We start from the raw sequence: 108,984 nt of genomic DNA on the forward strand, positions 1-108,984 counted from the left end.
ACATGTCACCAACCTGCAATCCAGCAAGACCACTAATTTGAATTTCCACAAATTATTTACCAAAGTATTGGCCCTATAATTTTATGATTAACCCTGGGATGGTTTCCTTCCTTTTCTTTAGAAATTTCATTGTCTCTTTTTCTTATTACTTGTAAATTTGATGGTTTCAAAATAGCAACTATTTATATTTTACGATATTAATTAAATTGATCTTTTTATAGCCATTTAAATTTCATGAGTTTTTCTAAGATGCTTAAAGAGTTTTAAGATTTAAGTCTTTGTGGAGTTCCCGTTGTGGCGCAGTGGTTAACGAATCCGACTAGGAACCATGAGGTTGCGGGTTCGGTCCCTGCCCTTGCTCAGTGGGTTAATGATCCGGCGTTGCTGTGAGTGTGCAACACAGCGTTGCTGTGAGCTGTGGTGTAGGTTGCAGACGCAGCTCGGATCCCGTGTTGCTGTGGCTCTGGCGTAGGCCGGTGGCTACAGCTCCGATTCAACCCCTAGCCTGGGAACCTCCAGATGCCGCGGGGAGCGGCCCAAGAAATAGCAACAACAACAACAATAACAACAACAACAAAAGACAAAAAAAAAAAAAAAAGATTTAAGTCTTTGTGTAAAATGTCTACATTTTATAATATGTGTGGGAAGTATTTTAAAATTTTATTAATGATTTATATCTATATATGTATACATATATATATGTTGTTATTATGGAATTGTGTTCAAATTTGTGCTTCGTAATTTTTCAATTTTTACAGTAAATAAATCCTGAAGTCATTCTGAAATCATACAAATGTTCACTCTTACGTTGTTCTTGCTGCTTAATGTTTAAAATTTCACATGGAGGAGTTCCCATAATGGCTCAGAGGTAAAGAACCCTGAGGATGTGGGTTTGATCCCTGGCCTTGCTCAGTGGGTTATGGCTCTGACGGTGCTGTGAACTGTGGTGTAGGTTGCAGATGTGACTCAGATCTGCCATTACTGTGGCTGTGGTAGAGGCCAGCAGTTGCAGCTCTGATTCGACCCCTAGCTCAGAGACTTCCATATGCCACAGGTGTGGCCCTAAAAAGGAAAAAAAAAAAATTGCATGTGGAATTTATTTATCATTCCGTTGTGTGCTGTGTATTTATTCTGTTTTAAGCTGTGCTATCAGACATTAACTTTTCTCCCAAAATAAGTAGCCAGTTGCTTCAGCATAGACCATGTTTCCTTTACCTACTGAATTGAGATGTCATCTTTATCACATACTAAAAACATATTTATGCTAAGTTCTTGGCTGTTTATTCTGTTCCATAAATCCATCTGTTTATTCCTACACCAATATCACCTTATTTGCATCACTGGTATTTTATAATCATTTTCATCATAATATTAGAAACTGTTTTATCTTCCCAGAAATTTTCCATGTTTAAAAGATCTGAAGTTTGCCGTCTCATTGGCTGTAGTGGTTTTGAAATTTGCCCACTGGAGTTACCTAGTGGTACAGTGGGTTAAGGGTCTGGCATTGTCACTGCTGTGATTTGGGTCACGGCTGTGGTGTGGGTTCGATCCTTGCATGAGGACTTCGGCATGCTGCAGGTGTGGCCAAAAAAAAAAAAGTTGTCCACATATTCTTTGATATACCTCCCTTTACAAAGTGGAGCTGATCCCCTTCCCTTTGAGTACAGGCTGAACTTAGTAACTTCTAGCAAAAAGAATGTAACAGAAGTGGTAACTTATGACTTCTGAGATTGGTTCATAAAAGAAGTTGTGGCTCAGACTGCTCATTCTGGGAGCTGTCATGTCCTGAGGACAATCAGAAAGCGGCATAGAGACATCCACATGGCAAGGAACCAAGGCGTGCTATGAACAGCCAGGGAGGAACTGATGCCAACAGCCATGTAAATGAACCATCTTGGCCCCAGATCCTCCAGCCTCAATCAAGCCTTCAGGGGGGAACCCCACCCAACACTTTGACTGCAACCACTTGACACATTCTGAGCCAGAACCACCCAGCTAAGCTACTCCCAGACCCCTGACCCTCATGAGCTTTGTGAGATTATAAATGATTTTAGTTATAAGCTGCTACATTTGAGGGTAATTGTTATGCAGCAGTAGAAAACTAATAAATGTTAGTGAACACAGCCCCATTGTCTTGCAAGTGATTGGAGTGAGCACAGCAGTCATTAGTAAATTGAATTTTAGGGGGATTTTATGTGCACTTTGACTACACTTCACCATGGAAAGCAGGGCATGTCCTTGCTAGAGATTAAATAAGCTCCAAAATTCTATCCTACCCTCACACGATGTTATAATAAATACATGGTAGTGGCCCTGGTGGCAGTAGTGACTTCCTAAGAGGAGAAAAATATTTACCTTGTGAGATTTGACTTTTGTTTCCAGAGGTTTCTAAGCCTGTCTTAACCAAAAAGCTTATCTCCTACTCCTTGAACTTGTGATAGATGGTATTGTCCGGAAATGACCTCAATGAGACATCCCTTCCCACGTGCTCTCTCCACATGATGATGTGGACACTCTTCCATCCAGAGGTGGAGTCCATCTTTCTTCCCCTTGAATCTAGGTGGCTGTACAACTAGAGCAGAGGTGATGCTTCATGTCCAGGGTAGGTCATAAAAGGGATACACCTCCAACTAACACTTCTGGGACACTTGCTTTTGGAACACAGCCACCACAGTTGTGAAGAAAGTAAGAAACCACATACAAAGCCCACATGTAACTGCTCTGGCTGAAAACCCCACTGGCTGCCAGCCGTCAGCTAGCACCAACTGCCAGATAGTAAGTGAAACATCAGATGATTCCAGCCACCAACCACTGAGGCAGTGCTAGCCTTTAAGCCAGTAAAACAGGCAACATTTACTTTTATTTTTTTATTTTTTGCCTTTCGTCCTTTTTTAGGGCCACACCAGTGGCACTTGGAGGTTCCCAGGCTAGGGGTCAAACGGAGGTGTAGCTGCCGGCCTATGCCAGAGCCACAGCAACGCCAGATCTAAGCCACATTTTCGACCTCCACCACAGCTCACAGCAACACTGGATCCTTAACCCACTGAGCGAGGTCAGGGTCAAACTCGCAACCTCATGGTTCCTAGTCAGATTTGTTTCTGCTGCGCCACGATTATTTTAAACGGGATGCTGTCATCCAACCCTATTTTGATGATTCTATAGGAATCACAAGAAATCAAGGTAAAGAGATACTAAGGAGACTTGAAGAGGACCTGGATATACAAGGTACAGTGCGTAAAGACATTTCCTATGAACCAGTATGTAGAGTTCTTTTCCTATTCTTTTCTCTATATATGTTTATAATTAAAAGAACTCAAAACTACAGAAATTCCTGGGCCAGGGATTGAACCCGTGGCACAGCAGTAACCAGAGCCCCAGCAGTGACAACACTAGATCCTTAACCTGCTGGGAACCAGGGGACTCCTTGAACAATTACTATTAAGGGCTACAGCAGGTGTTGCAGGCATTGTCACTGCTGTGCTCAGGTCACTGCTCTTGGCCCAGGGACTTCCACACGCTGTGGACCAGGCCAAAAAAAAAAGTTTCTGCTCTCAATCACTCATTCTCAATGGGAAGAGCCCTCAAAGGAGAGAATCATCATGCCTTTCCTGAACTGTGTAAATGATGAAGCGACTAGTTCCCAATGCTCCACCCCTGCTCTGTGATGCTCAGAGTCAAAAGGAAATAATGGGAGCAATGCCACAGGCAAGGGAAAGTTAAGCTCCCTCTTCTCTTACCAGTTCAGTAACAGAAAAACGTGCAACAAAACTGGCTTTCTACTTTTGTCTTCCAATGCCACGATCCGCCCCAACAAACCATCGTATTTCCTCACCTCTAAGTGACAGTCAATCATATACTGACACAGGAGAGGTGTCCCTACAATCTGATCTCACTGTCATGGCAGGTCAGCACCGAGCTGCCCCTTCTGAGATCCAAGAAGGAGGGTGGGTGTGCATGTTCTCTTATTTCTTGATTCTCCTTTTAAGGATCCTTGATAGAGTCACCTAATGAAATCTCTTTTTTTTTAAATCTTTAAATAGTATACAAAACAATTACTTAAACTTTAAAATGTTTTCTGGAGTTCCCATTGTGGCAGTGGTTAATGAATCCGACTAGGAACCACGAGGTTGCCGGTTCGATCCCTGGCCTCGCTCAGTGGGTTAAGGATACGGCGTTGCTGTGGCTGTGGTATAGGCCAGCAACTGTAGCTCCAACTAGACCCCTAGCCTGGGAACCTCCATATGCCTCGGTGCAGCCCTAGAAAAGATTTTAAAAAATAAATAAAATAAAATGTTTTCTCTTTACACTACCAAAAGCTACTTGGTTCACACATACCACCAGACAGGAAGTTAGGCAGCAGGAGCTGATTAAGCTTTCAAGGATTTCCTCCCTTACTCCCAACACTGTTTTTTTTTTTTTCTTTTAAATGATTTTTATTATTTCCATTATAGCTGGTTTACAGTGTTCTGTCAATTTTCTACCATACAGCAAGGTGACCCAGTCACACATGCTCCCAACACGTTTTTGTCCTCACTTCTCCATTTCCTTAGCACCAGCTACTACAGTTCCCCATGTCCTAACCCCCCAGAACCTGGGAATATGTTACCTTGTTTTTTCTGGTTTGGGGTTTGTTTTGTTTTTTGGGTTTTTTCGCTTTTTAGGGCCACACCTGTGGCATGTGGAAGTTCCCAGGCTAGGGGGTCAATCAGATCTGCAGCTGCCCGCTTTTGCCACCGTCACAGAGGATCTGAGCCGCATCTGTGACCTACACCAGATCCTTAACCTAAGGAGTGAGGCCAGGGATCAAACCTGCATCCTCATGGTTACTAGTCAGGTTTGCAACCCACTGAGCCACAACAGGAACTCTGGGAATATGTTACTTTATATGGTAAAAGGGATACTGCAGATGAGACTAAGGATCCTGAGATGAGGAGATCATCCTGGATTATGCAGTTGCATCCACTGTTATCACAGACTATTTATAAGAGGGAGGAAGAAGGGTAGGAGAGAGAAATGTGACCACAGAAGGAGAGGGAGAGAGAGTTTGGAAAATGCTATGGTGTTGGCTTTGAAGATGGAGGATGAGGCCATAAGCCAAGGAATGTAAGCATCCTCTAGAAACTAAAAACAGTAAGAAGACAAATTCTCTCCTAGCGTTTCCAGAAGGAATACAGTTCTATAACCTATTTTAGATTGTGACCTACAAAACTAGAAGAGAATAAACATGTGTCATTTTAACCCACTAAGTTTGTGATAACTTGTTACAGGAGCAATAATAAACTACAATTTACTAAGATACTACAATTCAACACTTATCATACCCAATAAACTACCCAGGTCCTGCTTCAGACATTTTACATAACAGATTCTCAACTTCTTACATCAGACTCTCATATATATATGAGCTGGGAGTTCCTGTCATGGCTCAGTGATAACAAATCTGACTAGTATCCATGAGGTTGCAGGTTCAATCCCTGGCCTCACTCAGTGGGTTAAGGATCCAGCATTGCCATGAGCTGTGGTGTAGCTTGCAGACATGGCTTGGATTCCATATTTCTGTGGCGTAGGCCAGCAGCTGCAGCTCTAATTCCATCCCTAGCCTGGGAACCTCCATATGCCTCAGGAGTGGCCCTAAAAAAAAAAAAAAAAAAAAAAAGGCAAAAAAATATATATATATAATATACATATCATGAGCTATTGGAGGCGGTCATTAAAAGGACATGATCACCGTTGACCTGTGAGCTGGAACTTGGCAAACGGACACTCCTCACCCCCTCCCCAGACCTTGGAAGGTATGCTCTGCCCACCATTCCCACAGTGGGAGCTATTTTCAAGGACAAGAGAGTAAGGTGTTGTTGACACCAGCTGGAGGGTATACAGGTACATGTGAGCGGACCCTACTAAGGGCTCTATGCAGATTTTAAGGTTCTGGAAGGTTGAAATCTACTTGTCTTGCAGCTGCCCAAGACAAGCTTCACATGTAAATGCTCCTGCATTGAGCTGCTTCCTCCACCTACCCATCTGGAGTGACTGCTTTTCCTTGATCTCTCCTTGCCCTCCACCTACAGGGCCCAGTTTGTGAACCAACATGAGCACTTGTCGCATATTTATCGCATTCATGAGAGAATGAGCAGCAGGGTAGGTGGTTCAAAAGAGAATACAAGAAACTGAACTATAACCAACAGGAAAAAAAGAATGCTGGAATAAAACTCAAATGTTATATATAATGCCAGTTACTAGCCAGCACGGCAATAAAACTGTCCCCTTTGGGATTACCCTTACTATCAAAATGAAATCATCTCAACTGGAAATAATTTGTAATTCAGCAATCTTCTACCAAGTAATATCTAACTTTGTTGAGTCTAGTAACTCACTACTGGTAAATACTAAGTCAAATAAAGTCACCTCTTCTAGAACTTCAAATGATTCTCAAGTAGGCTTGTTAGACAGTGCTCTTATTACATCACAGAAAGGGCACACAAAACCCTTTTTCCTGATTTCCAAGTTTTGTATAATTTTTCTACACAGACTTCTGGTTACCTATTAATGAGTAACAAACTACTCCAAAATTTTGTGGTTTAAAACCACAGTCATTTTATTTTAACACCACAGCTTTATGGATGAGGTTTTTGGGAAAGGCTCAGTTGAGAGAGTATTTGCTCCATGTGGTGCTGAATGGGGTGACTCGATGATATTCAGCTGGCAGCTGAACTGGTCTGGAGAGCCCAAGACAGCTTCATCCACATGTCTTGTGTGGCTGGTAAACTGGATCCAGCTGGACCCGTCTCCCTCTCCATGTAGTGCCAAGGCCTTTTCATGTGACCGCTTCAGCAAGACAAGTGGGCATCTAACATGGACTTACATTGTCAGTCTTCTTAAAGACTAGACACAGCTGACATTGCATCGCCTCCCCAGCACTCCACGGGTCTATCACAGTCCAGGCCAGATTCAAGGAATGGTGGAAACAGAAAACACCTCTTCAGAGAGGACAAAGACTCTGTGGCCTTGTTTACAAGTTTTGCATTATATTTTAATTTCTATTATATTGCTAAGCCTTTTGTCCTAAAATCTGCTGCACCAAGGGTTCCTCCCTGTAACTTTCTAGGACATTTGTTACAACCTTGTAGACTACATGAGAAATGACCCTCTGGGCAGCCCACCACTCTTTTCCCCACCTCTTTATAACCTTTGCAAGCACCCGAGGACAATGTTTAAAAGCAACCATTCTCAAAGCCTAGTCCTAGAACCAACAGCATCAGCATCACCTGGGAACTTCATATAAATGCAATTTTTAGGTCCCATTGCAGACCTGCTGAATCAGAAAATCTGGGGAGTGGGGTGGCCCAGGAGTCTGGTTTTTGTTTTTCTTTCTTGTTTATGGCAGCACCTGTGGCATATGGATGTTCTCAGGCTAGGGGTCGGATCAGAGCTGCAGCTACATGCCCACACCACAGCCATGGCCACCAGATAAGAGACTCGTCTTTGATCCATGCTGCAGCTTGCAGCAATGCCACAGCCTAACCCAGAGTGAAACTAAGGATCAAACCCACACCCTCACAGAGACAGCATTAGGTCCTTAACAAAGAGCCCCAAGGGGAACTCCCAGGAGTCTATTTTAACAAGCCCTCCTGGTGAAGCTGTTGTATAACACTTGTTGTACATTACTTGATGAAAATTAATACATCATCTGAAACTAGGCTCACAAAAAGTACATTTTGTTCCTTTACCATGATCTAAGAAATAGGATGTATAGAATCTGTAAATACCGCAGTGGATTTTTTTTACAACCTTTGGAAAAAGGATGGCAAGGCCAGAGAAAGCATGATAGCGATGCTAATTGATGTCGCCTCTCAACTGTCAATCGCCTTTTCCACCTAGCTGGTGTGCAGGAGAGACTTTTCTTCCACTCACTCAAGAGACACTCTCCAAAGGCCTCATATCTTATTTCGAAAGAATTACTTGTGAAAAGAATTTTTACCCTCTCCATCTTAATAATGGGCCTACACAGCTCAAGAAAATACATTTGCCTAAAGTGGCCCTCATTCATCTCCCTCAAAGACAGCTGTTGCATGAGAAAAACATAATTTTATCGACCATCTCTATCTTGTTTTCTGTTTCTTTCATTTCTGCTCTTTACTATTTCCTTATTTATCCTTTCTTTGACATCATCCTATAGTTCATTTACATTCAGGCTTTCCTATTCTCTCATAGAAACTGCTTTAGCTGTATCTCAAGTCTTTATACGTTAATAAGTTTATCTACTTTCCACTATGTTTTCTCAAGCAGTCCATTAATTAGAAGTGTGGAGTTTTTTAAAATGTTCTGATGTCTGGAGTTCTCATTGTGGCACAGTAGGTTAAGTATCCAGTGTTGTATTTGAGGTGGCTCCAATCGCTGCTGAGGCACAATTTCCATTCCCTGCCTGGTGCAGATCCAGTTAAAGATCTGGTGTTGCCACAGCTGTGGCAAAGGTCACACCTGTGGCTTGGATTTGATCCCTGGCCCGGGAACTTCATTTGCCACCAGTGCAGCCAAAAAAAAAAAAAAAAAAAAAAAAAAATTCTGACATAATGATCAGAAAACTTGATCTGCAACATCTAGAATCAGCAAACTCTTTCCGTAAAGGGCCAGAGTAATTATTTCAGGCTTTGCTAGCCAAATAGCCTCCATTGAAAGTATTCAATTATGCCTTTGTTGCCCCAAAGCAACTAAAGACAATATGTAAATAAATGAAGATGGCCGTCTTCCCACAAAACTTTACTTTGAAAAAAAAAGGCAGCTAAGCAGATTTGGCTGTGGGTCACACTTTCCCAACCTTTGGTCTATATGGCACCAATTCTCACTGTTAAGAAGTGCCCCTACCTAATACATGAACTTTTGTAGTGTTCTATGCGTGCTTAAAAGTTATCATCTTATCCCCAGCCTGCTCCACTTTAACATTTAGGTCTGTCCCATGTAAATATCCTCTTTTGTTAAACTGTCACAATGATTAAGAGACTGGGTTTCTGGAATGAGAGACCTGGTTGCCGCTTGCCATTGAGTGGTTTAGGATAAACTGCTTAACATCTCTAATCCTCAAATTCCTCATCTATGGAGAAAATAATACCACCTACCTCACCGGATTGGCATAAGGCAGACTTCAACCATCAGTAGAAGTACTACTGGAATCATCATGCCATTGAACCACTACTTTGTGAGGCAGGTATCATTAATCCCGTTTTCCAAAGAAATTAAGGCTCAGACACGTTTAGGTAACTTGCCCCAAATCTGACGGCCCAGTGGCAAAGCACTGATTCCCACCCAGAACTTCTATTTCCAAATCCAAGTTTCCACTACTCAGGCTCTGATTAATCCGGTCATACCACCACGTAAGGAATTTACTCTATGCCACTCCCAGGCGAGGCTGCACTTTAAGACACCGGAGAAAGGAGTTGCGAAACTGCACAAGAATTCGTGGTGCAAGGACTAAATTTCGTAGCCAAGTTTAGTCTTCAAGGGGAAAGAGTGAGTTCGGCTAGCGGAGATAACAGTTCTCCAAAGAGACTTCTGAAAACAGGCTGCCAAGGCACCTGGACAAATGCTTTTCTGGTCCTGATCCTCTAAGGAGGTGGTGTCACCCTACGGCGCACTCAGCCTCGATGACCTTGCTGCCCACGGCTGTGCTGCCTTTTTTGGCTCCCTCACTCCACACGCTTGATGTGCCTGAGCCCTAAAAATACCTCCCTGGTTGAACCTCCCTAATAAGCCTTCGGTTTAAAGAAAAGAGGAAAAAAAAGCCTTCATCTCTGAGACACATAAATCACAGCCCTGACCTGCTGTTGACTCAGCGGGTGACGTGCCGCTGAAAGTGGCGACGAACTCAGCCCCTTTCGATGACCTGAACTTTAACTTTTTTCCCCTCCACTCGGTGCCTATCGTATGTCGTGAAGACCGCCAAGCAACCCGAAGACGGTGTTGGACGCTGGAAAAAGTGCCCAGGAATGTCCATTTCTCCCAGCCTAAGCTAAGCCTGGGACTCTCCAAAGCCATATCCTGTGACAATCACAAGGCTTTTCTCCGCCCCGTCGGTGACGGAAAACTCGTGACTCGAACCTCAGCGTCGGGCGGGCGCAGAGAAGCCGGGGGCGGAGCTACAGGTTCGGATCGCGAGGAAGCCCCCGACGGGTGGCGCGTGCGCAGTCTCTCGCCACGGGACCTCCTTCCCGCCGCCGAGACTAGGAAGCGGGACGCCAAATCTGTCCCCGCGCAGCCGCCGCCGCCGGGCGCGGAGCGGGGCGGCCGCCCTCCCCGAGGCGCGCCTGCGCACGTTCCCACGCACGCTCCGGCGTACGGCGGCGGCCAGGGGTCGCGAGCCGGTGGAGGACCCGCGCGCGGAGGAGCCCGGAGAGTCAGCGCTTCTTCCCTCCCTCCCCCATTCCCCTCCCCGCTCCCTCCCCCCCCTCCCCAAGAATGTTCCGCTACGAGGTGAGCTGTTGCGACCGGAAGTGACCCCTCCCTCCCGCCGGCACGCGCCCCCCTCTCTGTTTCTCTCACGCTCAGCGCGTCGGTCCGCGCCCCTCGGGGGGAAAAGGGGGGGCGGAGGGGCCGGCAGGACCGAGCAGAGTGTGTGGGCTCTGGGGTCGCGGGTTTAGTCCAAGGGCTGTGAGCTGGCTTCGTGGGGGCGGGACTGTCCTATCAGTTGCTACTGAGGAGAGTTGACCTCTGTTTGGGGGTGGGGAGGGCCCGTTAAGTGCGGTAACCAACCACCCCCCACCCCACCGTACCCCCGGTGGGGCTCGGCATTGAGAGCCTTGCACCCACCCGGTGGCACTTAAGGCTTAAGGAAGAGCCACAGGGTAAAGCCCAGGGACGCATTTCCCGCCTAAGACCCAGAACTATCATCTCGCATTAATTACACATAGCCCCTTACTCGCAGGCAACCGTCAGGTCACCCGGGCCTGCACTTGCCCTTTGACTGGGGCGGAAGACTGTTTACTGATGAGAGCTCCGAGTGGGGAAGGGGCGTGTCCAGCAGAAGTTTTTTCTGGGCGAATGGAGGGAAACTGGGGGTTCGTGATGGTCCCTGGAATACAGCAACAGAGTTATGACGCTACCACTGAGTCTCTGTATGACCTTTAGCGACTGCTAATCACTAGACAGAGTTTCTGGATTTGTAGAAAGGGTGGGTCTAGACGATCCCTTTCCAACCTAAAAAGCAGTGATTCGGTGAAGTAGATCTTTGTGATTTGGGAATGCTTCTGGAAGTTGCCTCTGATGTGGATGCAGTTGCACATGCTTGCTTTGTCTAAGTTTGGAAGGACCTAAGATGGCCCTTTGGCCTAACGTTTCTTTTGGGAACAGCCTAGCTGAGAAATAGCCGGCAAGGTGTTATCACAAATGTGCCTGCCAGAGAGTGTGGAATTCTGATTCTGAGTATTTGAAAATTGGGGCTGTGTATTCTTGCTATTTGATGGGAATGGCTCGAGATCAAACTGACTATATGTAAACATGGAGAGACATGCTGAGATGTGGTGGGGCAAAGTTCCCCAAAGAAAAGAAAACTTGGAAAAATAAATGAAATGGGGGGGGGAGTGTTTAAAGTAGAACATACCCAAGTGATATCTAGCATTGTTTAACAATACACAATGTTTGCTTCAATCTTTTTCTCCTTTGATCCTCACTACTTGCTGAGGCAGGTGGTGGTGTCCTTGTATTACCACCTAAGAGATTGTGGCTTAGAGCCTTAATACAGGCTGAGACACAGTAGGTGCTCAGGAGGTATTGAATGAATTCATCAGAACGGCTGTGATTTGCCCAAGTTGATATCACTTGTCAGAGTTGAGACAGAACTTAAACTTGCCACATCCCGGCCTTTCAAGAGTTTACTTAATTGTGATTGAAATCTTAGCTTTCTGTTTTATCACCAGTTTTGGGCCTGTAGAAAGAAGGAAGAGGAAAAATGATGAGAAAGCTTCAAAAGGGAATAATAAAAGGGTTGAAAAGATGACATGAATATGGGGAAGATAAGAATTTCATTGAAAAATAGATGTAAAACTCTAGCAAAATGTAAAGTGTTTGCTTTCATTTGTCATTATTGTAACCAGTGATGGAAAGGAAGTTACAGGCCTAATTTCTTGGTTGCATGAGGAAATGCTATTATTAGATTCTTGCTGAAAAGAGAAATGGAAATTTGGGGGAAGAGGTTAAATGAAATAAGGAATAGGAAAGAGAAGCTGAAAGAAACGATTTGCAAATCTTCCAATGTCGGGAAAATTGGGGGATGGAAAAAAATGCCATCTGTACAAAAAGTCATAATGAAGCTATTGTGTTGATTGGGAAGGTAAGAACATTTTTAGAACATTTTTTAAGTGAGGTTGTGAACTTCACGAATTATCAGTCTCTCTCTCTCTCTTAAAGTCTTTGGAGGATTGTCCTCTGGATGAAGATGAAGATGCGTTTCAGGGGCTGGGAGAGGAAGATGAAGAGATTGATCAATTCAATGATGATACATTTGGGTCAGGTGCAGTTGGTAAGCGATATTAAGTACTTTTGTCTTCCTCTGGTCTCTTTTTGCCTCACTTAGAAAATCTGGTGTTTTCTAAGCCTTGTCTTTTCCAGCTTTATGATCTATCGTTCTAAGTTGACACTATAAGAAATTCAAATGGTTAGACAAGTGGACATTTTATAAAGGCTTAAAATAATCCTAGAAGAAGGACTTTTTTTTTTTTTTTGGTCTTTTTAGGACCGCACCTGTGGCACATGGAGGTTCCCAGGCTAGAGGTCGAATTGGAGCTATAGCTGCCAGCCTACGCTACAACCATGGCAACACAGGAACCAAGCCACGTCTGTGACCCACACCACAGCTCATGGCAACACTGGATAGAGAAGGAAGTTTTTTGTTTTTTTTGTTTTTTTTCATGAAACACGTAACTTAAGGAAAACTAGTGCATTAGGAGAAAACTAAGATTCATATATGTATGTTTGAAAATTTTTATATGGCCTGACCCTGCTTTTGTCCTATAGTAAGTATATTTAATTACATATTTTATTCCAGGAATTTGGTAGTAAGAGGTCTTTGTAAGTTAGAAAGGTGTTGTGCAAAAATGAAATTTTCTGGAGTTCCCATCGTGGCGCAGTGGTTAACGAATCCGACTAGGAACCATGAGGTTGCAGGTTCGGTCCCTGCCCTTGCTCAGTGGGTTAACGATCCGGCGTTGCCGTGAGCTGTGGTGTAGGTTGCAGACGCGGCTCGGATCCCAAGTTGCTGTGGCTCTGGCGTAGGCCAGTGGCTACAGCTCCGATTCAACCCCTAGCATGGGAATCTCCATATGCCTCGGGAGCAGCCCAAGAAATAGCAACAACAAAAGACAAAAAAAAAAAAAAAAAATGAAATTTTCTCAGCCCTGGGTATAGATAAATATTCTAGGAGTTGGAAAAGATCAAAAAACTAAAAAACCAAAGTCAGCTAGAGGCCACAGGCTTATAATTACTGAAATGGGAGATTCAGGGAGCAAGCTTGTATGATAAAGTTTGAGAATTAGAGACCCTAGAGCAAGTATGCTAATAAGTTAAAATTAAATTGTACTTTGGAAAGAAGATAAGAATCAATGCAGATATCTCCGCTTTGACTAATGGTGTTGAAAAGCAGCAACGACTTCATTTATGTTGGGATGTGTGAATGTGGGATTTCTTTGCACTTCTATCTAAGCAACAGATATTCAAAGTTAAGTAATAAGAAGAGGAAATTTATCAGTCGTGGGTAATCCTAAAATGTTGAATATCCAAAACAAATAAAGGGTCTTAAAAATGTTTTGGTTACTGGTTTTTCAGTGAAATAAACAGCTTAAATTTATTAAAGCTTAGAATGAGTTGAGTGAACTGGCGAAAATGAAAAAGTATACTCTCTTCAATCAGGGTTTACAAAATTCACTGGAGAACTAAAACTGCTGCTATTGGGAGCAGCTAGAGAAGCCTTTAAGTTAGAAAGCTGGGCTCTGTGGAAGAGGGCACCGAAGACCTTTTGGATTTCAGCCATAGTTTGGGGATGAGATCGTCCAAGAAGACGACGTGATCTAAGATGCTGTTCTCTCTCCATGGAGATCACAGCGAAGGGGGCGGATGGAGACTAGAATTACAAAAGCAGGGAACTGATGTGAATTGCAAATTGTACATGAAACTTTAGTAAAAACCTATAGAATACAATAGAAGCTATGGACAGTGTGTGCTTATATCTGGAACTTTTTCTCTTAAAATATTGAACTTAATGTTACCATTTTTTAGCAAATTCGCTTATATTAAAATGAAATACATTATGAAGTTCCCTTGTGGTGCAGCAGGTTAAGGATCTGGTGGTGTCACTGCAGCTATTTGGGTTGCTGCTGTGGTACAGGTTCAATCCCTGGCCTGGGAACTTCTGCATACCACAGATGTGGCCAAAAAAAAAAGAATGAAGATATACTGTTAGCATAGTAAATGTCCTCTCTTTTGAACATGGATAGGAGAGGAATAGTTTCACCTTCTCACTGATTTCTAGGGTGTTGTGGACAGTCTCTTGTTACTGTTGTTTTTCTGAGTTTATATTTCTCGCAGGATAGGGAAAGTACTGCCTTAAAAGAATTTTAAAGTGTGCAAAACAATATTTTATATGATGGAAGAGAGAAGTACACACATTGAAAAAGCCCTTAGGGTTACACAGGAAAAGAACAGATGGTAAAAAGTAAAGGCAGTGAAGTAGCATATGATTAGCCCATTTTGCACCCTGAGGCACAAGGATGATTAAGGTCTTCTTGGTCAACAAAGTTTATAATGGCAAAAAGAATTCCACATGTGAGCCCTTACCTTTGAGAGTATAATATACTTGAATTGTAAAGTTAAACTCTTGTTTCTCGTAACATCTTAATATAAATAATATACAGCTTTATAAAAAGAAAATTCTAAAAATTCCTTTCTTAGCGACCTGTGATTTGTTTAATATACCTCTACAGGTGGATATAGAGCTGGTATAGAGAATTTAAACCGGGAAGTAAAATGTCAGACCTATGACATACATTTTGGCCTGATGGTTTTTTTTAACTCAAGGAGTGTCTTGAATAATACCTGTTGGTGCGGTAGTTATTTTAAGTCTCTGGCTACGGATGCTCTGATGTCACCTTTCCTTAAGAAACCAGTCACTGTCTTCTGTGTGGAAAAATGTTTGTATCATCTTTGAGCAATAAATGGGCCACAGTATTCTCAACTGATTCTCTAAAAATAAAAGCTTACACTTACAAGGTGCTTATTCTATGCTAAGGACCATTCTAAATGTTTTACATATATCATTAATCCTTACAGTAGCCTTGTGAGTTAGATACTATTATTATCCTCATTTTAGCAAACGAAGGAAGGTGCCAAAGAGGTTAAGTAACCATAAATACAGTCACTGTAGACCACCAGTTATTTTAAACAGTCTTTGTGGAGTCTTTAGGACTCTCCTGCCTCCACATGGAAGGGCTGCAGCTGTCAAGCACCCAAGTCCTAAGTACTAGACCACAGGGGAGCTCCCTCTACTTCCTTTTTATTGATAGCTGCTAAAATCTTTAGGGACTGAGATTGCGCTAAAATTAAATCACCTCTACTTCCTTTCCATTTTGTTTTTATTTAAAAATATCCCTTAGACAGACTTGAGGGAACTACCACAAGTTTAAGTTTATAAAAGCAACCAGGAATTCAGTAACCCACATCAGGGTATAGGTTAATTGGCTGAAGGAAAACAGGCATCTCTTTCCCTTCATTTCTCTTATTTTTTTCCCTGCCCGTTATCATTTTGACCAGGGTGGAGCAGGGTCAGGCACTAGCATATCCTCTTTCTCCTTTCTTTAAATGAGGTCTATGGAGAAATTGTATGGGGAGAATGTCATTAAGGAGACTTTCAGAATTCTTTGTTTCTATGTTGGTTATAAAGGGAATTTTATGTTCTTTCTGTGTTCGATTTTGTAGGACATAGAAAGCAAAACTAAAATAATAAAATTACATGGGTTTTGGTGCATGTTTAGAACAGGTAAAGGTAGGATTAAAGTGAAAAGATTATTTAGGGAAAGCTTCAGTGAGGAGGGAAAGGTATCTGTATTTGAATGCTGACAGGAGCAAAATAGTAGAGCTTTTATGATGGAGGCAGAATGGAATGGCGATTGGTAAGGATGAGAGCCCTGGAATGAGAGAAGTGATGGGATAAAAGTCTGGTTCTAGGGAGTTCCCATGGTGACTCAGTGGTATGGGACCTGAGTAATATCCATAAGTATGCGGGTTCTATCCCTGCCTCTCTCAGTGACTTAAAGGATCCAGCGTTGCCGTGAGCTGTGGTATAGGTCGCAGACGTGGCTCGGATCCCAAGTTGCTGTGGCTGTAGTGTAGGCTGGCAGCTGCAGCACCGATGTGACCCCTAGCAAAAAAAAAAAGGTCTAGTTCTAGGGAGGCTGAAAGAATTTTGAAGACTTTCATCTATGCTCCGGCTAGACTCAAAAATACTACTGTGTCAGCATAAAACCAAGAAAACAAGCTAGTGTCAGTGCCGCAGACTATATGGTATGTGTAAAAATAGAGACAGTTCAGATGAAGAGGAACTGACTCTGGTCCAAGTCACCCTCGCCTTTTCCCCAGCACACTTGTAGTAGCCTCCTAACCGGCCTCCCTGCTCCAACAGTGCTGCACCCTTCCTCCCAAATCTGTTTTCAACACAGCAGCCACAGTGATTCTTTCAAAAAGTCAAGCCACATCCAAACTTCCAGTGGCCCCCGTTTCACAGTGGCTCTAGAGGTCCTGAAGGAGCTCCCTGCCTTTGACCTCATTTTTCTTCTACTCTCCACCCTTGTTCATTCCAGTCAAAAACAGTCCTTGCCACTTCTCAGAATTGTCAGTCTCTCATCCTAAGGTCTTTTTACTGACTGAGACACTCTTCTCCTAGATATCCACATGGCTATCTTATACTTCAATCTTTGCTCAGATATCACCTTCTCAAAGAGACAACCTCTGACCATCCTGTTTAAAGTTTTCAGTCTGCCTCTCTTCTCCCATATTCTTGCAGCGTGTCATCTTCTAATATATATATAGTTCTCCTGTGGCACAGCAGGTTGAAGATCCGGCATTGTCACTGCTGTGGCATAGATTCAGTCCCTGGCCCAGGACCTCCCCCATGCCCCAGACACAGCCAAAACAAAAAAACTATATTGACAGAGTATCTAAATTATTTATTCAGTATTTTATTATCTATTATCTGTCTCTGCTTCAAGGAGAGCTGCAGGAGGGCAGGGATCCTCGTCTATTGTGTACACTGATGTATCCCATGCAGTTAGACGATGCTTGTCACATAATAGAACTTTCCACCTACCTTCTGGAGTTGGAATTGTTCGTTGGGTTAACAGAAGAATTTTATGAAGCTTCTTCATTTCAGTATGAACGGTTTATTATGGTTTCCTTATAGATGATGACTGGCAGGAAGCACATGAGCGCCTGGCTGAATTGGAAGAGAAGCTACCAGCAGCAGTTAATGAGCAAACAGGCAATGGAGAAAGAGATGAGATGGACTTGTTGGGTGACCATGAGGAGAATCTGGCAGAGAGGCTCAGTAAGATGGTGATTGAAAATGAACTGGAAGATCCAGCTATCATGAGGGCAGTACAGACCAGGCCAGTGTTGCAAGTAAGTCACTGTGATCTGAGAGCTGTAGCAGACCAGTAATTAAAGCAAAGTATTGGGCTTTGCTGTTCTATTTCATTTACTATACAGAGAAAATTACATTGGTAATATAATTCCTGATGATAGCAACTCTAGAGATGAAATGGGGAAATAAGGTATGTTCTGAAACACTATAGTTTCTTATTCTCAAGCAGTTGAGGCTCTGGAGCTTTGTTCACCAAAAGCAGGTAAGTTGCCCAGAGAGCCCACACTATTCCAGACATTGTGTGTTGTGTTTTTCTTTTTTCTTAGCCTCAACCAGGAAGTCTCAATTCCAGCATCTGGGATGGATCTGAAGTTCTGAGGCGAATCCGAGGACCACTGCTTGGTCAGGTATTAAATATTTCCTCTCTTTGTAAAATTCCTGGTATCTAAGTGTGGGTACCTGTCAGTATCCTTTCCTTACTGGGCCCATGTGCAGATGTATATATCCTTTGCCAGTCTTAGGCTGTTACTTCATCCAGCACCCACATGTACCTGTTGGTTGTACCCTCCCTCAGAATCCATGGTACTGCTCACATGACTTTTGAAATGGTTAAAAAGGAGCTATTGTACCTCAAATGTGATAGCTTATGATTTAAATTACTTTACGTGATTTTTAGGTAGAACTATAGGGACAGAGAACAGATCCGTGTTTGCCAGTGGCGGGGATCATGGGAGAGGTTGACTGCAAAGGAAGTTTGGGAAGTGATAAAGCTTCTGTATCTTGATTTTGGTGGTAGATTCATGACTTTGTGCATTTAGAGACTAAAATTCGCTGGGTGTGAGATAAAACTAAATAAAAATTTAAAAAACAATTCTCAAGACATTTGACATCTGTAAAGGCTATTAAAGCATTTTCAGCTAGCTAATTTTTTTAACACTACTTCCTCAATTAGGAAATGCCTACAGTGTCTGTATTAGAGTATGCCTTGCCTCAGAGGCCCCCACAGGGCCCAGAAGATGATCGGGACGTTTCTGAGCGTGCATTACCAAGGAGGTCAACTTCGCCTATCATTGGGAGTCCTCCTGTTAGAGCTGTCCCCATAGGCACCCCACCTAAGCAGATGGCTGTACCCAGCTTCAACCAACAGGTACCTCTCATTCACAGGCACTCAGCCCAGGATATTGGGAATCTGGGCAAAATTATTTGGGAGAGTGGTTCTGCTGGGAGGAGGGCAGAGGTTTGGGGTAGGCATTAGATTAGAAAGAAAAATAGCCAATTAGAGAAGTTAGTACAAGTAAGAGACACATTCCCCAATGCCCATTTGCTGGTGCTGCTCCTGTTGCTGCTGCCTTTTAATTGGGGGAGAAAAGGGGTAGTTAACCACATTTAGTGTAAATAGCCTTTTAAGTGTTTTGCTGGCTGCCCAAAACGTTTACAGAGAGGTAACTGAAAGCTGGGGGGAGTGGGAACACACAGCACTGTCCACATCCCTTTTTACCTTTAAGATATCCCTGCTTTCCCTAGAGCCTGTGCAGTCCTGTTCCATAGACTTTCCTCCACCTGAAACCAGCAGCTGAAAAGGAAGGCCAATTTGGAAGGTATGGGGGGAGGGTGGTACTGGTATGGCCCAGTTAGGCTCAATTCCCTATGAAATGGTGGAGTCACGATGTACACGAAAGAGCTGAGCATGGCGGCCATATCACAGGGGCTTCAGAATAGGACTTAGTTAATCCTCCAGCTTTCTTATCATTCCATCTCCCTCACTGCTGCAAAATATATCCTCTTGGAGAGAATTCGAAAGTCAGAATATCTGCTGGTACCTCCCTCAGCTAGCATGGAAGGGTGGGGATAACTGGAGAATTAGCTAAATCTTCCTCAGTTAAAGGTGGCACGTTGCTTGATATTTGTGAGAGGAAGTAACCAAAGGTCCTGTATGTGAACCACAGCCACAGCAGTTTGCTTGGAAGTAGGGCTTTGCATTGAGTTCTGTGTCTCTATCAGTACTTGAGGGGAGGGAGTGTAGGTAGAAAAAAAACTGACCTCATTGAGTGTAGCTGTATATATGTTTGTCCCAATAGATTCTGTGTCCGAAGCCTGTCCATGTTCGGCCCCCAATACCACCACGTTATCCTGCTCCCTATGGCGAGAGGATGTCTCCAAACCAGCTCTGCAGTGTCCCGGTATGTCGCTTTACAACCTAACGAAAACATGCGGTGCATATTTTCTGACCACTGCCTGGTGTGTAGACATCTCCTAAATTACATGTGTTTTTTTATAATCTCCATACTTGGCTTCTGGATGTCACAATCCCCAGGTCAGAAGACAGTTCCTCATGTTCAGCTATTTCTTTCTTCAACGCTTTATCTTTAAAAATCTAAACTTGACATGATAGGCTGGTTTCCTGCTATTACAGTCCCTCATTACACTGCTTTTTCATGTTAAATGATCATAATGCTTCACAACTTCTCACATTACTCTCTATGTTCCTTCAGTGCACACCTCAACTCTAGCACAGCTCAGCTCTACGGTTTGGGAGTTTTTCTGTCCAAGTTTATTCTGCATTTCTGTTGAATATATATTTATTTATCTGTTTTCACAGTATGAATAGAATTTTTTCTTTTTTTCAGAATTCTTCCCTACTGGGTCACCCTTTCCCTCCTAGTGTTCCTCCTGTTCTTAGCCCTCTCCAGAGAGCACAGCTTCTTGGAGGAGCACAGGTAAGCCTAGGATTAGCTCAAGCCGTAAAGATCTTACTTACTTTCCTGCATTTCACTAGCTGACATCCCCCCCTTTTGCTGTTAATCAGTCACTACTGCCTCTTATTTTTTCCTTTTTTCCCCCCCTTTTTTCTTTTTGTGGGCTGCACCTGTGGCATATGGAGGCTCCCAGGCTGGGGGCCAATCAGAGAGCTTCAGCTGCCGGCCTGTGCCAGAGCCACAGCAACTCAGGATCCGAGCCACCTCTGTGACCTACCCATAGCTCACAGCAACGCCGGATCCTTAACCCTCTGAACGAGGCCAGGGATTGAACCCGAAACCTTATGGATGCTAGTTGGATTCATCTCCTCTGCACCATGCACAAACTCCTGTTTTTTTTCCTTTCTTTCTCAAAGTTGTTGATGGAAGCAGTATTCACTCTTCTGTCAGTAAAACAAAGGGACTTGCTGATTAACTAAATCAACTGTCCCTCTCTGTAGCTACAGCCTGGACGGATGTCTCCCAGCCAGTTTGCACGGGTCCCTGGATTTGTTGGCAGTCCACTTGCTGCCATGAATCCCAAGTTGCTGCAAGGGCGAGTTGGGCAGATGCTTCCCCCAGCACCAGGCTTCCGTGCCTTCTTTAGTGCTCCACCCCCCGCTACACCACCTCCTCCTCAGCAGCACCCCCCTGGCCCAGGACCTCACCTGCAAAACCTAAGGTATACAAAAGAAATGCTGTTGCTTATCATTGTCAGCTAAGGCTCTTGCTTATTAAATATTCAGTGATAGAATGTAGAAGTCTCTTGATTTTCAAATGATACATTTTGAGATGTTATTTGATCCTCAAGTTGCCAAACAGGGAAATATTTGACAGCCTCCAGGCTTTCTTAGAAATCACATTTCCCTTGAGTCACATGCTTCCTGTGTATATTTGCACATTACTAGTTAACCACCCTTTTTATTTCTTCTGAAGTATCTTAAGTCTCACTTGCCCATTTTACAAAAACACTTACATAAGGCTTATCACCTAACAAGTATTATCTTGTACTAAGGAAGAGCAATAAGGATGCTGAGTTGTCAGCTAATCTCAGTGCTAGTTAGTTGCTTGCTTCCACTGTGATTTTATAACAAGAGGGGTTTAAGTTTCTGCTTCAATGGAATTGCATTTTGTTACATACCATGTTTTATCAGGGTTCTCCAGAGAAGCAGAACCACTAGGATATAGATAAATAATTTTTTAAAAAAAGAAATTAAAGGATTGGCTTAAAGGATTGATTGTATGGTTATCAAGTCTAGAATTCGCAGTGCAGGCCCGCAGACTGGACATTCTGTTATGAGCTGAAGTTGCAGTCTTGAGTCTGAATTTGTTGGCCAGGTGGGCAGGCTGGAAACTCAGGACTTCTATGTCCCATTCTTAAGGCAAAATTCCTTCTCTGGGAAACCTCTTTTTCTCCTAAGGCCTTCAACTGATTGGGCAGGCCTACCCACATTATCGCAGGTCGTCTCTTTTTTTTCTTAAAGTCAACTAAATTGTAAATGTTAATTGCATCTATAAAACACCTTTACTACAATATCTAGATGCTTGGTTTCCAAACAACTGGGTAGCTTAGCCAAGTTGCTAAAAAATTAATCATCACACATCTTTTCAATGTTATTCCAAATGGTTGAAACTAAGTAAATTAGATATATTTAGAAACTTCTCTTTAACAGCAGCAAAAAGAAAAAGAATTAAACTGCTTTACTGGTGATACACTCAAATTTTGTGATTGTCCTCTTAGGAATTGAGAATTTCCTTTTGTGGGAAACAAAAATACTGCTGTGTCGTCCTTCTGAAAGATCCCCTTAGAATATTCTTTGACATTCCCTTGGGTAAACCGTATAACATAGCCACATTCTTTAAAACTTCAGGTCACCAGGATGACAGAACTGAACATCTTTTTCCTTTTTTCTTAGATCTCAGGCCCCAATGTTTAGACCAGACACAACTCACCTTCATCCACAGCACCGTCGACTCTTACATCAGAGGCAGCAACAGAATAGAAAGTAAGTACTTACCCTACTCCTTCCGTTGCACTTTCTTTTTTTTTTTTTAGCTGTGCCCATGGCATATGAAAACACCCAGGCCAGGATCAACCCATGCACCACAGCAGGGACAATGCCGAATCCTTAACATGCTGTGTCATGTGGGAACTCCAGTGGTTTCTTAATTTAGCTTTTAGCTTTGATGGATTTAGTTTACTTTTTAAGTAAATTGATTAGTGTTGAGCTAGTTAATTGATCAAATCAGATCATGCATGCTGTCGTTTTTAAGTTTTTGATGAACAAGCTTTCAACCATGAGAGCTTATCAATTCATATCCAAGTTACTATAATTCTAACATATAGTTTATATCTGATTTGGGGGGGGTCAACATTTTATACTCACTCCCTACCAAGTTCTTACCATACTTTTAACTACCTTTTTTTTACCATCTCAGTTCTGAGATAATCTTGAAGTATAGTCTCTAGCATTACATTTAGGTCTTAGGTAAAGCCAGTAGGCGCTCTTTATTTCAACAAATTAAAATCTTAATAATTAGAATTATTTAATCCTTATTCAAGTATTATTGTATGTGTGGCCCCAGCTGTGTACCAGCTGGGTGTGGTTGGTTTGGAGGACTGAAAGAAGAACAAGACATGTCAAACCCCTGCCTTCATGGAGTCTATATATATATATATATATATATATATATTATATTTTTTTTTTTTTTTTTTTTTTTTTTTTTTTTCTTTTTGCCTTTTCTAGGGTCACTCTCACGGCATATGGAGGTTCCCAGGCTAGGGGTCTAATTGGAACTGTCGCCACAGGCCTACACCAGAGCCACAGCAGCTTGGGATCTGAGCCATGTCTGCGACCTACACCACAGCTCACGGCAACGCCGGATCCTTAACCCACTGAGCAAGCCAGGGATCGACCTGAAACCTCATGGTTCCTAGTCGAATTCGTTAACCACTGAGCCATGACGGGAACTCATATTCTATCATTCTTATATGTAAAATAAGAGAATTAAACATTACTTTGAGGTTTTTTTCAGCCTTCCATTTTTATGGTTCTACGTGTGTACTTTTTTCTTTCGAAAACGTTTCAGAATATTTTTTGCAGGGGAAAAGAAAAATCAGTGTTGGTTCTTAAAAAGTACAAACCATAAGGGAAAGGAATAGTATAGTACATTTGACTGTTAAAATATGAAGTTTCCAGTGCCTGCAGTTAACAATAATGGCATTGTGCACTTCAGAATTTAAGAGACTAGATCTCATGCTATGTTCTTACCACTAAAAAAAAAAAAAAGGGACATAAGGAGTAGGTGTTGAGATACAACTGTTGCTTTGTTTATGGTGATGGTGTTATAAGAATTTATATATGTACGAACTTAATATTTGTACACACTATATGCAGTTCTTTGTATGTCAGTTACACTAAATAAAGCTCTTAAAATATCAAATTTTTGATAAAGTTGTAAAGATACATTCAACTTCTCTATGAAAAAAGACTTCAAACACAAACATGCAGTTTTCAATAGAGGAACCCTACATGGCTCATAAAAATGAAAAGATTTTCAGGCTCGCTTGTAGTAGGAGGCCTACAGATGGACATTAGATAACCATTTTACATCATGAGACAGAAGCGGAAGCATCTCAACACTCATTAATTGGCAGGAGTGGAGAGTGTAGCAATAAATAACAAGGTTGATAATATGGCTGTAGTTCATCCTAGCAGTTCTACTTTTCAGTATATACCTGAGTATATTGTCAACATGGTTAAATATGAAAAACATAATGTTGAGTAAGAAGCAAGGAGCAGAATTGTGTCTCTAGTACCATTTATATAAAATAGAATAATACTGTATAATATTTAAAAGTAGAGATACAATAAAAGCATAAAAACATTTTGGATGCATACCAAAATCAGGATAGTGGTTCCTATAAGAAGGAAGGGGAGCTGGAAACCAGGATCCAGCGTGGTATAGACGGGCCTTCAACGTAACACTGTACTGCTAATACTACTTTTTAAAAATCTGAAACAAATTTGATCAAGTAAAATTTTTTTATTAAGTCTAAATGGTGAGTAAATAGATGCTTTTAATAATAGTGTTTGCTGATCTTTTATATGTTTGAAGTCTGTCATGATTTTCAGTAAGGTTTTTTGTTTGTTCCTTTGTTTTGGCTTTTCAGGGCTGCACCCACGACATGAAAATTCCCAGGCTAGGGGTCGAATCAGAACTTCAGCTGCTGGCCCATGCCACAGCCACACCAGATTCTTAACCCACTGAGCAGGGCCAGGGATCAAACCCACAACTTCATAGATACTAGTCAGGTCCATTACTGCTGAGCCACAATGAGATCCAACACAAGATTCTTTAACCCACTCTGCCAGGCTAGGGATAGAACCCAGGCCTCCTCAGCAGCTGGAGCCATTACAGTCAGTTTTTTTTTTTTTTTTTTTTTTTTTTTGTCTTTTTGCTATTTTCTTTGGGCTGCTCCCGAGGCACATGGAGGTTCCCAGGCTAGGGGTTGAATCGGAGCTGTAGCCGCTAGCCTACACCAGAGCCACAGCAACGCGGGATCCAAGCCGTGTCTGCAGCCTACACCACAGCTCACAGCAACGCCGGATCGTTAACCCACTGAGCAAGGGCAGGGACTGAACCCGCAGCCTCATGGTTCCTAGTTGGATCCGTAAACCACTGCGCCACTACGGGAACTCCTACAGTCAGATTTTTAACCCACTGTACCATAGCAGGAATTTCTCTTTTCCACTTCTCTTTTAACAGAAGTAAGGGAAATCTTTTTTTTAACTGGCCTGGTTTGTGTTATAAGGCATAATTCATGTATCCACTTGGAGTGAATGTGGCATGTATTTCTTTTTCAGTCAGCATCGCAGTCTCAATGGTGCAGGAGATAGAGGAAGTCACCGGAGCAGTCATCAAGATCACCTCCGAAAGGATCCATATGCCAATCTCATGTTACAGCGAGAGAAGGATTGGGTCTCCAAAATCCAGATGATGCAGCTGCAAAGCACTGACCCCTACCTGGATGATTTTTATTACCAGGTAAATTCTCTTGCCAGTTTTGAGGATAACAGTTTAGTCTCTTGCGCTGGTGAAGGCACTCATTTTAATATTGATAGAATTAATATTGATAGGATTTTTTTTTTTTGAGGTAGTCTTCAAGTAGGTAAGAAGTGACTGAGCAAATTCTGTCCTCTTTTCAAACTGGAGACTCACACTATTCACTAAAATGTTTGCATACACCCCTTTTGCTTCTTCCATGTAGAGGCTCTCAGACCAGTATTTTCAGATCTCTTTGGCATCAGCAATCTGGTTCCTTCGATTAAGAATATTGACAGAAAAAAAAAAAAAAAAAAAAAAAAGGATTCCCGTCGTGGCGCAGTGGTTAACGAATCCGACTAGGAACCATGAGGTTGCGGGTTCGGTCCCTGCCCTTGCTCAGTGGGTTAACGATCCGGCGTTGCCGTGAGCTGTGGTGTAGGTTGCAGATGCGGCTCAGATCCCTCATTGCTGTGCCTCTGGCGTAGGCCGGTGGCTACAGCTCCGATTCGACCCCTAGCCTGGGAACCTCCATATGCCGTGGGAGCAGCCCAAGAAATAGCAACAACAACAACAACAACAAAAAGACAAAAAAAAAAGAATATTGACAGTCTGACTTTAAAGATATTTCCATTGATGATTATTTTGAAAGCTCAGATTTTTTATCTTTTGTCTTTTTTTTGTTGTTGTTGTTGTTGTTGTTATTGTTATTGTTGCTATTTCTTGGGCCGCTCCCGCGGCATATGGAGGTTCCCAGGCTAGGGGTTGAATCGGAGCTGTAGCCACCAGCCTACGCCAGAGCCACAGCAATGCAGGATCCGATCCACGTCTGCAACCTACACCACAGCTCACAGCAACACTGGATCCTTAACCCACCGAGCAAGGCCAGGAATCGAACCCGCAACCTCATGGTTCCTAGTCGGATTCATTAACCACTGAGCCATGACGGGAACTCCAGATTTTTTAATAAAGTAAATTCATTGCAATCTAACAAAAACAAAAGATCAGTACATTTATAGAGTACAAGGTGGTGGTGCTGCCACTAGTATAAATTAATTATTTAGTGATAAAGAGCAGCCATATTCTGTGCTTGTTGCAACTAAAATCATATTCTCATGTGGTAGAATTACTTTGAAAAACTGGAGAAACTCTCAGCTGCTGAAGAAGTGCAAGGTGATGGCCCTAAAAAGGAGCGCACCAAGCTCATTACTCCTCAGGTGGCCAAGCTGGAGCATGCCTATAAGCCAGGTAAGGTCCCATCCTCATGCCCAAAATTGAAAAATGTGACATGGTGCTGGTAGGATAAAATAAAAATAATTGTGTAGGAAGTTCCTCTGTGGAGCAGAGGGTTCGTAATGATCCAGCTTTGCCGTAGCAGAAGCATAGGTCACAACCGTGGCACACATTTGATCCCTGGCCCAGGAACTTCCACATACCCCAGGTGCAACGCAAAAAAAGAGAGTTCCCTTGTGGCACAGTAGGTTAAGGATCCAGCATTGTCACTGCAGGGGCCCAAGTCACTGCTGTGGCATGGGTGTGGACAGACAACTGTAAATAACTGTATAGATGATTAGATAGAGATGTTTGAAACTGATTGACTTAGTACCGTTGTCCTTGGCAAATGCAGGGGTCAGTGTTAATCAAGCATGAAATGAATGGTTTGACAGATGGCCTTTCAGATCCTTTACTAAGAGTCCAAGACTTTTTCTTTTCTTTCTTTTTTTTTTTTTGCTGCGTGCATGGGTGGCATATGGAAGTTCCTGGGCCAGGGATCTAATCCAAGATGCATCTGTGACCTATACCACAGCTATGGCAACGCTGGATCTTTAACCTCCTGCGCTGGCCAGGGGCTCGAACAGCACTTCCATAGAGACAAGCCCACTGCACCGTGGGGGGATCTCCCAGAGTCCATGACTTTTAAACCTGTGATAATTTCTAGTATTTGTAAAATAGATAAGGGGGACGTACTTAGGATTTTTGTCATGTTTTCTTTCTTTTGTCTTTGTAGGGACGTGCCTGCGGCACATGGAAGTTTCTGGGCCAAGGGTCATCTGCCAGCCTACGCCACAACCACAGCAATGCAACGACAGGTCTGAGCCTTGTCTGTAACCTATGCCACAGCTCATGGCAACACCAGATCCTTAACCCACTGAGCAAGGCCAGGGATTGAACCCACATCCTCATGGATCTTAGTCGGGTTCATTACCACTGAGCCACAAAGGGAACTCACGGATTTTTATTTATTATTGCAACCAAAAAAAAAAAAAAATGGGAAAGGACAGATTTAAATAAGAGGTTGCTTTAGATAATGCATCAATTTTTGTAGTAGTTGTTATGCTCTGAGTAAAGAGTAGTGAATATAAAGATCTTTGAAAGCTGCCTGCCTGCATTGCTGAATTTTTATTTGTTGGAATTTTTTTTGTCCTTGCAGTGCAGTTTGAGGGCTCTTTGGGAAAGCTAACTGTCTCTAGTGTGAATAACCCTCGAAAAATGATTGATGCTGTTGTGACATCTCGGAGTGAGGATGATGTAAGTTTCTACAGAATTGTGTGTTTAAAAAAAGTCTGGGTCATCACTGCTTCTTTGAGGGTCACTGGGTTGGAATCAGGCATAGTGGAGTGTTCATAGTCTGACCTGGAGCTTTCCTAGGCACGTCATGGTGTGCTGGGTTTCCACAGATGTGCTAACACCTTCATTCCAAAGGCATCCAGGAGTCTTTGAACTGGGTAACTCTAGCTGCAGACAGCATCAGCTATTTACTCCAGTTTTTAAAATTACTATTTTCTATGTGTTTTATAATTTTCCTGTGATATCTTTATCTTCTGCATTCTGCAGTTATCTTTACCTATGTATGAATTCAGTTTAATAGTTTATATGGATTGATTTAGGCAATTCTCTAACCTTTGTCCACATTAGTTTTGTTTTAGATTATTAATTTTCAAAGTCAAGATTCTCAATTGACAGAATGCTGTAAACCAACTATAATGGAAAAAAATAAAAATCATTTAAAAAAAGATTCTCAAACTATTGTCACAAATGAAATTACACTTGCAACACTCATTAAATTATTTCTAACATGGATAAAGAGTCCATATTGATTAGCCTTGTCTTTTTTTTTAGGAGACAAAAGAAAAACAGGTTCGGGACAAAAGACGAAAAACCCTTGTCATAATTGAGAAAGTAAGTTTTAGAATTTCTTGCTATAGTTGGTTTCAGATAAGGAACTGTCAAATCTTTGTGTACACAGCAAGTAGAAAAGTGAACAGTCAGTGTTCTGTGATTTCAGTTAATGGATGTATTTGTGTAAAGTGCTTGTTGTGAATAGCTCACGCTAGAATAGAATGTGGTATGCTTCTGTGACCTAATGGAAAAAACACTGCAGTTAGTTAGAAGTACTGATTTTTTTGTCCAGGTTTGTTCAGTTAACAGCTGGGTGTTTTGGGGAGGGGAGAATGAGAATTTTAAAATGGCACTATTCTGCTTGTAACTTAATTGAGTCCATTAAGTCAGTTCACATGTATTAATTGGACATTCCCCTGAGTACTGGCCACTGTCCTAGGCACTAAGGAAAATGAGTTAGTATATAGACAGCTTGTGAAACACAGATACCATGTTTCAGGACCACAGAGCTTAGGGGTTAAGAGCACAGACTCTGGAAACGGGCTCAAATCATGTCTTTTCCATTTCTCACTGAATCTGTGACTTGAGACAAGTTGCGTAACCTTTCTGTGCTATCCTCAGTTTCTTCATCTGTAAAATGAAATGAAAATGAAATAATTCTCACTGGGCTGTGGTTAGTACTCAGTAAATGAGCACTCAGAAAGTGCTTAGAGCAGTGCCTGGTGCCCAGGAGTAAAATTAACTCCTACCATTTTCATAAACATGAGACATCACTGGGAGCAGTGTTACAGATTGTTTATGTTACAGTGCTATTGTTGCAGCTGGGAACTTCTGGATTAGAGGTCAAGGAGAGACAGAAGGATGTTTGAAGACGTTTTTAAGTTATTTTACTGTTTTTCTGGATTTGAAAGAGCCCCATTTTAGCTCTTAGTCTTAGTTACAATAAGTTTTCGCTCTTTTGCCTTTATCTGGGAATTCTAAACTGAAGTTGTTTATCTAATACTCTGTGATCCCAACCTCGCTTGCTGAGGTCTGCTTTGTCTCACTTAGACCTACAGTTTACTCCTTGATGTGGAGGATTATGAAAGGCGTTACCTCCTAAGTCTAGAAGAAGATAGACCTGCCCTGATGGATGAGAGAAAGCACAAAATTTGTAGCATGTATGACAACTTAAGGGGGAAATTGCCTGGACAAGAGAGGTAAGAGTGGTGCACTTTGGTGAAAATATGAGATTACCTGAACCCCTTCCTCCCAGCTTTATACCTTCTACCCTTTGGATCCCCTTTCTTATCTTAGTACAGTCACAGTCTTTCCTTTGGCCTGACTCAAGTGCCACCTCATATAAAACATTGCATAATTCCTTCCAGCCAGGAAAAAAAAAAAAATCTTACCCTGAATTCACGTATTCAGCAGGTACCTATTCAGTATCTCCTGGGACCTGTGCTAGGTGCTGGAGATGCAGGGGAGAACATTATTTCGGTTCTGTTGTTGAACGTACAGAGTGTTATCTTGCTTATGTTTATTAGTATTCAATCTTGTCATCTTTATGTATTTTCTTTCCTACTAAGATGGAAAGTGTATTTATACCTCCTTGGGATTTCCATGTAACAGTTATTTCCCATGGAAACCAGTCAGTCTTCCAGTGGAGACTGAGCTCCTTAATATAACTTCTTCTCTGTATCTCTGTCATTTCTCTCCCGCCCAGTATCTGGAACAGAATTTTGTTAATGGTAAATGCCCTATAAATCCCAAATATTTAATGATTGGAAAAGAACTGTGTCTCCTAGCCACTTCTCTTCTGTTTGCCCATGGAAGAGAACTGATGATTCTTCTGAGCCAGCAGCACATAGACAAAACAGAACGTTAAAAAAAAAAGCACCTTCTTGTTAACACACCTTTCCTAGTGTTGGGCTGACAGGGAACTTGTTGAAAAAATTTGAATTTATCCGTAAATTTGAGTGTTATGTAGCCATTAAAATGTGTGTAGTTAAAGTATCATTTACGTCATAGAAAAGGGTTTACAAGAATTTCTTGAGTGAAAAAAGTCAAGTAAAAAAACACAAAAAGAAATCAAGTAACAAAGCCATGTGAATTATGTGGACTCTTTTTAAATAAAGATAAAACTATACAGTACATAGTAAAAATGTCTTCAAAATGGTTAAATGGTAATTAACTCAGATTTGAAATATTATTTCCTTTTTTTCTTATGTATATTTTCAGATTTTGCTGTTGTAAAACCATGTTATTTGTGTAGCTACCTAAAAGTTAATAAAGGAAATTAATGCATATAGTTTGATCAAGTTTTTTTTTTGATACAGTTTTTGAAATGATTTTCAGTATTTGTGAAACCTGAAAAATTATTTTTGTTATTTGGTTGCGAGCTGGAGAAATAATTCTCACTGCTCTGTAGTACAGACAATTGTGAAGTGAAAATAAATGCAGTGTATTCATCAGTAACATGTAAAAGGAAAAGGGGGATTTTTTACACTGTTCTTGCTAAGTTAGCATTTTCCTTCTGCTGCAGGCCAAGCGATGACCACTTTGTACAGATCATGTGTATCCGAAAAGGGAAGAGAATGGTTGCCCGTATTCTTCCTTTCCTTTCCACAGAGCAAGCCGCTGACATTCTCATGACAACAGCCAGGAACCTCCCTTTCCTTATCAAGAAGGATGCACAAGATGAGGTGATCCACCACGTGTGGGACATCTTTCCTTTGGGTCTTCACAGTTGATAAGAATCCACCTTTCTTTTCCTTCCCCTTTTCCTTTTTGTGTTTTGTCTAACCATTCCTAAACATGAGGAAAGTGGTAATTCCATTGTATTTGACGTAAGTTAGGAAGCTGTGGTATAGTCTTAAAGTCCCGTGGTAATGCAGCAGGTTAAGGATCCAGTATTGCCACTGCAGCGGCTTGGGTCCCTGGCCTGGGAACTTCCACGTGTTGCAGGCGTGGCCAGAAAAAAAAAAAGTAGTATTAAAAGTTCAAGGCAAGAAATCAATTAGGGTAACACAAAGGACCAGTATTATTAAGTGTGAGATTCAGAATAGTAGAATTTTTGAGAGTGAACCTGAAAGAGTTGAAAATTATTCCTTCTGAAATAATAATAGAATTGAAGGAATTTCTTCGTGATATTTTAGCATCTGCAGAAGAAATGCAGAGACGTTTAGGTGTCATCCTTGGAAAAATTGAAGTGAGTTGTAACAATTTTTTTTAAAGATTTCAAGAATGAAAAATGATGTGGAGGAAAGTTTTAAAAGGATCTGAAGTTTATTGCAGAAAGCAGAAGACAACTTACAGAATATAAATTGTTGTAGGGTCCTACTAGATAGAACAGAAACTATACTCAATCTCTTGGGACAGACCATGATAGAATAGTATATAAAAAAGAATGTAGGAGTTCCCATCGTGGCTCAGTGGTTAACAAACCCGACTAGCATCCATGAGGACGAGGGTTTGATCTCTGGCCTCACTCAGTGGGTTAAGGATCCAGCGTTGCCACGAGCTGTGGTGTAGGTCACAGACGCAGCTCAGATCCCACATTGCTGTGGCTCTAGTGTAGGCCAGCGGCTACAGCTCTGTTTGAACCCCTAGCCTAGGAATCTTCATATGCCACAGGCACGGCCCTATATAAACACACACACAAAAAAAGTGTGTGTGTGTGTGTGTGTGTGTGTGTGTGTGTGTGTAGGTATGTATGTATGTATGACTGGGTCACTTCGCTATACAGCAAAAATTGGCACATTGAAAATCAACTATACTTTGGTTTTAAAAAATTGTAAGCAATGAGACAGGTATTCACCCATTACAATCACAGAAGTATTCATCAATGGAAACAAGTTTGGGAGAGCTTTATTCATTCAGCAAAAAAAAAAAAATTTCCACACTCTTAGCATATGGACATTCCTGGGCCAGGGATAGAATCCAAGCCAAAGCTGTCACCTATGCCGCACCTGTGGCAACACCAGATCCTCAACCCACTGTTCCAGGCCAGGGATCAAACCTGTGCTGCTGCAGAGACAAGGCTGGATTCTTTTCTTTTTTCTTTTTTTGGAGGGGCCACCCCGAGACATACGGAGTTCCCTGACCAGAAATTAGGTCCAAGCCACAGTCATGACCTAAGCTGCAGCTGCAGCAATGACAGATCCTTAACCCATTGTGCCGGGCAAGGGATCGAATCTCTGTCCCAGCGCTTCCAAGATGCTGCCAATCCCCTTGTGCCACAGCAGGAACTCCGACAAGGCCAGATCCTTAACCTGCTGCACCGCATCAAGAACTCTATCTTTCAGCAAACACTTAGCGAACACGTCTTATACCCAGCACTGCTTATGTCCTAGAAGTATAGCACCTAGTTGTAGGTGCTGAGAATTAAGAATCCAAAGATGCCTGTTTTATTGGAGCTTACCTGCTAGTAAGGAAAACTTGGTTAAATAGAGAGAGGCTAAGGTTCTACCTGTATGTGTTAAAAAGTGATGGACTACATTCTAAATACCATCTGTTTGAAGTAATGGCAGGTTCCAGGTCGGGCATAAAATGTACAAGAGAATCCTGGATTATCTTGTGTCCGAAAGCAAGGAAGCTAAAAGATTACTAGTTCCTGTGTAAAAGATGTGCAAACCAACTTGAAAGGGCCTCCTTTTGAACAGAATGGGGTTATTTGCATCAGAAGGAAAAGTTGTAGCAGTGGATTGAAATAGAGTAAATATATTTAATGAGTTCATAATGATATGAAAAAATATATTAATCTCCAGAGTTTTCTAGGCCATCAACTCATTATTCTGAAAATGGGTAAATAAAAAGAATCAAGCATTTATCTTGCCCCATTACAACTAAATGCCATTGAGACTAGAGAGTGGATAATAGATTTTCTTTATAGAAGAATATCAGCTAATAAATTCAAAAGAAATGATAAAATAGAAGGTTGCCATTTTACAGCTCCTAATGGAAAAGCAGTTGATCTGGGCAGTAGCCATAACTGGTGCCCAGTCGATCTGGGCAGCAGCCGTTACTGGTGCCAGAAGCCTTAGGTGAAAGCTGCTGGGGAACTTCACAGTAGTTGGGTCAGATTGACAACACCCGAACCCACTGACGACTGTTAACACCTCTCAGGGGAGAACAACCAGACGCAGAAGCCGTAGAAAGCACACAACTCTCTCCATGAAGTTTTCTCACCCTCTACCACCCTGACCCCTCCATTGCACTTGAACTTAATCAGACCTCTAATTCTATCTAATTGCCAGTTTTTTTGGGAAAAAAACAGAGGATGGTGGAACCTGTTAGGTGGTACCACAGAGGTGCCTTTAGCCAGGGCCCAAGTATGGGACAAATGACCCAGTTTCTTCAACAAATAAATGTCATGAGAAAAGGAGATGGGCCGTGACAAAGGATTTGTTAACAGATTTGAAAAGCCTTACCAGCCAAAATGCAGTATGTATGGATCATATTTGAATCAAGATTAAAATAAACCAGCTGCAAGAAGACATTTTTGAGACAGTTGGACAAATTTGAATTTGGAGTAGATACTAAATGATGATTAAGGAGTTAAATTCTTTTAGGTACAATAGTATTGAGAGATTTTATTAGATATACAAATGGAAGTATTTATGGATGAAATGATATGCTGTGGGAGGATCATAGATTCATAAGATCAAGAGCCTGTTGATGACCGAATTGGTGTTGAAATTGGGTTATAGATACGTCGATTTCACTGTATTGTTCTTGGTACTTTAGTGTATGTTTAAAAATGCTTTAATTTTTCTTGGTTGTTTGTTTTTTTGTCTTTTTAGGGCCACACGTGGTATATGGAAGTGCCTGGGCTAGAAGTCGAATTGGAGCTGTAGCTGCCGGCCTATACCCCAGCCACGGCAACTCAGGATCCGAGCCGCATCTGCAGTCTACACCACAGCTCACAGCAACACTGGATCCTTAACCCACTGAATGAAGCCAGGGATCAAACCCAAGTCCTCATGGATACTAGTTGGGTTCGTTACCTGGGCCATGACGGGAACTCCCAAAATGCCTTAATTTTTTCAGCTTTGTTTATTTAGAGTAGTAGATCACAAGGACTCTACTCTCCATCCTTGGATGCTGTTTAAAGTCACTTTTTATACCAGGGGCATTAAGTGCTGAAAGCAGTCTTGATTTCCGTTCAAGTGGTTTGTTGGTAGCTCTGAATTTTAACTTCCCGGTCTGGACCTTAAGGCAAAGCAGAATGAGTGGAGTAGCAGGCTGGGATCCATGGCCTTGGATTCTGGTTCTAGCTTTGTAACCAAACACCGAGTTTCTGATCACTTAGCTTCTCTGATAATCCATAGAATAGATTAATTAGTTCTCCATTTCCTCATTGAGCTTTTATAAAGATAAAAGAAGGTAATTAAGTCTGCAGACACTTCTCTGTAACTCTTTAGCACTGAGAATTTTCTTATGTTAGAGCGCTTCTCACAGTATTTTGAAGTTGCCACTTCACTCATGGCTTCTCCTTTGTACTTTAGATCCCTGAGCATCTGTCCTGTTTACCATTTGTTTTTAGCCCATGGTGCCTCTGAATATTTGTGGAATGCTTGTGAATGTTTTATCATGAATCTTGGTTTGGGTTTGAGAACTGATTTTATTTACACCTTTAGTTCACACAAGTCATGATGTTTCCTATGTAAATTGAGTTGAAAATGTTCTCAGTGGAAACCATAGACTCTGTTCTTAGGGCACTAGTAGTGTCTGCTAGACCTGTCAGCCCTGGTCAGTCTTGCTTCGGGCAGCTGAGCATAAGCTGGGTGCCCTTCCGTGCATGCCCACTGATGGCGTGTGACTGAAGTAACAGTTGCCGGGATGTAATGTGCTTTTTTCCCCCTTTTGATAGGTGCTGCCATGCTTATTGAGTCCCTTCTCTCTCCTCCTCTATCATCTTCCATCAGTGACTGTCACCAGCCTTCTGCAACAGCTAATGAACCTACCTCAGAGTGCAGCCGCGCCAGCACCCGCCAGCCCCCACCTCACTGCTGTGCTCCAGAACAAGGTGGTCTTGCCCTTCTGTGTCCATGAACTTTATGAGGATTCTAAATGTAAATTATGGGTGAAAATAAGGGCTGCCGTGGCAGTTGTTTTCCTTCAGCCAGGAGTTACATTGAGCTCGTAGTGACAACAGCTAGAAATAACAGTGGTTTCAACAAAATAGAACTTCCTATGTCATGTGGAGTAAATCTGGTGTGGTGACTCCGAGGTATTGGGCAAGCAGGCTCCTTCAGTTTCTCTGCTTTGCCATCCTTAGCAGTGGCTGCCGGACTCGTGACCTGTCACGGTCCACAGTGGTTGTGGAAGTCAGGGCTCCACTTCGCCTCAGGGAAGAGGTGTGGTTAGAGACCCAAAAGATGTGGAGTAGCTGTCTCTCCTTCCTTGGACTTTTTCCAGGAGCTCTGATCACCAACTCCTACTTTCCCTCAGTGGCGAGGTCTTAGTTGTGGGCCACATCTAACTGCAGGGAAGGCTGGAACAGATTCATTTATATCAGATTAAAGGTCCAGAGACCCAGGGAGAGCGTAATACAGAAGAAAAGCATGAGCTTTTAGGCAGAGCAGGTTTCCACTCCTTGTCTCCCCCTCCTGGGTGTGTGACCCTGAATAGCTGATTTCACTTTGCTGAGCTGATGTGTAAAGTGGAGGTGATAACGTCGACCTCAGAGTTGTCCTGTTACTTAGATGAGAAAAGAGCCGTGAGCCGTTCAGGGTAATGCCGGCTTCGTAGTGGGCCCTCGTTGAGGGCTGTCTGTTAGAGCAGAGGGAAAAGTAGACCCAAGCCCTCTTTCTTCTTGCACCCGAAAGCCTGCCGAAAGCATGGCTCCGAAAGGCAGTTAGTACCTCAGAGGCTGAGAGGGCTGACGCTGCCTTGGGGAACTTAAGACAGGGGTTCTGGGTGCTTAGTTATGTGTTTTCATGTTATTTGGTCTTTCAGCTTTAATTGTGATGAAGGTAGTAGAGGGAGTTCCTGTCGTGGCTCAGTGGTAACAAACCCAACTACTAGTATCCATGCGGACTCGGGTTCAATCCCTGGTCTCATTTGGTGGGTTTAGGATCCGTCATTGCCGTGAGCTGTGGTATAGGTCACAGATGTGGTTTGGATCCTGCTTTGCTGTCTCTGTGGCGTAGGCTGGCAGCTGCAGTTCTGATTTGACCCCTAGCCTGGGAACCTCCATATGTCTCGGGTGTGGCCCTAAAAGCCAAAAAAAAGCATGAAGTCAGAAAAGATTATGTAGCCTGTTGTTTTTTGACAATGATATGAAGGGAACTTTTAGGGAAAGGCAAGGTTATCCTCTGTGAGGTGAACTCAGAAAAGAGGGATGGAATCCCAGAATATCCCCAGCTTCTCTTTATGGTCCATTAACACTGTGAGTCATCTATTTAACCTAATAATTGTCCATATTTGTATTTTCACTCTGTGCCCGTCAGACTACCTGTTTCCTTCTGTTACTGTTCACTGAATAAAACAAATCCTTCTGTACTTCAGTCTCTACAGAATGTTGCTACATTTTAATAATCCTAGATACTGTGGATATATGTTTATTCTTTCTCTCTTTTTATTAATTACACTCTCAACATTCTCTCTAAGCCTTTATATTTCCAGATAGGTGTGTCTTTTTTTTTTTTTTTTTTTTTTTTTTTTGTCTTTTTGTCTTTTCTAGGGCCACACCCACAGCATATGGAGGTTCCCAGGCTAGGGGTCTAATCAGAGCTGTAGCCCTACACCACAGATCATGGCAATGCAGGATCCTTAACCCACTGAGCGAGGCCAGGAATAGAACCCGCAACCTCATGGTTCCTAGTCAGATTTGTTAACCACTGAGCCACAACAGGAACTCCAGGTATGTCCTTTTTAAAGGAAATTGTGTCTTCATACCCTCATCACTCCAGTTACCTCTATTTATATGTTTTCCCACAGGCCTTAACACCTTTTTTCTTAATTCAAGTTCTATTTAATGTTTTTTATTCTATGAATTTTAATTTTCTGTATCAAAGTTTGTCTTCATGTAACTTTCCATTTTAATCCATTTCTGTTCTAGTAAATAGGGGAAAAGCTAAACCCCCACATTATCCATGGCAGGAAAAACTCTTCCCGTCTCAGGGTGGGGTGGGGGAGAGTCCTTGGCACGGGGACCTCCTTGCCGCATTGAGGGTGCTTGTGGCTGTGCCGCGAGAAAGATACGGCCTCTCAGCTCTGGCCGTTTCACACAGCAGCACCCTGAAGGGTGTTGGTCTCTTCCCCGTCCAAGGCCAGGGTCCCCTCAGCGCGGTGCAGGCTTGTCTGACCCTCTCTCTCCTCTCGTAGTTTGGCCTGTCACTGCTCCTCGTCATCCTGAGCCGTGGGGAGGACCTACAGAGTTCAGACCCCGCTTCAGAATCCACGCAAAACAGCCAGTGGTCAGTCTGGGCTACGTTTCTTCTTTTATTTTAAGTTCTTGTAGGTACTTTTTCATTCTTTTTCTTACATTGTTATTACCGGTTTTCCCTGTCAGGACGGAGGTGATGTTCATGGCAACCCGAGAACTTCTGCGGATTCCCCAGGCAGCCCTGGCCAAGCCGATCTCTATACCCACAAACCTAGTATCCCTCTTTTCTCGTTATGTTGACCGACAGAAACTGAACTTGCTGGAGACAAAACTGCAGTAAGTTTGAAACAGGAAAGTTCCACATCTCCCTGAAGTTGGCCCTTGAGAAGTTATGTTGAGGAGGTCGGGGGGCGTGAAACTGAATTTGGGGGAAGAGCTTAAAGACTTACAGCAAATACGTGAGTGTCGACTAGCTATAGAACACTGTACTGGGTACAGCAGAACCCTCATCGGTGAATAAATGCGAAGGGTAGAAGTGTCTTAGGTATTTTGTTATGAGAATTATTCATGCAAGGATGTAACTCAAAGGACCGCCTTCTGTTTTAACTCATTCATACAGGTCTTCTTTCTCTCTCTTTATACCTAGGCTAGTTCAGGGGATACGGTAAAGATCTCCACATGCGTCCTGTACCTCCTCTTGGCTGCCACCTGCACTGCTGCCATCGCCAATGGAGTGTTGTTTTTAATGAGGGAGGGAAGGTAGCTTATTCCCAGAGCATCTTGTGGGACCCATTCCTGTTCACAGGGTTGTCTCTGAGTGCCAGGTATTGCCCCACTGCTCTGAGATCTGGCTGGGTGATACTTCTGCTGGTTTCTTTTACCTTCTGTGTTACAATTCTGCATGTCCTACTTTTCCTCAATTCTTCTCAATTTCGCATTTTCTTTGCCCTAGAGACACAAATATAATCTCTCCCTTTGTCCTACCACCACTACTCCAGTTCAGAATAGATTGTAGTCTGCCAAAGGGTTCCTTCCCTCATCCTATCGCAGTCTGTTTTTATTGCCCCATATTAACATGCCCATAGGAGAGCCAGTTGAGTAGAAATCAATATAGATATGCACACGCACCCTATATATACATTTATGTGGTCTCCAGAGGATCCTTAAAGAAGGAGTTTTAGATTGAGAACTATTTAGTTGACACATCCCTTTTCTAACCACAAACCAGCTGATGTATTTTTAATCTGTTTCTCGTCCATCTTGTAATGAATTTGGTGGGTTCTTCTTGTTTTAATATAAATATAGGGTATGCAGCACGTTTAATAAAATCAGAATTCTTAATTGGCCGATGCCCAGCTCTAGGCTGAGAAGTCCTTTATCTTTTCCCCCACTTGTATTTCCTTTTTTCTGTCCACCTCAGTGGAAACAGCACACGGTTAAGCCTTTTCCTGCTACAACTACAGTGTACTTGAGCCTGTCCCCTCAGGGACATGGAGGATTGCCAGAGATGATCCGAACTTAGAGCCTGCTTCCACAGTGTGGCTTTTGCACACTTCCTCTGTCTTCCTGAAACTACTTCAGTAAGCCATGCCGTTCCTTCTCTCTTCCCTGTTTTTATTTGGTGTTGTGGGTAGAAGCCCCAGACCTAACCATGGAAGCTAAGTTCGGCCCACCTTGCTCTTCAGTCTTCTCCACACTGTGGGCAGAAGCGCCGTCCTTGCTACTTCATCTCACCCAGGTCCCATTCCAGGCAGCCAGGGCCTGGGTTTGAATTCTAGCGGGGACAGCCTGCCATCATCCTTTCCACTCACCCTCTCCCGTTCAGCAGTCAGCCAGGTTAAGGGGTTTGGTCCCTAGTGGTTACAGCCCTCAAGGAAATGAAATCTGAATTAACTCTACATGACTGTCCTTGATACACATTCTGCTGTTCTCACCTTTTCGAATGTAGTAGGGGGACAGGTCATGATGTTTGAAGAGAAGAAGCATTTTGCACATACACGTGTTGTACAACAGTAAACTCCTCCGTTGTAACCAGCCGTCACGTCTCCATCTCCATCTCTTCCCGTTCTGTAGCCCCGGCTCCACCAGCTGTTCCCCCTTGGCGTTGCCGAGCTTCCCCACGCGGTTAGCTACTGACTCTTTCCACTCTGCGCCTTTCCTCCCTTCCCCTCACAACTGATCAAGTGAAGACTTGGTTATTATTTCTTCCTTTATGTGCTTTATTTTTTTTGTTTGGTTCTAATTAATAAAAATTAAAGTTTCTAAATTTACATTTTTATAGGGTATTGTAAATAAAAACAAATTGTATACTTGAAAAAAATGTGTGCCTACTTTTCTGCTTGTTACTTCTAAACAGACTTTTCAGTGTGTTTCCAGCATGTTTAGCTAGACTGGCAAACCTCTTGGTATTGGGGGTTAGTAAGGCTATTATGACCTGATGTTTTTACCTTTTTTATTTTGTCGTAAGAGAGGAAAGATCTTAGGTGTACAGGATAACTTTCCTTTAAAAATCTAGGTTCCCCCACACATAGGCTTTTAACTACAAAACAGAATTGTAAGTTTCAGTAGACACACTACAGTTGATCTTCTTCATCTCCAGGCATATGAGACTTTTTTAAGGAACTTCACATAGCACAGTAGGGCCTTAAGCTGCCCTCATGGTTAGTATTTCCTTACCTCTCACATCTCTTCAAAGGAGGTGGTTCATTGTAGTAAATTCATGTTAACTATTTCAAATGTGAGTGTGGATTTTGCTCTAAAATGCTCATTAAAAGATTGGGTTCTCTCTTCCTTTCTTCACCCTTGTGGTGTGTGCCATCGACTCTTCCCTTCTGTGTCTTCTCCAAGTCTCACCAGAGACTTGCAGGATCAAGTGATACCCGACCAAGAAACAAAAGCAGGTCTTCCCATTCCCCCGTAGGTTCTCCTGCAAACTGGTCCTAGTGTCAAGTACAACTCCAAGAGGAGCCATCAGAGAAGAACCAGGCTGGGTCTACAGGGACTCACACATGAGAGGCACACATACTGATGTTCTGTCAAGGTCACTAGCACCTGACTGTATCAGGCTGAAAGCATCACCACTATCTGGGTAATTGGGCATGTTTTATTCGGAAGATGATTTTTTTTTTCCTTTGTTTCTATGCTTCTGCACTAATAGGTTGGTTCAGTAGTAAATATTTGAAAGCTTTTGTTGGGGAGGGGGGATTTCAAACAATTAGAGAAGGCAGAACAAGTTAAAAATGAGGGAGGAGGAGTTCCCGTCGTGGCGCAGTGGTTAACGAATCCGACTAGGAACCATGAGGTTGCGGGTTCGGTCCCTGCCCTTGCTCAGTGGGTTAACGATCTGGCGTTGCCGTGAACTGTGGTGTAGGTTGCAGACGCGGCTCGGATCCTGAGTTGCTGTGGCTCTGGCGTAGGCCGGTGGCTACAGATCCGATTCAACCCCTAGCCTGGGAACCTCCATATGCCGCGGGAGCGGCCCAAGAAATAGCAACAACAACAACAACAACAAAAAGACAAAAGACAAAAAAAAAAAAAAAATGAGGGAGGAGATAATTCAACATTACTGGATGCCTACTCACATAAAGTGCAGTTTTTCCTGGTGAGCAGACAGGCTTCTTGAGGGGAAGTAGGTAGCACAATGGTGAGCAGCAGAGCAGGAGGCTCAATCAGGATATGCTTAATGCTATGAGGGAATGACGGTCTTCTGGTAAAAGATTCATTCTCACCACTTATGTGAAAGAGCAGAGGTCTCAATTGATAGCTCTGCTGTGTTAGGATAGACCCAGCCCAGTGGTGCCCTTTCATCCCCAGAAGACTAGATTCAGAATGAAAGGAGTGAGATGCTGTGGTCCAGCATCTAAGGTGTGAGGGAGCCGAAGTCCCTGGATAGCTGGTTATTGGTGAGGTTTATGAGCTCTGCTCCTCTTTAGATTACAGTCTCCACTACGGTTTGAGGAAATGTCCAGAAAACATCAGTATTACATTTCTTGTGAGAAGAAAACCAAGTTTAAGACGTCCTTACAATAACTACCAGCTGGGTTTTGAATCATGTGGTAAATACCAGATACTACATTTTGGTCTTTAAAAAGTTGTTCTAAGACTCAACCAATGAGAGCAGCATTAACCTCCTGACTAATTATATGTGAAAGATAGAATATGCACTAAAATAATTTATAACAACATAGCACAGAATTCAAAACTGACATCAGGAGTTCCTGGCATTGTTCACTGGGTCAGAGATCTGGCATTGCTGCAAGTGTAGGTCGCAGATAAGCCTCGGATCCAAGTGTCACCATGGCTGTGGCACAGGCCTTCAGCTGCAGCTCTGATTTGACCCCTAGCCCAGGAACTTCCATATGCCGCAGGTGCAGCCATAAAAAGAAAGCAAGAAAACATTACATCCATGTATGTAACCTCTTTGTATGAGAAAAAGAAGACCCTGATAGGTAATAAATAAGAGATTCGTTAATAGTATTTTTCGGGAAAAAATGGAAGTGAATGTTAAGTTCACTAGTAATCAGAGAAATAGAAAATATTTTTAACCTATCAAATGACCAAAAACTTGAAAGAATGCTAGTGAGAAGTTGGGGCTATCACGCACTCTGGTGGGGTAAATGTCTACGTTCCTGGGAAGTGCTTTGGCAATATAAAGAGCTTCAGAACTAGGAGTTCCCGTCATGGCTCAGCGGAAACAAATCTGACTAGCATCCCTGAAGACTCAGGTTCGAGCCCTGGCCACACTCTGTGGGTTAAGGATTCAGTGTTACGGTGAGCTGTAGTGTAGGTGGCAAAAGTGCCTCAGATCTGGCGTGGCTGTGGCTGTGGCGTAGGCCAGCCCCTACAGCTCCAATTCAACCCCTAGCCTGGGAACCTTCACATGTCACAGGAGTGGCCCTAAAAAGACAAAAAAAAAAAAAAAAAAAAAAGCTTCAGAACTATTCATATTGACTTATTAATTTGGCTTTAGAAATCTAAGGAAAGATTCTTAAGTAATTATACTTAGTACAGCATTATTTATAAAAGAAAAATTAGGAATAACCCATGTGTCCAACACCACACTAATGGTTAAGTAAATGTTAATCTGGGCCATGAACAACTAGAATATTAAATCATGGGAAGTGCTTATGATAGAGTCTGGGGAAAAGTGGAAAGCGTATATGATTCTAATTCAGTTTTTTTGTTTCTTGTTTTTTGGGTTTTTTTTTTTTTTTTTTTTTTTGTGGTTTCTTTATGGCTGCTCCTGCAGCATATGGAGGTTCCCAGGCTAGGAGTCAAATTGGAGCTGTAGCTGCTGGCCTACACCACAGCCACAGCACACAGGATCCAAGCTGCATCTGCAACCTACACCACAGCTCATGGCAACACCGGATCTTTAACCCACTGAGAGAGGCCAGGGATCGAACCTGTGACCTCATGGATGTTAGGTTCATTTCTGCTGAGCCACAATGGGAACTCCTGAATTCAGTTGCCCCTCGGGATCCGAGCCCCATCTGCAACCTATACCACAGCTCAGGGGAACGCCAGATCCTTAACCCACTGAGCAAAGCCAGGGATTGAAGCTGCAACCTCATGGTTCCTAGTCAGATTCGTTAACCACTGAGCCACGACAGGAACTCCCCGCTTTTTTAATTTAATTCAGATCACTGGATGCCATCCACCATCTACTTTTGGAGAACAATAAAGTCCAGTGTGTGAAAAGTAGAAGCCGGAGATTGAAGGCATCTTTAACTTTTCTTCACCCAGCTATGTTTAAGTACATTGATATTGTGATCCTTAAGAAATTAATATGTCGGGGAGTTCCCGTCGTGGCGCAGTGGTTAACGAATCCGACTAGGAACCATGAGGTTGCGGGTTCGGTCCCTGCCCTTGCTCAGTGGGTTAACGATCCGGCGTTGCCGTGAGCTGTGGTGTAGGTTGCAGACGCGGCTCGGATACTGCGTTGCTGTGGCTCTGGCATAGGCCGGTGGCTACAGCTCCGATTCGACCCCTAGCCTGGGAACCTCCATATGCCGTGGGAGCGGCCCAAGAAATAGATAAAAAGACGAAAAAAAAAAAAAAAGAAAAAAAAAAGAAATTAATATGTCGGACCTTCTGTATGCAAAGCCCATTTCAAACTGCATTGTCACCATTTTACACAGCAACCTCTTGGCCAGGAACTTGATAAAAGTAAATCAGAGAAGCACTTGCTGATGTCCAGCATTCCTCCAGGTACAGAGGTGACAAAACAGATGCTCTGCTCTGGTGCTGCTTACAGTCTGAGGGGCTGGATGGTGATTAAGTGCTAAGAAGAGAGCAAATACAGGTAAAGGAATGAAGAGTGATGGAGGATTTGTGCTTTAGATAGAGGCCAGGAAAGGCCTTGAGGAACATGTGACATCCTAATTAATGAGAAGAGAGCCATGCAAAGGCTCAGGAGGGCATCCCAAGCCAGAAGAAGGCGATGGCCTCTCTCCTTGAGATGAGAATGAGTGAGGAGTTCGAGGGGCCACAGCAGGTAAACACTGCTGGAGTGAAGGCAGAGTGACCACATGGGGCCTTGAAGGGAATTATGCTTATTATAGCAGGAAGATTTTGCAGAGTTTTTTGGGGGAGAAGTGAGGCGGGGTTTTTTAGAGCCACACCTGTGGCATATGGAAGTTTCCAGGCTAGGGGTCAAATCAGAGCTGCAGCTGCAGGCCTATGCCATAGCCAAAGGATCTGAGCAGCATCTGCAGTCTATGCCACATCTTGCAGCAACGCCATGTCCTTAACCCACTGAGCAAGGCCAGGGATGGAACCCGCGTCTTCATGGATACTAGTCGGGTTCTTAACCTGCTGAGCCACAATGGAAACTGCCTTTGCAGAGTTTTTAAGGAAAAGGTACAAAACAAAACATCTGATTTATGCCTTTTCTTTTCCTTTTTTGGCCACACCTGAGGCATATGGAGGTTCCTGGGCCAGCGATTGAATCCAAGCCACAGTTGTAATCTATACTGCATCAATACTGGATCCTTAACCCACTGCACTGGGCTGGGAGTCAAACCCAAGCTACCATAGAGACGATGCCAGATTCTTAAGCTGCTGTGTCACAATGGGAACTCCCTGATATATACTTTTAAAAGTCACTTTGGGGGTAGGAGGATAAATTAGGAGTTTGGGGAGTTCCCTGGTGGCCTAGCAGTTAAGGATCCAGTATTGTCACTGCTGTGGCTTGGGACTGACCCATGGCCCAGGAATTTCTGTATGCTGTGGGCATGGCTGAAAAAAAAAAAAGGAGTTTGGGCTTAACAGGTACACACTACTATATGTAAAATAGATTAAAAAAAAAAAACAAGGACCTCCTGAATAGCATAGGGAACTATATACAAAATTTGTAATAATCTATATGAAAAAAGACTCTGAAAAAGAATATATATATATATATTTATATATATATAAAACTGAATGACTTTGCTGAAGACCTGAAACTAACACAACACTGCAAATCAACTAAACTTCAATTTTTAAAAATCGCTTCAATTTTAAAAGGAAATAGGCGAGAGAAGAGGCCACTTTGGAGAAGGCCTCACAACACTATTCCCAGTCTACAGAATGAGGAGACGGAGCCTTTATTTTTATATTTATTTATTTATTTATTTATTTATTTTAGGGCCACACCCTCAGCATATGGAAGTTCCCAGGCTAGGGGTCAAATCAGAACTGTAGCTGCCAGCCTACGCCACGGCCACAGCAATGCGGGATCCAAGCCACGTCTGCGATCTACACCACAGCTGACGGCAACACCGAATCTTAACCCACTGAGTGAAGCCAGGGGTCAGTGGAACCCACATCCTTGGGGATACTAGTTGGGTTCATTTCCTGCTGTGCCACAACAGGAACTCCCAAGACTGAGCCTTTAAAAGGCAAAATAACCAAGGGAATAATTTTTCCTTAATAGATTCAAACCAGAGGTTACCTTTTTAGGGGGAGTGGTTTGGAGAATGGGATTGATATAAAGATAAGGGAAAGTCCAGTATACATTTCCTAAGTGGAGTGGTGTATTGATGGGTATTCATTTCACTCTTGTGTGTCATACTCTATGTATCATGTATTCTGCTCTGTGTATGTTATGGGCTGAATTGTGTCTCTCAAAACTTTAAAAGGAAAAAAAAAAAAGGAGTTCTTGCTGCAGCGCAGCAGAAACGAATCCGACTAGGATGTGGCTGTGTCTGTGGCTGTGGTATAGGCTGGCAACTGTAGCTCTGATTCAGCCCCTAGCCTGGGAACCTCCATATGCCGCAGGTGCGGCCCCCCCAAAAAACTTAAGTTAAGGAGTTCCCTTGTGGTGCAGTGGGTTAAGCATCTGGCATTGTCACTGCAGTGGCTTGAGTTTCTGCTGTGGTGTGGGTTCAATCCCTGACCCAGGAACTTCCATATGCTGTGGGTGAAGCAAAAATAAAAATAAGGTGAAATCCTAACCCCCAATACCTCAGCACGTGACTGTATTTGGAGACAGTGCCTTGAAGAGGCATTAAGTTAAAATGAGGTCATTAGGATGGGTTCGAATCCAACATGACTGGTGACTTACAAGAAGTGGCGATGAGACCCAGACACAGAGAGATCATGTGAAGATATCAGAAGAAGACAACCATCTAGTCAACACCTCAGAAGAGGAGTTCCCCACTGTGGCTCAGCAGATCAAGAACCCAACTAGTATCCATGAGGATGCAGGTTTGATCCCTGGCCTCACTCAGTGGGTTAAGGATCCATTTGCAGCAAGCTGTGTCAGATGCTTGGATCCAGCATTGCTGTGGCTACAGCAAAGTAGGCCAGCAGTTGCAGCTCCAATTAGACCCCTAGCCTGGGAACATCCATATGCCATGGGTACAGCCCTAAAAAGACAAAAAAAAAAAAAAAAAAAAAAGAAAAAGAAAAAAAGAAAGGGAATTTCCTTTTGTTCTTCCTCCTTCCCTCTTCTTGCTGCCTAGAATGCAGTTGTAATGACTGGAGCTCCAGCAGCCCCCTTAGAGCAACAATCTCAATAATAGTAACAATGCACAGTGGAGGAGAAAGAAGGAGGCTGGGTCTCAGAAGACTTCAGTGAGCTGCCATAGCAACCCTGAGTTGCCTACCTCTGGATTTCTTTACAAAATGTGAGAATACACTCCTATGTGTTTAAACCAACACAAATCGGGCCTTTGTTATTTGGAAATAATGGTCTTTTGGGGCCACACGTGAGACATATGGAAATTCCCAGGCCAGCCTACGCCACAGCCACAGCAATGTGGGATCCGAGCAAGTCTGTGACCTACACTGCACCTCAAGTCAATGCTGAGTCTTTAACCCACTGAGCAAGGCCAGGGATCAAACCTGCATCCTCATGGATACTAGTCGAGTTCTTAACCTACTGAGCCACAACAGGAATTCTGACAAAGGATTTTTTTCTTTCCAGTCATCTGATATTAGAGTTCATTAAGTGCTACAGGGGAAAGATTTTTTGAATAATCTTTTTTAAACAAATAACAACATCATTTTATCTTTAAGAAGCCCTTAGATGGTAAGCATGTAGATGAAAGCTAAGATTTATTGGGTAAAACTTCTCAAAGAAATTATAATTGTTATAAAGACTATCTTTGTAAGTGACAATCCAGTAAATTCAAAACTGGTTGCAAAACTGGTTGCATATTCCTAAGTATTTCAGCTTTTTTCTAATTTTATTTTGTCTGAAAATATAGTTGATTTACAATGCTGTGCCAGTTTCTGCTGTACGGCAACGTGATTTAGTTATATACATACATACATACATACATTCTTTTTTTTACATTCTTTTTCATTATGGTCTATCCCAGGAGATTGGATATTGTTTCCTGTGCTATTACCATAGGACCTTGTTGTTTATCCATTCTATATATAATAGTTTGCATCTACTAACCCCAAACCCTCCCCATCCCCCTTGGCAACCACAAGTCTGTTTTCTATGTCTGTGAGTTTGTTTCCGATTTGTAGATAGAGTCATTTGTGCTATACTTTAGATTCCACATGTAAGTGATATCATATGATATTTGTCTCTCTCTTTCTGACTTACTTCACTTAGTATGAGAATCTCTAGTTGCATCCATGTTGGCGAGAATGACATTATTTTGTTATTTTTATGCCTGAGTAATATTCCATTATCAATAGGTACTATATCTTCTTTATCCATGCCTCTGTTGATTGACATTTAGTTTGTCTCTATGTCTTGGCTGTTGTGAATAGTGCTGCTATGAACATAGGGGTGCTTATAATAGGGGGTGCATTATAGTTTTGTCTGGATGTATGCCCAGGAGTGGGATTGCTGTATCACTGAATAATCTTTTTAAAAATTTATTACAAATTTGTGGGAATTCTTCACACCCACAGCCTCCTTTTTCTCTGAAGTGCAACACATGATTATTTGGTGTGAAACAGGAGGGTTTGTGTAGCCTAAAGAGAGTGGTTACAATGTTGGTATGGGGGAGGAACAGGAACAGGGGTAGTCTAGTGATACTTTTTTAAAATATAAGAAACTGATTCTGGAGTTTCTGTTGTGGCTCGGTGGAAATGAGTCTGACTAGTATCCATGAGGATGCAGGTTTGATCCCTGCCCTTGCTCAGGGGGTTAAGGAGCCAGCATTGCTGTGAGCTGTGGTGTAAGTCACAGATGTGGCTTGGATCCCTCATTGCTATGGCCGTTGCGTAGTCAGCAGCTGTAGCTCGATTCAATCCCTAGCTTGGGAACTTCCATATGCAGCCCTAAAAATGCAAAAAAGCAAAAACAAAAAACTAATTCTATTTTCTGTTATCAAATTTAACCTAAACCTCAATTTATTATGTTGATGACACATAATTTAACTATTTGAATTGTTTGTTGTTAAGGAAAAAAAAAAAATTCCAAGGCAGCAGTAGCATAAAGTCTGCCAGTGCCGAAGGCCTGTTCCTATCTGCTGTGCCTAGCTGAAGGCACAGACTTCACTTGTTTGAACCTTAATTTCTCTCTCTGTAAAAGGGATGGTAAAACATCTGGGATTGTGACAAAGAAAAAATAAAATTACTTTTGCAAAAGTGCTATACACTCAATAAAAGCTGATACTCCCTCAGTTTATGAATCCATTTCTACCTCATATAAAGTTCAAGTACTTCTAGGCTTGTCATACCCTCAAGAAAGACATGTAGATCCTACTTGGATGAGGTATATTGTGCTGCAAAGATAGTCTTGTGTAATTTGGAGTTCCCTTGTGGCACAGAGGATTAAGGGTCCACCGTTGTCACTGCAGTGGCTCAGGTCCCTGCCATGACATGGGTTTGATCCCAGGCCCAGGAACTTCTGCATGCTATGAGCCTGGCCAAAAAAAAAAAAAAAAAAGATAGATTTGAATGATTAATACTTACAATAAGCATTTATTGATTATTTGCTATATGCCAGGCGCATTTCACGCATTTTCATTTAACCCTTCTCCAAAACCTTGAGAAATAGATGCTGTTAATATGATCATAAGGAAACTGGGTGAGTTTGAGTAAACAACACAGGATTGCATTCGCTAAGCAAAAGCAGGATTTGAACTCCAGCGGTCAGGGTCCTGAGACAGAGTAATCAATCACTACCCTGTGGTGCCTATCTGCCAGTAATGCCTTCTGCTAGGAGGCAAGAGACATGATTTTTCCCGGTTAGCATGCAGCTCCTCTTTTGAAATTTCCCAATTACTCCCTGTGTGACTGTCTACAAAATACACACAAAATGTGGTCCCTGCTCTCTAGAAGCGACCGTTCCCCTCATGAGCCACGAGAAGAGGGTTGAATTATCTCCCCCGAGGCCCTGTTGGAGAACTTGTTCTGATGTACCAGAGTTTCCCACCTCGCTTCTGTGTCTTCCTAGTTTCCGTGAATTTCATCATCCTGCTGCACAGGCTTGAACACAAGAGGACGATCAAAGAGATAGCATGTGGCTCTCGCTCCAGGACAAAGGAGACAGCCAGCAAGGGACACCGGGCAGACGACTCCTTGCTGACCACAGAGATGGAGTTCATCCCCCCAAGCACTTTTCCACTGCTCATGGCAGTACCTGGAAATAACAGGCTTTAGGAGGTGTTTGGGGCAGACTCACAGGCATGGAGACCAGACTTGGGATTGACTGGAGGGAGGAGCAAGGAGTGGGGTGGCGGGGAGGTTGGGGTTAGAAGATGCAAACTATTACATTTAGAATGGATAAGTGATGAGGTTCTGCTGTACAGCACAGAGAAATATCTCCAATCTTTTGTGATAGAAGATACTATGAGGAAAAGAATATATGTATATAAAAACTGGGTCACTCTGCTGTACAGCAGAAATTGACAGAACATGGTAAATCAACCATAATAAAAATTTTTCTTAAAGAAAGAATTGTTTGGGAGTTCCTGTCGTGGCTCAGTGGTTAATGAATCCGACTGGGAACCATGAGGTTGCAGGTTCGGTCCCTGCCCTTGCTCAATGGGTTAACGATCCGGCGTTGCCGTGAGCTGTGGTGTAGGTTGCAGACGCGGCTCGGATCCTGTGTTGCTGTGGCTCTGGCATAGGCCGGTGGCTACAGCTCCGATTCAACCCCTAGCCTGGGAACCTCCATATGCCGCGGGAGCGGCCCAAGAAATAGCAACAACAACAACAACAAAAGACAAAAGACAAAAAATAAATTAATTAATTAATTAAAAAAAAAAAAAGAATTGTTTGGAATTCCCTTCGAGGCTTAGCAGTTAACAAACCCGACTAGGATCCATGAGGATTTGGATCTGACCCCTGGCCTTGTTCAGTGGGTTGAGGATCCGGCGTTGCCATGAGCTGTGGTGTAGATTGCAGATGCGGCTCAGATCCCACGTTGCTGTGGCTGTGGCGTGGGCAGGCGGCTGCAGCTCCAGTTCGACCCCTAGCCTGGGGACTTCCATATGCTGTTGGGTGCGGTCCTAAAAAAAGCAAAAAAATAAAAAATAAAAGTAAAAAAAGAATCATTGGGGAAAGCATGAATGAGTGATGATACCTGCAGGGCCTCTCTGACCATTAACATGCTGTCACCAGGTATAGTGTCAACCTACCAGGTGTCTGGTCTGCTGTTTCTTCATGCAGGACCACATAATGAAGGTCCTGCTCCGAGGAAAACCTGGTTTAATATCTCACCGTTAAGGTCCCTCATTAGGAGGAGAAGAGATTTACACTTCCACATTCATCACAATATTATTCACAATAGCCAAGACATGGGAACAACCTACATGTGTGGCAAGGGAAGAATGGATGAAGAAAGCATCTCCTACACATAACGACTATTTTTCAGCCATAAGAACGAAGGAAATCCTGCCGTTTGTGACAGCATGGATGGGCTCTGAGGTCATTCCATGGAATAAAATAAATCAGATACAGAAAGACAAATACTGTATGGTCTCACCATGTAGAATCTAAAAAAGCCAAATTCATGGAAACAGAGAGTAGAATGGTGGGTGCCAGGGCCTCGGTGGAGGGGGAAATGGGAAGATATTGGTCAAAGGACACAAACTTCTAGTTATAAGGCGAATAGGTTCTGGGCATCTAATTACAGTATAAGCACAATAATTAAAAATATTCTTTCATATATTTGAAATTTGCCAAGATGTTAAATGTTCTTTTTTTTTTGGTCTTTTTTTAGGGCCGCACTTCTGGCACATGGAAGTTCCCAGGCTAGGGGTCGAATCGGAGCTGTAGCTACTGGCCTACACCACAGCCACAGCAACGCAGGATCCAAGCCACGTCTGTGACCCACACCACAGCCTACAGCAATGCCAGATCCTTAACCACCGGGCAATGCCAGGGATCGAACCTGCATCCTCACAGATACAAATGAGATTTGTTTCCATGGAGCCATGATGGGAACTCTGAAATGTTCTATTTTTTTAAAAAAGGTAATTATGTGTGGTGATAGAAGGGGTGACTTACACCTGAATCAAATCATCACGTTAATTACACACATTAAATTTATACAACATTATATGTTATACCTTAACAAACCCCCCCCAAAAAAAAGGGAAAAAAAGGAGGGGCGGCATGAAAGATCATCCAGTTTTTGGCTACTGACTAGTTATAACTAAGACTTGTGAGAAAATCAAAGATCAATTTATTTATTTATTTATTTTTGCTTTTTTTTTTTTTTTTTTTTTTAGGGCCACACCCATGGCATATGGAGGTTCCCAGGCTAGGGGTCCAACTGGAGCTACAGCTGCTGGCCTACATCACAGCGACAGCAGCACCACACCCGAGCCCTATACCACGGCTCATGACAACGCCAGATCCTTAACCCACCGAGCAAGGCCAGGCATCAAACCCGCAACCTCATGGTTCCTAGTCGGATTCGTTTCCACTGCGCCATGACGGGAACTCCTATTTATTTATTTATTTATTAAAACATGGAACACTTCACGAATTTGCGTGTCATCCTTGCACGGGGGCCATGCTAATGTTCTCTGTATCATTCCAATTTTTAGTATATGTGCTGCTGAAGCAAGCACGCTATTTATTTTTGCAACACCCATGGCATGTGGAATTTCCTGGGCCAGGGATCAAACCTGAGCCATAGCAGTGACAAATCCTTAACCACTAAGCCACCAGGGAACTCCTCAAGCATAAAGACCTTATATTTATTCCACAATCATGCCTTGACTGAATCACTACCATGTGTCCAGTTCTGTCAGTTCTATCCCCAAAATATGCTGGAATCTGTCCATTTCTCTCCGTCTCTGTTGCCACCACATTCAGTAAAGTCCCCAATATTTTCCGTCTAAAAAGTGCAGAAGCTTCCTAATTGCTCTCTACTCTCCACCCTTGTGACTTCACAGTGATCGTTTTAAACAAAAATCGGGGTCACTGGAGTTCTCATCATGGCTCAGCAGAAATGAACCTGAATAGAATCCATGAGGACGCAGGTTCAATTCCTGGCTTCGCTCAGTGAGTTAAGGATCCAGTGTTGCCATGAGCTGTGGTGTAGGTTGCAGACGCAGCTTAGATCTGGCATGGCTGTGTCTGTGGCTGTGGTGTAGGCTGGCAGCTATAGTTCTGTTTTGACCCCTAGTCTGGGAACTTCCATATGCCACTGGTGTGGCCCTAAAATGACATAAAAAAATAAAATTACTGTACATATTTTCTCTATGCAAATACTGTTTAATTCATGTGTATACTTCTTGTTTATACACCTGACTTCTTGTTTATACACCTGACTGTCCCCAGATCCTTTACGTTCCATGAGGAACTAGAGCCTATCTGTACATTAACTACTCTGTCCCCAGCACTCAGCAAAAGCCTGGAGGTTATTTAGCAGATGCTCAGTAAATATTTGTTAAAAGGATGACTATGCGAGGCTGTGTGCTAACTGTCACAGGGGAACCAAAGATGAAACAGGTAGGGATCACACAGGGGGAGGAACTTATCCTCGAGGAGGGGTGATGCGGCAGGAACCCGAAGGACTATAAAGCAAGACAATTAATATACCAGGAAATTCTGAATCGCGAGGAAGGGGCATTATTCTAGGCGGGGAGAGCAGAGCAGACTCTCTGGGGGAGGAATCTGAAAGGAGGAGATGTGGAGGGCACATGTGGGTGAAGACACGTGGATCCACGTAGAGCGTGGAGCACATCGAGACAGAAGAGCCAGAGATGGGCTGGGGAAGAAGCGACATTGGATTACCAAAGACCTCATTTGCTGGGCTGAGAAATCTGGGGTGTACTCTGGAGGGAGTGGTGCGTAACACCATTAACTCAACACACCAGGATTAACTTAATGCAGCCTTTTAAATTGTTCTCAGGAGTTCCCGTGGTGTTTCAGCAGTAACAAACCCAACTAGTACCCATGAGGACGTGGGTTTGATCCTGACCTCGCTCAGTGGGTTAAGGATGCAGCGTTGCCACAAGTTGCAGTGCAGGTTGTAGATGTGGCTCCCATCTGGTGTTGCTGTGGTGTAGGCTGGCAGGTATAGCTCTGATTTGACCCCTAGCCTGGGAACTTTCGTATGCCTTGGTGTGGCCCTAAAAAGACAAACAACAACAACAAACTATTCTCGGGTATAAGATAAAAATAGAAATAATAGTACAGTAAACATGCGTATACTTCTCACCAATGTTCAACAAGCAACATTTACCTATTTGCTTTATAGACAGATATACAGATCTAGATATATAGATATAAATATGTGTGTAAGTGTACTTCAAAGTTTGTGTTATTTTTTTGGCTTTCTTTCTCTCACCGTTTCAGAAGAAATTGACAGGAATTCCTTACTGGCTCTATGGGTTAAGGATCCAGGGTTGTCACTGCTATGGCTCTGATTACTGCTGAGGCACGGGTTCCATCTATGGCCTGGGAACTTCTACATGCCTCAGGCACAGCCAAAAAAAAAAAAAAAATTAAATTGCATTTAAACAGTTTCTTTCTCAGAAGTTTCCTTGTGGTGCAGTGGGTTAAGGATCCAGCATTGACAAAGCTGTGATGCAGGTCACAACCGCAGTGTAAGTTTGAACCCTGGCCTGGGAACTTCCAGATGCTGCCGGTGTGACCAAAAAAGTTTCTTTCTCTCTCTCCCGAAGGAAGGAAGGAAGGAAGGAAAGAAAGAAAGAAAGAAAGAAAGAGAGACAGAGAGAGAGAGAGAGAGAAAGAGAGAAAGGGAGAAAGAAAGGAAGAAAGGGAGAAAGATAGAAAGAGAGAAAGAAAGAGAGAGAGAAAGAAAGAGTTCCTGTTGTGGCTCAGTGGTTAACAAATTCGACTAGGAACCATGAGGTTACAGGTTCAATCCCTGGCCTCATTCAGTGGGTCAAAGATCTGGTGTTGCTGTGAGCTGTGGTGTAAATTGAAGACATGGCTTGGCGCCTGTGTTTCTGTGGCTCTGGTATAGCCTTGGCAGCTTCAGCACCGATTAGACCCCTAGCCTGGGAACTTCCATATGCCAGAGGTGTAGCCCTAGGAAAGGCAAAAAGACCAAAAGTAAAAAAAAGAAAGAAAGGGAAATTTACAGACTCCTAACATTCCTCCAAATTTTATTTTTTGTTTTTATTTTCTCCTAGTTTTATTGAGATATAATTGACATATAGCACTGTGTAAGTTTAAGGTGTACAGAGTAATGATTTAACTTATATACATCATGAAATGATTATCACAATAAGTTTAGTGACCATCCATCATCTCATACAGATACAAAAGTAAATAGAACAAAAATTTTTGTTTTCTTTGTGATGAGAACTCTTAGGAATTACTCTCTTAACTTTCATATAGAATATGCAGTAGTGTTAATGATGTTTATCATGTGGTACATTACATTCCTGTGGTTATTATTTTATAACTGAACGTTTGCTCCTTTTTACTACCTTCCTCCAGGTCCTTCTCCCCCACCCCCTCAAACCCTGCCTCTGGTAATCACAAACCTGATCGCTTTTTCTTTGAGTTGGTTTGTTTTTGAAGTATAACGACCTGCAACACTAGCTCCGTTCTTGTTACACAGGATGATGATTTTATATTTCTGTACATTTCAAAATGTTTGCCAGGATAAGTCGTTATCATCTGTCACCACACAAAGGTATTACTATTTACTTTTCATATTCATGACTAATTTATTTTACAGCAGTTATTTTGTGCCTCTTAGTTTCCCTCTCCTATTTCTTTCCTCCCCTCTGGCAACCACCTGTTTGTTTCCCATATCTATGACTCGGTTTCTGTTTTGTTATGTTTGTTCATTTGTTCCGTTTTTTTTTTTTTTTTTTTGGTAAGATTCCACACATAAGCGATAACATATAGTATTTGTCTTTCTCTGACTTAACTAAGAAAAAGAAAGAAAAAAAAAAAAAAGAACATACTGCCTATGTTTCCTTTCAGGTCTTACATTTAAGTCTTTAATCCATTTTTAGTTTCTTTGTCTTTTTTTTTTTTTCTTTTTCTTTTTAGAGCTGCACCTGTGGTGATTGGAAGTTCCCAGGCTAGGGGTTGAATTGGAGCTGCAGCTGCCCGCTTAGGCCACAGCCACAGCAGCAGGATCCAAGCCCACACTTGGGCGACCCCCATCACAGCTAATAGCAACTCCAGATCCTTAACCCACTGAGCGAGGCCAGGGATCGAACCAGCATCCTCATGGATACTAGTTAGGTTTGTAATCCCCTGAGCCACAATGGGAACTCCTAGACTTTCTTTTTGCATATGGTGTCAGAGAGTAGCCCAGTTTGATTCTTTTGCAGGTAGCTGTCCAGTTTCCCCATTATCACTTATTGAAGAGACTGACATTTCTCCAGATTCTAAAGATGCTCTCATTCTTATCCATCATCCCAATATTACATTGAACAAAGGTAATAACGGTCTAATATCACCTAATCCAGTTCATTTTCAAATTTTCCGTTACCCCTCAAATGTCTGAAAAGCTGAAGTGTATTTTTTTTTTTTTCAGAACCAGAATCCAATCAAGCATTTGTGGAGGGTTTTTGTTTATTTTGCTTTCTTAGGGCCACACTTGTGGCCTATGGAAGTTTCCAGGCTAGGGGTCGAATGGGCCTGCAACTGCCAGCCTATGCCACAGCCACGACCAAAGCAGCAGCTGCAGCAATGCTGGATCCCTAATCCACTGTGCTGGGCTGGGGATCAAACCTTTGTCCCACCGCTCCTAAGACACCACTGATCCTGTTGCACCACAGCAGGAACTCCTTGGGGTTTTTTTTAAGGCACAAGAAAATTTTTAGAACAATCACCGCCTGACTCTTTGTTATGACGTCACTTTTCCTTAACATTTATGACTTCTATATAAGCAGTTGTCTCACATTCTTGATTTAACTGATTGTCTCCCTGGGAGTGTTGTTTAACTGGTTCCTCTAGCTCCTATAAACTGGAGGGTAGATCTAAGGGCTTGATTGGATTCAGGTCCAACATTTTTGGCAAGAAAACTCCATTAGGCGAAGCTGTATTCTTCATGCTGCAGCACACCAGGAACCTTATAAAAATGTTGACTGTCCCAGGGTTAATGATGTTAAGCTGGATAACTGGGTTAAGGTGGGGACAGCCAGATTTCCCCCATTGTAAAAGTATGTGTTTCTGTTTTGCGGTTGGCAAGTAAACCCAGGGATGTGTTTGGCAATACAACTTCCATTTTTGCAGCAGCTGAGTTTATCGAACACGTTCATATGCATTTAATCATAACAGTATCCCTGTAAAGTTTTATTCCTATTTAAAAGAAGTGAAAACTGAGGCTTGGGGTGCCTAAATGACTTTCCCGAAGTCAGAGAGCCGATAAGTAGCAAAGGCAGGACTCAAGCATAAAAGAATTCATCTTAGCTCAGTTAAAACAATTAACCCAAGTAGCCTACATCTAACTGCAGATTTTCTTTTTTTTTTTGTCTTTTTGCCATTTCTGGGGCCGCTCCCGCGGCATATGGAGGTTCCCAGGCTAGGGTTCCAATCGGAGCTGTAGCCACCAGCCTACACCAGAGCCGCAGCAACGGAGGATCCGAGCCACGTCTGCAACCTACACCACAGGTCACGGCAACGCCGGATCGTTAACCCACTGAGCAAGGCCAGGGATCGAACCCTCAACCTCATGGTTCCTAGTCGGATTCGTTAACCACGCGCCACGGTGGGAACTCCTTTTCAAAGTGTATTCTCTTTCCAGAATTCAATGGATATTTCTCTTCTTTAAAAGCTTTCTAACAGGATATTTTTCTTTATTTCCTTGATACCGTGAAGCACACTGCAGGGAAAAAAGCAATTTTACAATGTCTAACAGCTATTTCTGTTGCCCAGTGAAATCAGAAAAATGTAGCAAGTTCCAGGTTCCCCAGAGCTCCTTTTGCAACAATAGTTCACAACATCTAAATGCTAAATGAGATACTAAATTTGTGACGTTCACAAATGTGTGAACAATTTATCTGAAATAACTACTTTCCGTGCAAGGTTAAGTATACACACGTGAGCATATGATGCTACAGCCAAGGGCCCTTTGGACTGGAAGACATGGGTCGCAAGTAGATATAAAGTCAGGTCCTCGCGAGTCTATTTTCTCCTCACAGCTGGGTCAGCAACTCGTGGGACAGAATTAGGAGTCTAGAAGCAAGAGATAAGAGGTGTGGTGGACGATGAGCAAACCAGGGAACATTATTAGAATGGTGGATTCAGGAGGAAAGTGGGAAGCTATCTCTGGGCTCCCCATTAATTCTGGTCTCCAGCTGGGAGCCAGCTGCTAGAAGGCGGCCCTGGAAAGGAGAGACTCGGGCAGGGGCTGTCTACTAAGAATCACTCCTCCTAACAAGAAACAATAGAAATCTTAACTCAGAAAGAGGGATTCCTACGCTGCGCATACAGCAAAAATATGCTTTCGGGACGCTGACCCGCTTCTGCCTCTTAGAAAGTTCACCAAAGGTGGAAGCAGAAGGGCTCGCCCGGCAAGTGCTTCTCCCAGATTTTATTGGCTGCCCTGGCCTGCCCTCGCTCAGTCCGTCTCTTTCATTGGTCATCATTGCCAAGCTCCTGGTTCACAGACAACCTCCGGAACCAATCATCTCCAATCACTGCCCCGTCCCTCCCCCAACATGTGAGGGACATTCATTCTAACCAGTAAGAAATTAAAGTGAGGCTGTGATGGCTAGACTCCTCCTCCTTCTCCTCAACTCGTTCGGTAAATGGTAGAAAAGGTTGAGCAGCTGATACCAACCACCAATCCGTAAGGGCGGAAGAGAGACAAGGAGAAGGGTGCTGGGAGGGGGTGACGTGGCGGTGACGGGGGCATAAACTAAAATGAGTGGCAGAAGTTCTAGCCAATCGACAATCAAACTGGCTGGGCAGTCTGCATACTTGAGGCCTCCCGGAGCGCTGGAGACTTCGGGAAAGCACCAATGAAATGTACAGAAATCTGATTGGCCTTCACTTGCACCAATCAATGGCGTGCTTGGCGGAAGCGTCCCACCCTCAGTTTTCACTGGGCGGTGTGTAATGACAGGCCCAAGAGAAATGCCAATGTCCTAGGGGTCTTCCGCAAGTGACACTCGGCGGCACCAATCGACTTTTTCCTTCCCGGCGGCCGAGCCCTCCTCCCCGCGGCCGGCCTGGCGGGGCGGGGACGGTGCGCGGCGGCGGCTGATGCGCTAGCCGTGTGGGGCCCTCCGGGCGGCGACGGCGGCTCTCGTAGGCGGTTCCGGTCCTGTATCTCAGGGCGGCGGCGGCTCATGGCGGCGACGGAACTGAGAGGAGTGATGGGCCCGGGCCCGACAGCCATGGCGGCTCCGGGCGGCGGCGGCGCCGGTCCCCCCATGGTGGGAGGAGGCGGCGCGGGCGGCCGCGGAGACTCGGGGCCAGGCTCCGCGGCCGCGCCGAGCACGGTGGCCGCGGTGTCGGCGGGCGGCCCGGGTCCCGGGGCCGGGGGAGTGGCGGCAGCGGGCCCGGCTCCTGCGCCGCCGGCGGGGGGCTCGGGCGGCTCGGGCGCTGGGGGATCAGGCTCGGCTCGCGAGGGCTGGCTCTTCAAATGGACCAATTATATCAAAGGCTACCAGCGGCGGTGGTTCGTGCTGAGCAACGGGCTCCTGAGCTACTACAGGTAACTGCTTCCGGGGCGCCGTCTCCCATCGCAGCCCACAGTCCCCGCGCCGTCACCCTCTCCAGCCCGCGCAGCAGCCAAGGTCGCCCCAGGCCCCTTTTCGTCACCTGCGTGCATTGACAGCCCCTGACACAAGTCCACCCTCACGAAAATGAACGCCCCAGGACTTGCCCCTCCACCTGGGTGACCCACCCTTAGTGCTAGACCTTCCGCTCGGTGCCTGGCCCTTTGAGTTGTTCCGAGAGCCTCTTCTCTTCCATTGTGTTTCCAGCAGCACATCGGTGCAATGATTAATTCTGCAAGGAAGGCGCCGATGTAGGTGCTAAAGGGCACATATATGAGGGCTGATCGCAGGCACCACTCCCAAAGAACTTAAGTGCGAAAGTCTCAAGGCTTAGCTATCTGGGCCCAGTCTCCAAAATTCAAGGTTATTAGCAGCCCTTGATCTACCCGCCTTTTGGTCTCTCCACATTCAGGCTGAAGGACACCACACACAGGGTGGCCTCGGTAGCTGTCCCCTGTCTTTATCTCTTCCAAGATTTGCCTATGCTTTTGCCTTCTAGACAGCCCAGAATGGAGAAGTGCACTCCAGCCTTTCTCATTTTTGCCTGCCCCACCTCCTCCCATGGGAATGATTAAGTGTTCCATCCAGTATTTCTGGGCTCTCTCTGGTTAATCAGGTTTTTTCATTAAAAGAAGAACCCATGTCTTTGGAATGACCCTTCTGTTCAGCAATGCTTGTTTTGGATTATTTAATACATATTTATGGTAACTCACAGTCTTGCCATAACATAACATGCTTTTGGCCACTCATGTTACTATAGAAAGGTTAAGATGCTGGATTTGGAGACAGGACATTAACATTTCCTGAATGCTGGACAGTTTGGATAGGTCTTTTACATATGGTATCCTTTGACTCCCCACAACAATGCGGAAGTTAGGAGATGTTTCCGTCTTACCAGTGAGGAAACTGAGGCTTGACTTGGGCAACTTTCCCAAGTTCTTGAGTCAGGATTTGAAACGAGTTATTTTCACACTGACACAGCCTAACACCCAGGTTAGTGTTACATGAATCAGATACAGAGATAACTACTTACCTTTAGCAAGTTAAGTTTACAGATCATGGTACTATGTGTATTTTATATACAATGTATGGAAGTCTCCCTTAAGAGAGATTTTGCTTTATCGAATAGCATTTCTAAGTGAAATCTTAGCCCATTCTACTTGGGATCCAAAACATTCTTGCTAAGAACTGTTCATTCTGTATTGCTTTTCCTCTGCCAGTGGTCACTTTGTTAACTCATTGAGAGAGTTTGGATGAACAAATCTCTTTTCCGTCAACTCCGTTGTATTGGCTCTTAAAGAATTTTGAGAGGACATTGAAGATGGGAGTTGGAGGTTGTTGAAGTAGAAACACATTCTTCTTATCTCGTCTTTAACACAGCGGAAAAATACCTTACCGCGCCCTCACTGCTTAAGCAGCATTAATTGGGAACATTTAAGTATATCATTTGCATTATTATATTCAGAATTGATTTTAATTTTCACCTTTTTAAATTACTCATCTAGGACTGTTAGTTTAAGGTATAATCACAAATCTAAAATTTTAGTTTGCTTCAGAGCTTTTCTCCTACTCAAATTCATGTTTTCCTGTTAATACCAGCCATCATTCTAATGTTCAGTTGATTCATATCCTAACTTGGCTCGGAAATCACTATTAACACTGATTCCCTATTTTCAAAAGTTGTTTATCAGCTGAGGGCCTTAATGTGGTCATTTTTCCTTATCCAACTTCTTAATCAGATCCACTTTCCAGTCCAGTTGAGTCTGTCTGATCAGTATCAGTCTTGATCAATATTGACCTTGGTTGGACATCATTACCTTATATGTTGCCGTCTCTCCAAGTACTTGTAACTGCTTTTAAGTTCCCTCTTACAAGAGCCAGTGGTACCTGTCTGACTACAGCTAAAATTCCTGCCAAAACATACTGAACCACATTTTGGGAAATATGCCATGGGCCTGCCCTTGCCAGCTAAGATGGTTCCGCCCACAAGCCAACCCAGCAACAGGATCCAAAGTTATCAACTCTATGCACTACCCTCAAAATCACATTGAGGAGTTCCCGTCGTGGCGCAGTGGTTAACGAATCCGACTAGGAACCATGAGGTTGCGGGTTCGGTCCCTGCCCTTGCTCAGTGGGTTAACGATCCGGTGTTGCCGTGAGCTGTGGTGTAGGTTGCAGACGCGGCTCGGATCCCGCGTTGCTGTGGCTCTGGCGTAGGCCGGTGGCTGCAGCTCCGATTCAGCCCCTAGCCTGGGAACCTCCATATGCCGCAGGAGTGGCCCAAGAAATAGCAAAAAAAAAAAAAAAAAAATCACATTGAAGTAACTTCCTTCAGCTAATTGGTAGTTAATTCTTCTGAACAGGTTCCATTTGATCCCCACCTCCTTAGAGTTACTTAGCCAAGTTGTCATTCCTCTGCTTTTCATGCCTCCAAAACCAGTCATCTCCTGTGTATGCCTTTTACAAAACACTGTTTTCTTTCTAACTGAATACTTCCTAGACTCATCTTCTGATGAACTGTCGTAATAAGTTTTGGCTGTTTTTACTTATCCTGTTCTTCCTCACATGCAAAGTTATGCAGATAATTCTGTACTTAAAACCATATGTAGGAGTTCCCATTGTGGCGCAGCAGAAGCGAATCTGACGAGGAATCATGAGATTGTGGCTTTGATCCCTGGCCTTGCTCAGTGGGTTAAGGATCCAGCGTTGCAGTGAGCTGTGGTGTAGGCTGGCAGCTGTAGCTCTGATTAGACCCCTAGCCTGGGAACCTCCATGTGCCGCGAATGCGGCTCTTAAAGAAAGAAAACAGAAAAACCATATGTGGAATCCCAGCTCTCCCAGACACATCATGACAAGCCCGTAGCATTGGTTTTCTTAGCTAGCTTCTAGAGATTGAGTTACTCTTTCGGCTGGCCTTTTCAGGGAAGAACTTTCTAACCTGAAAATACCACCTAATGCTCAAGTGCCTAAAGAACGTGTCTTGCGCCCTGAAGAGCATGTATTTCTAGCTTCTGCACTAATCATTTATAAGTATAGGTGTATCTGCTTGAACCCAAGGGCTCCGAGATCAAGCCTGCCTTACTCCCAGAGTTCTTTGGTATTTTAAAAACTGCCACAGACTTTATGTGATTTGAGAAACTTCTTTCATGAAGATGGCCCAAGCAGAAGAGATTCCTAGGAAGTGGCTGTGGAAAGTACCAACACACTGTGAGGAATGTGGTATAAGGTCCAAGTTGCACCTTTGGAGTAGAAAGCAAGGGTGAGCTGGCCTGTCAGCTGTGAGTCTGTAATTCAGCCTGCATTATTCATAATGTAACTGAAGCTCTGGGGCGGGGGCGGGGAGGTTAGCATAGAAAAAAACAGGGATTCACATTACAGTGTGGCAGGTGCAGGGCATGGAAAATGGCCTAGTTTATTGAGACCCCCTGGCCATCCCATACTATTCATTTGAGCATTTGAGAAGGAAAAACCAGTTTCATGTGACAAATCAAACAATAGCAAATCTGTCTTCCTAAGCATAGTAAACAGACTTTCTCAAACCTACCAAAATCTTGGTTTCTGGAGATGGAGTGTGTGTCCCTTCTGGCATGCAGGAATTCTGGATGTGCCAGATGAGTTTGGCCACTTGGCACTCATGAAAGGGAAACAGCTCTGCTTTGCACTGTGGCAGCTGGCAAAGGACTTTGACCTCTTTATGTTCCAAGTTGGTCAGGGAAAACTGCAGTCTCAACATGCAGGTCCCTGTGCCTAACCAGCGGGTGGGGGGGAATTAGCACAATTTGCCCTGTAGACTCAATTGTGCTAGCAGCTTGATGTTTTTTATGTGAGGTCGCTTGTCGCTTGTTGTCACCAAGCATCGCTGTAAAGTTCAAAAGTTAATCTATTAATAGAGCTGTCAGTCAGGGGCAGTGGGGAAAATTTTTACACCCAGTCCTCTGAGAACAGATTTGCTGAATCTTTCCTAACTATTAATAGAATGGCTTAGGAGTTCCCACCAATAGAAGTCAATGGACCTTAGGAAAGAGTATATTCCAGAAAGATTATACCACCTGGTGATTCTTTAATGAGTGATTATCATTCTTTCTTTATTCCCACTGAAAGCTAATTATTCCTATTTCATATCACTTGAGCCAAAGTCAGTATTTAATGCTCTAACCGTCTAAGTATGCCTTATACTTCTGCAATGTAGTTATAAGCATAGTGTGACAGTTCTTACTTGGGCTGTTACAGTTGGGGGGGGTCAGTATATGGAAAGTGGAGCTGTTCTTTCTTTTAGAGAATAAGATAAGCATACACAATTTTGTTGCATGAGTTTATAAAATACTATTTCATAATGGTAACTTGTTAATTAAAAAGTGGTTCCTGACTGCAGAAGGGCATGAGGGAACTTTTGGGGTGATGGAAATGCCCTACGTCTTTATTTATTTATTTATTTATTTTTGCTTTTTAGGGCCGCACTAGTGGGATATGGAGGTTCCCAGGCTAGGGGTCGAATCTGAGCTATAGCTGCCAGCCACAGCCACAGCAATGCAGGATCCGATCCACGTCTGCAGCCTACACCATAGTTCACAGCAACACCGGATCCCCAAACCACAGAGCGAGACCAGGGATCAAACCCGCAACCTCATGGTTACTAGTCAGGTTCATTTCCACTGTACCACAGCGGGAACTCCCTGGAAATGCCCTACATCTTAATTGGAGGTGGTTGCACAATCATATACATTTGTCAAAACTCACTAAATTGTACACTTAAAATTGCTGAATTGGAGTTCCTGTTGTGGCCTAGGGGAAATGAATCTGACTAGCATCCATGAGGACACAGCTTCAATCCCCGGTCCCGCTCACTGGGTTAAGGATCCGGCATTACCGTGAGCTGTGGTGTAGGTTGCAGACACGGCTCTGGTCTGGTGTTGCTGTGGCTATGGTGTACAACTCTGATTCGACCCCTATCCTGGGAACCTCCATATGCCGTGGGTACAACCCTAAAAAGACAAAAAAAAAAAAAAATTGCTGAATTAATATTGTATGTAGTTATCCTTCAGTGAAGCCCATTTTTTAAAAGCTGCGGGTGAGAGGAGCAGCAGAGCAGTAAAGTCTGACTTTAGAAACAACACTTAGGGCTTTGAAAGGAAATCCCTACTGATTGTTTTCTGAATTTCAGGGAGCCATTGGAGGGAATTATTAGAACTTGCTGATTCCTCAGACTGCTGTATTTTCGAAAGCCTTAGCTTGTCCTTAGCTTATCTTTGCCTCATGATTACAGGTCAAAGGCAGAAATGAGGCACACCTGCCGTGGTACCATCAACCTCGCCACAGCCAACATCACCGTGGAGGACTCCTGCAACTTCATCATTTCCAACGGGGGTGCTCAGACATACCATCTGAAGGCAAGCTCAGAAGTGGAGCGGCAGCGCTGGGTGACAGCCCTAGAACTGGCCAAGGCCAAGGCTGTGAAGATGCTGGCTGAATCAGGTAGAGAGCAAAGAACACCATGTCCAGGGACCATTCTGTTTGCCTTGCTTCTGCACAAATCTTATCTTGTCCCTCATTGTCATTTAATTATCAACTATCTTCTGGATGTGTCAGGCTTCTCCCTGTCATGCAGAATTTTCTCCTGGAGAGCTGGTTTTCCACTGGAGGCAGTTTTGCCCCGAAGGGGTCCTCTGGAGATGTTTTATTACAGCTGAGGTGTGGAGGTGCTACTGGTATCTAGGAAATACAGGCCAGGGATGCTGCCAAGCCTCCTACAGTGCACAGGACAGCCTCCCCAAAATGTGGGTGTCTGGGTATCTGGCCCAAAATGTTAGAATTGGTGAGATTGGGAAACTCTGTCCACAGTTATCCTTTGGCATTTTTGGGAGGGGTGGGGGGGTCCTCACCCGAGGCACACAGAAGTTCCTGGGCCAGGAATCAAACCCATGCCACAGCAGGGGCAATGCCAGATCCTTAACCAGGCCACCAGGAACTCCTATCTTTTGGCTTTTTAATTTTTTTAATTTTAGGGCTGCACCTGCGGCATATGGAAATTCCTGGGCCAGGGGTCGAATCAGAGCTGTAGCTGCCAGCCACAGCCACAGCCCCAGCCCCAGCCCCAGCAGCACCAGATCTGAGCTGTATCTGCAACCTACACCACAGCTTGTGGCAACGCCAGATTCTTAACCCACTGACCAAAGCCAGGGATGGAACCTGCATTCTCATGGATACTAGTTGGGTTCTTAACCCACTGAGCCACAGTGGGAACTCCCTCCTTTTGGCTTTTAATGCCAACTGACTACCTTAAAATCTTAAGAAACATTATTTTATTGAGAGGTCAGTCAGCATTATTACAACTCACAATCTGGATCTATCCTTACTTTTTTCTTGCCTGCTAAATCTTCTTACCAAACTATTAGTTGAATTGAAACCAACACTCTTTGTAGACTGTCAGAAACATTGTATATGAAACCCCCGGCAGTGGGCAAGAAGACTCTTACTTGGTGGTATTGCTGTAGCATCAATCGGGCAGAGCATATGTAGGGCCCTTTGTACAGCAAGCTCGAGGCCTAGCTTGGTGGCTAGAGCTGTTTCAGGCCTGAGGCACATAAAAAAAAATTGTGTGTGATAGTTTTTGTGAAAAAAATCTCTATTTTGCTACCTTAATCTCAGTCAAAAGAACAATCTCGGAGTTCCCACTGTGGCACAGAGGTTTAGGAACCTGATTGTGGTGGCTTGGGTGGCTGCAGAGTTATAGTTTTGAGCCCCAGCCCAGTGCAGTGGGTTCAAGGAGCTGGTGTAGGTTGCAGCTGCAGCTTGGATTCAGTCCTTGGCCTAGGAACTTTCATATGCTGCAGGTACAGCCATTAAAAAAAGAAAAAGGACCATCTAATTATGTTTTGATTTTTCTTAAAGGAAAATGGTAATATTTCCCCTCAGATGTTGATAGTTTAACCACACTGAGCCTGCTCACTTAGAGCTGACCAGGATGGTCACCTGTTAACTTTTGTTCATCTCTTGTTTTTCTTATCCTTTGTCATTTCCCACGCTGTATTTCATATCTCTTAAGCAGTGAAAGGAATGTTCTCTGCTTTGTAAATTTTGGGGTGACAGGTTATATTTGACTTTGGCCCTCCCTCTCTGTCTAGCAGATAGGGTAAGTCTTCCCTTGTTCCTTTTGTTTTGATTTTAGTGCTGATTTTAGCTCTCCCAAAGGAAGTAACAGTGCTAGAAAAGCACTCTGCAGTTACAAAGTGTTAGGGACAAAACTGATAGCGAGAAGTACAATTTAGCTCTCTACCTCTTGTTTGAGAGTCATTTAACAGAAGACCTTGCATCGCTTTCAACATAGTGCTGGCTTTAGTGTCAAATGAGCTCATCATGAAGTTCCTGAGTTCTCCTTTAGAAGAAGATAGGTTAGGAGTTCCTGTCATGGCTCAGTGGTAACAAACCTGATGAGTATCTGTGAGGACTAGGGTTCGATCCCTGGCCTCGCTCAGTGGGTTAAGGATCTGGTATTGCCGTGCTTTCTGGTGTAAGTCAGTAGGCAGCCACTGCTCCGATTCGACCCCTAGCCTGGGAACTTCCATGTGCTGCTGGTGCGGCTCTTAAAAAAAAAAATTTAAGGAAAGATACGTTAATGAGTCTTTGATGACGTGGACTTGGTTTACAGAGAGCTCAACTGTGCTTCTCAACCCATTTCATACAGGCCCACTCATCACCCAACAGGTGATCGTGGATTTGCAGTAATAATGAGTGTGACTGGCTGGGGACCCTCAAGCTAGGGTTAGAAGTCTCAACAATTTATTCTCAATCCCAAGAGCTTCTCCACCCTGTCCTCTAGGTCTTTTGCTCTCAGACCTCAGTGTGCATCAGAATTACCCAGGCAGCTTATTCAAAATTCAGGTTCCTGGGCCTTGCCTCACACCAGCTAAATCAGAGTGTTTCTAGGGATGGGGCCAGAGACTGCACCTTTAAGAAGAACCCTGTGAGGGATTGGATGAAGATGGTCAAAAGGTACAGGCTTCTGGTTACAGGATGACTCTGTCCTGGGGCTGTGATGTACAGCATGACTGTAGTTAACACCGCCTGACGGTACATTTGAAAGTTGCTGAGAGAATAGATCCTAAACGTCTGATCACAAGGAATAAAATCTTTTTTTTTTTTTTTTTGGTCTCTGAGATGATGGAGGTTAATTTATTGTAATCGTTTCACAATCTGTGTAAGGTGTTTATGCTGTACACCTTAAACTTATCATAGGGTTATATGTTAATTATATCTCAATAAAACCAGAAGAAAAAAGAAGCATGAGCAAAAAAAAAAAAAAAAAAAAAAAAGTGCTTATTGTTTTGTGTTCCACAGGGAGAAAATAAAAGTACCCCAGGTATTTGTGCTTCAGGTGGGCCAGTCACGGGTCAGAGTGCACAGCAGCAGCAAGCACGTGGCTCTGGTTGTGGGCAGAGCGGGTGGGCTCCGACTCTCAGCCCCGGGCCCAGAGTTACCTCTCTCACCTCGTGGCCCCTGCAGATGAGTCCGGAGATGAGGAGTCCGTCTCCCAGACTGACAAGACGGAGCTGCAGAACACCCTGCGGACCCTGTCCAGCAAAGTGGAGGACCTGAGCACGTGCAACGACCTGATCGCCAAGCACGGCACGGCGCTGCAGCGCTCGCTCAGCGAGCTCGAGTCCCTGCGGCTGCCCGCCGAGAGCAACGAGAAGATCAAACAGGTCAACGAGCGGGCCACGCTCTTCAGGATAACGTCCAACGCCATGATCAACGTAAGTGTGCAGGCGTCTGCCTTGCCTTTGCTGCCTTCCCTCTTCCAAGTGTAATCGTCCCCAAATAGTGGGAAATTGTCCTCAGCAGAGGGTAGAACTTTGGGTCCCACTTCACCCTTCAGGGGCTTTAATAAAGTTCCACCGTTCGTTGAGTGAAGTGGAACCGGTGCACAGGTGGAAGGACATTCCCGCTCTGCTCAAGGGGTCGGGAGGACACCCCTTCTAGCCCTCGAGCCAGTTAGGAGTCCAGGGTTCCAGCCCTGCTTCTGCCACCAGCTGGACATCTGATGGTGGTGTTAGCTTAGTCCCTTAACCTCTGTGGGTTCTGTGTCTGTTTATGTATTTATTTCTCTGTAACTTTGTCCTCATGGGCCCTTTCCACTGTCGGGCTCTTTGAGAGTGGAGTTGGGAGTCTGACCCCGACTTTGCCTATGCCTCCTGCCTCCAGTGTGGTAAGCAGGGGTTGCATCGAGTCCTAGTGAGACGCTCCTAATCCTGGTTCATCTCATCTGTAGTCTTTGATTTGAGGGGTAATTCTGGGCGCTAAGACAAAACACTCAGCCTTGGGCACTTTTCTTCTAAAAAGGGGTGGATGCTTCTGCGTCTCATGCCTCTTAGCTCAGGTAGCTGGTGTTGGTTTGTGGAATACTGCTTGGGTACGAGGTTCCAGGTATACCCAAAGCACCACTGGCCTTAGTGATGTATGTCAGATACTGGGTGGTTGGTGTGAAAAGAGTGCGCAGTTTAAACAGTGCTGTTTTTCCTCTGCTGGTGACTGAGCCTCACCTGGCAGGTTGTTTGAGTCGGCTTCCACATGGGAACATGAGGAGACATTTCATAAGGCAGGTGAGAAAGGGCTTAGGCAGGTGGTTGTTTTTTGTTTTTGTTTTCCTGTCTAATTAAATGGGGTGAACTTACTTCACCAGGGCCAGATTTTTCCTTGTTTAAGGAGTGCTGATAAGACTCCGTAGACCTAGGTCTGCTTAGACCTAGTTTACTTCGTGAGGCTTCTTGAGATTAAAGGTCTTTTCCTGTGACCTTAGGAAAATTTAGTTTTTCTCATTTAAACCCTTTGTTTCTTTTTTTTTCTTTTCTCTCTCTCTTTTTTCTTTCTGGCCACACGCATGGCATATGGAAGTTCCCCGGCCAGGGGTCAAATTTGAGCCATACCTGCAACCCACACCACAGCCACAGCAAGGCCAGATCCCCAACCCACTGCTCCAGGGCAGGATTGAACCTATGCTGCTGCAGAGACAACGTCACATCCTTTACCTTTGTTTCTTAATAGAAAGTTGTGATAACTTTTATTTTCATGTCATTTTCTGAAGTGTTGAGCTCTCTCTTCAGTGCTCTGATTCACACACAGTGGAAGTGAGAAATTATTTTCCATTTGGACTGCAGGAAGATCAGCTGTCTCCTGACGCTCTTCTGGGAGTCAGCACTGGCCTTGAGTTCCTAACATCTAGTCCCATGCTCTTTTTTTCCAAAGTATCGCACTTCTTATTGCCTTTGTGACTGTTTTTTTGGGATCCTCCTGTGATCAAGAAAACTTCATCGGTCATACAGGTCATTTAATCAGTAGTAGATAAATATACTTTTGAAGTAGAACAGCTCAGGATATGAGTCTGTTGCCTTTTATCCATGTCAGGTGAATACCCTGCTCCATGACAGTTTTTTTTCCTGCTATGAAAAATTTGCTAAATAAAACACCTCCTGGAGTTCCCATTCTGGCTCAGCGGAAATTAATCTGACTAGTATCCATGAGGACGCAGGTTCGATCCCTGGCCTTGCTCAATGGGTTAAGGATCTGGTGTTGCCGTGAGTTTTGGTGTAGGTCACAGACGCGGCTCATATCCGGTGTTGCTGTGGCTGTGGCATAGGCCAGTGGCTATAGCTCCAATTCAACCTCTAGCCTGGGAACCTCCGTATGCCTCAGGTGCAGCCCTAAAAAGACAAAAAAAAAAACAACAACAAAAAAACAAATCAGGAGTTCCTGTCGTGGCGCAGTGGTTAACGAATCCGACTAGGAACCATGAGGTTGCAGGTTCGATCCCTGCCCTTGCTCAGTGGGTTAACGATCCGGCATTGCCGTGAGCTGTGGTGTAGGTTGCAGACGTGGCTCGCATCCCAAGTTGCTGTGGCTCTGGCGTAGGCCGGTGGCTATGGCTCCGATTCGACTCCTAGCCTGGGAACCTCCATATGCCACAGGAGTGGCCCAAGAAATAGCAAAAAAAGACAAAACAAAACAAAACAAAACAAAAAAACAAATCACCTCCTGATTTTTTTTTTTTTTTTTTTTTTTTGTCTTTTGTCTTTTTAGGGCCACACCCACGGCATATGGAGCTTCCTAGGCTAGGGGCTGAATCGGAGCTGTAGCCGCTGGCCTACACCACAGCCCCAGCAATGTGGAATCCAAGCTGTGTCTGTGACCTACACCACAGCTCACAGCAATGCCAGGTCCTTAACCCGCTGAGCAAGGCCAGGGATCGAAGCCGCATCCTCATGGATACTAGTCAGGTTCGTTAACCACTGAGCCACAGCAGGAACTCCCTGATTTTAAAATGTCTCATAAAACTGAACCTTTAGTTTGGATTTTTATGTCGAGGGAAGCATACATTCATTTTACTCAGTGGTTTGGTTGCCTAGCCTATAGCTTTCCTTGCCACCAACGTGAATCTAAGCAGGGGAGTGAGTTTGATACTGTATTCGTGTTTCCGTTTACTGATCCAGTGGATGTCTGTTGAGCACCTTCTCTTGTCCTAGGTACTGTGCAAGGGGATTTAAAACTTCATGTGATGTGGTCCCCGCCTTCAGGGACATTTCCCTCCAGTGAGGGGCCAGAGATATGACCTCATCCTCATGGAGCGGGCCAAGTGCCATGAGAGACAGAGGCTGCTGGGGGTGTCTAGCTCAGATCAGGAGGCTTAGGAAAGGCAACATCTAAATTCTGGAAGGCCCGAGAGACTCTTCCTATGAAAAAAGGGCAGCAGAATGCTGGGGCCCTGAAGTTTAGCTGCCTCGGTTAACTACCTCTATAACCTGGGGCACCCTCCTTCCTCTGTGACCCCTGTTCCTTTTCTGTAAATGGTGGTGATCCCAGTAGCTGCTCACAGGGTTATGGACAGGCTTTTATTAGATAATTGATGGATGGTTTTGAACAAAGTCCCTGACATCTAATTGTCCCTCAGTAACTTTGAGTTATGATCAGTATTCATCAAAGGGAGTGAGGGAGGAGGGTTGATCCAGGTGTGGCATCTGTGGATCCCCTCACTCTCTCCCCAGGTCTGGGAACTGCTCACCGTTGAGTGTTAGCAGAGCAAGGAGGTGGCTAGAGAGAGATAAGGCTGAAGAGGAATTAAGTGTTGGGCGGGGACGAGAGGGCAGATCCTACTGAATGGGCTTGGTAGCAGTGGATTAGAAGAGGATAAGACTGATTTTGATGCTGGCTTAACTATAATCGCTAACACCTTATTGAGTGATTACTTCAAGCCCGGTATTCCTAAGTGCTAGACCTCTAAAGCCACAACCTTTGGAAGTCATTACTTGTGTCATTCTTTGCTTACAGATGAGGAAGATGAGGCACCGAGAGGTGAAATAACTTGCTAGCAATTCCATAGATAGGCAGTGGGATGGAGCTGTGATTTGAGCCCCAGCAATCCAGCTCCAGACTATATAGTCTGTACTGCCTCAGAGTCTGGAGGATGGAAGAAGTGTACAGAGTCCAGAAATATCAAAGAAAAATCAGTAAGACTTGATCGTCGGATGTGGGGAGGGCAGAAAACTAAGAATCAAGGATGCCTCATAGTTTTCTGGCCTGGGCAGCTGCAGGGGCCCTGGAATTGGTCTTGGGATGGAAAAGCAGAGTCAGAAAGGAAATGTGGTGAATTCAGTAGGGGACTCACTGATATTGAGATTCCTCTGAGCCACTAAGAGGGCAGTGAGCTAGTCTGGTCTGCAGCTCTTTGAGGGCGGGGCTGGCATGACTGATTTAGTGTCCATTAGCCCACAGGCAAAGGTTCAAACCAAGGGAGTAGGTATTCTGTTTACCCTTTAGTTTCTCTTTAACAGGGCATAGACTTTTAAGCTTATATTGCTTCCTTCCTTCATTTATTTATTAAGCAAACTTTATCAAACTATGTCCAGAGCAGCTAAGTTAGGAGCTGGAAATAAGTCTGTGAATAAGCTATAAATGGTGTCTTCAAGTCGCTCATAATCCAGTCGGAGCAAAAGTCACAATGCTGCTGCAGATGGTATAAAAGAGCAATATGTGCAAAGTGCTGTGGAAAGTAGAGGAGAAACTAGCTGCTTAGCAGGGGGTGGGGGAGGGGAGTGTCACAGAAGAGGTAACATTTGCCATAGATCTTAAAGAATGAAGAGGACTTGGCCAAGTAGAGAAAGGGGGAAGAAGACCTTCTAGGCCGAGTAAATAGCTCGTGTGCCGATAGCCAGGCGGGGAGGCAATGTGTGTGTCTGAGAAAGGACGCGTGGTTCAGGGTGGCTCCACAGCAGGATGCAGAGTGGGTACAGCTGCCTGGAGGAGGATACAAGGGCCCTTTATGTCCATAACCAGCAGTCAGGATTTAACCCTGATATCAATGGGGAGCCAGTGGAGGGACTGATACGATCAGATTTGACTCCTCAGGTAGACTTGTAATTTTTCATGGTCAGTTGTTTCTCTTTGTGACCAAAATAAAAACCAGTTCAGTTTCCCCATATTTGGTCTAATTCAGTACAGGCTCTCAGTTCTCAGTGTCTGAATTCCTCAGCTATAGGTGACTTGAGTTTAGTCAAGAATGTGTTGAAAGCAGAGTTCCTGTTGTGGCTCAGCGAGTTAAGGACCCGACATTGTCTCTGTGAGGATGCGGGTTTGATCCCTGGCCTTACCCAGTAGGTTAAGGATTCGGTGTTGCCACAGACTGCAGCGTAGGTCACAGGTGTGGCTCAGATCCAGTGTTGCCGTGGCTGTGGACTAGGCTGCACCTGCCGCTCTGATTAGGCTCCTGGCCCGGGAACTTCTGTGTATTAAAAGCACTTATCCTATGCTTTTCCTCACCTTTCAGTCAATGGGTTTCTTCTTTTGGTGTAGTTCACATAGCTGCCCTTTGTGATGTTGCCACAAATATTTTGTCTAAGTTTACTGCTCACTTGGCATTTGTTTGGGCCTCATGACCAGGAAAATATGAAAGAACTATGACAACCACGTTCAATTCTTTTTTTTTTTTTTTTCCTGGGCTTGACCTTGATTGCATTACAGAGCTGGCTGTCCCTGATACTGTGGAATAATAGGGAAAGTCTTTCATTCTAATTTACTAGTTCAAGTTCCCAGAATAAGATTACCTAATGGGCTTACAGAGGCCCAAGGGAATCTCTGGCTAGTTGACTTGAGGTGACCTGTGTCAACTCCTTCCCCATATAGGCCTGCAGAGATTTCCTTGTGTTGGCCCAGACCCATAGTAAAAAGTGGCAGAAGTCCCTGCAGTATGAAAGAGACCAGCGCATCCGACTGGAAGAGACCCTGGAGCAGCTGGCGAAGCAGCATAATCACCTGGAGAGAGCCTTCCGTGGAGCCACGGTGCTGCCGGCAAACACTCCTGGCAGCACTGGTTCTAGTAAAGGTGAGACGCTTCTTTGGTTCTAGGGTAGCCTGTGCCGATACAAGCCTGATCATTTTCTGCAGCTGATAGAGGGAATTCTGGATTCTCCAGAATCAGTGACTCATATGAAATGGAATTGGAGCCCTTTATTTCTTCTGACTTTTCCACTGCTTTCTACCAATTGGTTGCTCTGGTTCTGGTTTAGTATTTAAAAGACACTGCTGTGCTAGGTTTTGGTGAATGTAGCCAAAGTAAATGAATGAGGCTTTCCTCCTTGTAGATCAGTGCTGCTCTGGCAAAGGAGACATGAGTGATGAGGACGACGAGAATGAATTTTTTGATGCTCCTGAGATCATCACCATGCCTGAAAACTTGGGCCACAAGTAAGTTATTCTTAACCCACCCCACCCCCAAATGAACATGAAAAGGTTAGAAATGTTTCAGTGGGAGTATCATAATTTTTCACTAAGATCTGGACTATTTTCCTTAAGTCAGTGGGAGGCTGTCAGCCTTTTTACATGGACAAGTTCTCCAGAGATGTTTATTCATACATATTCTTTTCTGGGTGTCATCATTTGATCACTCATTAATAAGTCTGTGCAGTGTCCTTAGAATTCTGCTTCGCAAAGACATGGCAAGGACCGAACTCTAGTTCTGCTCTTGGTTCTAATTCTCATACATGTTTCCCGTTTGTGTAGGCGCACTGGCAGCAACATCAGTGGAGCCAGCAGTGACATCAGCCTTGATGAACAGGTAACTCTTGCTTGGAAGTTATCAAGACTGAGGCTCTTGGGTGAAATTCACAAGGATTTGCCTGTAAAGTACTAAAGGAAACAGAAAGTACTGATTTTTTTTTTTTTTTTTTTTTTTGCCTTCGCATGGGGGAAGGGAATATAAATACTGGGTTTTCTGTTCTTTGTGGGTGATTGAATGGCTTTGTTTTTGTGCTTAGTACAAGCATCAGCTGGAAGAGACCAAGAAGGAGAAGAGAACGAGGATACCGTACAAGCCAAACTATAGCCTCAATTTATGGAGCATCATGAAGAACTGCATCGGGAAAGAACTCTCGAAGATCCCCATGCCGGTGAGGGTCCTGCACGCCTGGGCTGCTGCCCAGAGGGCCTCAGGCCGCAGTCAGAAGAGTGCTGCCGGACAGCCAGACCCACTCGCATGGCAGTTTGCGGCATGGTTCTTGTTACCCTTGCCGTCGTACACTGCCCCTTAAAAATATCTGCTTTGGAGTTCCCTGGTGGCCTAATGGTTAAGGACTTGGCATTGTCACTGCTATGGCTTGCGTTACTGCTGTGTTGCAAGTTTGATCCCTGGCTCAGGAACTTCTACATTCCCCCCGGGTGGGCAAAACTGAAAAACAAAACTAGTTGCTTTTTTTTTTTTTCCCCCTTGCCTTTTAGGGCCATACCTGTGGCATATAGAAGCTCCCAGGCTAGCAGCTGAATTGGAGCTACAGCTGCCAGCCTACGCCACAGCCTCAGCAACATCAGATCCGAGCGGAGTCTGTGACCTGCAACACAGCTCACGGCAACACCGGATCTGTAGCCCACTGAACGAGGCCATGGATCAAACCCTCATCCTAATGGATGCTAGTTGGGTTCATAACCTGCTGAGCTACAACATGAACTCCCCAAAACTAGCTGCTTTAATTTTGCCTGTGGATCTGATACGTTTCCAGATTGCCTAGAATCAGATGCGTATGTTCAGTAATAGTTGTTTATGAGCAAATTCCTATGCTAGATGTGCTGGGGATGTGCAAAGATAAGTAGAGCCTTGTTTCTGTTTTCAAGACGAGTATAGTTCAAGAGATAGGCCTGAAAACAGGTAGAAAATATTCCTTTCTGGGAGTTCCCATCGTGGTTCGGTGGTAACAAATCCAACTAGTATCCATAAGGACTCGGGTCGGGTCCCTTGCCTCACTCAGTGGGTTAAGGATCCAGCCTTGCCGTGAACTGTGGTGTAGGTTGCAGACGCAGCTCGGATGCCAAGTTGCTGTAGCTGTGGTGTAGCTCAGCAGCTGTAGCTTAGATTCTCGACCCCTAGCCTGGGAGCCTCCATATATATGGGGCAAGTACGGCCCCAAAAAGCAAAAAAAAAAAAGAAGAAGAAAATATTCCTTTCTGTAATAGTGTGATGGGAAGTACCGTACATACAAACATTTGGGGAGCATGAAAACAAAACCAATTCGTTCCAACCAGGCGGATGTGGACTCTCGCCATGGTGAAGATGGCTTTGGGCTGACCCCCCTGCCTCCCATCATGCCCTTCCCCAGTCTGTCCACACTGTTTTATTTATTTTTATTTTATTTTTTTAGTTTTTGCTTTTGTCCACACTGTTTTAAAAAAGTAATTTTTTTAAAATTGCAAATGTAGTTATGTCATTCCTTAGCTTAAAATCCTGTTCTTGGAGTTCCCGTCGTGGCTCAGTGGTTAACGAATCTGACTAGGAACCATCAGGTTGTGGGTTTGATCCCTGTCCTTGCTCAGTGGGTTAAGGATTCGGTGTTGCCGTGAGCTGTGGTGTAGGTCGCAGATGTGGCTCGGATCCCGTGTTGCTGTGGCTCTGGCGTAGGCTGGCAGCTACAGCTCCGTTTTGACCCCTAACCTGGGAACCTTCATATGCTGCACGAGCAGCCCTAGAAAAGGCAAAAAGACAAAAAAAAAAAAAAAATCCTGTACTTAAAATTCTTACTGCTTTGAGCTTAGTCCAGATTCCTTAGTGAGCTTCATACTTCCTCCTGAGGCTGAGGCTCCGCCCGTACACATCAGCGGTCTAGTCCTGGGGAGTTACCTTCAGATGCTCACCCACATCTTGGTTTTTTCCTCTCAGGGTATTTGCACACCCTGCTCTTTCTGCCCAAACCTTCATCAGCTCCCAATCCACACTTGTCACTTTACTTTTGCTCTGGCTGACACCTTTTTCTTTAGGATTCAGCTATAGTGTCCTCTCTTTCAGCAAACCTTCCCCTGTGCATGCGTTCAGGGTGAGCTGTCTTTCCCCTGGGTTCCAACAAGTTCCACTGTTTATTTCTAGGCAGTGGTTTCACTCACTCCACAAGTGTTTACTGACTGACTTTCTGTTTGGGGTTGTATCAGTGTGTCAGTTAGGTATAGATTCAGTTTGTTTTTATTTTTTATTCTTTTAGGGCCGCACCTGTGGCATAGGGAGGTTCCCAGGCTAGGGGTCTAATCGGAGCTGTAGCCACTGGCCTATGCCAAAGTCACAGCAACGCCAGATCTAAGCCTCATCTGTGACCCTATACCACAGCTCATGGCAACGCTGGATCCCTAACCCACTGAGTGAGGGCAGGGATCGAACCCACGTCCTCATGGATGCTAGTCAGATTCGTTTCTGCTGAGCCACAATAGGAACTCCTAAATTCAGTCTAAAGAAGCAAATAAAATATATTGGTTTAGACCAAGGGTCAGCAAACTGGCCTTGGGGCCAAATCTAGCAGCTGTCTTTACAGCCTGCAAGCTAAGAATAGGCTTTATTTTTTTTTAATTAAAAAAAATTTTTTTTTTGTCTTTTTGCAATTTCTTGAGCTGCTCCCGTGGCATATGGAGGTTCCCAGTCTAGGGATCCACTCGGAGCTGTAGCCGCTGGCCTACACCAGAGCCACAGCAACGTGGAATCCGAGCCGTGTCTACAACCTACACCACAGCTCACGGCAACACCGGATCGTTAACCCACTGAGCAAGGCCAGAGATCGAACCCTCAACCTCATGGTTCCTACTCAGATTCTTTAACCACTGTGCCACAATGGGCACAGAACTCCCCGCTTTATATTTTTAAATGGTTGGAAAAAAATCAGGAGGATAGTATTTTGTGATGTGAAAATTATATATACTTGAGATGTTAAGGTCCATGAAGTTTTATTGGAACATGGTAAATGCTCATTCATACACTGATTGTCTGTGGCTGCTTTCATCCTACAGCAGTAATGCTGAGTAGATGTGACAGAGGCCATATGGCCCTCTAAGCCTAAATATTTACTATCTAGCCTTTCACAGAAAAAGCTGACCAACTCCTGCCTTAAACAAATATTAGCTTAACTCATTATCATGTTAAAATCCAGAAGTAGGTGGTTGGGGCTGGTACCATACTCTGCAGTGTTGGGACCAGGCTCCTTTCTGTCCTTTTGTCCTGCTCTGTGGCCTCAGTTCCTAGGGGCTAAGTGGCTGCTCCAGCTCAGGCCATTAGGGTCTCATTCCAGCAGCAGGAAAAAGGCAAGAGGAGAAGGGCATGCCCTGCCTTTTAAGGGTGCTTCCTAGAAATTGCATAAATATTTTCCCTTTAGTCTCTTTGGCCAGAACTTATGTGGCCTTAGCTAGGTGGACAAGGAGCTGGAAATAAGGACTTTTTCTTTTTTGGTGGCAGGGCTTAAATAAAAATCAGGGATTCTGCTACCGATAGAAGGGAGGAGTGGAGAGTGAGGGTGGCTGCAGGCTCAGCCCCAGTCAGGTGCATGGCCTACAGAAATACAGATAGCATTCTTCCGGCCTCTTGGGGCTTATGGACCAGTCAGTGGTTTCTGCCTCTGTGTAGACCGGGTTCCTCTCGGGCAGAGACTGTGGTATTGGTCTTTATATCCTTGATGCTTAGCCAGTGCCTGGCACATACATATCCTTCAGCACATGTTAAAGTAATTAATTAACTGGGTCTTGGAAAACAAATAGATTCCTCTGTAAGCACATGGGATTTTTGTTAGAAAGATACTGGCCTCCAGACAAGCAAAGGCCGTGAGTAAGCACCCTGAAGACACATAAAAGAACTGGTTCACTGGGGACCTAAAAGGCAGCCCCACTTGCCTAGTGCCCTGAAGGAAGCGATGGGAGGCTAGGCTGGAAGGCATGTCACTGCAGCCTCAGAAATGCAGTTCCTGCTCAGAGATAGCTTCTGAGTCTAGGGGGCCTCCCTGTCTTTCTTAACCATTAGTTCCTTGTTGACATTGTGACAAGGAATGTGCAGTCCTGTACCTGTTTGCCTGCGGATCTAGTCCTTGCCCTTTCCCTGCTCTGTGTGTGTCACAGAAAGCTGATCCCTCCAGGCTGTGTTTCTCAGGCTTCCATGTCTGTTGGGCTCTGGCCGGGTTCCACCACGGCAGGGTACCAGTAGGAGATTGGAGCAGGGAGGAAGGGAAAAACCCGAGGGTGCTCCCCGCCCTGACTGCATTCTCTGGGGCAGTGCTCTGGCAGCAGCTGTGTGGCTCTAGTTTCCACTGGACAGGCCCCCTGAGGTCTTAGCTGCTGCCACATGCCTCTGGTCTCTGTGCTGCAGTAATACCACTGCTTCTCTCTGTGCCGCCCACCTGCCGATGGTTACAGCTTCCTGCTGCTGCTAATCTCTAGGTTGTCTTTTTTGGCTGCCCAGCTCTCCATCAGCTGTAAAACTAATTCCCTGCTTCCTTCCACTTTAAATTCTCAGATTTATTTGTTTCCCTGTTGCGTCACTGAGTGGTAAAATGGCCAATATGAAAAGCTTAGCACTTTCAGAGAAACCGTGGTTCCTGAAAGTTGTTGTGGTGGGGGGGAGTAGGGCTGTGTGTGTGAGATAAACGGAGATGGTATAAGGATGTAGCGATTCTAGGCCCGGGCAGTGCTGATCTGTCCCATGGCCACCAACTGGCCCATTTTTCTCAAAATATATGGAAATGTTACTGCATGGTGCCTGCAGTTCTGGCGTAGTTAATAAGTACCCTCTTTAGAAAAGACCCTCGAGGACTTGAGTTATTTCTGTTTCCCCTCTGTGCATTTTTTCCTATCATACTGCTTTTCTCTCAGTGTCGAGAAGATGGTTTTGGGACATGGCATACTCTTTTAGTTGAGGCAGGATAGATCTTACTTCCCCATTGAGAAATTTTCAGAGAAATGCTTGCTATATTTCTCAGAGGAAAAACAGGCTCTAGTATATTATTTATTTTTTTAAATGTATAAATGGGAATTCCCATCGTGGCTCACTGGTTAACAAATCCAACTAGGAACCATGAGGTTGCAGGTTCGATCCTTGGACTCGCTCAGTGGGTTAAGGATCCCGCGTTGCCGTGAGCTGTGGTGTAGTTCGCAGTTATGTCTTGGATCTGGCATTGCTGTGGCTCTGGCATAGGCCGGTGGCTATAGTTGCGATTCGACCTCTAGCCTGGGAACCTCCATATGCCATGGGTGCGGCCCTAAAAGATAAAATAAAATAAAATGTACACATGCATAGCAATAAATAAGAAACTATTAATAATAGTTCTGCTTGGGTGATGGTTTTTCCAGTAGTTTTCCTTTGTGCTTTGTTTCCAAAGTTTGTTATAGTGGAAATTACAAGATATTTCATAATTGGGAGGACAGTTAATATTAGGGTAGTGTGTGACTCAGAAATTGGCGGGTAGGAAGTGGGACAACAAGGCAAAAAAAGAAAGAAAAAGAGCTTGGGCTGTAGGAAAGAAAAGTGCTGTTTTTGTCGGTTTTATTAACTGAAATGTTGCTTTAGCTCAGCTCCACACAGTAGAAGTTTTTTCTTCCTCCCTCTGTTCTCTGGACTCAGAACTCAGGCTAGTGATATTCAGGCTTGTTTAGCTGTAGTGCTGGTTACATAAGCTTTATGGACTAGCCTGGGAACCTAACCTCTTTTTATAGTAATTTTCTAAGTGGTAAAGTCATCGTAAATTCCACTCAGTCAACTTAGAAGCTAACTCTTTGGAGGGGGTGGGGGACAATGTCTCTTTTGTTCATTTCTCTATACCCACTGGTTTGTATAGGACCTGGCACAGGTAAGGGCTCAATAAATATTTGTGGAATGAATGGACAGCTCCCTGACAGTGGCCTACAGATACACACTTGCTTTATCCTGTGGCTCAGTGCCCTAAGTTGGCTCTAAAACTTGGAAGGTATAGGGTTCCTGTTGTGGCTCAGCAGTTTAAGAACCCGACTAGTGTCCATGAGGATGCAGGTTCAATCCATGGGCTCATTCATGGGTTAAGGATCTGTCTTTGCTGCAAGCTGTAGTGTAGACCAGCGGGAACTTCCATATGCCTCAGGTGTGGCCCTAAAAAGAAAAAAAAAAAAACCTTGAATGATGGACACACTCCTGGCTCTCTCTCAGCCCCCAGGCTGAGCACTCTAGTCCAGAAACACAACTGTCCAGGCTCAGAGGAGAAAGCAGAACCCTGGTCTGATGTAGAACTGAATCGAGACTCCAGGCCATCATCTGCTCCACCAGTGCAAGCTGACTTTTGTACTGTTTCTCCTGCCAGTCAGGACACACCTGCACTTAGAATTTACTACCTTTTCTTTCCACCCTCGAAAATGTCAGGTGCCTCACTTTCTCTCTGGGTATACTTGTGCTAAAGTACTTTTTTTTTTTTTTTTTTTTTTTTTTTTTTTTTTTTTTTTTTGTCTTTTTGCCTTTTCTTGAGCCGCTCCCGAGGCATATGAAGGTTTCCAGGCTAGGGGTCTAATCAGAGCTGTAGCCACCAGCCTACACCAGAGCCACAGCAACATGGGATCCAAGCCAAGTCTGCGACCCATACCACAGCTTACAGCAGCGCCAGATTCTTAACCCACTGAGCAAGGGCAGGGCTCGAACCCGCAACCTCATGGTTCCTAGTCGGATTCGTTAACCACTGTGCCACGACGGGAACTCTTATTAAAGTACATATCTTCTTTGATGCTCTCATTCAGTAGCTTTTTGATAACAGTCTCCCATGGGCCAGGCATGATATGCAGGCATGATAGGCATGGATATGCAGTGGGGAGCAGGACAGGCACGGTTCCCATCGCAGAGAGTTTACAGTTAGTGAAGGAAATGAAAATGGTGGTGATTCCCACCACGCACTGACACAGACAGTTGACCAAGGAGAATGGGCTGCTTTGGGGTTAGATCTCAGGGTTGCTCTACCGAGCAAAGGCCTCTTCTTTTCCCAGTGATTTGCTTTATCATCTTGACATCTTGATATGTGTCTCTACCTGCAAAAGAAGAAAAAAAAAAAACGAAAGAAAGAAAGAAATTGTCTCCTAATGGATGTGTGGGCAAAGTTTTGATATCTGCTCTTTTCCTGACAGGTGAACTTTAATGAGCCCTTATCCATGCTTCAGCGCCTTACTGAAGACCTGGAATACCATGAGCTGTTAGACCGTGCTGCAAAGTGTGAGAACTCTCTAGAACAGCTCTGTTATGTTGCAGCTTTCACCGTGTCCTCCTACTCCACCACTGTCTTCCGTACCAGCAAGCCATTCAACCCACTCCTTGGGGAGACCTTCGAGCTAGACCGATTAGAGGAGAATGGGTACCGATCCCTCTGTGAGCAGGTAAAGGAGGCTCTGAACTGTGACCCTTTTCCTGTTTGAAGAAGGGGTGATCTGGGGGGCTTGATCTCGCTGGGTGTTAGATTTGCAGATATTCCAGTCCCTGTCATCCCAAACTGCCTCCTTTTCCCTCAGGCCTTCAACCTTGGAGGCCCTGGTATTCACCCACTGCCATGGGTGTAAAATTGTCAAGTGTGGATTTGGGGTGTTGATCACCAGTTAATAGGCAATATCTTTTCCTTCTCCTTTCTTTTAACTCGAACCACTGATCTCTTCAAGGTGAGTCATCATCCCCCTGCGGCCGCACACCATGCTGAGTCCAAAAATGGCTGGACATTGCGTCAGGAAATCAAAATCACCAGCAAGTTTCGAGGCAAATACCTCTCCATTATGCCCTCGGTAAGGCCACCATCTTTATGTTAATTTGTGCTCCAGGAAAGAACACTTTTCTGGCAGGATAGGGGAGTCACTGGTTCAAGGGTCAGGAGCCTGCGTGCAGGTCTAGTTTGGGCACTGGACCTTCTGAGCCAGCTTTGTGCAAGTCATATAACTTCTCAGCTACTGGGGGAGTGGGGGTGGCTTGAGACTCTTTAAGGACCCATCCAGTCATAAGTTTGTCTTCTTCACTATATTTAATGCATCTTTGAGTATATTGTAGAATATACATTTTAGCATGTATTTTAAAATTCTTTTAGGTGGTGTGGTTTCCCCATTACCGTAGCAATCAGCTTCTCCTATGGAGCAGAGCTCTTGTGACGCAAGGTTGGGTTTCTTAGGTAGCTCCTCCCCCTTCTCCTCTCCTTTCTCCCCTCTCTCCTCCTCCACGGAAGGAGTTAGGTATCATTTATGTAACAGCTGAACTGTAGGTAAGATGAAACCTTATTTTAAAAGATCTTATTGGATTACAGGTTAATTTTGCAGCAAGATCAAAAAGATCAGGCCTGGGAATAGGAATCTTAATATGCAATGTTGGAGTGTCTATACTTCAGGGAAAATGAGATTCTTCAAAAGGCACAGCAGAGGGTCTCGATGCTCTTCTGAACTAGACCAGCCACATTTGACCATGTGTGTGCCAAAGAGTGAATGCCAGCCTGCAGAGAAAGAAACACAAAGCAGGTAGAAAGAAACTAAGTAGCTCCCTAGAGACAGAGCTGACAGCACCTCCCTGAGCTTCCCATGCTTTCCATTCCCTGCTCCTCCTCCTTCATGAGGCAGAGCTGCAGTGCTGCATTATTGCAGTGTAGTCTTCTGCTTTAATAAAAGGTTCTCTCAGACACACAGAATGTAGAGGTATAGACTAGACATTAGCCAGAAGAAAATCCAGGGATATTTGTGATATATTAAGACAAGAAACTGCAGTGTTAACTCTATTGCTCCATGCTTAATATGCAAAAGGCCCTTAGGTGAAAAGGAGACTAAGTGATTTTGGTCTTGATAGTTATTGGGAACCTTCAAAAAGGTTCCGATTGCTTAATTGTCTTTGAAGCTAATAATTTCAGATATGTGTTAGGTTAAGAGTAGTAAACAGCTGAGATGTTCACACCTAATCTGCAGAACCAGGGTGTCAGTGGGTGTATTGCAGCATACCTTTCCTCTGCGGAGAAGAGTTTCAGACCCCCCCACCCCCACCCCCGCCCCGCTGAGGATCACTAAAGGGATGGACTATATGTGTTTAATTCTAAGGAGAGTTGTATGTGTTTAAAAAATAGCAATAAACCTAAATTACCAGTGATGTGCTGTACATTTTCTCTGTAATTTGACTAATCTAGAATTCTTGGAGGGCAAATAACTACAAGAGCATGATATAAGTGGTGGATCTAGTTTTTTAGAGTTAAATAAAAAATCTTTGATAGAATTTCATTCCTGTGTTTGGTAATTTAAGGATTTGGGTTGTCAGGAGGTATTGTCTTAAGTCACCCCCTCTGTGAGATACTGAGTATTTACCATGTACCAGGCAGTATTCTAAGGTGCTCAGGAAATGCAACAAAGATCCCAGCGCTTGTAGGAAGATTGAAGAGAGAATTCACATAGTGGCAGGAAACTGAATACAGAAGTATAAAGAGTGGAATTTTGAGACATTAGCCCTGGGGATGGCTGTATTTAATATTTTCCCATCTGTGACTTGGAAGGAGAATCAGGCAATTAAATTTTCACATTTTCAGCGGCACTCAACTTTCAGAGGGTAGATTGTTAGGGCAGTAGACGTCATTGAAGAAAGATATATGGACAGGATTGTGAGTGAATGGGTTGTGAGTGAATAGGCAGATAGATGGTTTTTTTAGATGGTAGCAGCCTTTTGATCTCTGTGTCAGTGACACTACTGGGCTCCCTGGACCTTGAATTTGCCCTTGAGTAGCACTTTTCGTCAAAAACTCCTCCTTGTGTATTTTATTCATTTTTCCAATTTCTCCTTTTTGACCAGAGCAATTAACTCATTTATATTTATTATAATTACTGATAAGGTAAGATTTATATCTGCCATTTTGGTATTTTGTTTCTGTACATCTTGCAACTTTTTTGTTCCTCTGTTCCTCCATTGGTTCCTTCTTTTGTGTTAAATAGATATTTTTCTAGTTTACCATTTTAATTCCCTTGTTATTTCTTTTACTGTATTTTTTAAAGATATTTTTTTGTGGTGGTTACCCTGAGTTTTACAATTAACACCTCAACTTCTAAATAATCTAGTTCAGATTAATACCAACTTAATTTCAACAGTATACAAAACATTGGCACTTATATGGATCCATTACCTTTTCCCTTCTTTGTGCTCTTGTTTTCATACAAAATGTATTTCTATACATTATAATTCCACCAACTTTGTTTTATAACTGTTGCTTTATGTATTTGCCTTTTAAATCATGTAGGAGAAAAAAGTTGCAAACAAAAAATACATTTATGCCGTCTTTTATATAGTTTCATTTGCAGTTACATTTACTAGTTTCTTTCTTTTGTTTTGTTTTTGCTTTTTAGAGCTGCACCCACAGCATTAGGAGGTTCCCGGGCTAGGGGTCCAATTGGAGCTACAGCTGCTGGCCTACGCCACAGCTGCAGCAATACCAGATCCGAGCCACATCTTTGGGTTTTTTTTTTTTTTTTTTTTAATTAATTAATTTATTTATTTTTTGTCTTTTTGCCTTTTCTAGGGCCGCTTCCCATGGCATATGGAGGTTCCCAGGCTAGGGTTCTAATTGGAGCTGTAGCCACCAGCCTACGCCGGAGCCACAGCAACGCCAGATTCGACCTGTGTCTGTGAGCTACACCACAGCTTATGGCAGCGCCAGATCCTTAACCCACTGAGCAAGGCCAGGGGTCGAACCTGCAACCTCATGGTTCCTAGGTGGATTCGTTTCCACTGCACCACAGTGGGAACTCTGTTTCTTTATTTTTAGTGTAGATTTAAGTGTCCGTTCATTTCAGCCTGAAGGACTTCCTTTGGTATTCCTTGAAGAGCAGATCTGCTAGCTATGAGTCCTTTGTGTTTTTCTGGGAATGTCTTACATTCTCCTTTGTCTATGAAGGATAATTTTGCTGGATATAGAATTCTTGGTTTGGCAGTCTTTCTCTTGCAGCACCTTGAACATGTCATCCCACTGCCCTCTGGCTTCCGTGGTCTCAGAAGGTCACTTATATATGTGATGTATCCCTCCTCTCTTCCTGCCTTCAGGATTCTCCCTTTGTCTTTGTCTTTCTAGTTTGATTATGGTGGTTTCAGTGTGGTGCTCTTTGAGTGTATCCTATTGGCATTCGTTGAACTTCTTGGATGTGTAGATTAGTGTTTTTCATCAAATTTGATGAATTTGGGGCCATTACTTCCTCAGCTGCTCCAGCTAGTATCACCACTTCCTTCAGCCGTTGTGTCAAATAATTGCCACTGATTGTAATAATCGCTCCAGGGAAAAGGCTGTTTGAAGTGAGTGGGTACGGAGTCAGATCAAATAAAGATAAGGCCTGTGAGTGGGAGTTTACAAAGAACCACAGATGGGTCTGATAATGTGATAATGATGAGCAAAAGCCACTTTGACCTCACTTAGCTTACATTCTTAAGTCGGCAAAAATGTAAACAAGACATAATTTTATATCGTGGTAGTTCTATGAAGAAAATGGGGGAATTCCTGTTGTGGCACAGTGGAAACGAATCTGACTAGCATCCATGAGGATACAGGTTCGATCCCTGGCTTCGCCCAGTGGGTTAAGGATCTGGCATTGCCCTGAGCTGTGGTGTAGGTCGCAGATGCAGCTCGGTTCCTGCGTTGCTGTGGCTGTGGTGTAGTCTGGCAGCTATAGCTCTGATTTGACTGCTAGACTGGGAACCTCCATGTGCGGTGTGTACAACCCTAAAAAGCGGGGGGAAAAAAAAGGGGGAATATAGGGTGGAGGTGACAGGGGTTAATGGAGGAATGAGTGTGTGGGTTCCTTGGATGAGGGAGTCCAGGGAATGCTCTGGAAAGGTTACACTTGAGCAGCGATCTGATAACAGAAGTAAAATCAAAAGATGACTTGGGGGAGTGTGTTCCAGGCAGAGAGAGCCCCAAAAGATAAGGGCCCTCAGGGGGAGCAAGCATAGCATGCATGAGAAACAATAAGGCCATTGCAGCTGGTTCAGAGTGAGATGGGGACGGGGGGGCGGTGGATGAGACGAGAGGGTTGGGCGGGGACCAGCTCTTAGGGTCCTGTACACCATGGAAAGAAGTAATTGAGAGATTTTTATGGTGTGGTAAGTTGATATGACCATGTCTTGTTAAACAGATCATTTTGGCTAGAGACTTTACGGTGGCCAGAGTAGAAGCTGGGAGGCCAAAAAGAGGTCAGACTAGAGCTGGTGGTGGGTTAGACTGCAGGGATGGTGGAAGAACAAGAGACTTAGGGTATAATTAGGCAGCGTAAATGCTCTTAAAGGTTGCTGTGAAGATTAAATGAGGTAACGCATGAGGAGAACCTAGCAGTGTCTGCTCCTCAGCAAGTTCTCTCAGCAGGGTTGCTGTTGTTCCTGCTAGTGCATCACTGCCTCAGCCACTAGGGCTATTTTCCTCTTTTGTGCAAGAAAGACATACCTAAGCCACATTTCGTGTTCTTCTCATTAGTGATCATAGAAGGGAGCTTAGACTGTTACTAGAATTAACTACTATTTAATATATATCTTATAAAATTTTTTGATTATTTTGAATCTCCACTCACCTCTGTTCAAACCACTGATTTTAGTTTGGTATTCATTTGAGATTAACTCATAGGAACAAGAGAAGGCCACACCTGCCGAGGGCTATCAGGTTTACAAAACAGGACCAGCCAAATGGAGAGACACCTAGAACAGGGTGTGGGAGGATCCTGGACACGGAGTTTCCGTGCCCCTCCCCACGAAATCCAGGCACATCACCTTCCTGGCACATGGATGTGTTTAACATCCTGGAAGCTCCACGGAGCTTTGTTATCCAGAGATTTTTATTGGGGTTTCATTGTGAGGGCACATTGGCCACATGACTGAACTCACTATTCTTCCCGGCCTCCTTCCCTTCCTGGCAGGAAGGGACCGTCATTCCCAGGAGGTTGAGAGGCCCAGGCCTGGTCGTATCAGGTGACCTGAAGCCCCTGCTCTCTAATGACAGGGTTGGCCTCTCTGGCCCGCCCTCCTCCTTAGTCATCTTGTTGGCATAAGCTATCCAGGGACCCACCTGAGGCACCTCATTGGCATAAACCACCAGGGCCCCTGTGAGTGACAAAGATACAGCCGTCACTTGGGAAATTACAAGGGTTTAGAGCTTTCCTCCCAGGAACCTTGGACAAAGACCAGACAGATTCTTTATTATAGAGAACAGGCTCACATCTAATAAGTGGTGGAGCCAGTGAATCCAGTTCTGTCTGATTCCAAAGCCCCTGCTCTGTCCACTCCTCCTTTTTCTGTGTTAAGGCCCTTAGCAGAGAAGTGGTGTGCCTGAGGTCACTCAGCTGACTACCAACGTGTGCTCTTTTCCACAACGCAATTTTATTTTTTCATGTTGGGGCAGATTTGACCTGTTTCTATGAATTTTACAGCTGGTATGGCAGACACAGTTAGTGACAAAATTGGGGCTTTTTATTTTCATTTCTGTTTCTACAGCTGCAGGATATTACTTCCCAGCTAAGTTGTGTCAGTTGTCAGTGTTTGTCACCATTAGTTATATTTTACTCATACATTTAAAAATCAAAGTAATAAATTCAGTCAGTAGTTCCAGCATCTTAAAAGGTTATAAGTCCTTTTTGACTTGCTCTTTTCTTTGTAAAAGTAAGAACTATCAATAGAAGAAAATCAGTCTGTCATTATTTCTAGCTAGCACGGTGCTCCTTTCCCATTTGGCTTAATTTGTGTGCCGCTCTCTGTTTCTAGGTAGCATCCACTGTATTTTCCATGCAACTGGGCACCACTACACTTGGAAGAAAGTTACCACAACAGTGCACAACATTATCGTGGGCAAGTTGTGGATCGATCAGGTGAGTGAAAGTTCTCCAAGGGCCTCTGAAGTTCAGAAGAATACCTCCTAACGTCCCTCTCTGCAGTGCCTAGGGCATGGTATGCGAGCTGGCCCTAGCCTGCTGTTACTGGTTTATCTGTTTTGCCTGAGGAATTTCTCTCAGGCAGTAGCCCCAAGCTCAGCCTCCCTGAGTTTCTTTACCACAATGTATTATCTGTAAATGACCAAGTTACAGCATTCATTCAGTGCCTCCTCCCCTGGGACTGTGTTAGGCCCCGTGAACGATACCAGAAAATAATACGCTTGGCTCCCATCCTTCATCCTTTCATTATTCCTCAAACATTTATTGCCAGGCAGAGTGCTAGGTCCTGGGGATACAAAGTCAGGTGAGGCATTGTCCTTCAATGAGTTATTTTATCACTGGAGACATAGGACAGGTACGTATAAGTTGAAAAGTATTTGACAAAATAGACTCATGTAAGAGCTGTACTAAGATCATACCTAATGCACTGTCAGTGTGTTCTTCAGAGGAGGGGTGCAGTAAATTCAGAAAAAAGAGGGAATAATGTCTGAGCAGCCAGGAAAAGCTTCACGGTAGATACGGGAAGGAAGCTGCATCTTGAAGAGTAGTCTAGGATTCGCAGGATAGAAAGGAGGAGGGAATGAAGTGAGTCAGGAAGGCCCACCGTGTGTGATCTTGAAACCGTAAGAGTACTTTTTCTTTAATGCCTTTGGTCATACAGAATATTTTATTTATTTGTTTGTTTATTTATTTATTTAAGGGCGGCACCCGTGGCATATGGAGGTTCCCAGGCTAGGTGTTGAATCGGAGCTGTAGCCTCTGGCTGACGCCACAGCCACAGCAATATGGAACCTGAGCTGTGTCTGCGACCTACACGACCTACACCACAGCTCAGGGCAGCGCTGGATCCTTAACCTACATCCTCATGGATGCTAGCTGGATTTGTTTCCGCTGCGCCACAACGAGAACTCTGTGAGGAGAGTGCTTTGAGTTCATGAAGGGTAGCAGTGGAGACTCGGCTTGGAAAGGTCCAATTATGCTATCTAAACTGGGACACACAATTTTTTTTTCTTTAAAAAAGGGGTCACTTGGCCTTGATTCCAACCTGGAATGCCAAGATTATGAAGGCATTCCACAGCCTCTCAAGGTTGGCTGAGGCCTGGATCTTAAGTATGGTAGTGTTAGAATGTAAAATTGAAAAGGGAAGAATTATGGGGTGTGGGGCCTCGCAGATACTCAAGCCATCCAATCTCGGTAAAACTAACCCGTGATTCTTTTCATTTTACAGTCTGGTGAAATCGATATTGTGAATCACAAGACAGGAGACAAGTGCAATCTTAAATTTGTTCCTTATAGCTACTTCTCCCGGGATGTAGCAAGAAAGGTAAGAGAAGTTCGAAGTAAAACGTCTTTCACTTAGTGTGTATCCCCCAGAAAGCCTCCTCCTTTGGAGCTGGTGTAGATGGGAGAGTGTGTGTGTGTGTGTGTGTGTGTGTGTGTGTGTTTTCAAAAAAAAAAAAGGAGAGGTAAAAGACAACAGACTAGAAAGTAAAAGTCAAGAACAATGAGAGATTGAAAGTAGGGACCACTGGGAGACAAAGGGAGGATTCCAGGCAGAAGGCATGTGCACTTTGACCCCTGGGAAGTCTGGGCTGGAGTTCTGTCACTACCACAGCAGAACTGTGCTGTGAGTTTCGACGCCGTGACTTCTGGAGAGAAGAATATATAACATAATTCTGAGTACAGTTAGATCCTCCTTCTCGACACATCATTACAGCAGAAATCCCTGAACCACAAAGTGGTAATGAAACCTCCAGCTCCTAGGTCAGTTATTTTAAGCAGCTCAAGAAAATATGGCAGAATAATTTGAATGGCTCCGTGGAGGTTGTCATAACAGGATTTAACCAGCATTTACCCTAGGACTTCGGTCTCCGGCGTAGTCAGATTCACTAACCCACAGTGAGCACTGTGCTCCAGAGCCCTGCTCTCCATCTTTGTAGGTGACAGGAGAAGTGACAGACCCGTCGGGAAAAGTTCACTTTGCCCTCCTGGGGACGTGGGATGAGAAAATGGATTGTTTCAAAGTACAGCCAGTCATTGGGGAAAATGGGGGTGATGCTCGGCAGCGAGGCCACGAGGCGGAAGAAAGCAGGGTCATGCTGTGGAAGCGGAATCCCTTACCGTGAGTATCAGGGCGCGTGCCGCCCGGGTCCTGCTGTGACCTTGGGCCTTTCTGCCTGCCTTGCCACCTAATGACGTGAGGGACGGAGCAGGGGAAGTGGGAACCGGAGAGAGGACCAGAAGGTTTCCCTGTGTGAAAGGGAAAAAAGTTCAAACTACTCAAACCACATCTGCCAAAAAATAATTTGGTGCTTCCTACCAGACCTGTGGATTATGATTCAGAAGGATATTTTCTATAACTTAGAGCAAAACTCTTCAGAAGTGGGGAGTTCCCATCATGGGGCAGTGGTTAATGAATCCATCCAGGAACCGTGAGGTTACGGGCTCGATCCCTGGCCTTGCTCCGTGGGTTAAGGATCCAGCATTGCTGTGAGCTGTGGTGTAGGCCAGTTGCTACAGCTTTGATTCGACCCCTAGCCTGGGAACCTCCATACCCCACGGGTGCAGCCCTAAAAAGAGAAAAAAAAAAAGTGGCTAGAGGAGAAAGATGCCCATGACCTGTGGCCTAAAGGCCTGGCAGCTCTAAAGGTCCTTGAGGTAATGTACCAGGCTTTGGAAATAAATTAGGATGGAGACCTGTCATCATTGAATATGTTCGGGCCTTAGGAATATCCAAGATTATTAACCTATTCCAGAAAGAGGTTAAAAAGAAAGCGAAGAGGAAGAAAGAAATTTTATTTGATAGTGTTTCATTCTTCCTAATTTCAGAACAGCCTGGCTGAGGTGGCCTTTGGCATTGAACTTGGTTGTTGCTCCTTAACTAATGAGGGTCTCAGGTCTGGCTCACTCTCTCTCTCATCCTTTACTTTCAGGAAGAATGCAGAAAACATGTACTACTTTTCAGAGCTTGCTCTAACTCTCAATGCCTGGGAAGCTGGCACTGCCCCCACAGACAGCCGATTGCGGCCTGACCAGAGACTGATGGAAAATGGGCGCTGGGATGAAGCAAATGCTGAGAAGCAACGCCTAGAGGAAAAACAGAGACTTTCCAGAAAGAAGAGGGAAGCCGAAGCTATGAAAGCCACAGAGGATGGTAGCAGACGCCTTCTCCTCTTATTTCTCGATGCTGGAGAACGCCAGGGTGTTTTTGGTTCTAACTGTTTTCCTCTACCCTCTTTCCCTTTCAGGCACACCCTATGATCCCTACAAGGCACTGTGGTTCGAGCGGAAGAAGGACCCCGTCACCAAGGAGTTAACCCATATTTATAGGGGCGGATACTGGGAGTGTAAAGAGAAACAGGACTGGAGCTCGTGCCCAGACATTTTCTGAACCAGCCCTAACAGAAGGAGGAGGACGCAAAGCTGTCGAGGACAGAGGATGCGCGGGAAAGCTGGCCGGCGTGACTCTTACCGAGCGAGCGCTTTCCTCGAGTTTGTCTGTCTTAACCAATCATTTTTTCCAAATCAGTCACCAGAAGCAGACACCATCGGTGGTGATTGGCTGGTTGCCTTAGCTGATTGAAACTGAAATCGACATTCTAGATACTGTGCTCGGGAGGGAGAGGGGTAGCGGCCGAAAGTTAGTGTAATCCCACTTGGGCAGAGGCGAGTGCTCTGGGCTCTTCCTTCTCCCTCTGCCCCCATCTGAGATGACGTCATTCGCCCTCCCCTCAGAGCGTCCTGCTCAGCCAAGATCTGCGGAAGGTGATGATTCAGAGGCATTCTGGTGCTGTTCAGAGCAAAAGCTGATTTTAGACGTTCCCTTTAAAAAGAAACACGTTGAGACGTACCAGCAGAGGCATCGGGAATGCTTGTGATGGAACTTAGGCATAACATTATGAAATGTTCACAAGCGGGGACCCTTAACGGGGTGTCCGTGCAGAGAAAACTGGTATTGGGACGCTTGCCAGAGGGCTGGAACGTTCAGAGTTAAATTCTTGGAAGTTTCGATGATCTTCACTCGCGTAAAACACCCTGCTGCTGTTCTCCATCTTCTTTGACAGCAACCAGGGCCACTGGGGTGGTCGGTGGTAGGAGGGTTGCTTTATCCTCACAAAGGGGTTTTACGGACTCGCTCAGGCAGAGAACTTCTGAGAACACAGGCAGGATGGAAAGAGACTTGCTGGCCACTTCAGCTTTGCTGTCCCTTCTCACCCCCGTCCTTCACTGCCTTTTCCTCTTCTCTCTCCCGGCACAGTACCAATCCAGGTTTGGGCCCCAGTCTGGAGCAAAGCATTACCTGTCCCGTTCTGATACCCTTCAGAATCTGCGAGAAGGAGATGCTTTGGAATAAGTTTTCACCATCTCTCAAGCCCCGTGGACTGGAGCCACCTCTGGAATAATGTGTTAAATATCTGTATATTATATATATGTAGAGAAAAATCTAATTTTTTTTTTTTTTTGGTTTGATTTTCCTTCTTCCCATTAAGAATCTTGTTTTTTTGATACCACTTGTCTCCCTGGGAGACTCTCTTGGACACACTGATGTGGGTTGGAGCCTCCTCTGCTTTCCATCTTTCAGGGTCAGACACTCAAAACCTGAGCAGGACCCCATCCAGCAGTTACTGAGCAGGGACTTTATCCATGGTTGGTATCATGGGGCACCCACCACTGTCCAAGCTCTGCTCTCCTAATTACCTGACTCTTGAAAATGAAATCCTAACCTCTTTCCTACCGTTTTTCCTCCTTTCATTAGGAAGGGTCTGGGTAGAAAGTCCGGAGGGTCATTTCGGGTTTAAGCTGGCCTCTGGCCAAATCACAGCACCAGACAGCTCATTCCCCAAAAGAGCCTTCTTCCCAGGAATCGGGGCTAAAAACACCGGGCACGTGGGGTTGGCAAGAGAACTGCTCCTGTCGGGCCCTGGTTTCCTTCCTTTTTTTCCGTTTGGCATTTGTTTAAGTTGTCTTGTTCAGAAACCTAGCCCCCGTGCCACCCACCCTTGGTTGAGGATCACAAATTGAGGTGCCTTCCTTGTATGCTTTTTGTTAGCGTTTTTTCATTTCTGTTCCTTAACTGCTGAGCCTCAGCTGGTGGGGGTCCGAGGGAGAGTATCATTCCAGAGGAAGCCATCCCGCTCGGGGTGACTGGATTGACACTGGCGAAGTAGTACTTTCATTCCCACCCCCCGCCTCTCCCTTCCTAGCTGTGATGAACTCAAGAGGGGCACCTCCTGGGAGCTTCTTTCAAGGAGGCCTGTGAAGGCGATGACCTAAGGAGGGGGGCTTCAGACGGAGTGGGAACTCCCCAGCTAAGCAACGTCCCCGATGTACTCCCCCACCCCTCCACCATCTATCTGCACTACATTTCCAGCCTGACCCCCCAGTCAGATTCCTGCTAATGGAAGAAGCTTCGAGTCCTTCAGGTGAAATAAAGTCATGTGAAAACAAAACAAAACGATATATATTTTCGGTTTTTTTGCCTTATTGTTTTTTTTCCAAGAAAACTACTAAATTAAATAATTTTTAAAAAGTCATATTGTTTGTCTGATTCACTTCCACGTCTACCAGGTAGGAGGCGGGAGGAGGTGGAGAGCTGGACCCACAGTGATTTGTTCTTGGGAGTCCAGGAACTTGATCTCCATGGGAAACTGAGAGAAAAACTGGGCAAGGGTTTACAGATGTTTTGACTGCTCAACAGCATTCTGGAGGTCCCATGACCAGAAGAGTGGTTTTAACAGCCCCTGATGCTTCAGGATAATGTCATCATCTGTGTCCCACATTGGCATTGGGGGATAGTTTACAGAGTTTTTGATACTGGGCCTGCGTCACCCCCAAGATAAAAGTCTTGCAAGTTCTCATTGCGGCTCAGTGTAACAAGTCCGAATAGTATCCATAAGGACTCCGGTTCCATCCTTGCCCTCACTCAGTGGGTTAAGGATCCAGCATTGCTGTAAGCTGTGGTGTAGGTCACAGACAAAGCTCAGATCCTATGTTGCTGTAGCCATGGTGCAGGTTGACAGCCGTAACTCTGATTCGACCCTTCTCTAGCCTGGGAACTTCCATATGCTGAAAGTGGGGCCCTAAAATAAAAAAATAAAAAAAAAAATCTTGCCCATTTAATTCTCAGGCTCTTAGCTCTCCCATGTGGTAACTCAGATTCTGTATTTTGAAACATAAGCAATTGAGTGTTGATTCGCAGACCTTGGACAGAAGTAAGAACAGTGAAGATGCTTGTTTAGGTTTTCTCTGTAATGTTCAGGGAGGGGACAGGTGGGCAAAGGGACTGGAGGGGACTGGAGAGGCCTTAGATGAGGGCCAGTGCCAATACCTGCCCTGAGGGGGGCCCCCACGTCCGCTGCACATCTGCTTCTGTGTCCAGAATGCTGAGAACTGAGTCTGAACATTTCCTGGCTTCCTCTTAAACAATTTTAAGAGGTAAATGTTAAAATTGTCTTGTCGAATATAAAGAAAGTTGCTCAAAAAATACCCCAACTTGGATTAATTCACTCCTGGTCACATGGCTGATTGGTTAGTCACAGCACTGGAATTCAAAGCTGGGTTTGTTTAACCCTGGAGTTTGTGACCTTTCCAACCTTGTGTGCTGTGAGATACTGGGTTGGAACGCAGCTGATAGTCATTTCCTCCTGGATTATACATCACGCAGAAATGCATATTTCTGTTTCTAAAAGCTTATTAATGTGGATAATATCATTTTGGGAGTCCCACCTCAAGGAAGGAACATGCTCCCACAAAATTAGCTTTATCACCAGGGATGGTTTTTTCTAACCTGCTTCTTGGGATAACCACTTATCTGCTCAAGTCATCTTCCCAGTTCCCATCAGTGGGCTTGGTGTGAAGTATCAACGACTTTGTTTTCCCTCTTTTTTTTTTTGGTCTTTTTGCTATTTCTTGGGCCGCTCCCGCGGCATATGGAGGTTCCCAGGCTAGAGGTCCAATTGGAGCTGTAGCCACCGGCCTACGCCAGAGCCACAGCAACGCGGGATCCGAGCTGCGTCTGCAACCTACACCACAGCTCACGGCAACGCCAGATCGTTAACCCACTGAGCAAGGCCAGGGACCGAACCCGCAACCTCATGGTTCCTAGTCGGATTCGTTAACCACTGCGCCACTACGGGAACTCCCCTCTTTTTTTTTTTTTTTTTCTGGCAAGCTAAAAACCACTGCAGTAGACCCTTGACAGTTGTGGGAGCTGCATCCCTCAACCTTGAATACCATGTGGAATGTAGTTCCCTCCAACAGGGGCTGTCAAATGTGCCTGAAAAATTGTAATAATTCCTCCTTTATTCCTTTAATGGGTGACTGTGACATGATGGGTCTAAAATCCTGAGGTGTCTACATGTGATTCAAAATTATATACTATTACACGTGCCAAAAATCTCCGAAGACCTACACAAATGTTAAACCTATAAATTTCAAGGGTTTGCTCTACTTTCAGCAAGATAATTGAGGAATACATTAGGGATACAAATGGGGGAAAAAAAATGCTCAGAGGGGTTCCCTGGTAGCCTCATGGTTAAGGATTCAGCATTGTCACTGCTGTGGCTCAGGTTTGATCCCTGGCTTGGGAACTTCTGCATGCCAAGGGATCAGCCGAAAAAGAAAGAAAAAAAAGAAAGGAAGGAAGAAAGAAAGAAATTAAGAGCTCAGATAAACAGGCAATTATGACAAGCTAGTTTGATAAATGGTGTGAAAACAATGTAGCAAGGTAACAAGATTATAGGGAGTGGGAGAGAAGGGACAAAGACATATCAGACAAAGCTTCTAGAACTAGGAGAATGTATCTGAATCAAGAGTTGCAGGTTTAATAGGGGTTAGGGGAAGAGCAATGTATAAAAATGCTGCATGACTGCTCACAATACCCAAGACATGGAAAAAACCTTAATGTCCATTGGCAGAGGAGTGGACAAAGAAGATGCGGTATACACACACACACACTCACTCACACACTGGAACACTACTCAGCCATAAAAAAGAATGACATAATGCCATTTGCAGCAACATGGATAAACCTAGAGATTATCATACCAAGTGAAATCAGAAAGAGAAAGACAAATATCATATACTATCACTTACATGTGGAATCTAAAATATGACACAAATGAACTTATCTAGGAATAGAAACAGACTCACAGACCTAGAAAACAGACTTGTGGTTGCCAAGGGGGAGGGGAGGTCAGGGAGGGCTGGACTGGGAATTTGAGGTTAGCAGATGCAAACTATCACACATAAAATGGATAAACAACAAGGTCTGCTTATACAGCACAGGGAACGATATTCAATATCCTGGAATAAACCATAATAGAAAAGAATATTAAAAAGTGTATTATAACTGAATCATTTTGCTGTACAGCAGAAATTAACACAACATTGTAAATTAACTATACTTTAATTAAAAACAAAAACAAAAATACTGCATGGATAAAGACGAAGAGCACAGTAAAGGAAAGCATCCTGAGGTTGGAAGGCTGCATGAATGGCTGGAGCACAGAATCGAGGAGAGAACACTGACACGGTACTGGAGAAGCGTAAGGTCCAAGTTATGGAAGTCTTTGCAGACCATATAAAGAAGGTTTTTGTTTTCACGAGGGAGCCAGTGAAAGATTTGTAAGCAAGATGATGGGTTCCAGTGTGGAAAATGATCGATAGGTAGTAAGATCAATTAGGAGGCTGAAGAAGTTAAGAGAATGAAGAAGTGCAGGGATTTTGGAATATGGAATTGGAATGAAGAGTACTTGGGTATGATTATTGGTGGAGAGCAGGGGGAGGGAGTGTGGGAAGGAGGAGGGAATTTGTATTTTTCTGGCTGGGGAAACTTAGATGGAAGGTGGTGTTAAGCTAAACAACTTTAGAGGGAAAGATGTGTTTATTTTTGGACATTCTAAGTTGGAGGTGCCTGTGGAGAGGTTGAGTAAGCAATTAAAAACATGGGGAAAAATACAATGGCTACATTTTTGTGAGAAGTGAGGGATGGGATGCTGAGAGTAGCTGTACATTAAAATCACCTGCAAGTTAAAAAAATATATCATCCGGAGTTCCCATTGTGGCACATCGGAAACGAATCTGACTATATCCATGAGGATGCAGGTTCAATCCCTGGCCTCGATCAGTAGGTCAGGGATCCGGTGTTACTGTGGGTTGTGGTGTAGATCACAGATGCGGCTTGGATCCCGTGTTGCTGTGACTGTGGCATAGGCTGGCAGCTGTAGCTCCAATTCGACCCCTGGCCTGGGAACTTCCATATGCTGCCCATGTGGCCCTGTAAAAAAAAAAAGCAAGAAAGAAAAATATCTATCTATTTATCTATCTATATCACCCTAAGACCCATCTGCAAGGCATTACGATTCAATCAGGGTTAGGGCTACTGCAATTATATATGTAATTAACTCTGTACTATGTAGACATAGATATGAATGCAAGGGTTGCGAGATTATGAAATGGGAGGAAGAGGTAGGATAAAATCAGTATATTGGGGAATATTATTTAGCCGCAGCTTGCTTCTCAGAGTTTGAGAAAGATATGTCTGAGCCAATTCCACTTTTTGACAATGTTTATATATTTCAAGTTTTTAATTTTTTTATTTAAAAAATTTTAAATTCAAGTATTTGATTTACAATATTTGGCCAATTTCTGCTATACAGCAAAGTGACCCAGTCACATATATATACACATTCTTCTTCTCATATTATCTTCCACCATATTCTATCACAAGTGATTATCCACTAGTTCCCTGTGCTGTACAGCAAGACCTGATTGCTTCTCCATTCTGAAAGTAATCATCTGCATCTACTAACCCCAAATTCCCAGTCCCTCCCTCTCTCCCCCCTTCCCCTCCTCCCCTTCCCCCCTCCCTCCCTACCTGTCTGTCCTTTTCCATAGATTTCTTGACCCTGTTTTGACAATATCTGAAAAATTCAAAATGTTCATATATTTTGATCTTGAAAAGTCTGCCTTGAAAAACAAATACAAAAAGGTAGTCATTGCAGAACTGTCTTTAATACTGAAAACTAGGAAAAACATCGAAATATCCATAATGAGGAATTTTATTAAATTGATTGTATTATACCCATACAATCCAATACTGTGCTTGGATTAAAAAGAATGAAATAGGTCTACATAGCTGACATGAAAAAAGACATGATTTATTTTTATTTTTTATTTAAAATTTTTAATTATAATCGATTTACAATAGTCTGTCAATTTCTCCTGTATGGCAAAGTGAGCCAGTGACACATATACATACATCTTTTTTTTTCCATCACAAGTGACTGGATACAGTTCCCTGTGCTACACAGCAGGATCTCATTGCCTTATCCACTCAAAATGCAATAGTTTGGATCTACCAACCCCAAACTCCGAGTCTATCCCACTCCTTCACCCTCACCCTTGGCAACGACGAGTCTGTTCTCCACGTCCAAGAGGTTTTTTGTTTTTGTTTTTTTTTGGTGGCTAGGTTGATTTGTGCCATATATTAGATTCCAGATATAAATGATATCATATGGTATTTGTCTTCCTCTTTCTGACTTATTTCACTTAGTATGAGACTCTATAGTTCCATTTATGTTGCTGCAAATGGCATTATTTTGTTCTTTTTATGGGCGAGTAGTGCTCCATTGTGTATATGCAGCACATCTTCTTAATCCATCCCTCTGTCCACCGCACATTCAGGTTGTTTCCATGTCTTGCCTATTGTGACTGGTGCTGCAATGACCATAGGGGGCACCTGTATTTTTCAATGAAAGTTTTGTCTAGATAGAAGCCCTGGAGTGGGATTGCTCGATCATATTGGTAGTTCTATATTTAGTTTTCTGAGATACCTCCATACAGTTTTCCATAGTGGTTGTACCAATTTACATTCTCACCAACAGTGCAGGAGGGTTCCCTTTTCTCCACACCCTCTCCAGCATTTGTCATTTGTAGACTTATTAATGATAGTCATACTGATCAGTGTTAGGTGGCACCTCATTGTACATGATTTATTTTTAAATGAGAGAAGTAAATTTTAGGGTAGTCAAAAAGCAAACTGAGGCATTCCCGCTGTGGCTCAGCGGGCTAAGAACCCGATTAATATCCATGAGGATGCAGGTTCCATCCCTGGGCTCGCTTATGGATTGAGGCTCCAACCTTGCGGTGAGCCCGTGTAGGTCGCAGACGGGGCTCGGATCTGGCGTGGCTGTGGCTGCGGCTTAGGCTGGCAGCTGACGTTCCGATTGGACCGCTGCCTTGGGAACTTCCATTTGCAGCAGGTGCGTCCCTTAAAAAGACCAAAACAAAAAACCAGAACACACACAAACCAAGCACCCAAAAAAAACCAAACCAACAAACAAATAGAAAACCTCCGAGAAAAGTAAAATTGTTTATCACCTCTAGCTTATTAACAGAGGCCTTTCCTGCTAATATTTATCAAATGCCTCCAGCTGAACTTATACCCTGATCCTTTTTCACGTCAAAAGAACAGATGTTGTTATTTCATTACAAATATGAGGAGGGGAAACCCTCACGACTTGCCGAAATAGCTCAGTTGGGAGAGCGTTAGACTGAAGATCTAAAGGTCCCTGGTTCGATCCCGGGTTTCGGCAATGGTTTTAGGGGTCATTGGCAGTGACCCAACAATACTTCCCACGTGGTTGTCCGTTCAGTCCGCTGCGTACCAGTTTCCGGCCCTTTAAAGAACGAACCCCAGTTTGACACCCCGCACTTCTTACTCCCCTCTGCCCCCCGGAGTGGTTGTATAGGTGCTTGGGTGGACACGGAAGAGCTGCTCAGATTTTGTTTTCCTTTCCTCTAGGAAGGAGGAAACTGACAGGACGTTGCTTTCAAACTGCTCCTTATCACGTCTGTATCCGCCAGTATCTCTTCCCTGATCTTGGGTCTGCTTGGATCCAAGTTCTTCCCACGCGCCTTGCGCCGCTCGCCTTTTTCTTCATCCCAGCCCTGTCTCTTCTTTTTTTTTTTTTTTTTTCCCAACCTCTTTGCACGAGCAGCTGGCGTCGGAACGTGTCTTTGAGGGTCAAAGGGACCCGCGAGCCCGGGCTCCGCAGGGGGAATTGGGGGCCACCGAGCTGCCACGTGCGAGGCGCCGGGCTGCACAGCCTCTGCTGGACCGCTCTGTCTCCAGGGCGGCGGGGACTCGGAGGTGATGGCGACAGCCCGGGCCCCCTCTCAGCCAAATAAATCCTCAATTTCCGCTTGGCCCAGCTAGTTTAACCATAACAAGGACGTAGGACAGCTTCTGGAGATGGTGGCGGTGGCGGAATGGGGTGCGGTTGGAATTCCTTTCTGCCTTCTATCTACTCTAGGGTTACGAAATCTAATAGAGGACGCCCAATTAAGTTTGAATTTCAGAGAAACAATGACAATTTTTAGTATAAGCATGTCCCAAATATTCATGGGACATACAAATGATATATTCTTTTTTTTTTTTTGAAATTCAAACGTAATATTTTTATTTGCTAAATCGCAAACCACTGTTGGACATCAGATCCTTGCACCGCTCTGAATGGATGCGCCCTGCCCCGCAAAGATAGTCAGAAACTAAGTCAGGACGAACGGGATTTCAGAAGAAACTGGAAGTTTCTCATTCTCAGCATCTCTTAGGTTTAAAACTGCATTTGCGTCCATCAGCTGATTTGTTCTTACCACCACCGGACATCTAGATCTTGGTGGGGATTACCAGGAATCACCCAAGAATCAGGCTAGCTCCAGGCTTCCAGAGTTGTCCACACTGGCCTAGGGTGTGGGTGGGGGAGAGGGGGATTTGGAGGCTCTGGACTGGATCCTTAAAAAAAAAAAAAAAAGCAAAAAAACTTAACGACGATGAGCCGCTCCATTTAAGGCAGTGCAATGGAACACATGCTTAGGGAATGCTTTCTTTTCTCCATCCCCCAGGCAAGGGCACGGGGAGAGAGGAATGAGATATGGCTCTCACATTCTAAAAACTTGAGATGTGGTAAAAAGGCAAAATGGAGACCAGGGATGGTGAGGGTCACCAAAGAGCTTCCCCGTAGGTTAATTTGAGTCCTCAACAAAGTTCTTCGGGAGGACGAATGGCAAGAAGTGCAAGGGGCGGGGGGTGGCATTCCAGTTAGAGGGAACACCGGGTGCAAAGGCCCAGAGCATTGAAAGGCACGGCAGGATCTGTTACATGTAAATAGTGACTTGTATGGGAAAGAGGTTGGGGGAGGTGGGTTCAGACAATGAAGAGCGCCGCCACCGCGCCTGCGCAAAGACCAGTGGCCCAGGTGGGTGGGGACCTGGCCCGAGCGAGGGGCCAGGGCTCGGGGGCGGGGCGCGCTTCCCGAGCTCAGAGGGGTGGTGGCTGCCATAGCTTCTGACCGGAGTTCAGGTCGTCTCTTTCAGTTCATCTGTTTCGTGGGAACCTGGCATTCGGACAAAGAACTGAGACGTGATGCTTCTCGGAAGAAGTGGCAGCCTGATACCTTTAACACTAAACTGTGGTCGCCAACCCCGTACGGTTTAAGGGCAAGGAATCACGGAGGGGTGAAACAAGCGGCTTCTCCTCTCTCCGCAGGGTTTTGCAGAGTTTTGGATTCACATTTGCCAAAGGGTCTCTAAATAAAATGGGACGTGTTCTATTTTATTCAAGAAATCTGTTTTCCATCACAGAACGACTTAATTACCTTCCTTCCACACTTCCTACTTCGCCTCCTTGTTCCCGCGGGATCTGTGGCCGGGGGCTCGTTAGGCATCATGCCCATTAGCTCGCAGAGCAAACGATGACATAGCCTTCATTTATCGGAGCAGCTGCTTTTTCGCGAGCCCGGATAGCTCAGTCGGTAGAGCATCAGACTTTTAATCTGAGGGTCCAGGGTTCAAGTCCCTGTTCGGGCGTTGCCGCTTTTCCTTTTTTAAACAGGTGCTTCAGAAGTGAAAACCAGCTTTAGGGGCCCTGCATTGTGGTGGCCGATTTCCTTTAGCATAGGGAGTAAAACGCTGGAACGGTACCTTGCGAGTACAAACCACTTCCCAGAGAAAAACCCGGCAGACGCCACTGGCGTTTGTGCAAAGCTCTCCCGGAGCGCTTCGCTCTGCACTGTAAATAGGCAGGCTTACTCTGCAAATTGGTCTCAGGAACAGCTGCAGTTAAAGAAAAGGGAACTTGACGCCTTCAGGAAGTCCCTGGGACTCCCGCAGTCGCCACCTCCCTTCTCTGTTCTGTGAGTGGCCCCGGCGGATCACTCTCTCTCTCTCTGGGTTCCCTCCTACTAGGTCCCTGCGGATTGTGGCACGGATCCTGCACCCTTCCGCTCTGCCTTACTACTCTTCTAGAGAATATTTTTGTACTCTGAAAGGGAGGAGATCACTATCTAGAAACTGAAGCACCACACAGAGCAATTCCCCCTCTCTGCTGGGGTCAGATTTCTCCCCTCAGTCCCAAAGTGTGACCGGGAATCCGGGGAGAAATTGAAGTTGAGTGGCAGCTTCTGCTGGTGGGAGAAAGAGGGTGCATATTGGGAAAGATTGCATTCAAGGGACTTGAATGGGATAGGTCCTGGAGTTTGAAAAACAAAAAGTTCACTCCCACCGACCACAATTTAATAAGGAAAGCATTTGGCTCTATGAGAAGTTTTGAGGAAGTTGGGTTGGGGACCCAAGGGCTCAGGCATGATTCATCAAGACTAATGTTCCCTGTGGAGCCAAGGGTCCGGGTGCATCCTTGCTTAGCTGGTGCCTGAGCCTCTCTTTCTACAGCCAGTAAAGGAAAGAATATAGACCTTGAACTCATTAACAGGATGAGGATGTGGCCTGACTGAATCAGCTACCCTCTTAGCTGATGGACTATGGTACCTAAGGTACCCAAAGAGTGCTGATTAGTGGGGCAGGGCCAAGAGAAGGTAGCATTCAAGTGGGAGGCAGGACCTTCAGCCTCCAAACTGAATGCCTCCAAACTGAATGCCTCCAAACCCTGCTCCTACACAGTCCCAGAATTTTCTTCTCTCCAAAGCACAGCTTCCTCATCAGGAGAAAGGGAGTAATACTAATAGTATCCCTTATAAAATTGCAGTGACTAAATGGGATAACTGTTCTTGCACAGGGCTTAGTAGAATCTTTGCCCCATAGCGAGCATTCATTACATTATAACTATTATTATTAAAGAGCTTTCAGTCAAAAGACACATTGAAACAGGTAAGGAACCATTTCAAAGAAATATGTCCCCAATATGTCCAAGATCATGAACACATACTCATGTGACTTGTGTTTACTGGTACGTATGGAGGGGACAGCAAGCAATTGTCACTGACCCAAGGAAGGGTGGGCTTCTTTCTTGGACAGAGTGAATCATGGGGTGGCATTCCAGGGAGATAAACAAGGTAAGGGAGCTGAAGTAAACACTAGGATTTTTCTTCTTCCTGAGGGACTCCCCTGGAAGTGATCAAGTCCATTTTTTTGGCACCCTTGAAAAATGGAGCCTCTTAGCTCCAGTCATTTCTTGACTGAACTGGAGCAGACTGGGATGGGAGGTTGGGGCGGGGGGATGGAGCCAGGTGGGGGTTGGTGCAAGGAGAGGACAGAGGAGGAGGGACTTAAGATCTGATTCTTTCCTTCTTCCTCTCAAGTCCACTCTCCCTTTGAAAAATCGAGGAGAAAAACAACAACGACAACAACAAAACACCAAAAATAAAAAACAAAAGCACCAATTAGGTTCTCTCTCCACCAAGACCCTTCCAGCTGGGTTAATAGATGCAAACTGTTGCATTTGGAATGGATAAGCGATGAGATCCTGCTGTATAGCACTGGGAACTATATCTAGTTTCTTGTGATGGAACATGATGGAGGATAATATGAGAAAAAGAGTAGATATATATGTGTGACTGGGTCCTTTTGCTGTATAGTAGAAGTTGACAGAACACTGTAAACCAACTATAATGAAAAAAAATCATTTAAAAATAAAAATAATTGGAGTTCCCGTCGTGGCGCAGTGGTTAACGAATCCGACTAGGAACCATGAGGTTGCGGGTTTGATCCCTGCCCTTGCTCAGTGGGTTAAGGATCTGGTGTTGCCGTGAGCTGTGGTGTAGGTCGCAGACGCGGCTCGGATCCCGCATTGCTGTGGCTGTGGCGTAGGCCGGCAGCTACAGCTCCGATTTGACCCCTAGCCTGGGAACCTCCATATGCCGCAGGAGCGGCCCAAGAGATAGCAAAAAAACAAAACAAAAAAACAAACAAAAAAATAAAATAATAATTTAAAAAAAGACCTTTCGAGCTTTGGAGCAGGAGTAGTTCGCTGGTTCTGGACGATTTGGGAGCAAAGTAGTTATTTAACTTAAAAATGATCATATCAACCTTAAGTCAGGGGTGGGGATTGAACGACGACATGTAGAGCACATTGTGGGCACAGAGCAGGCACTTAGTAGGGTGCTGTCTTTCCTTTTATTAGGGTCCTGGTCCTGGGAAGAGATAGACAAAGCCTTAGGGAGACAAGGAAAGGTAGCCTGGGACAAGGCAGAACGTGAAATTTTCCTCACATGACAGGACTGAATTTTCTCACTCACTGCCCTTGAAACCTCAGAACTAAAAACAGTACAATTTAGAAAGTTACATGGAAAAGGTGACTATGAAATTGAAGAATCTTTCTTATCCCACCCTCCCCTTTCCTTTTCCTTAAAATTTGTTTAACAGGGCCGAGGGGGTTGTCACCTTCGCCGAAATAGCTCAGTTGGGAGAGCGTTAGACTGAAGATCTAAAGGTCCCTGGTTCGATCCCGGGTTTCGGCAGGGCTTTTTGCTGATACGTGATTGGACAAAACTGGAGTCTGGGGTCCCTTCCTTTCATCTCAAGAGGCTCACCTCCTTCCCCCTTCCCAGTGTGCCCTTGCACCTGTACCACTCACTGAAGATACTGAGAAATCACACATCACGGCGTGATCTGCACTCAGTCGCATAATCAGTCCACTTATATACTACTGGGTGTTAGGTAGCAGCACGTGGCATGACAATTCGTAGTGGGGTGGCCAACACATCCGGTTTACAGGGTGAAGGTCGTGGGTTTGATGCCAAGTATAGCTTCTGCTGGGCTTGCAAGTTTTTCTCATTGAAGACAGGCTTCAGTTACGTTGTCTATACTCTGAAATATCTTTTGGAGTCAGCTTTCTCACCTCGCTTTCAAAACAGTGCACGAACTATCTTTTTTTAGTGCCAAAATCTGCACACTTACTGCCAGGAGCATTGCTGTCGTGACTCTGGTCCTGGCTGCAATTTTCTTGTTATGTGTTTATTGATGTTTTGAATATGCAAAAAAACCCTACATGTTAATTTTCAGGAAAAAATATCCAAAGGCAAAATATCTATCATAGGAAGGTTGAGAGAGAAAACGCTGACATTGGAAGAGAAAGCTGTCAAGCGTTTTCCTTACCTTCACCTTTTCCACAACTCTAAGGGGCCGGAATCAACTGTTTTGCATAACTGCACACCAGCTGTGCGAAATTGGTGTGAATACACATTGAAATTTGGGGGCTTAAAACAACTTCCGCCCGAACAGGGACTTGAACCCTGGACCCTCAGATTAAAAGTCTGATGCTCTACCGACTGAGCTATCCGGGCTCACGAAAGTGAGTTTTCTCCTAGTCTATCCGCAGAAAATAGACCACGTGGCCCTATTCTTTCCCTATTGGATTAAAATTCCGAGTTCTTTTGTTGGTTCCACAAAAAGTGAAACTGCGAAATCAAGATCGAGTAGGTGTTTGGCGGCAGGCTTTTAAAGTTTTTATTTTATTTTATCCTTTCGCAGACAAATTATAAGGAAAGCAACTGCCTGGCAGACCCTGCTCCCACCCAGGCAGCGCCCCCGCCCCTCGGGGCCTCAGGGAACATCCTAGGAGAAATTCTCCGGATTTGGGACCAGGTGAGCAGCAGTATTTCTCATTCTAATCTTGGTCTGGGAAAAGCCTCCGAACGTCTTGTGGGTGGAGCATTATAATAATTGTTTAGATTTCCAATCTTTATTTGTCAGACCCCATCTAGAACCAAGACCCAGTCTCGGTCCTCCGTGAGGCGGGAAGACACTAAAACGGAAGCATCTCGCCAAGCGCTTTGATGGTGGGAATCCAGCAAACACCAGAAATAAAAGTTCGCCACGTCTTCAGGGGGTGCTGACGCCCGGCTGAGCTGCAAATGGTGTCTCGGCCCCTGAAGACTTGTGAAGAGAATGCTGAGCAGAGGGAACAGCAGAAGAGAAAGGACGTTCGCTAGGGAATCCGAGCATTTTCCTTGAAGCTCCCATCGAAAGGTTTTGATCAGGCTGGATTTTCTATTTTTAGCAAGTCCTATTACCCTGGCCTGCAGTGTCCTGAACGAACCAATGTGGACAAAAACCTGCTGCCTGCCATTTCAGTGAACTATCCTTGCTGCCTACAATTCCAGTAAACAAGGAAGGTTGCCCACCATCAAGCCATCAGCCGCCACAGCTTCCCTGTTGGTGTGCCCTTAGGGGAATTCAGGATGGAGAAAAACAGGATACTGGCCTTAGATAGTTAAGATGCATGCCAAAGGAATAATTTCAATGAGTCCAGAGCCTTGCATCTTCCCATACCTAGAAAGGCACTAAAATAATTAACTTGAGATATCTATCTTTTGTGATTAGCAGTCATCTTTTGATGTGTCACTACATTTGTTTTGTTTTGTTTTTTCCTTAGCAAAAACTCCTAATATATCCTGGCTCCTCTTTATCTCTTTGAAACAGTGCCTCAGAGCTATCTGAGAGGCTGATTTCTAGGCTATCAACCTTGGAAAGTCCCTGAATAAAACACAACTCTCAATTTTTAGGTTGTGTGTGTGTGTTTTCCTCGTTATCCCTAATGAGCCCAGTTTTCATTAATCCTGCTTCTTCAATGCCAGGTCATTCATTGAGGCATTGGCTAAGATCCCTGAAAGGAAAGAAATCCTATGTAGTACAGCCTCATAACCATTTTAACTGTCCCTGGAGTTCAGAGATAGTCCACTCTGTGGGGAAAGGATGATGCTTGCAGTGTTTGATGGACAGATGTATCTGTGTAACTGAGCAGGACCCATGGGGCCCTGTCCTCTGCCTGCCTCTTGTCTGTAGAAAAGCTTTAGTTTCCCAGGCCTCCCAAGAGTCACACAAGTCTAGCTCAAGAGTTAAGAATTGGAGGAATGTGAACACACAGTAACAAAAGCTAGCAGTTGGCCCAGGAGAACTGGTAATAATTTAAACAACAGTTCAGCCATAAAGGAGTCACAGAATCTTTAGTTCCTCCCTGAAGGACATAGATAACAGTGTCTGGTGCACATTCCTAAGTTGTTTTGTGGATATTAACACCACCACCAGAGGGGGAAAAAGTAACTACTTGATGACCAGACTACAGACCTGACACAGCTGCTCCATCTTGAGCAGTACTGAATCTATGGCTTGCATAATTCCAGAAAGTGGATTCAGGGAAGTGGAAACAAATGGACCCTGGAGTAGTTGAAGATGAACTGGGCCTAAAATAAGATGACTCTAACCAGACCGCCACATTAGCAGTTTCAAAATGATTGTCTGCGCCCTTTGTGCTGTTCTGAACTTACCCTCCACCTGCACCCTGAAACTTCCTGGTTTTTCGCTATACAACCCTTTCCCCCCTAACTGGCAACTTGGAGACGGTTTGGGGGACACGAGTCGGCCATTTCGCCAGGTCGCTGGCTTCCTGAATAAAGCATCTTTCTTTTCCACCAACCCTCGTCCCTTGAACATTGACTTTTGAGGGGAGCTACTGACCTGAGTTCTGTTCCAGCTCCTGCTGGTAACATTGGGAACTCTGAGCAAAGTTTAAAAAATAACTCACTATGGAAAAATATTTATATTATGTTAAACAACAATGACAAAAGTGCCAAACACAATGTATGATCTGTGGAAAAGTCAAAGGACGTGTATATGAAAGTATATCCTCTAATTATATATGTTCGTATCCTCCTTGTTGGCACATACCTAAGAGATGTTTAAGGATAGAACAATTTAATAAAAATGACCACTTTCTGAGGAATGGCAATAAAGTATATGAGAAGAAACTTCCCTTTAAGTACATCTGTATGATTGGATTTTTTTATTACTCAATGAATTGATTACATTTGTAGTTGTACAATGATCATCACAATCCAATTTTATAGGATTTCCATCCCACAACCCCAGCGCATCCTCCCACCCCCAAACTGACAATTGGATTTTTTTTTTTAAAAAGCACATATTGTTTTCATAATAAAATAAATGAAGAACAAATATAGTCAGATGATTCTCTCCTTCTGGGATCACAGAGGTAGCCCTTCAGATCCCAGCATCCCTGATCCTGTGCTTTCCCCAGATCCCAGCAGAGACAGGTGAAAAGCAAATTTCCTTCTCAATAGGAGGTCCCTCCATGTGTCAGGGTTTTAGAGGGGA

The 108,984-nt window shown here is 44.2% G+C and overlaps 2 protein-coding genes, 1 long non-coding RNA gene and 4 other non-coding genes across 10 annotated transcripts; 6 read left to right on the forward strand and 1 right to left on the reverse strand.

Annotated features, from left to right (window-relative positions):
• Positions 9,265-40,148, forward strand: PATL1 (PAT1 homolog 1, processing body mRNA decay factor). Of its 4 annotated transcripts, none has more exons than XM_021082992.1 (19): positions 9,265-10,464; positions 12,397-12,508; positions 17,435-17,652; positions 17,941-18,021; positions 18,567-18,761; positions 19,693-19,794; positions 20,242-20,331; positions 20,811-21,031; positions 22,266-22,355; positions 25,218-25,398; positions 26,520-26,643; positions 27,827-27,924; positions 28,516-28,575; positions 29,566-29,714; positions 31,040-31,199; positions 35,369-35,524; positions 37,828-37,919; positions 38,015-38,164; positions 38,475-40,126. In XM_021082992.1, exons 1-19 carry the CDS (start codon positions 10,450-10,452, stop codon positions 38,494-38,496), a joined length of 2,316 nt encoding a protein of 771 aa, XP_020938651.1. In that variant the 5' UTR covers positions 9,265-10,449; the 3' UTR covers positions 38,497-40,126. The 4 variants fall into 4 exon arrangements, with proteins under 4 accessions (XP_020938651.1, XP_020938653.1, XP_020938652.1 ...); XM_021082991.1 differs by lacking the exon at positions 9,265-10,464 and adding an exon at positions 10,544-12,319 and having other exon boundaries at positions 38,475-40,148; XM_021082994.1 differs by lacking the exon at positions 35,369-35,524 and having other exon boundaries at positions 10,206-10,464; positions 38,475-40,148.
• On the forward strand, positions 58,743-94,109 carry OSBP (oxysterol binding protein). The gene is made up of 14 exons (XM_021082995.1): positions 58,743-59,339; positions 64,667-64,875; positions 67,903-68,153; positions 73,570-73,768; positions 74,028-74,130; positions 74,446-74,500; positions 74,700-74,831; positions 81,808-82,053; positions 82,330-82,445; positions 88,404-88,512; positions 89,804-89,899; positions 90,516-90,697; positions 91,509-91,729; positions 91,824-94,109. Exons 1-14 carry the CDS (start codon positions 58,972-58,974, stop codon positions 91,964-91,966), a joined length of 2,430 nt encoding a protein of 809 aa, XP_020938654.1. The 5' UTR covers positions 58,743-58,971; the 3' UTR covers positions 91,967-94,109.
• TRNAF-GAA lies at positions 100,100-100,172 on the forward strand. The gene has a single exon. It is a non-coding gene; the product is annotated as a tRNA-Phe (tRNA).
• Positions 102,372-102,444, forward strand: TRNAK-UUU. Its single transcript has one exon. It is a non-coding gene; the product is annotated as a tRNA-Lys (tRNA).
• On the forward strand, positions 105,257-105,329 carry TRNAF-GAA. The gene has a single exon. It is a non-coding gene; the product is annotated as a tRNA-Phe (tRNA).
• TRNAK-UUU lies at positions 106,082-106,154 on the reverse strand. Its single transcript has one exon. It is a non-coding gene; the product is annotated as a tRNA-Lys (tRNA).
• LOC106509343 lies at positions 106,180-107,374 on the forward strand. Its single transcript, XR_001306801.2, has 2 exons — positions 106,180-106,455; positions 106,564-107,374. It is a non-coding gene; the product is annotated as an uncharacterized LOC106509343 (long non-coding RNA).

This window comes from Sus scrofa, chromosome 2 (genome assembly GCF_000003025.6).
Source record: "Sus scrofa isolate TJ Tabasco breed Duroc chromosome 2, Sscrofa11.1, whole genome shotgun sequence".
Classification (NCBI taxonomy): Eukaryota; Metazoa; Chordata; class Mammalia; order Artiodactyla; family Suidae; genus Sus; species Sus scrofa.

Excerpts from the sequence above, each read along its gene's own strand:
- PATL1 (XM_021082991.1), top strand. The coding sequence starts at position 12,260 with ATGGAAAAAAATGCCATCTGTACAAAAAGTCATAATGAAGCTATTGTG. Across the intron at positions 12,509-17,434 it reads ATTTGGGTCAGGTGCAGTTG|ATGATGACTGGCAGGAAGCA; the intron begins GTAAGCGATATT and ends GTTTCCTTATAG. Across the intron at positions 27,925-28,515 it reads CATCTCGGAGTGAGGATGAT|GAGACAAAAGAAAAACAGGT; the intron begins GTAAGTTTCTAC and ends CTTTTTTTTTAG.
- OSBP (XM_021082995.1), top strand. The coding sequence starts at position 58,972 with ATGGCGGCGACGGAACTGAGAGGAGTGATGGGCCCGGGCCCGACAGCC. Across the intron at positions 74,501-74,699 it reads ACATCAGCCTTGATGAACAG|TACAAGCATCAGCTGGAAGA; the intron begins GTAACTCTTGCT and ends TTTTGTGCTTAG. Across the intron at positions 74,832-81,807 it reads TCTCGAAGATCCCCATGCCG|GTGAACTTTAATGAGCCCTT; the intron begins GTGAGGGTCCTG and ends TTTTCCTGACAG.